The sequence below is a fragment of the Plecotus auritus genome (genome assembly GCF_963455305.1).
Source record: "Plecotus auritus genome assembly, chromosome: 4".
Classification (NCBI taxonomy): Eukaryota; Metazoa; Chordata; class Mammalia; order Chiroptera; family Vespertilionidae; genus Plecotus; species Plecotus auritus.
In genome coordinates, this window is record NC_137775.1 from 49,872,279 (window position 1) to 50,016,457 (window position 144,179).

General features: G+C 38.1%; 2 protein-coding genes across 3 annotated transcripts; both read right to left on the reverse strand.

Moving 5' to 3' along the window:
- Window positions 1–26,892: 26,892 nt before the first annotated feature.
- FHL5 (four and a half LIM domains 5) lies at window positions 26,893–60,315 on the reverse strand. Its single transcript, XM_080663886.1, has 6 exons — window positions 60,160–60,315; window positions 40,119–40,289; window positions 38,732–38,906; window positions 37,709–37,878; window positions 33,873–34,059; window positions 26,893–28,669 (listed from the first exon to the last, which is right to left on the reverse strand). The coding sequence occupies exons 2-6, from the start codon at window positions 40,275–40,277 to the stop codon at window positions 28,506–28,508; spliced, it is 855 nt and encodes a 284-aa protein (XP_080520012.1). The 5' UTR covers window positions 40,278–40,289; window positions 60,160–60,315; the 3' UTR covers window positions 26,893–28,505.
- A 1,951-nt stretch (window positions 60,316–62,266) lies between these two features.
- On the reverse strand, window positions 62,267–94,194 carry UFL1 (UFM1 specific ligase 1). Of its 2 annotated transcripts, XM_080664846.1 has the most exons (20): window positions 93,996–94,194; window positions 92,688–92,833; window positions 91,365–91,393; window positions 90,580–90,677; window positions 89,929–90,043; window positions 89,011–89,141; window positions 88,628–88,686; window positions 85,880–86,026; window positions 83,886–84,061; window positions 82,533–82,712; window positions 74,818–74,935; window positions 72,152–72,268; window positions 69,112–69,229; window positions 67,688–67,854; window positions 67,473–67,603; window positions 66,678–66,758; window positions 66,275–66,360; window positions 64,856–65,036; window positions 64,018–64,232; window positions 62,267–63,500 (listed from the first exon to the last, which is right to left on the reverse strand). In XM_080664846.1, exons 1-20 carry the CDS (start codon window positions 94,070–94,072, stop codon window positions 63,470–63,472), a joined length of 2,403 nt encoding a protein of 800 aa, XP_080520972.1. In that variant the 5' UTR covers window positions 94,073–94,194; the 3' UTR covers window positions 62,267–63,469. The 2 variants fall into 2 exon arrangements, with proteins under 2 accessions (XP_080520972.1, XP_080520973.1); XM_080664847.1 differs by lacking the exon at window positions 62,267–63,500 and having other exon boundaries at window positions 63,741–64,232.
- Window positions 94,195–144,179: the final 49,985 nt, after the last annotated feature.

Below are 144,179 nucleotides of genomic sequence, written 5' to 3' on the forward strand. Positions count from 1 at the left end.
GAATTACTAGAGTCCCAGTGCATGAATTCATGTATGGGTAGGGTCTGGCTGGCCCGGCCCCAATCAGAGCAGATTGGGGCAGGGCCTGTTGGGAGTAGGAGGTGGTGGGAGGGGCTGTGGGCAGTGTGCTGTCTGGCCCTGCTCCCAATTGGTGTGGGGTGGCGATCAGGGGTGAAGCTGGCTGGGGGAAGGGGCTGTGGGCTGATTGGGGTGGTGGGGGCTGACCAGGGGCGGGGCCGGCCAGGGGGAGGGACTGTGGGGCTTGGCTGGCGGGCCGCACCCCCAGATCCAGCAGGTTCACTGGCTGCAGTGGGCATCATAGCGACCCGTCATTCTGGTCATTATGGCGTTCTGGTAGCTGGCTTTTTATATATATAGATAATCTGTCCTCCTAGGTATAATAACCTAAAAAATTATTCACATACATGTTCCCCAGGATTCTCCAATATACATTAGCAAAATGCTATTGCAATTCTTACGGTGTACTACTACTTTCTCTTTGACCCTCTGGAGTCTGTAAGTTTATATTTTATCTTGTGGCAAGGGGGTGGTTTATGTGCATCTTGAGCAGAATGAGCATCCCTAGTAAGACATCTGTCTCAGGTGAGGTTATTATAGGATTTATAAGTAAAGGAAGGACAGTCTCCTTACACAGGAGAGCAAGTTCATTCTCCTGATAAGAGAGGATGATTGACTCAGGATTTGGAGATTCTCAGTTTTGTCTGAATGGAGCCAGATATCTCATTAACCGGTTCAAGGTCCTATTCCTCACCAAATAGTTCCAGAAATTTTATACGAGAAAGTTGGCAAAGCTTCAAATTCCACTTTTGTAATCAGATATTACATTTTGTATTTAATTTTAGTTAATTATTTAAATTAAATTTTTCCAGTTCAGATGATTACTGTTATGATGTCTGTCTCCTGACCAGATTCTGACTATTACAGAACATAAATTACAAAACCATTTGTTAAAACACTGACTCAAAGTTAATGTCGAAGTTAAAGTAGCAATGTAAGGACATGATGGTGGTAATGATGATAAACAACATGGACTCAGGTGTGTGACAGATTCTGTTGAGTCTACTTGAGGTTTTGCATAAAGAAAATGACAAGCTCAACTCAAGTCACAGACTGAGGACCAAAGAGTTCCATAGCCTTTCTAAAAAAAGCTTTAATTTTCTGAAGTTATGTGGCAGATATTGCTGGAAAACAGGTCTTCTTCTCTAGTCTCGTCTCCTCCAACACCTGCTATTGGCAGAGCCTAACATGAAGTTAGCTGGCAAAGAAGAAAAGTAGTTTGCAGAGTTCTGATCCAGCATTATAAAGTAGGGAAGAGACAGGTGGATTTGGCTCTGAGAGGCAACAAGATAAAAGCTTATAAGGCGAACCAATAGCAGGCTCAGATAAGCAGCTTGGAATTGAAATGAGTAAATCCGTTTCTAACTGAAAAAAAGTATAGATTGCTCTGTGATTCATAAGAACTTGAACATTTCTGTGGAAAGAGATAAAAAAAGGAATTCATGACTTAACCATTCATTTTATAATCATTTTTCTTAGTATAAAAATTGTACCTTTAAAGTAGCAAGGTATGCAGATCCCCACTCTATGGAATTTCAGAAACAGAAAATGTTTTGTAGTTTTCTGGTCTATTTTCTTGTCTTTGGCATGTCTGGATTACAGAGTACTGATATTAGTCCACTGCTTTAAAGCCAAAACTAATTGCTGTTTTGAGATAATATACCCACATGAAGTAAGGTGGAATAAGGAACTAATGAAAGGTTAATTAAATCAAGGCAGTTTTTGTTAATGGTTAGCCATCTGTTTTTTGTTGGGCAAGTGTAATAACGTCTCTGGCTCTTAGTTTCTTTATCTGTGAAATGAAATTTTTATGACTCCATACCCATGAAAGTATCTCAGGATGTCTTTACTTTCCACTGGGATCAGAGGAGGCACCTATAACAATGATGAGTCAGAACCACATTCCCAGTTACCTGATTCACCAGTTTTGTGGTAAAGAGGCGGAGACGCTTTCCATTCTGAGAATGAGAATGTATAGATGCACCAGTGTTGGTGGATTTTATGGTAACGAGTCAGATGATCATGAGTTGGGAATTTTCAGCTGTCATTTTTAAATGTATGAGAAATGTTACTATAGCAGAATTGAAGAGTATTTAGCTCATTAAAAGACAGAAGCAGAAAAATATTAAATTTCTTTCTTTCTTTCTATATTTTTTTTTAGGTTTAAGGTTTGATTGTAGCACTGGTGAAATTCTAAGGTTTCAAATGTGCCTGTCCATCCATATTCATGATGCTGTATTTTATCTGTGAGTGCGACCCACTAGGTCTATTTTAGATGATCTTATTAGCACCCTGACAAGCAGTGAACCTCTCATCTTTAGGATTCAGGAATGTGGAACAAACGATTTGACACAGCAGGGAGGGTGATAAAAGGAAGAACTGGGATAAAAGATCTTCTATTAATGTTCAAATACCAGCATGAAAAGATTTCAGTGGTCAGAAATGAGTCTGAAATTTGGGGAGAAAAATGTATAAAATGCTATAGCAATTGGAGTACAAAATATTTATTTCAGTATGTTAAGTTATTTAGTTATTTCAGAGTGAAGAAATATTTTCAGTTATATTTCTTATTGTTTTGTAACTTAAAGGGTTATATTTGACTATTTCAAAAGAAATAAATCTTAGCTACTGAAGCTAAGATTTCTACCCTTTGGACCAAGGACTTTAGTTTTGGTTAGGTTATTTTCTACCATTCTTGTAAAAAGAAAAACATTTTAATGAAAAAATAATAACACAGAAACCATGTTTTGGTGGCTTTTAAGGTAATCTCTTCAGAAAATCACAGTAATAACAAGAGGCTTGCAGCAAAGTTCTTACACTTATTAATTTAATTTCCATTTCCGATGTCTAGTCATCTTTCTTTTTTTTCTCTTTCAAAATGCTGGATTCTGGGATAGATGTGTGTGTTGGTGTAAGGAAGAGGAGAAAAAGAAAATCCATTTTTAAATATGATCATAATCTGTAAAATAATTAGTTCCTTTTTATAATTCAATAATATTAGTAATATACTTATAAAAAATACACTAAAATGTATCTAATATGTTAGTAAAAAGCCAGTTAGGGATTATGTCATCACATTGCTTATTACCTTGAGGAAAGGAAGAGTTTGGGTCATTCTTCCACTTTATATTATGTTTGACAGAATGAGTGCATGTGTAAACTATGTTCAGTTTGAAGAGTGTTCAGTACCTGTTTGGCTGAGCTACTTCTGAGTACTTCTGGTTCCATTTTGAGAGTAAAACTGTAGAGCTCTTGAGAAAATAAATGAGTGAAAACTTGGTGTAGAGACTTCTCATTTCAATATCTGTCATTCAAAGCACCCCTTATTCTTACCAATCCTATTTAATAAAAGAGTAATATGCAAATTAACCACCACTCCACGACACCCACAAGCCACACGCACCAGCCAATCAGGAGCGAGTATGCAAATTAACCCAACCAAGATGGCTGCAGCCACGGAGAGAGCAGGAGGGAGGCTTGGGTTTCCCCGGCAATGGAGGAAGCCAAGCTTTCGGCACACTCTGGCCAACCCAGGCCTCTGCTTAAGGCTACAAAGTTTCAATTATAGAAGATTAATTAATCCCAACAAAAATGGCGGCAGCCACGGAGCTGGAGAGAGCAGGAGGCTAGGGTTGCTCCCGGCAATGGAGAAAGCCAAGTTTCCGCAGCCCTGGCCTGCTTTGGCCTCCGCTTAAGGCTACAAAGTTTCAATTGTAGAAGATAAATAAACCCCAGATACCAGGGCCTCCGCTTGGGTCGCCGGGGGTGTGTGGCCAGCCTGCAAACCACCACAGGCCCCTCGCCCAGGCTGCCCCATGCCCCAAGGGAACCCCTACCCTGATCCGGGACACCCTTCAGGGCAAACCAGCTGGCCCTCACCCATGCACCAGGCCTCTATCCTATCTAATAAAAGAGTAATATGCAAATTGACCATCACTCCAACACACAAGATGGCTGCCCCCATGTGGTCAAAGATCCTGCCCCTATGTGGACACAAGATGGCCACCATAAGATGGCCAGCAGGGGAGGGCAGTTGAGGGGAATCAGGCCTGTAAGGGAGGGCAGTTGTGGGGGATCAGGCCAGCAGGGAGGGCAGTTGGGAGGGACCAGGCCTGCAAGGGAGGGCAGTTGGGGGAGATCAAGCCTGCAGGGGAGGGCAGTTAGGGGTGACCAGGCTTCAGAGGAGGGAAGTTGGGGGCAAACAGGCTGGCAGGGGAGCAGTTAGAGGAAAACAGGCTTGCAGGGGAGTGGTTAGGGGGTGATCAGGCTGGCAGGCAGAAGCAATTAGGAGCAATCAGGAAGGCAGGCAGGCGAGCTGTTGGGAGCCAGCAGTCCTGGATTGTGAGAGGGATGTCTGACTGCACGTTTAGACCCGATCCACCGGGATCGGGTCTAAACGGGCAGTCTGACATCCCTCGAGGGGTCCCAGATTGGAGAGGGTGCAGGCTGGGCTGAGGGACACCCCCCGCCCCCCCGCACGAATTTCGTGCACCGGGCCTCTAGTGTGAAATAAAAAGACCATACCCTCATTTATTCTGTGAATCATTTTCTCCATTGAGCCAAAAGAATCTCACAGAAAAGAAAATATTATGGTAGCCTCCAGAGATATGGCAGTGGCAATGATACCTACATCCTAGATAAGGATGTCTGTTCCTGGCAAAATGAATTATTCTGACTAAAACCTCAAATGAATCTTATTTCTGCCTTCTCACTGCCTTCAGTACTTATCTCATTTTATGGCTATTGCTTGTTTAATTCTCTGCCTCCAACGGATAAGCTGGGGGAGGGCAGGGCTTATATACACAAGGAGAGAGTGAGACATGGAGGAGAGGCAGTGCCACACGTGGTGAAGGCCCTGTCTCTGGGGCTTCCGTCCGAGTCTGTCACTTCATGTTTGACTTTGGCAAGATTCTGTAATGATGCTGTGCTTCCCATTCCCCATGTATTAAATGGGCGTAATAATAGCACCTCCTTCTTAGAGTTGTAGTGAACGTTATATGCAAGAGCATATAATGGAGAACTTAGCAATCTTCCCAGTGCAGACTGGAATGGAAGCTATGATGATCACTCTAGGTTGATACATTCACAGAGAAGAGGAAGATCAGGGAAAGTCTCAGAGCAGGGAGTGGGAAGATCTTACATTCTGTTCTGGAATGTAGAGTTTGAGCTACCAGCTCTAAGTAATTTGTCCAATAAAGAGGGTTCATAAGAGAGAAATTGGGCTGCAAACAGGAGTCATTGGTATCCAGGTGGAATTTGAAGCTATGGGAATTAATTAGTTCTACATGTAAGATTAATGTATTGAGACAGGAGAAAGGGAAAAAAAGGAGGAACACCAATATTTATGAAAAGGGGCAGCTTCAAAAAAATTGAGAATGAGAAATCAGAAATTTGGGAGGAAAACTAGTTGGGAACATAGGGAAGTATCTATTTCGAGGAGCGGATCCAGCATGCTCACGCAGAACACAGCTGTTAGATATGCCCGTTGGCTTTAGCACCTAAGGGACTGATGCCAACCTTAGTTCATGAAGCACAGGAGCCAAAGGGCCAGAAGCAGAGGGGCTGCAACATGAGGAAGCAAACTGGGCCCCAGGGTGTGGGCCACTGTTTCTAGAAGCTTGCTTGGGACTGGGGAACGGGGAGAGATTTGGGAATGTTTATACATACACATAAATTAGGAAGAGGGATAAAATAGAGGAGAAAGAATAGATATGAAAAAGCAGGTCTCTGAGGATCTGTTCCCCTTTGATTTTTCTATTTTGACATCTCAGTTAAGTAGGAATTGTAAATCCAAAAATTGTAAATCCAAATAATAATGAATTATTATTCTTGGCACTTTCTTACATAAAATCTGCTTTCATGCCTCCATGAGGGAATGTGTTTTGTCCTGCTATATACACCTTTTCTGTATTTTTTCTTAAAATAAATAATGACATATGCAAGGGAACACTGAGATAGAAACATCACATGTCTAGGGATCATTCTCTATGCCAAACAGAAATAGCTCTTTTTGATAGCTTTTCCTATTAACATACCACCTCCAGGAAAAACAGGAAAGTGCTGTGCCTCACAGTCAGAAAACTGTTTTCTATGTTAAAGTCTCCAAAAAGAAGGTAATTGAGTGATTTCATCTGTCTGTAAAGGTAGCAGTTTCTCTTTCTCTCTCTGTTTAAAGAGTCTTGGGGGTTGAAATAAAACTCAAATAATTAAAGATATACTTTTAAAACTTTCAGTGAAAACAATCACAAATACACTAAGATGCAGCATTTGATCTGAGGATGTGACCCAGGCCTTTCTTGGAACCAGCAGGAAATGCAGGCAGCCCCTGGAAGGTGGCTCCCGCACCGAGCGCTGCTCCCACAGCCCTGTTTCACAGCCTGCACTGTGCATAGGAACAGCGCCCTTAGGACAACCAATATGCTTTTCTGCTTCAGCATCTGATGGATCCCAGGAAATGAACGGCCATTAAAGCTGAGGACAAGAATTAGGCTATTATCTTTTATTTATTTTAAATAAGTTTTCAATGGATATGTAGCTTGACATGTAAGGAAAAGGTTATTTACATATATCACTCAGAGAGAACGAATTAAAAGGTCAATAGAAAATGGACTTCATGATTACTAAGCACATGTCCTTCTAGGCAAAAAATACTATGATTTGGGTTCCTCATGTAAATTCTGATTATTGCTCAGGCATTGTGCTACTTACTTCAAAAGCATTTAAAAATTACAATAATTACAGTAATTAAATAATTACAATCCCTTGCCATAGACACCAGTTTCTTTAGAAGAGAAGGAATTTACGTCTCAACTAAATGACCATCCTATATCTTGAGATTTGTTGTATAGGATTTAAATCTCCGAGTGAGAGACCAGTCTTTCTAGCAGTTTAAAAATTGTGTGATATTTTGGAGCAACTAAGATAGAAGGAAAATATCCTCATTTAGGGGAAGCTGTTTATGTCTAAGAAATGTTCATCTTATCAAAACATCATGATATACAATTTAAGAATCTTACAATTTAGTTCATAAAATAAAAAATACTTCCTCAAAACATGGAATTTGATTATTAAATATATACAAAATCAATAGTGACTAATCAATGTCTTGGAAGGCAGCCCAAATAAGGGATTCTGCTGCGTGGAGAAGTATTTTCTCCAGAAACTCTAAGTCCTTATTTGGTTCTGTGATAATTTTAGAAAATAGCCTTGACTCTCTATTTGAAGGATGTTTACTTGAATCTGCAAATTGTTATTTCAGATGATGAATGCCACACTGATGTAGAACTTCACCTTAAATATGGTGGTGAGGGGCACCTAGTTTTAATCATATTTAGATCTTTCCAACGGAGAATAGTTCTTGCTTGTTTGCTTTTAATTTTAGAGGAATCTATTTGAAATGATGATGGTGTGGGAAGCACAGCACCCTACACTAGGTTCCCATTTATGTACCAGGATAACTGGTACAAAAGGTTCAATATCTGTATGCTGCCTACGGTAGTGTATAGAAAATGAGTTCAGATGACCTCCATCTGTCTCCAGATGCTACGCTTCCATTCTTCCCACACGGAGACAAACAATCTAAAAAAAGTAAGTCAAGTTTCAGTAAGTGAAAGCTGTCACTCTGGGCTGAGGGTGCATAATGGCTTTCCTGTTCAGCCCGGCAAAGCTGGCTGCGGATCAGTGATTTTACAACAGCTCTGCACCAGCAGGCTTCCGTATGAGGATGACAGATCCTGGCACATTGCTCACACTCATTTTAATGAGAGGGCTTTTGCCTGTATACCATTGCTGTCATCCTTTTTCTTTGCAAGAATTTACTCACAATGGTTTGGTCAGGGACAAAGCATCAGGTCAGTAGGCAATTGTTTTTATATTACAGGCTGTGAGTCAGTTATTTCCTCATTTTTATGACCAATTGATGACTACTTTCAAGATAGAAGCAAGTGTTGGTTGATAATAGACATTAAACACTTGCAAATGCTAAGTGCGATATAAAACACAGGGGAGCCATGTTTCCTGTCATCTAACAGCTCCGACTCTAAGACAGTAAGATAGTTGTGCCTACTGACCCACTGGAGCCAATGGAGAGTGACAGTTAGGCTGTGAGCAAAACAATACATTCACTAGTCATTCTTAAGTAAGATTAAAAAAATAGATAATATTTGAGAATGTTTTGAGGAGAAGCAATTGATTATAAATGGGCCCAGGGGGACTTTCTGGGTGTTGTAATGTCCTATATGTTGATTGTGCTGGTGGCTACATGAGTGAATACATTTTTCAAAACAAATCACAGATGTGTTTTTTATATATTTAAATCATACTTGCCCTTAATTTATAAAGACATTAATATAAAACCCAGCTAACTGATAGACTGGTCTTTAAAGAATATGAGCAATCAATTCACAAAAAAGGAAATACAGGTGATGCTGAAAAAACTATAGCAATGCTAGACTCCTTTCAAAATAAAGGAAAGGCAAATTAAAACAACTTGACATAGTTTTATCACCTATAAATCTGGGCCAGATAATTGATAATAAACACATTGTATGGGAAAACCGGTACTCTCATACTTAACAGGTTGAAGTGTAAACTGGTACCATTCCTATGGAGGGTAGTTGGGCAATAACTAACAAAACTACAAATGCATATACCCTTTGAACCTAATAATTCTACTTTTAGGGAACTTGTCCAACAGATATATGTTGTGTGATGCAAAATAACACATGTATAATGTATTACTTGTAGAATTGTTAATGATTGTAGATGATTGCTAAAAGGTTCAAAAAATTAGGGCTGAATGAATTCTGGTACTTGCAAAAGAATAGCGTGTAGCTGTAAAACTGAGAAAGTCTTTATGTACTGGCATAGATATCTCTTGATATTTAAATGAGAAGTTAAGGTACACTTTCCAGGAAGATAGTATAGATGTAATTTTTTCCCATTCCTCTCTTAAATACAAATACAAATCCTGGACATTGTGTATGTAAGCAAGCAAATACACAAGAAGAGTCTGAAGGGTGGATAGAAGGCACAGCAGACCATTGAAGAATCTATGACCCTGAAACACAAGGTGGTGAGTGTCCTGTGTTTTCTTTGTGCCTCATCTATTCCAGCCTTGTGGCTGAAAAAGCTGACATACTTGGAAAGAAAAGTACAGTGCAGAACAAAGATTAAGAAAACCAGACTCTCAACATAGACAAAAAGCTGAGGAGAGAGAATTGACCGTAAATCAGTTTGGTGATAGACTGATAGATTGAAATAGGTCTTTGAAAGAAAATATCAGATGTGTTTTGTATATCTGTTTGTGAAGAACGTTTCCCTGTGCTTGCTGAATTATAACAGTGCCTAATTTTCAGTTAATTTTAGGTTGAAAGAAATATCGCTTTCATGTAGCCTGCTCTGTTTCGCTTCTCCTCGTATTTGGATTTCTGCTGAGAGTGCACTCTGGGAACCGGAGCATAATAAGTGCTAAGTCCCATTTTAACTCTAGAATAACTGTTATGGCCCTTTGGGAACCTCAAAGATAGAGTCTTCAATTGTAAATAGTCTCATTTCCTTCCTGCACCTCTTCACTTAATGAGGCCTGAATTTATACCTGGCTCTCCCAGATATGGGTTGGGTGGCTGCCAGTTTGAGCCAGGACGATGGTTTAGAAAAAGACTCTCTCCCATTGATTTCAAGGAGTTTGAACATACCATGGGAGAAATACTCCCTGCTGTGACCCATGCTCAGGACTTTGAGGACCATGTGATTGCACATAAGAAGTTCTGTCTGGGAAGACGCCCATGTTGTCTTCGAAGGAGAAAGTCTGTGCCCAAAGGCAAGATCCATCTCCTTGTTGAGAGAGCTTCTTGTGAAGTCAGCCCCACTTCATTGCACTGTCCAGTCGTAATAGAAGTCTCTCCATGGCTTAAAAATTATCACCCAATCCTCAGTTTGGGGGACATTCAGTAGACTTCTGTGGTTTGTTAAATCACCATGTCCCAGTATTTCACACAACTTATGCTACTGTTATTTAACCCATAGAAATTATTTTTTTTGAGGTAATTCCATACTGCTTTCTACAGTGGCAGTGTGGAGTTACCTCAAAAAAATTAAAAATGGAACTGCCTTATGACCTAGCGATTCCATTTCTGGGAATTTATCTGAAGAAACTCAAAACACTGATTCAAAATAATATATACATCCCTATGTTCATCACAGCATTATGAATAATAGCCAAGATTTGAAAGCAGGCCAAGTGTCCATCAGTAGATGAGTAGATAAAAAAGCTGTAATATGTTTACACAATGGAAAACTACTTAGCCATAAAAAGGAAGAAAATGTTACCTTTTGCAACAGCAAGGATGGATCTGGAGAGTATTATATTAAGTGAAATGAACCAGTCAGAGAAAGGCAAGTGCCATATGTTTTCACTCATATATAGAATCTAATAAACAAACTGAACTAATAAGCAGAGACAGACTCATAGATAAGAGAGCAGGCATCATCAACAAATCAACAAACTTCAAGTGTTGGTGAGGATGTGGAGAAAAAGGAACCCTTGTGCATTGCTGTGGGAATGCAGACTGGTGCAACCACTATAGAAAACGTATGGAGTTTCCTCAAAAAGTTAAAAATGGAACTCCCATTTGATCCAGTAATCCCACTTCTAGGACTATATCCCAAGAAACCAGAAACACCAATCAGAAAAGTTATATGCACCCCTATGTTCATAGCAACACAATTTACAATAGCTAAGATTTGGAAACAACCTAAGTGCCCATCAGCAGATGAGTGGATTAAATAACAGTGGTACATCTACACAATGGAATACTATGCCTCTATAAAAAGAAGGAACTTTTACCATTTGCAACAGCATGGATGGAACTGGAGAGCATTATGCTAAGCGAAAAAAGCCAGTCAGAGAAAGAGAAATATCACATGATCTCACTCATATGGGGATATAATGATCAACATAATTTGATGAACAAGAATAGATCCAGAGATAAATAGCAGGGGAGGGGCAGTTAGAGAGCAACCAAAGGACTTGTATGCATGCATATTAGCATACCTAATGGACACAGACACTGGAATGGTGGGGGCTTGCCCAGGGTGGGAATGGCTGCGGGGGGTGGGGCAGTCAATTGGGGAAAAAGGAGACATATGGAAAACTTTAGACAATGAAAACACACACACACACACACACACACACACACACACACACACACACACACAGAGCAGGCAGACAGCTCTGGTAGGGGGTGTAGATGTTGGGGGTGGGTGGAGGGATTGAGCAAAAAAGAAAAAAGGAAGAGAAAGAACCGATGGACACAGACAACAGTGTGGTGATTGTGGGGTTAGGGGGTTGGTGGAGGTGGAAGAGGGTATAGGGGTAATAAGTGGTGATGGAGCCCAGCTGGTGTGGCTCAGTGGTTGAGCAGAAACCTATTTACCAAGATGTCATAGTTCAATTCCTGGTCAGGGTACATGTCTGGGTTTCAGCCTCCATCCCAGTGGGTGCATGCAGGAGGCAGCCAATCAATGATTCTCTTTCATCATTGATGTTTCTATCTCTCCTTCTCCCTTCCTTCCTACAATCAATAAAAATATATTTAAAAATAAATAAAATTTTAAAAAATGGTGATGGAAACAAAAGAAAAAAAATGAAACAATTTTTTTCTAAAGTAAATGGTTACTAAGGAGATTACAACTATTTGAGAAGAACCAAATACAGTGTAAAGTCTGGACAAAGTGCTAGGGGAAAATAAGGTAATCTTTGGTGCAGTACTGAGGCCCTTAATATTTTTCTGGGTTAAAATTGGCCCAATGAACTACTTCCTGGGAATAAAAATTTAATTCCTCAATATTCACCTACTCTCCTCAAGGCCAGGGCATTTAATAAAGAATGAAATCTAGATAAAACAGGCTCTAAAATTTAATTATTACTTTAAAGATTATATAATGGTCATGTTTTCTTTAAAACGCCCTTTTCTTTAAGAGATTCATACTAAATATTTACAGATGAAGTATTATGGTGTCTGGGATTTGTTTCAAAATAATCCATATGAGAGGAGAAGGGACTAGGTAGAGGTACAGATAAAAGGTTGGCCGGGAGTTAATAATTGTGGAATTTGGGTGATGGGTATGTGAGTGCTTACTATACTTTTCCATATGTTTATAATGATCACCCTTAGAGGCATTAAGTTCTTGTGAACATGATTACTCTCCTCAGAGACAAATCATCCAGAAGTTTATTGCCACTGTCCTTCAGGCTCACACTGTGCTCTGTTCCCTAGGTCTTTATTTAGCCAGCAATGCTGATAAAAAGTATTACTGACTTTTCAGAGAGAAGCCCCAGGGAATTCAGCTTGATCTTTCGTGTGTGGAAGAATCTATACCACATCCACCTATGTTTCTAAAGCTGTCCCTGCTGGGTCAGTAGACCTACCTGCTCAGATTCCAGAAAAAAACAACAAACCAAAAAACGAAGTTCTAAAACAGGAGGACAGTGTGGACAGAATCCAGTTTTTATTAGTCTCCATGAGCCCTGGAGTCGAACCCATGTCAATCGATGCTTATAAGATTTGCTCAGTTAGTTTTCCTGAAAATTCTAATAAGTGCATTTCATATGCTCTTCTTTTGCAGAGTTACTGAATTCAATTATAATTTCATCCAGAAAAACAACAGCTCTCTCAAAGGTACTGACTTTTTTTTAAAAAAAGAATTGGCCTTTGCTATAGCTATTCCCAGAATATGCTATGCTAATTTTCTAACCCAGCTGGCAGCAATGGCTTAGATAACAACGTAGAAACCATTACGTTAGTGCAGTAAAAAATTAGATATAGGTAGAAAATGAGACAGGGAGATGGATATAGTTCTTTCATTAATCAGCTATTAATGAGGGACTTAGGGCATCATGTGATAGACTCAGACTCTGGAGTCAGACTCTGGATTGAGTCTCAACTTCCCTTCTTACTGGGTGGCCTTGGGCAAGTTGTGTCTCACCTCCCCCAGCTCTGTCCTAGTGTTGTAGTCATAAAGGATCTAGAGCAGAATTAGCTCTTTCTCTCCTGAAGCTTATAGTAACAGGTTAGCTGTTAGACTTCAATACTAGAATGTTAGCTCTGGAAAAAAAAAAAAAAACTAGGATGTCCAGTCTAATCATTTTATTTTATAGTTGAGTAGGCTTGAAGAAATGCCAGTGTCTAGGTTCTATCATCAGAGGACTGAGGTTTGGGAGAGGGCCCCCAGGTGAGTCTAATGTACAGCCAGGAATGAGAACTGTGACTTGAAAGTGATTGAAATCTGTTCTCTAATATCTGACATCTGAATGGAACATTTTTCCCTCTCAACCCTTCTCCCAACATGTCTGTACAGTTGTCAAGAAAATTGTTCCTACTATTTTAAAGCAGAGCAACACAAACATATAATTAGCATACTGATACCTACTATTTATTCCTGTGAAAACCTGATTTTTCTTTCCCAGCTTAAAAATAGTCATTTGTTTCAAAATGGCTTGTGGGAAAAGGCCAGCATTGCTAGAGGTTGAGGTGAAAGTAATTTGCATCAATCTGAACCTTAGAGAACTTGGACTAATCCAGTAACGTTCCTTGCTTTGGACAGTAACAATTTCCTGCCATCTAGTGGAGGATTCAAAGAATAATCCATGTCTTTATTTTTAGAAAATTAACATTATCACAACACTATGCCTTTTAAGTCTCCTGCTACTGAAAGGAAATGTTTTTGTGTTAGTAAGTGTCAGAGCACGCAGCAGGAGCCCTGCCCGAGCTCTGGTGCTCTGAGCTGCTCTGAGTGGCTGTGAGTCCATGTATTCTTCTAAATTCTCCCCTTCGATGATGCCAGGGCTGGTTCTTGCTGAACCCTGCCCACTGTACTAACTGTGGGAACTTAGTCCAAGTTCCTCCTTTATCCTCTGCTCAGTAGTAACAGGTAACTATTGGCAAAAAGCCTTCTTTGTCTATGGTTCGAGCCCCCCTGCCTGGGGCTGGACCTCCTAGGATGCCGGGTCTTAGATGGAGAAGCCATGAGAGGTTATGGGTGTATATGAATGAGTCTTTATTGCAGAAGTGGTCACATAGCCACAAGAACAGTCCGCACAGCAAAGTCCATATAGGCAGGCAGCTGGACACCAGCTGGTGAACATATATCTTTCCCATAAAGCAGCATCAGTCTCTGTACCCACAGCTATTATCTGAGCAGCCACATGTTGCCTCCTTGCCTCACTGCCTCACACTGTAGCAGTACCGAAGCTCTCCGGCCCAGCTGCTTTCTCTAGCAGACTTCCTTACACACTCCATCCTAGCTTCTCTTTCTCCATACTCCAGCAGACTTCTTCTCACTCCCGCCTCCGCCAACTAGACTGGTCAGTAACCTACTTTTATACCATCTAGACAAAGAAGGCTTTGTGCCAGTAGTTACATCAATCATATTGGCTACAGAAGGGCACAGTGTATCGTATGTCCTTGCACCCACTCATGGTATCTTGGCCTGATTAGGATTCCCAGGCTCATAGTCCTTGAACATCCCATTTAGGTACATGCCCAGAGCGGCCTTTGGCCATTCTGGTGTATTGATAACAAGGCCTCTGTGCTCCCACTGGCCTTGACTATGGACCTGGCATAGTTCCCACAGTAAGACAACTAGTATTCCACAAGCTATGTCTCAAATGTACTCTTCCTTTTATTTCCTTTTAATTCATCATTGTTGAAAGTATTATAGATGTCCCCTTTTTCCTCCGTTGACTCCCTCCACGTCCCCCCCTCCCCCAGGCCTTCACTGCTCTGTTGTCTGTGTCCATAGGCTATGTATATATGCATACAAATTCTTTGGTTACTCTCTTCCCACTGTCCTTCCCCCCTTCCCTCTGCAATTTATCAGTCTGTTCCATGTTTCTATGTCTTTGAATCTATTTTGTTTGTTTACTTTGTTCATTAGATTCCACGTATGAGTGAGATCATGTGATACTTGTCTTTCTCTGACCGGCCTTTTTGCTTAGCATAATACTCTCCAGGTCCTTCCATGCTGTCTCAAAGGGTGAAAGATCCTTCTTTTCAAATGTACTCTTCCTTTTTTGATTTGACTTATTTTTTTTTAAATGTCATTGTATTCTGTTATTTTTCTTAAACTTTTCAAGAAATTTGTGAACCCACAAAGTATAAATGCAAATGTGATCAATTCCTAAAAGTTTGCATACATATAGGGCTGTGACATACATAAATGTGTTTATATTTGGCTCTTTTAAAAATGCTTTATTTGAAATGCTGGAGGCACTAGTATCCAAGTTAAGAGCCTGAACAGCAAAGCCAAACCTTGGATTTTTCCTTGTCCTATGTGTGGGAACTTGGAGAACTTAGCCTTTCCCCCCATTTGGTAATGATAAAACCTGCCTCACAGGGCTGTTGGAGGGGTTAAATCCTGGCAAAGCACTTAGTGTTTAATGTATTGTTATTTTTACCATTGTTGTTGTTTACATTTATATCAGTATATACTAATTATGAGGAAGGAGTTCAGAAGTGGCTTCTGAGATTCAATTCAGTTTAAAAATCAACAAGCATTTTTTAAGCTAATTTTATACTCAACATCATGGGAAATTCAAAGCTGAATAAGACATTGCCCTGTTTTTGAGTAACTGTCCTCATAAACTAATGGGAGAGAATTCACTATAATTCAAAGCAAAGATAATGTGTGAGACCAGAGTTATCATAAACAAAGTGCAGATAGGGCAAGGCTGTTTTTAGCTGGAGTATTGACTTATGAGTTGTAATTGAAATAATGGATAAATTTTCATGGAAATTAAATTGCGTAAGTGGAGATGGCAGGGAGGACTCCACCAGGAGGTATTTTAACAAAAGGAATCATGTTGGAAAAAATCTAGGATTTATTTATTTTGGATGCCATGAGTAATAAGGTCTTGCTAAAGCATACAATTTCTTCACTCTTTCACCTAACATTTATCTAAACATCTGCTCTGTGCCAGGCTCTGTTCTATGTTGTACATATATGATGGTGAGTAGAATAGACAAAGACTCTATTCCCAAGGATGTCTATTCCAGTGCCGGAGGAATATGGAGAGAGATGACTGGGAAGAGAGGGCAGGGCTAGATTTTGGAGGGGACTTAATGGAGAACCCACAGAGGCTGCTGACTAAGATGGAGCTATGATCAGGCACTACCTAAGAAATATTTATCTGGTGGAGGAAGTGTGAAGGATAGATGAAAGGATCCTGGGCCTTGGAGGGACTGAAAATATTTCAGGAGGAGGTAATGAATCCAGGTGAGAGGTAATGAAGCCTTAAACTGTGAAAGTGAAAAGGGAGAAACAGACTTAAAAAACATCCAACAGGTGTAGAGCAGTGCTTGGTGCCAGCAGGAAGTGGGCATGTGGGAAATGATGGTGCTAGGCTTGCTGCACAGACAGGAAGCAAGCGGATCCAGTGAATTGTTAGTAAAGCTGGCAGCATAGACTCCCGAGTCAGACCCACCTGTATGGTAACGACTCAAAGCAACCATTTTATCTCTTTAAACCTCAATTTCATCATTAGTACAACGGGAATAATTAAAAGTACCACTTTACTAGGCTGGTGTGGAAAATAAGGACAAATGCTAGTTCTTATATTACTAGGGACATGGTGAGCTCTCAACCCTTGAGGCTGAGCTTTGAGGCTGTATTGGGGAATATAAAGAAGGTAAGACAGAGTCACATACACTACCTGCATTTAGAGTTAGATGTATTTGGAGGAGAGGTGGCTCCCACCTTAAGGTTGGCATTTATTCACAATAAGATAATTAGCTGAGAATTTTTCAACAATAACTTCACATTAGAAAATTAACCACAAGTCCTAGCTGGTTTGGCTCAGTGGCTAGAGTGTTGGCCTGTGGACTGCAGGGTCCCAGGTTCGATTCCAGTCAAGGGCACAAGCCCGGGTTGTGAGCTCAATCCCCAGTGGGAAGCGTGCAAGAGGCAGCTGATCAATGATTCTCTCATCATTGATGTTTTTATCTCTCTCTTCCACTCCCATCTTCTCTGAAATCAATAAGAATATATTTAAAAAAGAAAATGAACCACAAATTGCCAGTTATAAAAATAGTCATGGGGATATAAAGTACAGCATAGTGAATATAGTCAATAATATTGTAATAACTATGTATGGTGGCAGATGGGTACTAGACTTATTGAAATGATCACTTCGTAAGGTATATAAATGTCTAATGACTATGTTGTACACCAGAGACTAATAAAATATTGTATGCCAAATGTAATTGAAAAATAAATTAAAAAATATTTACAATAAAAAAAAAAGAAAAGAAACCACAAATTAAAGAACCATATTTTGCATTTGGGAGTCAAAATAGTTCTGCGTTTTGCTATTATTCTCCTCATAAACTGGCAAAGGCTTCATTTCAGCAGATAGAAATGTACCTCTTAGGAGGGATAAAGATTTTATGAAGAACCTAAAAATGTGAATTAGACTGATGTTTCAATACCTGAGTGCTTTATTTCCCCCAATCTCAGGACCTGTCTCTGAATATATGCTAGCTATAGATGTTTATCCCATCCTGAGAAACCACATAGAGAGTTCAGTATAGTGTCACCAGGCAGCAGAATTGTGGGTACTGGTTAAGCACCAGGCTATGTAGATTTAAAACATGTGCCTAGATATTTACTTTTTGGAATTCCTTCTAAAGTAATTATGTGAATAGTCTGAATTTATGTCCAGAGGGAATTAATGCAAATTAAGAGAAAGAGGACACTGAAGTGGGAGAGGTGAAATTGGCAAGAAAAGGGGAAGCTTATTAAGGAGAAACAGAGAAATGCTGTACCCTGGAAGGACTGAGGCAGCCCATGGATGCTGTTCCAGTATGATAAGAGAATTTAAGATGCCCAAAGCTACACATACTCAGCAATAGGTTAAAGGAAAATTGTCTGCATTTTTGAGAGACAGGGAGGATGTATTTTGCAGTTTAAGGAAAGTAAGTACAATTACATTTCTAATGTAAGTACAGGATAAAACATTGGTAGGACAGACTGACTCCAAATTTGGCAGGCACATTTGAGATGATCTGGCTTAATCCAAGAGGTACTGGTATGAATGCATGCAAAAATCTACTTTGGGGACCCAAGAGGAGAAACTTCAGTATAGGCAATTATTCCCCAAAGAACCTGAAAATCAATTGTCTCAGGACATCCATGTGAATGCTGGTTGAGAGAAGCACACTTTACAGATTAGTAGTCTATGGACAGAGAAAACTGATTTCAAATTCAAAACTTTAAAGCAGATGCTTGAAATTGCAGGTGTTGATTTGCCATCTAGTTGCTTCTTGCATGGGCAATTCCATATAACATGGTCAAGGTGAATAGCAAAAGGGACTTATATATTTATCATGGTTATTGGCAACCAATATAGGGAGGGTATTATTATAGCAAGAATACTTCACAACGAGAATTTAATTCAGCAAGTATTTACTGGTTGTCTACCAAGTGCCAGACATTTTGGTAGGAGTTGGATTTATAAAAGATGAATAAATGCATTATCTAGAGGTTGAGTACGGGTGGGAAAAAAGGGTAAGGTAATCGACATTTAATAACTTTTTAATAAGTTAATATGTTCTACGTAGATGTGAGGCAAATTGCTTTTATTTCATTTACTATTCACAGGAACTTTTTGAAATTTATATTATAGACCCCAATTAAAGGTTGGAACACTGAGGCTCAGATAGTTTAGTAACCACCAAATGTCACACACCAAAAAAGGTGGCACACCTTGGAACTGCACCCAGTTTTTCTGGATCTAAATACCATCATCCTCTAATTAGATTGCCTCCCCAATCCCAGCTGTAATAGAGATCAAGTTGTTTAAACTGCTCACAGAATTGTAAAAAAAGTTGAAGAAAATGATCAACTTTTTTTCTAAGAGCTATTAGTAAAGATTTCACACAGAAGGTAACTTTGATCGGGACTTCAGAGGTTGATTAAAAACTTGACAGGCAGGTAACAGGAGAATCCTAGTTACAGAAAAATAAAAAGGAATGGTATTTTTGGGAAACAAAAAAAGCTTGCAAGGCAAATTTTTAAAATTACAGCTTTTAGAATAGGATTTAGATATAAGGGATTGAGGAGAAGGGGGAACCAGGACAGATTAAAAACACACTCAACAGCCCTGACTGGTTTGGCTCAGTGAATAGAGCATCGGCCTTCGGACTGAAGGGTCCCAGGTTCGATTCCGGTCAAGGGCATGTACCTTGGTTGCAGGCACATCCCCAGTAGGGGTTGTGCAGGAGGCAGCTGATAGATGTTTCTCTCTCATCGATGTTTCTAACTCTCTATCCCTTTCCCTTCCTCTCTGTAAAAAATCAATAATAATAAATATATATATATATATATATATATATATATATATATATATAAAACACACTCAACTTTATTAAGATTCACTTTATGTATCATAATCCACTAATTTCAGTTTATGCAATGCAACGATTTTTAGTAATTTTACTTAGTCATGCAACTATCACCATCAACCAGTTGCAAACAATTGTCATCCCCTCCATAAAGAGCCCTCATGCCCATTTACAATGCATCCCCATTTCCACTCAGCCCTAGGAAACCACAAATCTTTCTGTCTCTATAAATTTGCCTCTTTTGAACATTTCAGGTAAGTGGAATTATACAAGATGTGGCCTTTTTTGTCTGGCTTTTTTTTACTTAGCATGTTTTTAAAGTTCATCCATGTGGTGGCACACAGCAGTACTTATTCTCTTTTATGAGTGAATCATATTCCATTGTGTGTTTTGTATACCTATTCATCAACTGATGACTTGGGTTGTCCATTTTTTGGTGATTATGAATAATGCTGACATGAATATTTATGTGGACATGTGTTTTCATTTCACTCCGTTGGGTAGATACCTAGGAGTTGGAAATGCTGGGTTGCATGGTAGTTTTATATTTAACTTTTTGAGAAACTGCCAAACTATTTTCTAAAGTAGAGGCCCCATGCCAGCAATTTATGAGGGTTACTATTTCGCTACATCTAACAGCACTTGTTATTGCTTGCCTTATATATTATAGCCATTATAATTGGTGTGAAATGCTATCTTGTTGTGATGGTAATTTGCATTCCCCTAATAACTAATGGACGGTGTTGAGCATCTTTTTATGTGCCCAGGACATAAATTCTAAAGGCTCCGTTTGGATCATGCTTTAACTACGATGGAGGACATAAGGAGATAAGTGGAATTTGTAGGGAAAATAATAAAGTTGTTGTGAGCTGTCCACATTATTCTGAGTTACAGTTGTCCAGGAAACAGAGAGAAACTTGCGTCTGGAACTCAGAAAAGAATTTAAGGCAGAACACAAAGATTTAGGCCCAGCTACATAAAAAGGCAGTTGAAATCATGAAACTAGATGAGTTCACTGGCAGGGAAAATGTAGAGCAAGAAGCTTGAGGAGAGAATATTTAGGAATATCTGTTTCAAAGAAATAGGTAAAGGATGGTGTACTCCAGGAGACAAAGAGAGACTGGTATTATGGATGCCATTGGGGGAAAATTATTCGTTTAGCTAATGCTAATATTTCATTGTACTTTTTTGCAGTTTTTCTTCACACACAAATTATTGTAATAAATTTAGCCACGTTGGATATCATACATGTTGTTTTCTAACATTATATTTCCACTCAACCTTATATCATTTATATTTTTTCATGTCACTAAGTAGTCTTAAAATTTTTTAAAATATATTTTTATTAATTTCAGAGAAGAAGAGAGAGGAAGATAGAGATAGAAACATCAATGATGAGAGAGAATCATTGATTGGCTGCCTCCTGCACACCCCACACTGGGGATGGAACCTGCAACCCAGGCATGTGCCCTTGACTGGAATCAAACCTGGCACCCTTCAGTCCGCAGGTCAACGCTCTCCACTGAGTAAAACCGAGTAAGGCCAAAAAAATTTAATGGCTGCTTTTAAAGTATTCCATTGTAAATAGGTACCAGAATGAATTTATTTTCTTTTATTTTGGATCTTTAAATTGGTTTCTTGTTTGGGGCTTTAAAACACACACACAATACTTCAATAAACATTCCAGTACTGAAATAAGTTGTATCGCTTACCAAAGATTTTCCCAGTATAAATTTCTAGAAATTGAATTTTCTTGGTCAAAGTGTAGGAAAAAAATTTAAGGCTCTCAAATTGCCTTTTAGAAATACTTTTATCTACCCAGCAGTGTATGAAAATAATAAGACATATATATTGAACATAATTTTTTTTTATAAATGTAAGGAAAATATTGAACATCATAACTATCAGAGGATCTGTTTTTTAAGATTGCTCTACCACCCGATGGCAATTGCCTGTGAGCATTTTGCTATTTTTAATTTTAAAATTATTTTATTTTTAAAAATGAAAATTGTGCATACTTAAGGTGTACAACATGATGATTTGATATACGTATCCATAGTAAAATGATTACTATAGTCAAATTTTGAAGGAATGAGGGAAAGTCAACAACAGCAAAATACCTCACAGCAGCATAGGAAGTTGGAGATTATTGACTCTGGTGACTACATATCCATCGGTGGCTGAAAAGTAATTTTCCTTGAGGGGAGGAAACAGATGCCAAGTTATAGTTCTTAAATCCAGAATTTTATCAAATTTTTTCTTTTGTCCATTTATTTTGCTTCCTTTGAAAAACCCTGTAGTTTTGAAAAAAATACATAGGGAAAAATTTTTTAAAAATTAATTTGTTTCTACTTTTTCAGCAATGTCAAAATTTTTGTTATCACCACTCTTTTAATTTTTAGAAAATTTATTTGAGAGAGAGAGAGAGAGAGAGAGAGAGAGAGAGAGAGAGAGAGATGGACTTGTTGTCCCACTTATTTCTGCATTCTTTGGTTGATTCTTGTATGTGCCCTGACCAGGGACTGAACCCGTGCTCTAACGAACTGAGCTATCTATCCAGGGCTTATCACCACTCTTTTTTTCTTCCATTTTTTCCTTTATCCATTCCCCCTCAATTATTTCCTGTTTGAAAACTTGGGTTGGAATTTTTAGATAGACAGCTTCATAAATGATGCTACAGAGACAAATCAGGGATAGGCTGTCATTTGTATAAAGAAAGAATAAGCCTTTGGATTCAGTGTGTGGACTTCCATAAATATCAAAGTTGATTTTTTGTTTTTGCATGAGGTGGGAATAGCATTTAATGTCACTGTTTGAGTCATTGAATGTATGTCTGTTGAGCTCATTAATGTCTCTCATTCAGAGAACCCTTTATGGACATCTACTTCATAAGTTTATTACCATTCGTGGGAAAATATTTGACCCAAATACTCTCTGCTCCCTGTGACATGGATCATAATTCTATCACAGTGAGCTGTTCCTTTTCTCAACCACAGAGATATATAATCCAGTCATTCCAAAGACACATAAATTCTGTTATTTCTTTTATAGACTCAAACTTGAGCATGAATCTTTTATGTTTCTTTTTCCTCTTTTTTATTTCCCCATTTGAGAAATATTTTCCCCAACCCCATTTTTAACAGGATATCTGGTCCTAAAGTTGAGTCATCTGGGAAAGTTTAGATTGGTCATAATTCTGAAAAAGAACTTCTCTAATTCTCTCGGGATGATGCATTTTTAGGAACATCTAGGAAGCCCCATGGGTGACTGAGTGGATGGGCTGATTTCTTAAGTTCTCTTGAATTGGATGGTTCAAAGGAAGACTCCTGGTATCCTTGTACTTTATGATGTTGGGATAATAAAGTCCATATACACTGACTTTGGAGAAGTTGTAAGGTAAATTTACCTTATGACATTTCCCCAAATATTGATAGATCTCCTTTATCTGTCCCTGGAAGGAGGATCTCAAGTTCCTCCAACATTTCTTTACACTTATCCCCGGTGTCACTTGAAATGTTTCTGGTAGAATCATGATCCAAAAGTCTGATGCTTCCAGTGGAAAAGGTTCAGGATAAAAGTACTATCTTAGCAAGTATAATTTCTATTGATTTTCTGACTCCTTCATTGAAGAAACATAATCCCAAGACATAAAGTTTACCTTTGAGGTACCCATTAAAATTTCATTATATGTTAAAGCCATGTGATTTTAAAAATGAACTAGAAATGTTTGGTGAGATATGTTCTTCCAAATATTTCTTCATGAAACATGTTCTGACCTTCAATGAATTCATAATCTATGCAACTCTGTAGAGAACCTACCGAATGTGGATTAGCTAAAGTTTCACAAAAACTTGTGTTGCAGACACAAATTTTACTTTAGATTAAATAAGACTTTTAACAATTCCCCCAATATAGAAATAATAAGAAATTAGCTAAGACTATCCCAGTCAAAACAGGAAAATTCAATTGAAGTGAGCTACTTGTGATATATTTAGATTAATAGGGATGATAATTAGGAATAAAATAATTCTTCTTAGTTTAGAATATCTAGAAAGTTGATTGCTGTAAGAAAGAGCACAGATGAGGTTCACAAGACAAGCATTACTGTTTGGGTCAGACAGAATTCAATTATGTCTTTTTTTTTTTTTTAATTAATGCCCTGAAATAATATCTAAACGGGTAGTTAATTTGGGTGTTGTAAAAATGGCTCAGTGATTGAGCAGCAACCTATGAACCAGGAGGTTCTGGTTTGACTCATGGTCAGGGCACATGCCGGGGTTGTGGGCTCGATCCCCGGTGGGGGGTGTGCAGGAGGCAGCTGATCAATGATTCTCTCTCATCATTGATGTTTCTATCTTTCTCTCCCTCTTCCTTCCTCTCTGAAATCAATAAGAAATTATATTTAAAAAAATAGCTGGGACAAGAAGATAAAAGTCATCATGCTCCCTTATGTAAGAAAAGTAAAAACACTATAAGTTATTTCATAACTTTCCAGTTTACTGCACAGATAATGTAAAAAACGTATATCAAAAAACAACTTGATAAATATGTATTATGCAAATTTATTTAACATAAATAGTCTGAAAACCACAATATGTAAAATAAGTAAAAACTGTATTATTGCAATAACAAACATCTGCTGATAAACGTATTTGAGAATAATTTATGTGCTCAATTAAATATATCTAAAACATACTGTAACAATCATTTTCTTATTTAAAATGTGAAGTATTATTACTATGCCAGTTAGAATAATAAGTATTTTTTTTCCTTAAATTAAAAAATGGTGTCACTAACATCAGCTATATCTTTGAATTGATTTTTTATTTGTGGTACTAAATTTTGTGATGATTTTTAACCAAGACCATTGTGATCAGTATCTCCAATGCACAACAGAGTTTGAAGGTTTTTTTACAGTTATAGTGACTATGTAAGTTTTGAACTAATGACGGTAGCATTATCATACTTCATTTAACCAATGGGCCTGGATTGTTCCAATGTCCATTGGTTGAGTGAAAATTGAACCCGTGGGCACCCTATCTGTTATCATGGAAGCAGAAATTCTTTTCTGCATTTTTTTGTCATCTTTAATCCAACATGACAACATAAATTATTTTGATTTGTTGTCTTGCATACACATTTATATTGACAGAGAGAGCCCTTGGCCTGCATTACTTATTGTTTTTATCTTTTCACTTCTTTTGCCACTAACCACACATATTATTGCATTCAGAGGCCTAGTCTTTGGACCTTGTCCTCTTCAGTTCCAGGCCACACAGAATCATCAGCATGATCTTTCTCAAATACTGTTGTGATGCTTTTTCCTCTATTTAAGAATAGTAACTTTCTATTGCATGTTATATCTGAACTCAATGATAGTATAAAGTTTTTACTGTTACCATTGTATGCATATCAGTCTAACGAGGCCTTCTTTCTTGGTTGTTTTGCATATGTGTATTGTGTCTACACTGGCACCTTTTATAAGCTGTAGAGAAGGATTTTTATATCTGACACTAGAGGCCAGGTGCACGAAATTCGTGCACGGGGGTGTGTGTCCCTCAGCCCAGCCTGCACCCTCTCCAATCTGGGAACCCTCAAGGGATGTCCGACTGCCCGTTTAGGCCCGATCCCAGTGGGCAGTCGGACAACCCTCTCACAATTCAGGACTGCTGGCTCCCAACTGCTCGCCTGCCTGCCTTCCTGATTGCCCCTAACTGCTTCTGCCTGCCAGCCTGATCACCCCCTAACCACTCCCCTGCCAGCCTGATTGATGCCTAAATGCTCCCCTGCCAGCCTGTTTGCCCCTAACTGCCCTCCCCTGCAGGCCTGGTCACCACTAACTGCCCTCCCCTGCAGGCCTGGTCACCCCTAACTGCCCTCCCCTGCAGGCCTGGTCCCCCCCAACTGCTCTCTCCTGCAGGCCTGGGTCCCTCCCAACTGCCTTTCCCTGCTGGCCTGATAGCCTACAACTTCCTTTCTCTGCCGGCTTGGTCACCCCCTACTGCCCTCCCTTGCAGGCCTGGTCCCTCCCAACTGCCCTCCCTGCTGGCCTGATCGCCCACAACTGCCCTCCCTTGCTGGCCATCTTGTGGCGGCCATCTTGTGTCCACATGGGGGCAGCCATCTTTGACCACATGGGGGCAGCCACCTTGTGTGTTGGAGTGATGGTCAGTTTGCATATTACTCTTTTATTAGATAGAATAGAGGCCTGGTGCACGGGTGGGGGCCAGCTGGTTTGCCCTGAAGGGTGTCCCGGATCAGGGTGGGGTTCCCTTGGGGTGTGGGGCGGCCTGGGTGAGGGGCCTGTGGTGGTTTGCAGGCCGGCCACGCCCCCTGACGACCCAAGCAGAGGCCCTGGTATCTGGGGTTTGTTTATCTTCTACAATTGAAACTTTGTAACCTGGAGCGGAGCCAAGCCTTCTGCTTGCTTCGTGGTGGCAGCCATTTTTTGGGGGATTTATGTATCTTCTATAATTGAAACTTTGTAGCCTTAAGCAAGGCCTGGGCCGGCCAGGGTGTGCGGAAAGCTTGGCTTCCTCCATCGCCGCAGGCAACCCTAGCCTCCTGCTCTTTCCAGCTCCGTGGCTGCCGCCATTTCTGTTGGGATTTATGTATCTTCTATCATTGAAACTTTGTAGCCTTGAGTGGAGGCCTAGGCCGGCAAGGGCAGGCGGAAAGCTTGGCTTCCTCCATCGCCGGGGAAACCCAAGCCTCCCTCCTGCTCTCTGTGGCTGTAGCCATCTTGGTTGGGTTTATTTGCATATTCGCTCCTGATTGGCTGGTGGGTGTGGCTTGTGGGTATAGCGGAGTGGGGGTTAATTTGCATATTGCTCTTTTATTAGATAGGATTCCCACATTTCCATAACCTGACCTTCCCACCCCTCATCCCAGAACCAGAACAGCTCAAACTCTACCTTTGTGCACAGACATGCCTAATACATATTTGATGACTAAACTACATTCTAAATATGGAATTATTTATATGCAGAAGTATATACACCAGAGAATGATAACATCTCTGCCTCAGCAATGGTTCTGTGAATTGTAATTGTACGGATAGAATTCAAGCCTGATCACGTGCACTCACCAATCCCATACACACCCAGCAAAATGCCTTCATATTACCAATTGTTTAACCAAGAAAACATTACATTTTGTATATTTATATGTAAGTGGTTAACTGAGACAATATTACAATGCTGTATATCTCTCCAGACTTAGATTGACTTGGTTTTCTAAATATGTAATGTACTATTATTTTCTAGATCCTAGAACAAATTGGCATATTTGGTTCCCTACCTGTTATGTGAAATTTTAAACAAATCAGGAAAAATATGGATGGGTTTTTCTACATTTTATAAAGTAAAAGTAAGCAAATATCTTGGCATTGTTAATATAAAAGGAGACAATTATTACTTTCATATAGCCTATGCAGCTTGACCTTTTATTAGTATCTCTAAGTTGTTAGCATCTCAAATGTCCTTGCATTTTAAACTATTTCAAAACTTGTGTTTCCATAACAATTTTAATTGAATCTCCCGGGATGCTATTTTAATCATGGTAATCAGCCACAGCATATAATTAGATTTCAATCAGAAACGTTAATGCTATGTAATAATCTGAGAGTAGATGCATAAAAGTTACATCTAGGTGGGTTTCTTCTCCTGACCTCCCCCTTTCCCATGCAAGTGCACTTAAAAAGGTTGGTAATTAATCATAGAGAGCAGAGATTGCTTTCACTTGTCCCACACAATGTGCAAAGTGTTGTCCAAGGCAGCTAGACTTTTCACTAAGGCTGTTACGTCCCTTATGACCAATAAAAACAGACTTATTTGTCGAATGACTGCTTAGGGGTGAGAGTGCACCCTTGGGTCATGCCAGAGACTGAAGCTCTGGGGTGTGGTTGGTATGGGTGAGGTGGGGGGCACAGGTGAGGAGGAGCAGTGAGAGGGCTCATCTATAGCCCACATTGCTCTACTCTACTGCGTTACAGGTCCTGAATTACCAGCAGTGAATTATTCTTTTTCAGTTATTAATATTAGATTTCTTTAAAGCCTGCTTTTATGTCTTTCCATTAATCATCTATGTAATTTTAGAAGTCAAAATGCATGTGGCTCAGAGCTAATTATGCATTCTCTTATGCCTTTAGATATCTGGATGAAAGTCATGTTCCAACACTCAATCCCTTCCCTAAAACTAATTTCCACATGTGATGATTTAATGATCTATTTACTTTAAAGGTTTGCCTTGGGGACAATGATTATTCTGGTTAGCTAGCTTGAAAGAATAGACATTTTCTCTCATGAAATATGTAAGTCTTTAGAAAAATTATGTGGGCTTTGAAAATACATTTAATAAAACATGTTTTGACTATCCCTAGGTAGAGAGAACCCATTATATTTATATAGCGTATCAGAGCCATTGATTAACCATGGGAACCAACGAGCTGTGGAAGCAGTGTGGATGAGGGCAAATTGCAGTTTTGTTTTTCAAAGCCAGTATGTGTGAGTGAAAAAAGAATGATAAAATGACAGAATTCTTAAATGTGCTGATTGCTTATCAGTTTTCCCGGATCACTGCTTTATTATTCATATCACCATATGTATCACTAGCTTGCTAGGAGCACAAACATTAGTCTTATGTATGCCTTTTAATTTGATCTCTTAATTTCCTTTTTATTCTGCAGTTTTGAACGACATCTGTCTTCAGTACTAACATCCATGACTTCTATGTATAGGTGCTCTACTTGGTTATAATAAAGAGATATTCTATTACTTCTAACAGCAGAGTGCAGTATTTTGCAAGCAGAGGTTCCTTTGTGATTTAGTATATATTCATTTCTGTTAGACTGTGCTTTTTTTGAGCTCTTATAATACAGTTCAATCAGAATGTGTGCAAAACCCTTCTGCTATGAAGTTTACATTAATATTTTCTAAAACTCAAGTCAGAAATACGACTTCAACCAAGTTCTGGATTTAGTGAGAACAAAAGCAAGGTGGATGTTAGGTTGGGAAGGACTGTCCCCGTCTAGATGTCAGTCTCCACTCCGGAGCCACATTTTCGGCAGAAGATTTCCTTGTCCTGGGTCAGGAAGCCTTCCCCAACCAAGGAGACTGAGCACTTCCCACAGTTAAAGCATTCGCTGTGCCACTGACGGTCTTGAAAGCAGATAAACTTGGCACCTCTGAGGCCTGTAAAAAATAGGAGAAAAAGAATAATCTATTCTTTCATGAATAGATTGAGCATGCAATCGGGATCTCTTTTAGGAACTGGAGATGCAGAAAGATTACACTGAGGCAAGTAACCTCAAAAGGAATGCTGCCCCCATTGCTCTGTATCCATCTGGGAATGTCACCCATACAACAAATTCCTCTGATGAGATCCAGTCTGATTCCCATTGAAAATTTTCCATTATCTACACAAGTAGGTAGAATTTGGATATAAAAAGCACATAATTTTGGAAGCAGATAAGGACTGCTAATACAGATAAGGAAATACAGTGTAGTGCACTGGGAATAAATATTCAAATAGAGATATCTTGCTCTTTTCTCTTGTTGTGCCCTTGTTTTCTTAGAGGCAATATTTGTATAAAATAAAATAAATTGTACTTCATAGCCTGATGTCTGGTGTTTTGATGACTTTTAGTTCTCCTCCTTCTTTTTCCATATTTAAATTTTACTTAGGATAAAGTTCTATGCTTATATTGTGGTTTGGGATACAATTTCCAAACACCCCAAATCTAGAACTTTATCCAGATTATCACGTAGCTAGCCTAACATGATGACCTCAATACCTTGCCCAGAGACAACTTCAGCTTGTGACAAAGATCTGTGGATCTGATCACTCTGAAACCATGCTATCCCATGATTAGCTTCTAAGAAGTGCCTTGTCAGCCTTCACCACTTGGGCCTCACTTGAGCCATAGTGTTTGAAGAAAGGTAGAATTTGAGTCTTCAGTGGACACTATCTCTATATCCCTAATATGAATCCAAGGCACAGTTCAAGGAATTGGTTTTGAGAAGTTGTAGAAAAGGAGAAAGGTCTAAGAATTGGAATATCCCTAAACTTGGGTCTTTATTTATTTGCGAAGTTTTTTTCTTTTTTCTTTTTTTTTTTTTAAATATATTTTATTGATATTTTACAGAGAGGAAGGGAGAGGGATAGAGAGTTAGAAACATCGATGAGAGAGAAACATCGATCAGCTGCCTCCTGCACACCCCCCACTGGGGACGTGCCCGCAACCAAGGTACATGCCCCTGACCGGAATCGCACCTGGGACCTTTCAGTCCGCAGGCTGACGCTCTATCCACTGAGCCAAACCGGTTTCGGCTATTTGCGAAGTTTTTTTCAAGTGACCTTAGTACTGTGAACTTCCTGTGATTTGTACTATAGAATGAGGCTAAAACAGTTCCATGTGCTTATTCACATATAATTTCCAAATAGTCCATTTGGGATGGTGAAGCAGAAAGAGTGACTAAGCATTCTATTTCAGATAAACTCTCCTTAATATTATAATGAACTTCTATTTCCACCCTAGAAACATTATTTGATGTCTTTACATATAATTTACTAATTCATAGATACATTTATATAAAATTATTCTACTTTCCTTGATTAAATAAATTTATAGCTTGCTATTTATGGTGCTATCATCACTTTCTAATAAGAGTAAATCAATAATGAACCAATTAATTCCTTTAATGTTATTCAAAACATTGATAAGCTGATTGCAAGAATGATGTTCTCTATAAATGTAAATCATCTCTGTTCATAAAACTAATTATTACACATCTAGAATTGTGATGCTCATGAGGTTTTCTTGAGTTTATTAGTAAGCCTGTACAGTGGCAAATGTAAAAACAATTCTAGAATTTTACAAAGAGGGAAAAAACAGGAGCATCTGGTAGCAGGAATTTAAGAAAGGCCTGACTGATCCTGTGATGTTTACAAATTGTTTCAATTTTAGATATGCTTACGCCCTCAGGTCATGAGGGTCATCTGCAGTAAGAGAGTCATACAGGAAACAGGTCTCCAGCACTTGTTTTTATCTGGCTTCATTTACTCCCCAAAATTCAGTAAAATAAGAACTAACATTGATTGAACACTTAAAGATGAACCCATCAATATTCTAAGCCCTTTACATGTATTAGTTCATATAACTCTCACCTCACCTTCATGGGGAAGATGTTATCACCAACCCTACTTTGCATACAGAAATTGACAGAGAGGTTCAACTCTTTGCCCAAATCACCCAGCTGGTAAGTGGCAGATCTGGATTTAATCTAAGGCCCTCTGGTTTCAGAGCCTATCTATGCTCTTAACCCCACAAAATTAAGCCTGCATTTATCTTTTGTAAAAAAACATAACCTGAAACATTAGCATCCCTTTCTGAAGAAATCATAATATTTGAAACCCTTTTTGGTTAAAATAAATAGAAATGAAAGAAAGCTAAGATGTAATTCTGCTCAACTCCTTATTTTGAAAATAAGGCCAATGAGGACCTCAGAGGTGAATTGTTTACCCACTTTCACACAATAGTCAGGAGCAGAGGCAAGACTGAGGTATGTAATTTACTCTCTAGTCCAAAGTACTTTGCACTACATCAAGCTGCTTCATTTATCCCCAAAAGTTTGAAAGGTTAGTCTTATCTTAGAGGAGGAAAAATATATTTTTACATTGAGTTTTTTCAGATGACTCAAATTCATTGTGATGGGATTAAAAATTTTTACCAGATGCCTTAGAGATTTAGTTAATATAAAATAGTATTTTTAAAACTTTCTAACATAGTTCCTTACAGTGACATATTGTTTGCTTGAATGTGCAACTTTCAGAAGATACGATAGTATAAGAATTCTCTATGGAATGTTAGTTCAAATAGCTCAATTTAAAAGAAGCACTGCTCTTGGACAGTGTTCGGCAAACAGCAGCTCGCAAGCCACATGCGGCTCTTTGGCCCCTTGAGTTTTTAGCAAAGGCCAGTTTAGGAGTACCCTAATTAAGTTAATAACAGTGTACCTACCTATATAGTTTAAGTTTAAAAAATTTGGGTCTCAAAAGAAATTTCAGTCGTTGTACTGTTGATATTTGGCTCTGTTGACTAATGAGTTTGTCGACCACTGCTCAAGGACATACATAATAAGTATAAGAATTAGATAAAATTGGAAGTTTAGTACCTAATATCTCTCAGTCACAGAGCCAAAAGGAGATTAAGATAATTATCAAAAGATGAGTTATTCTAAATTAAATAGATAATCTTGGATTACTTTTGGGTCAAATCTCTGGTTCCTGATCATCCTTATGTGATACCCAGAACACTGTGGTTTTTCTGTCTGAACTTTAAAAAGCTGAGCTCAGTGATCAACTTGCTACAATTCATCAGAAAAAAATTTCCTAGACACATGAATCTGTTATGGATCAGAACTGAAACTCATCAAGTTCAGGGCTTGTGTAGGCTCTTTACAAACTAGTATTGGCCAGTTGGGTTCCCCCAAAGTTTTCAAATCTATTTTGAGTTGTGTAATTTTCTAATGGAAGCCCTCCCCCCCCCCCGCCCCCGCCCCCCCTAGAATAAGTCAACTGAATCTGTTGGGTTGTGATGGCAGACTCCACTAAGGAGATTTTGGAGCTCCAGGTACTATTGCATTTCTGTAAGACCCATTTTCTAGATAAAATCAGGGGAGATAATGGCTTTTTCTCTTGACTTCAGGAGTTGTCAGGTGTGTAAAAGGCAGGAAAGTACAGTGGTTAAGAGTCCAAGCTTTGGAGCCTGATTGTATGGAACTGCCAAAGCAAGGCCTTGAAAGGGCTGACAGGTGACGTAGATGAGTGATGAAAACAAGGTGTGAGGAACAGAGAGGACATGCCCCTGTACAATGAGGCATCTGCTTAGTTCCATGTGACAGTGACCTAGATCTGGAACATAAAGGCAGTCAGCTCATCTGGGCAGGATTTTACATAACACATTACATAACATTACATTACATTACATTACATTACATTACATTACATTACATTACATTACATTACATTACACTGTTTCCAAACATGTGCAGGCCAGACAAAACACGGCTGCTGGCCAGATGGAGCCAGAGGGCCAGTGTGAGATTGTGAAAAGCCTGGTGCCCCATATAGATGGGCAGGACTGTGCTTTGAGTACCAGGTAACTCTCTCTCTCTGCTTGCAAGTCAGTAAAAGCCTGCTACACTGGGTGTGCAGCAAAACTGTTTTCTTTCTTTAAACATTCATGAAGATTCAACTTTTATTTTGTGAAACACTTGAAGATGGAGGAGAAGGAGAGGGATACAATAATCTTTAATTCCATGTTACATAAACTGAGCTAAAATATGAAATATTATCTAAGAATACTAGGCATGGGGAGTTCTGCCACATCATTCAGTGACTATAAATTACCTAGCAGAGTGATAGTGGGGCTTCTCAGGGGCCATGCTAGCTTTCATTCTTTTACTACAGGGTGAGCATTTTAGAAGGGTCTCTGAGGAAAAGGTAATGCTTTGTTTGTTTGTTGCCTTGAAAATCTATTTAACACAGATTGATTTACCACTTATGTTATTTTCAAATCATGCCACATACACTTTGTTTCTTCGGCAGAACACTATCTGGTTTTATTTCATCTATTCATAATTAAAACTTAATGCCTGGGAAAAGAGAATAATACACTTGTTAGAAACATTTTAAAATGAAGTATAATTAATTCGTAACCTATGCTGCCCTAATTAGTACAGCTTTGGATTTCGGTACAATACTTACATTTAATTAAAACTTTTTCCATTTCTAAGGCCCTTTCATCCTTGTTTGGAATTAAGCAGGATTTTTATTTTCAAATATCCCTTCCTTCCACTCGAATCCTTAAAGGTCCAGCTCAGACCAGGCCTCCTCATGAAGGTCTCTATGTCTCAGCTCATCCTGTTCTCCTCTTCCTCTGAACTTTTCTTTTATTGAGAGTTAGTACCATTACATTTAGCATTAATAATCCTCTAGAGCAGGGGTGGGGGATCCTTTTTTCTGCCAAGAGCCATTTGGATATTTATAACATCATTCACAGGCCATGCAAAATTATCAACTTAAAAATTAGCCTGCTATATTTGGTCAAACATATACTTAACTCACCCCTAATGCCTTGACAGGGCCAAACCAAATGATTTCATTGGCTTTATACCAAATAATTTCACAGACCTCTAGAGCATAGCTACCCTAATTATAATCTATATTTGCGTGGAAGGGTCTGTGTAATAATTATGCTTATATATTTTGTGTTTATCTAGAAAAAAAAATAAGGAAAAGGTTACCCCCCTTTTTTTTCCCAGAGTGAACTGTATAGCATTTATGTAGCCATAACTGTCTCATGGAAGGACTGTATTCAACTAAAGAACTCACCAGTAATGGGTTTGGCGCAGGCTACACACTTTTTGGCATAAAGATGGTTGTAGCAGTCCAAGCAGAATGGATAATCATCTCTGGACATAAACTCTTCATCACAGAGCTCTTTCCTGCAGCCGCTACACAGAAAACACTCTTTATGCCATGGCTGGTCATGAAACGTTACCCAACCTGAAGTTATCACCTGCCAAAGGATCACAAAAAAAGGTAATGACCGTGGGAGCTGTAAGAATTCAGACCTTTTGTGATTCTCTTCTATGTCCACAGGTGATTCTTTGGGCTACTTGGTCATGTTGTATCAGGCTGTCCTTTTTCTAAGATTTTTTTGGATGGATATGAGAAGCAAAGGCTATGGTGATATGAACTGGGGATACACATCCTAATTTTTCTCCCATATTGGAACAGAAAGGAAACAGGGCTATAATGGATCCATAAAAAATAAAAAGAAGTCGGCCGTTGATTTCTTTGCTTATCTTTCTATGACTTTCATGTTGGTCTTCAAAGATCTGCCATTAGATCTAAAATATTTTCTATGCTCTGTTCTTATTTCCACGTTTGCCTTTTAAGGATGCTGAATAGAAAGCTTTTTTTCCTGAAGGCTTTCCTCCAGGCTCAAGAATATCCAGCAGTAACAGCCCTGAATGGCATGTATAAGTACCATCATCTGTTAGTAACGAGCTAAACTTCTTAAGTGTTTTTTTGGTCTTCAGCCCTGTGCTAAGGGATGGCCTCTTCTTACTATTCTCAACATACCTACACAGTAGGGACTATTATCTTTCCCCCTTATGAGATGAGTAAGTACTTGGGGTTAGAGTGGTTGTCCCTTGCCAGGGTCACGCAGAGCTAGAGCTAGCATTCAAACCTGCACAGTCTGATCCCAGAACCCATGTGCTTAAACATTAATACTATACTGAGGCAAGATAACTTTGCAATGGTAAACAGTTGATAAGTCCTTGTTGAATGAATGAATAAACATCAAGGGGAAGAGTGTTTGGAAAGCAATTCCAATACTGTATCTAGCACAAATGGGATACTGTGGGCAACAATGTAAGTTTTCAGCTTTAAGACTCTAAGAAGCACTGGTTGTACATTGACGTGTGATGTGCTCAAGTTTTGTTGGAGATTGTTATTATTCCTCCATAATGTGTTTTTTTTTTCTATACCAGTTTAATCCTTGGGTTCTACTTTTTAAAAGGCGGAGACATCTTTCTTTGGGATAATAGAGGTAAAAACTTGTGTAACCATTTTTAAGTCATAGCACCTTTCAGAACCATGGCTATTGACCTGCAGTAGCTGTGGAACTTGGCATGTGTTCATGTAAATGTCTTAAAATGACTGAAGCAACGATGTAGCTGAGATGGTTCTTGTAACCTTTGTATTTCAATTAAGTAGATAAGCCATTAAAATGTTATTTGCCTGTGATATAGGGTTTTAAAATGATTATTCTAAAGATATTTTTAAAAATAACAAAAATATCTTAAAAATTAAAGGTATTATGAAAAAAAGTTATTTTTCCTAAAGGGAAAAAAGTACACTATTCTAAATAAGTAAATGGGAAACATGATGGTGTGTGTGAGCACAAGCAATTTAAAATACTCCCTACTGACTTTAAATGCCTTAGAGCAGGCACAGCAGAATTCAAGATTCCTTTGATTTGTTTGGTCAAATGATTAGCAGGCAATGCTTAAAAGATTCAAACTTGAAAAAATGTGTTCACAGCAAAGTAAAACTTGATATGCACAGCAAAGACTGTTTAATTAGGGAGAAGACACTCGGGGACATTAAAACAGATTGCTTGTGATCGTGTTCCTTTTGAAGAGGCAGGTGGGCTAAGATGAAGTCTAATATCTAAGCTCAGTTTTTGCCACTGATTGATGCCAGGATTTAGATCATGTTTCTTCTCTGACAAAGTGGAGGCAATAAATGGATTTTACATTTAGTAGATGATAGCTGATAAATTGCAGAATACTCTATTTGAACCTTGAGAAGTTTGAATTCAAAGCACTTGTAGTTTGAGGTTACTTGCTGTTGGGTAGAAAATAAAATTTAGTTTCACAAAATAAAATTTCTGAAAAAAACTTCTAAGTGCCTGATTGCCAAGTAGTTTTGCCTAATTTTTTTAAAAAAATACTTGATATTTGGTTAGATTGAAACAAATTGTTTTTCTTCAGATTGGATCATTTTGATGAGAAACGTTTATATCCAGCTTTCCTTAAAGGATTTATGGCTTAAAAAATTAAATAGAAAATAATGTGGTGTGTCATGATCTGTCTACTATCCAATATAAACATTTCATAAATTTTTAGTGACTTCAAGCCATGTCCTAAATATAGGATAGGTTCCTATAACTTGGGAAATGTCAGAGGTTTGGCCCCAGACCGTACTCAGCAGCTGATGTACTAGAGTAGTTCCTTTCTTGAATCTTTACAGTATTCGAATAAACTTTATATTGTGTGCCCAATAGATGACATTAAAAAAATTCCCATAAGTCTCATTACTATTTTAAAGTAAATCTTTAAGAAACAGTCAAAAAATGGCCAACTTCATTGCCCCTCAAAATAGTGAGATAAATCTATTCATTTTTATTTCCAGCATCTGTTTCTAAATGTATGTCATTGACTTTGATAATTCTTTGGAGCTTCACATGTTACAGGGTCATAGGGTCTGACTATTGCTTTTGAAGTCATTTTCCAAGTCAGTGTTTCTGGTAGAGTAATGGAAGTCTCCAGGTATAAGATGTCATGTTCTATCACTTGTAAGTTTCAGACATCATTATAGTGTAATTTAAGAATGATAACTTAGGGGTTTATTGATGCCACCTCAAATGCAGTAGTAGTATTTTAAATATGCCTAGAAAATTACTGTTTGTGTTTGTATGCACGTGTGTTTATTTATGCATTTGTAGAAAGTGGTAATGAGACTTCTAGCTTTCCAGATGCAAGAATACAAAAGGTCTTAGGAGATCTGCCAAAGTAGCCCATATATCAAAAGTGTTGAGAAATCACTGTAGTAATCCAATATATTTTCATGGTTCAGCTTTCTCATCACAATTTATAGTGCTATTTTAAACTTACGATGCCTCAGGGTCAAGGATTTCTTCGAGAACATCAATATATATTTTATAGACTATAGACAGGTTTTGTAAAGGTGACAAAGATGAGCAACTTTTTCACAAAATAAGCTTAGAGAATAAAAAAGATTGGGCAAAGTTTACTTGAAAAAAATGACTTTTTTTTTTCTATTGAAAATATGTTTAGAATGAATATCAAAGTTAAAGGAAGTGAAGGAAGCCACTCAAAGATCTTTGTGTCTTCTATCTTTGTGTTTAATGAATTTCCCTAATGATCTCCCTCGAGCCTCCCTATCTACTCTTTAGAAACATAAAAGCTTCAAGCAGAAGATATTTGTATTGCTGAGACATAATGTGAGGAGTTAAACATATTGTTTAAATTGGTTCACTTTATCACTCTGTGAGACAAATCCATATTTCTCTGAAATGAAGTGGATCAAAAATAATTTTCTTTGCAATATTTTCTTCAAAGGGAGGTGTGTGTTCTCTACTAGAATACATGAAATTAGTGAAAAGCAGTGAATGGAACCGGAATATCAAGTCACTTGAGATGTTGGAATATTAAATTAATGTTCTGGGTGGAATTTTATGGTGAGAAAAATAGATGGCCATCCTCAAAGTGACAGGTAGTGCTTTGGACATGTTGGAATTCACACTAAAGACAAATGTAACCTGGTAGCATCAGTTCACTTCCACTATATAGTCCAGCTAAAAGGCAGTGGTCTGGAGGATTCCACAAACTTTACCCTCTTTAGATAATTACCTTCTTACAAAAGTTGCAGTAGTGAGCAAACTCCTTCTGAAAACACCGCACACAGTAATTGCCACTCTCTTTGGAAATCAGAGGTTTAGTTCCTATCGGCTGTCGGCAATGCTCACACACAAAACAGGTTTCATGCCAGTAGTTTCCCTTAAATTCCATTTTGCGGGAGCCTGTACCCCAAAAGGAATAACCTGTTAGCACAAATCAAGCATAACTTTATAGCCTTTTAAGAGAAGATATGTCAAATTACTTAAAATATATATTTTAAAGTTAAGGTGATAAATTAATTATCCTTATAAAAATAATGTTTTGTTGGCTTCCAAAATATTTATCTGGGGGGAAAAAGTAATGAGTTCAGACATGATGACAGATCATCACTCTTTCACTGAAAAGTGTTGTGCATTGGAGGCTACAATTTTGAAATGTGCAAGTGTTAAAGTAGAGATTCTGAAAGGCTGCACGTAGTTTAGATAAATTGGGCCATAATCATCATTACAGGACTATTAGGAATGCCAAGGGCACAAACTCATAAGATAGATGCTGTGAAGTTATGATCAACTAGAAAATACTGAATCCATAATAAGAAAGTAAGAGAGTCATGTTCTTATGCTGCTGTCTATACAGATTGAGAAGAGGAGCAAAATCATAGAGAGTTAGTGTTTGCCTGAAAGTGTAATGATTACATGGATCCCTGTCTTCCCTAAGAGAGAACAAAACTGCCACTGGTTATATCTAGGACAGGGTGTGTAATGCAATGTTAGCATTATTGGTATAGATTTTATCTTTAATCTATGGCTCACATTCTCATTCAAACTGTTTTATGACCTAGGTTTAATTTACCCATTCAAGACGGAGATAATAATGACTTATTTCTACAGTACACTAAGTGAGATCAAGGGACAGCAAGAAAGGTGTTTTTCTCAGGAGCACGTTTTTGTTGTTAGCCAGGACACTCTTCTGTGCTTGGGCTTAACTGAAGCACGGGTACTTGGGTTAGTGACCAGCACTCCCCGTTGATCTTACCAGGCATGATGGTCTTCTTGCAGTGGAAGCACTTGGAGGAGCACTCATTAGAATAGCACTCCGAGCACAGCAGGCGCTCATCCTTGGCAGCAAAAGGCTTTTCCACCAAAGAGTGATTGCATTTGGCACAGTTGAAGCATACTTCATGCCAGTGCCGGCCTTTGTAACAAAGATCCTCAGAGACAGTGAATAAAAGTTAATTAAATGTGTTTCAACAAAACAAGCCATTTTATAAGACAAAACTAAACACTCCTGGGACTCTGGTGCCGGTAGTTTGTGTTGGTAGCTTGAGGGAACGTTGTTATTGATACTATTACCCACTGAGAGGAGACTGGGGCAATTCAGAGCTAGAGCCTGGGGCTTTGTGGGTTGGAAAATAAGTGGACCCTCTCCTATTTCTCCAAATTTCCTCTACCTTCCTTTTATAAACAAGAGAGGCTTGTCATGGAATAATCTTTACGTTTATTTTATTTTTAAATGTTTTTATTGTTTTTTAGAGAGAGAAGGGAGAAAAAGAGAAACATCGATGTGAGAGTGAAACATGGATCACTGCCTCCTCCACACCCCCTACCAGAGATCAAGCCCAAAACCTGGGCATGTGCCCTGAACCGGAATCAAACCAGCAACCTCTCGGTGCATAGATGACGCCCAACCATTGAGCTACACTGGCTAGAGACAGTCTTTACTTTTTGGGTGTTATATCTTACTAGAGGCCCGATGCACAAAATTCGTGCAAGAGTAGGCCTTCCTTCCTGTGGCTGCCAGCACTGGCTTCCCTCTGGCACACGGACCCGGGCTTCCCTTGCAGCCCCGGCTTCATCCGGAAGGATGTCTGGTCTAATTAGCATATTATGCTTTTATTACTATAGATTATTATTTGAGATTTAACTAAACAAAATCTCAACACTACCTAGCTAAAATAAAGGCAAAATAAATGAAAAAGAAAAAATGCAATAATTTGCTTTGTAGGGGGAAAGAGCTATACGTGAGAAAGGATCGGCGCAAAATGGGTGTGGAGATGAGGCTGATTTGAAGCCAGAAAATAGATTCTTGAATCTTTACACATCCTATTATCTATGTATTTATTCATTGATACTCTTGTGATTTCAGAAATAACACAACATTTTATTGGTGTAACTTTGGACAAATAGCCTCTTTAATATTTAGCATCCTAAACTATCTCCTAAAATCATTGCAAGGAGTAAAGTATATGTTATATTTAATAGTGCTAAGCATGGTGCCTGGAACTTGACTGATGGTAACTTTGAAGATCCTTATACCCAGTAGCAGAGCAGTAGAGTATTAACAGTTAACTAAAGGAAAAGAGGCATTCCAAAGCATTTGTCTGCTCATATGCAATAATTCTGTGAACTGACAGAAGACCTACCTTGGAACCTGATTCAATTGCTTCTTTGCACTCCTCACAATAGTTACAAAAGACGCGATCATAACATTTGATGCAGTATGGATTGCCATCCTTCAGCATAAATTTCTTCCCAAGAAGTGATACTGAGCAGTATTGACAGTCAAATTGAGAAGCTGTCATTTTGCTTCAATCCTGTAAATAAGAAAATGATCCATGTATATAAAAGCAAATTTTGTTGATGAGAGAGATTATAAAGCCTCAATTCAATGTGAGTCAAGCACTGAAATGAATTTGTGTTTTCTTAAGAGAAAATTCACCAATTTAGGAATATGTGCGGTAGCCATGCTGACACTTGGAGGGATTTGGGAAAGGCTACTCTCCGATCCTGGCAGTTCTGTGTGTTTTGCTAACAAAGTGCATCAAGCAGGCAGCCAGTTTGTGGAAAACCTCTTGCATTCATCATTCACTAAAGGTGAAATTCAATGAGAATGTGCTATGTGTTGAAATAGGATGGTTCCACCTCAGGGATATAAGTATAAACTGTTGATAGGGCTTTCACTAGCTGTCATCACTTACTTTTTTGCTGGAGAGGTCTGGAGGCGGAATTCCGTGGAAATAAGAAGTCTTTTTTACTCAAACTGCAATAGAAGTTATTAATCAAGTACAGGACATTTTCCAGGCCATCCTTTTAGTTCTTACGTCTTTGTTGGGTACCTAATGATTTGGACACATTAGTCCTAAGATCTTCCTGTACCATATACTCTCCTTTGGAACATGCTACCTACTTGTGGCTTCAAATATTCCATTGACTCCAAAATCTACAGCTTTAGCCTGTTTTTGACTTGCTTCCTGGACATCTCATTTAAATGGCCCACCCCAATACCAAGATGGCCAAATAAAACTCCTCAGCTGGTAGGATGCAGTCCAAGCACCGTGTCTTTGTGACTGTAGTTGAGCAATTGCCCAGATGCAGAAGTGCAGATAAAAGCATCAATGATAGAAAGAGCGATAGCCTTCTTTAGGCTTTAGGGCTAAACTAACATGTGTATAGAACAAATAGCAGCAGCAGCTTCTTACAGGATGAAGCACTGATATGAAATATAAAGCCAAAGCCAGAATAAGAATTCGAGTTATTTTATAAATCTAGGAAAACATTAAAGAACAAAACATAAAGATGTCAAAAGATTTAGTTAGGCATTGAACATGTGTTTTTTATTGTCATCAAAAGCAGTAGCACTGATTTTATTCTTAAGTGAGATTTGTCATTTCTGAATTTACTGGAATATATTAAGAGCTATGAATATTTTTAAAATTTCCATCTCAATTTTTTTTAATTTTAGCTAAATCAGAAAGTAATTAGTATAATGCATTTTACAGCATTATACATGCTAGTTTTTATTTGCTACATTTGAATTGTATTCCCATACATTTTGCCTTCTTCCATTTTAATGATGATATTTCCAGCGGAGTGTCTTCCTGCATATACATTAATTCTGTATATAGCAGTTTTGTTATAGTGTTCTTCACTAATAGAGGAAACACCGAGGATTTGGAACATGTGAGTCTTTCCCCAAGGAATATGAAAATTCAGACTAAAAAGTTCCCAATGGAACATCCCAAAATTATCTATCTGCAAGGAACATTGAATTCTGTATTTGATTAATTTCCCAGAAATGCCCCTTTCTCGTGAGTACAAGTACACTCAATGTGTTACTGAGGGAGTGGAGACAGGAGGATATAGAGCCAGGAGGATATAGAGCTGATTCCCTTGAAATACTTTAAAATGCAAATTTTATTCTCATTTACAGTGATGAAGTGTTTATCTCTTACGAGTGAAATAGAGCATATACTTCTAACTTTTATCACTTAATATGAAAAATGTCATTTTCATCATGATACTTATTTAACCTTAGATGTATAGAATAGCACCCTGAAGCATAGCCCCTCAGAACTGGGAGCTCCTAAAGTACTTACACTTTGCAAGGCTTTTAGTATATTATAAAGTGAAGAAACAACAAAAAAAGATTACAAAATTGGTAGATAGTTTCAAATATATAGGAAGTGTTTAATTTCTTAAGTCAAATTGTAATTTCTTACACTTTACATATATTAGAGATATTCTTTTCTACATGTCATGCTTTAATTTCTAAAGGGTTTTTAAAATAAGAGGATGATAAATAAATAGAAGTAATATGTCCTTTCCTTATGTTTGTCAACAGAGAAATAATCCAGATGGGTGTAGCATAACCAGAGAAGGGTTTGGGGAACTGATGGTAGGCATGGAAGTTGTCCAGACAAGGAAGATCCAGGACGCTGCAGGCTGATGCAAAGGGTCGACTGCTGAGGGGGACCATTTGAGATGCAAGAGAGGGGAGGAGACAATAAAGTTCTCCCTCTCTGTCTCTTAGTACTCAGTTACCATGGAAATGTGCAAAGCAAGAACATGGTTCCAATATACATGAGCTTCATACATGAGCATTGCACAAGTTAAGAGCAACCTGTACATGTCCTATTACTTTCCTGCTGTAGATTGCAAGTTTCAAAAATGAGAGGGTTCTACCATCTTATGATGGAGTTGAAATGTACTAGATAATAATGTGGGCATTCTGATTTCCAATGTGTCTATGTGGATGTGCTTTAGAAGAATTTTATTTACTTGAGGGAATTAAATGACCATATATCCTTTATTATAAATATCAATTATAAATTACTACATTGATTTGATTACAGCCTTTTGTTTCCCATTAAGGCAGATAACACCATGTAAAATCATCACATTGTTTACATGTATTAAAATAGAGGATATACAGTGAGTGATAAAATAAGATTACTTCTATCTCTGTAAGTTTTGCTAAATAGATGCAAGTGATGCCATAACCACTACTTTTGCACATATGCCAAAGTGCACTGTTCTGTACAGTTTGACTTCTGGCTTAATTTTTATCTGGTTATTCTCAGTAGCCTCACTCTGCCTGCATAAATACAGCTGTGCTCATCTGAAAGTGCCACAGGACTATTTCAATTGCCCATTCAGGTCTTTCCTTGATTTTGTAAAGCAAATTTGATTCTGTTTTTCTTTAGGAAAGAACTTGAAAGAATTTAAATATAAATGGCATAAGGAATTGGGAAATGTTACTACAAAATGTTAAAGTCTTTGAAACGTATCGGATTGATATACCAAACTTGGATGGAGACAGAAACTGGATGCAGAATCTTAATTTGAACTATACTTAACTGAATACTGAACTGAATTTACCCGTGGTCTTTTTCCCATTTAGGATTATAATTAGGATTGCTGCTCTGAGGGTAGGCAGGGGGTTGATGGCCAGTCAAGAGCATTTTGGAAGCCTCACTGAACAAGGTATAGAGCTCTCTGCTTTATACAGAGTTACAGAAACCATCGATAGTGCTTAGTTATCCAAGCCACCTAGTCTCCTAAGGCAACTGTTCAATCATTCTCTTCTCCTCCTTCACTGCCTGCACCCCTACATGTTTATTGGGTATTACACATCTTATTGATTCCACTTCAGAAGCATTCCTTAAATCTTTTCTTTTTTTTTTTATCTTAACATTTGTTATTGATTTCAGAGAGGAAGGGAGAGAGAGAGAGGTAGAAACATCAATGATGAGAGAGAACCATTGATCGGCTGCTTCCTGCATGTCCCACACTGGGGATCAAGCTTAAAACCCAGGCATGTGACTTGACTGGAAATTGAACTGTGACCTCCTGGTTCATAGGACGATGCTCAACCACTGAGCCACGCCAGCAGGGCAACACACTTAAATCTTAATTTAGGCTCTTCACATATCTCTGATGGATTACAGTTGTATATATCAAACTGAAGATATTATTAAAGATGTCTTACTCTCTTGAGTGGAACCAAGCACATTACTGCCTGACTTCTGTTCTCTGATGATAAGCTCAATATCCCCAGGGAGTTCCAGAATGTTCTCCACAATGCTCAAGAAAAATCTTTCTCAGACTCATTTAGTCTCTCTTCCCTGGTGGAAAACCTCCCAACGGCTCTTCTTTGTGAAAGTCTAAACCCTATTACCTAGCTTAAAGACCCTGTACTAGCTTTTCTCCTTTTCCTACTATTTCTCTATCCCTTTCCTAACCCTACACTGTGCAACACATTCACACACCCCACTATGCTTTAGCCACTTCTCATGACTTCTTATTCTTTAAAAACATTATGTCCTTTTATGCCTTTGAGCCTTCGCACGTGACTTTTCTTTGATTTCTAGTGCCCTCCTCCTTGTCCTCCACTGAGTTTGTCCACCTGATGATTTTCCTCATTAGTCAAAGTCCAGTTAAAAATCCTTCTCTCAGTAACTTTCTCATATCTCCCAGGATGGAGTAGCTGTTCTCATTAGTGCATACAGATGCCCGTTTTCTCTTGCACCAGGCTTTGTGTTAGTTGCTTTGCCCTGTGTGTGTCTTCCTCACTTGTTAGCTCCTCGAGAGTAAGAATGTTGCTTATTTCATCTGTGTGTCTCAGGTCTGAGCATAGCAGGTCTTCAGAGCATGCTTTATGAATGAGGAAACAAATGAATATAATAACTAGTTAAGAAGTTCTACTTTTACTACACTTTTCTTTCATCTCTTTTCCTAATGAAAACACATGCAAAGAAGATTCAATCAACAGAATGAAGGATAAAGGCTCAAGTGTAAGGGAGTTAAGAATGTGTATGCTATATGATTATGTGAGTTGTGAATTAATTTGTATCTATTGTATCTGTGGCAGATATGTTAAAGGACTGAGAATGAAGATGAGAGAACAGAGGGTAAGGCCCTAAGGGCTTGTCCATGGCAAGGAGAATCCTTTTACTTTCCCTGTGAGAACAGCTGTAGAAGACAGCAAGAATGCCTTTGGAAGCCAGCTGAGGAGGATATCAAAGAAACAGCAGAAGTAGATGCTTAATCTGTTGACATTATTAAAGGGTTTTACTTGAAACTAGTGGCACCAAGAAGCTTTCACTAACAGTTTTGCAACTGTTTGATCACATACTTCAGTTCTCTGCTGGAAGCTATACCAGCCCTTCTGGGTCTGTGTACATGACACTTTGAGACAAACTATTTCTTTACCAAGATTGCAGGGTCTTTGTCTGCTGAGATCTATGATCTTACCTGAAGTGTTCTTTGACTGAAGTTTTGTTTGATTGACTGAATTTGACAAAATGTAGAGGAGTTAAGATATATGAAAAAATAAGTTGTTCAAGTCTGTCTAAACTAGACCAGATGGGATAAGTATATGTTCTATAGTATAAACATTTAAAATTCACATATTTTGAAAATATCAAAGAGTTAGAATAACTAGTAAAGAAGTTCTACTTTTATTACATTTTCTTTCATTTCTTTTCCTGGTTCTGAGGGTGGAGTTGAGCAGACCTGTGTGTACTTCCTTATCTGTTGTTTGCTTGTAACCCAAGACATAACAGATGAGAAGAGTATTGGGTTAGAAATCAGAGCTGTAGATTGTTGCACTGGTCGCTTTAGCACCAGTTAGCATATAACTAAGCCACTATTATAGAACCTGTTTAACCTTTATGGCCCTTACTTTCCTTAACTGTGGAATGAGAACAATATCAGCTGCTTATGACCCTACTCTAGGATCAAGGGAGATGCACAAATGGAAAAGTCGGCTGTTGGTGTACTGGACTTGATGAGGGCCATGTGCAATTAAAACTGTAGTTCCCATTTTAAAGAAGGAGGCTATTCTCTACCCCTGCCCCCCCCCCCAAAAAAAAACACCCACAAACAAACCCATACATGATATTTTAAAAACTCAACAATGTTAAAAATAACTAAAGCCATAACTTCAGGCCATCAATCAAAAATAACCTAAAACAAGCACTGTAGAATTGTGATGGAATGTTTGGTATTCATCTCTAGGGATACATTCATAAGCCTGTTTGTTGGAAGCTGAATGTCTTGTGTGGAGAGGTCAAATATGAATCCTCCTGAGAGCTGATGAATTATTCTCCCATGAAACAGAAACAGCTGACTAGAGCTTTCCATGTGGTTAATTTGTTCTGTAGATGCTAAGCAAAGAAAAAAGTGCTTTGTATGATTTTCTTGGAGGGATTACATTCAAAACCATGTAATTTTGGCAGCTAGTACTGAAATAGGTACAGTTCATGGTAATGTGTAAGTATAACCATATTTTATCAAATATGGTATACTTTATGACATTTCTAAAAAGCAGGACTCTTAAAATATATGTAGGTTTAATACCATCCTGTTTTTTTCATTACTGGGATATATGAAAACGTACAAGACAAAAAGAGTATTGCCTTTTAAGGTAAAATTAGATTACTCAGCTGTCAGTCTAGCCAGATCCCAAGTTTCTGCTTTTAAATCCACTTTTTGGCTCGCCTCTACAACTTGATTCCAAAGGAACCACCCTCATTTCAGTAGGTATAAGTTGAATCTTCCCTTATACCCTTGAAAACTTCTTATTTCTGTAAAAGGTATCCTGGAAGAGCAAATGTAGTTCCTATGTTGCCTCAGGGTCTCCTCAAGGTCTTGTTTGAGGCTCTGATTTAGTGCTAGGGTTTGGTACATATAAAGACTGAACTAAAAGAGAAAAATTATCTAAAACTATTTAGCATAGGTTCAGCTCATGGTAGGGGCAGGGTAAGTGTTTTTGGTATATGAATACCTCAAATCAATTCCATTTCCTAGAGATGGAGTCTATGAGGTCACTGGAGATCTAATCCTATCTAATAAAAGAGTAATATTCAAATTAATCATCACTCTGCTACATCCACAAGCCACGCCCACCAGCCAATCAGGAGCAAATATGCAAATAAACCCATCCAAGATGGCTACGGCCACAGAGAGCAGGAGGGAGGCTTGGGTTTCCCCGGTGATGGAGGAAGCCAAGCTTTTCACCTGCCCTTGCCGGCCTAGGCCTCCACTCAAGGCTACAAAGTTTCAATGATAGAAGATACATAAACCCAAACAGAAATGGCGGCAGCCATGGAGCTGGAAAGAGCAGGAGGCTAGGGTTGCTCGCGGCGATGGAGGAAGCCAAGCTTTCCGCACACCCTGGCCGGCCCAGGCCTCCACTTAAGGCTACAAAGTTTCAATTACAGAAGATACATAAATCCCAATAGAAATGGCTGCCACCACGGAGCCAGCAGAAGACTTGGCTCTGCTCCAGGCTACAAAGTTTCAATTGTAGAAGATAAACAAACCCCAGATACCAGGGCCTCCACTTGGGTCACCGGGGGGCGTGGCCGGCCTGCAAACCACCACAGGCCCCTCACCCAGGCCGCCCCACACCCCAAAGGAACCCCCACCCTGATCTGGGACACCCTTCAGGGCAAACCAGCTGGCCCCCACCCGTGCACCAGGCCTCTATCCTATCTAATAAAAGAGTAATATGCAAATTGACCATCACTCCAGCACACAAGATGGCTGCCCGCATGTGGTCAAAGATCCTGCCCCCATGTGGACATAAGATGGCCGCCACAAGATGGCCAGCAGGGGAGGGCAGTTGAGAGGGACCAGGCCTACAAGGGAGGGCAGTTAGGGGTGACCAGGCCTGCAGGGGAGGGCAGTTAGGGGCAAACAGGCTGGCAGGGGAGCAGTTAGGCATCAATCAAGCTGGCAGGGGAGTGGTTAGGGGGTGATCAGGCTGGCAGGCAGAAGTGGTTAGGGGCAATCAGGAAGGCAGGCAGGCGAGCAGTTGGGAGCCAGCAGTCCTGGATTGTGAGAGGGATGTCCGACTGCCTGTTTAGGCTCGATTCCACCAGGATCGGGCTTAAACGGGCAGTCGGACATCCCTCAAGGGGTCCCAGATTGGAGAGGGTGCAGGCTGGGCTGAGGGACACCCCCCCCCCCCCCCCGCGCGTGCACGCATTTTGTGCACCAGGCCTCTAGTATAAATATAAAAAAGTATTTCCCCTGACTCTAGATTCTTGGAAAATCCAACAAGTGCCCTATGGAATTTCTTAAGAGTAGTAATTGTGTAATTTGTTGCCTGTTTTTAGTTTTCCTTTGTATTTGAAGATCACCTTATTCATCATGCTCCTTAACTACTATCAGTATTTGAATCCTAGTAGTTTTCTTAACAGGGAGAGGGAGCTCTGTGGATCCATCTGTGTAACACTGTTTCAAACTGCTTTCCCTCATGTCTAATAGCAAACACAAGCTTATTTAGTCATTGTAAAAACTAAGTCTAGTGAGGAAGACTAAATCTGCAACCTGGGCCACATCTGTAACACATGCTAATCAGCTGAAAACCCCCAAGGGTCAGGTATCTGAGTGCACAAGATCACAAGAAAAATATGCTGAGAGAATATTCTAGGCAGATATACTTTATCAGAGAGGAAAGACAATATCTTTTGTAACTTTTTTTTTCATTTTTGAGTTCAATATCCTGCGATATGAGATTATAACTTGATCACTGTAATCACCATATTTTATTGTCCAATTTTCTTCCATAAAGAGTGATTAGAAAACTCAATCCTTAATTAATTTACTTTAAGAGGATGACAAACATTTTCAAACAGTGGCTTGAGAGCATGTCAGGTTAACCATGGATCCGGGAATTTAGAGGTGCTGTGCTCCAACCATCATGGTACCATTGATTTATCTTAACCCTACATAATCGTGAAATACTAAAAGTACATGCTTTTCATAATGCAGGAGAATCAAGCAAAAATTATTTTCTATAATTTTCTCTTAAACAAGCACATTTTCAAATATAAGGAACAAATCAATTGCATTCTGAAAACACATAGATTGTATTAGAAACTGTCCAATAAAATGAAGAGTGTGCTTTATTTGGCAGGTAACCAATATAAACTGATAGATACACTCTTTATCTAATGGGATCTATCCAGTAGTTTTTTAAATCCACGACTAGCCTAATGACAACTCCAGTTAAACAAATTCATTAGAAAGACCTTTCAAGCATTCAACTTAGAGCAATAAATAAGATTCCAGTCAACCACATCCTCTTTTCCTGAGACGAAGCCAAGTCTAACCATGTAATATATTGACTTTCCTGTGTTCTGACATTAATGGGTATTATAGATTCTGTTGGTTTATAATCTTCTTCAAAGTCATAAAACACAATAATGAAAGAAGAGCTCATTTCTAGGCTTTCTGAACTAAGGCGAGTCTGTCAACAAGTTCTATTTCACCTTTAAAATTTTTTTTAATTTTAAGGTATCTGAGGGCATGTTTATAAGTTGTGTTATGATGTATTATAAATGTTTTGGGGATTTGTTATATTCCTTATAATCATAATGTAAGCTCACTGAGAGCCACCTTTGTGTCTTAACTTCTGTACTTCAATTGAAGCCTGAAAATGCCCAACACTTACTGGGTGACCTTGAAAAATGGCTCAAATAAAACTGATGATAATTTTCAAAGGATTTATATTTCATTGAAAATGATGATGGCTCAAGACCAGGAAAATAAGCGGAAGCACCTCTAGTCTTGGGATTTCCTGTTGGGAGGCATCATTATGATTGCCTACGTGACTGGAAGCCACTTAGCATGCTCCAGGTGACCATTCTTTCCTTGATTTCTAGGGAGGATGCTCCAGATCCTCTTTCTTTTCCTCTGAACTGGAAGGCCAAGTCAAATGATAACAAGCATCCTTTCTCTTTGCAAGTTTATCAGCAGAGTGCATTCGGATGCAGGTGTGAAGTGGGTATTTGCTACCTATCTCTTTGGCCCTTTCTATTTTATTTTCAAAACTAGTTGTCATTGGTCCTGGCCAGGTAGCTCAGTTGGTTAGATGTGGTCCCCATATATCAAGGTTGTGGATTTGATCCCCGGTCAGGGCACATACAAGAGTCAACCAATGAATGCATAAATAAGTGGAATAACAAACCAACTCCTCTCTCTCTCTCTCTCTCACTCTCTCTCTCTCTCTCTGTTCCTCCCCCTCTCTAAAATCAATTTAAAAAATATTAGTGTTCATTGCAGCTTTTAGACACCTGCTGAGCCTGTAGAGGGCTAGAGAGGGAAGAGCTGGACCTTTAAAAAAATATTTACATATATATATATATATATATATATATATATATATATATAATATTATATTATATTATATTATATATATAATTGATTTCAGAGAGGAAGGGAGAGGGAGAGAGATAGAAACATCAATGATGTTGATCATCGATCAACCATCCCCTACACGATCCCCACTGGGGATCAAGCCCGCAACCCAGGCATGTACCCGGACCGGGAATCAAACTGAAACTTCTGCTTCACAGGCTGATGTTCAACCACTGAGCCACACTGGCTGAGTTAGACTTTTGATAGAGGAGCACTCCCTGGACCATCACAGACCTGGGGGTGGGGAGGGCAATCCCAGGAACTTCTGTGAGGTCCAGCAGCTTATCACTAAGGCTGGTCATAAGGCATATGTACCCCTGTCATATGCATCAATTTATAATCAGTCTCCAAATTCTTATGTCTGTTGGTCATTTTCATGCTTTTTGGGGACAGGTCACAGTAACACTTTATAAAACCACTCCATTATCAGCATCCCATTAAGCATTTTGGCAGCATCTAAATATGTATATTGTAAAACAAAACAAAACAAAAAACAAACAAAAAAAAACCCATGACATTTATATTCTGCCTTGCAATGTAGAATATTTTAAATTATCTCTATAGATGGTGCTTTAGAGCAAATGAGATGATGCATATCAAAATACCTTAAAAACTATTATGAGTTACTTAAATATAAACATTGCTGAGGAGGAGAGTATACAGGAATTAAAGTAATGGTACATGGATAGTGATGAAAATTTTAAAAAATATATAATTTTTATCTTAAAAGTGCTGTAATATTTGGTACTGATCAAAACTAAACTGGGCTTCTCATGAACTGACATTGAGCTTAAAATCTCCTGGTCCCTCTTGCAGAGCGTGTGATGAAGGGACAAGGAAGGGAGTGGAACTGTGTGTCCTTTTATAGCTTTTGAATTTTGCACGAAATGAATGCGTGGCCTATTTTTTAAGTTAAACAAAATCAACACAAACAAAAGACTAAATTTATTTCTCCTGAATCTCTTGTTCTTGATCACAGCACATAAGAAGTAGAAGAGATGTATCAGTGTCAACTCTTCATTTTACACAGATTGAAACTAAATTCCCAAGAGGGTATTAATCAGCTAATATTCCTTTCCTAAAAAATTCAGGAAAGTGGAATCTATTTTCTAAATAAAATTTTGTAAATATTTAATAGAAAATACCCACATTGATAATCAAAAGAAACTATGACAAGCTCTTTTTAGACTAGATTACTAGTTTGTAAATGGTGATCTATTTAGGACCAGAATGTTAAATAAAAGTGAGTTTTTCTTTAAGATTGGCCAAAGTGGATGCCAGTTTGGTGATTCATTGAAAGAATCTTACATTTACCATAATTTTGAATAATTTGTTTCTCAGGTTTGCTCTGTGTGACCTCATATTCTCAAGGAGAAAGAAAGAACTGACTTCTGCACTTCAATATATTGGTGGCACAGTCAGTCTTTTCTGTAACAGGTTACTAAAAAATTAAATCTTAAGGAAGATGAGAGAAAGGAGGTAGAAGGGGAAGCACAGAAGAAACTTGTAGGGAAAATCAGAAAAAGGAATCTCCTATGAATACAGGAAGCTATTTAGAAATAAAGCCTGCTGGTCCCGCTGTCATTTGGATCATTTTTCTTTGCTATAAAAGGATGCTTCTGCCCGGCTGGGCTGGAATGGTTCTGTGGTTGAGTGGCAACCTATGAACCAGGAGGTCATGGTTCAATTTCCAGTCAAGGCACGTGGCCTGGTTGCAGGCTTGATCCCTAGTATGGGCCGTGCAGGAGGCAGCTGATCAATGATTCTCTCTCATCATTGATGTTTCTACCTCTCTCTCCCTCTCCCTTTCTCTTTGAAATCAATAAAAATATATTTAAAAAATAAAACATGCTTCTGATCTAGGCCCACTCTCACTGAATCACTAAATGTAGGAGCTGGGAGGGACTTTTGAAATTGTCTTGTTTGTTTCTCTCATCTAAGAAGTGAGAAAAACTGAAGGGCAAATTGAGTTGTTGCTTTTCTTTTAAGCTGATAAAGTGGTTAGTGAAAAAGCTTCACCTCGAATTCAGATTTCCAGGCTCCTAACAGGGGCCTTTTCTTGATGTTGTTTTCATATATAAATGGGCAAAAAACTTGTATGGGATGACTGCTTAAGTTCCTGCTGTATTTAAAAAAAAAGAAAAAGAAAAAGATAGAAACCCTCTCCTTATTGCTATCTGGCCCTCCAGGTTTTAATTGCTGACCAGGTAACAGCCTCACATGCATGAACAGAGAGATTCCTTCCATGCCTGAAGCCGGGCTGCCACTAGCTGTAAAAATGAACCAAATATCCTCAAAAGCAAGAACATGGCCCCTGCGACATTCAAGGCTACTCAATTTCTATAGGATTTTGTTTACTGTAGTTACTCTTGGTTTACTGTGGATTGGGGAAGAAAAGCCACATATGAAACACAATACTTTTACCTGTCAGAGCTTTAAAAACTCAGCTACACATTGCTGTGGATATATTTAGATCACATTTGTTGTGATGGAGAGTGACCATGTAAAGCGTCACATGGCGATATTTAAAAACAGCTTTAATTTAATTTTTATCGGTTCCCAGTCTCAGAGATTCAGACAAAGTTGGTTCTCAGCATCCGTCAAAGGAAAGTGATTGTAGTGAGTACTCACAGCTTTCACTCAGCGGTTGTTTTCATGGTTGTGTTTTATTGGGAAACACAGTGTGTTGATCGCGGGTTGTTTGCGCTAGTTTGGCATGTAAAAGAAAGGGGACACTCTGTTCCTCTCTTGGAAACCAAATGTTCACCGTGTGCGCTGACAAATACGTTTTAGTGTTTTTTAAATTTTCACCCTAAGCATCCCTCCGTGTGTGGATTTTTAAGGCATAGGAACATGTCACACACACGGGAGCAGAGACCTTTCCGGCCTTGTTCAGCGCTGTGTCCCTGGCACCTACAACAGAGCCTGTGAATAGTGAGTGAATTCAGGAAGAAGAAGGTCAGATGTCTGGTGATAGGATAGTAAAGGTTCAGAGCCAAACAGTCGCTTCCTTTCCATTTTATAAATAGAGGCCCACCCAGCCTTTGAATCCTACTACTTTCTGTGACGCACCTGCTCCAAGCTCTTTAGCTTTCACAAGCTGTCATCGGCCTTGGTCTGGCTCTTTTTTACCTTTAATCTCAACAGCATAAGCAGCTAGCTCTCTGAACACAGTGGACTGTGGTTCTGTGGGTTTCACAAAGAGCTCTCAAATGCCAGCTTTTGGCCATCCATGGAGCTTGGCAGATGAGACCAGTTATCTACCCACAGGAAGCTCTCATGCCAGCATGGGAGAGCCTCATAAGTAATTTCTTCACTCAGTCGCTCTTCCACCAGATTCGTACCCTGGCTGTAAACTCTGTGGCCCTTGGTACTTGAGCACACATACGGCCCATCAGCCCTAACCATCGTTCCTGCTCAACAGTAAGCTTCCACAGGGCAGGTGCTATTACCTCCAGGCTGCTGGTGTCTCGAGTATTACGAGCATATGTTGAGCACTCAGTAAATATTGTGGATGGAAGGGGGTGAGGGAAGAAAGGGAGAGGATATACGGACATGCTTGAACATATGCATAGGGTGCTCTGGAAATTTATAGAAAACTTCAGTTAAAGCTTCCTCTGGAGCTATAACTTGAAAAAAAGTCTCTAAGGAAGGTGGTGGGAGGTTCTTAAGCATTGGGGAGTCCACAGTAGAGAGCACTGCTGGTGGGGTTGGAGGGGCCACACCAGGAGGGCAGCGTTTCGTACATGGATAATAGGAAGTCCACATATGAAACATAATACTTTTACCTGTCAGAGCCTTAAACACTCAGCTACACATTGCTATGGATATATTTAGTTCACTGTGTTTTCTTCCTGGTCAAGCGAAGGGCACACTGTAAAAGTAGGTCTGTGATGTACGCTGTCAACTAAAATCTCTCCTATTTGGCATTTCAACAATTTATACCGATGATAAATTTATAAGAAACCAGGAAATTTTTAAATTAAAAATTATATGAAATAGCAGGGGAAACACTTTGTAAAGTGTGTGATTGTCTAACCACTATGCTGTACACCGAAACTAATACAAAATAATATTGACTGTAAACTGTAATTGAAAAAAATAATTTAAAAAATTTTAAAAGATGAATACTTAAAACAATTATATGAGAGAACCTCTCATTTCCTCAGGATTTCTTTATTTGTTATTTTAAAAAAAAATTCTCTCTTTTGAAAGTATTGGGGATACAATGTCCCTCCCTTGGGCTCACTGGTTCTACTCTACTGAGGAGTGATAAGTAACTGGGCAAAGTGTTACTCCCCCTCACTTTAGTGGAAATGCTAGTGCAGGGGCCCAAAACTCTGCTCTCCTCCCTGGAGGGAGCCCCCTGCAGCTGCCCACCCCCGCAAAGAGTGCTGCAGGGGCCCAAGTTGTTCTAAACCCCAAACCCCCCGACCACACACACACACACACACACACACACACACACACACACACCTGGGAATAAGCTGCTGGGATCAGGCTGGGTGGTGCAGTCTTTAGAAAAGGCTTTGTTTTCCAATCCTGCTTTAACAATAATACAATTGATGACAAATTGATCCATATATGACACCTGTGTCTATTTTGCAATTGTCTTAGAACTCTGAAAGGAGGGGGCACATGGTTAACTGGAACTTTCAAAACCACACACCTGTTCCAATAAAGGTGGTTTTATTCTTTAGTCTGTTGTACTGTATAAGTGGGGGGAAGGGAGAAGAAAGAGAGATTGATATATATAGATAGATAAGCTTTTATTAACCACGATTTTAAATGATTTTCTGATTGTGCTAGCTCTGTAGTTTACAATGAAGGAATGAACAGCATCATTTCTAAGCTCTTGGTTAATAAAACAAACAAGACAATAAATATTCTAATTATGTTGATCAGAATAACCATTAATTCTTGTTTTAAATGCTTTTGGGAATTTATCTTGTTATCTATTTTTTCTTCAGGTTATAGTTGATAAGATTTTTGGATTTCATGTATCAGTTTCCCAGGTGGATTTTTGATAATGGCATGCATTTCTTTCTTTTAATTAGTAGACTGTGTGTGTGTGTGTGTGTGTGTGTGTGTGTGTGACTTGGAGAAGGATGTAGAGGCTAAATTACTCAAGATCTTAACTAGTAATAATAACTAGTACTTAACACTTATTCTGTTGCAAGTAATCCTATTTAATAAATCCAATAAAAGAGTAATATGCAAATTGGCCATCACTCCAACACACAAGATGGCCACCCCCATGTAGTCAAAGATGGCTGCCCCCATGTGGACACAAGATGTCTGGGAGGGAAGTTGTGGGCAATCAGGCCTGCAGGGGAGGGCAGTTAGGGGTGATCGGGCCAGCAGAGGACTGAGCCAGCAGAGTTGTGGGCGATCAGGTCTGCAGGGGAGAACAGTTGGGGGTGACTGGGCTGGCAGGAGAGGGCAGTTGGGGGGAACCAGGCCAGCAGGGGAGAGCAGTTAGGGGCAACTGGGCCAGCAGGGGAGGGCAGTTGGGAGTGACCAGGCCTGCAGGGTAGGACAGTTAGGGGTGACCAGGCCAGCAGAGGAGGGCAGTTGGGGGTGACCAAGACTGCAGGGGAGGGAAGTTGGGGGGAACCAGGCCAGCAGGGGAGAATAGTTAGGGGCAACCAGGCTGGCAGGGGAGGGCAGTTAGGGGCAACCGGGCCAGCAGGGGAGGGCAGTTGGGAGGAACCAGGCCTGCAGGGGAGGGCTGTTGGGGGCAACCAGGCCTGCAGGGAAGGGCAGTTAGGGGGAACCAGGCCTGCAGGGGAGGGCTGTTGGGGGCAACCAGGCCTGCAGGGGAGGGCAGTTAGGGGTGACCAGGCCTGCAGGGGAGTGGATAGGGGGTGATCAGGCTGGCAGACAGAAGCAGTTAGGGGCAATCAGGCAGGCAGGAAGGCGAGCAGTTGGAAGCCAGCAGTCCTGGATTGTGAGAGGGATCCCAGATTGGAGAGGGTGCAGGCTGGGCTAAGGGACATCCCAAACGAATTTTGTGCACTGGGCCTCTAGTTTTAATATAACATGTTTATTTTTCAAAACAAACCTAAGAAGAGGGTACACCATTATGATCACTTTATATACAAGGAAAACTAGACACAGAGGCTAGTGACCTTTCTAAGTTCCCAGACCTAGTGAATGACACAACTGAGATCTGAGCTTCAGCCAATTTGGCATAAAAAGTATGGTCCATGTCCACTATTATCAGCATCATCTGGGAGCTTATTAAAATTTAAAAACACAGGCGCCAGCCCAACCCAGATCTACAGAACCAGAATCTGCATTTTTGCAAAGACCCAGAGCTGATTCCTGAGTACCATCAAGGTAGAAGAGATCGTTTATAACTCACTGTGCTACTTCTCCTTAACCTGGAGAAGGAATCTGGTTATTATCGGAAGGCCTGTGGAGAGTCAGGGAAAGACTTGAAGTAAATGGTTGGCAAAATCAAGTGTTTTTAGACCATTTGTTTTAGGTCAATCATTCTGGCTTCGATATGCGGAATGCAGAAGAGGACAATTCTGGATGCAGGGAGGCCAGTGAAGAGCTACTCTTAGACAAGTAAAGGGAGATGGCAGCCCGAAATAGGGCGGTGGCAGTGACAAAGGAGAGAAGTAGGTGAGTGTACAAGGGTGCCCACAGAACTTAGAGATTCTTTGGATATATGATTGAAGGAGAAGAATTATTCACCCTAAGTTTCTGGTTGCATTGTGGTGTCATTTACTATACAAGAATATACTTGAAAGAAGTAGGGTGGGGAATAGGAGAGGGAAATAATAAAATTACTTTTAGATTTAAAAAAGGATAACATTTGAGAGGACTGAGGGACAGCCAAGTAGAGCTGATCAGCTGGGAGTTAAAGAGATGAGGCAGAAAAACCATATAAGTTACTTGGGCATTTTGGAAGGGGTCCTATGGCAAATTCCATGTCAAAAATTTTACCTGGCCTGTCCAGGGTCACTCAGTGCTGGAGTGTTGACCTATACACCAGAAGGTCATGGTTCGATTCCCAGTCAGGGCATATGCCTGTGTTGTGGGCTTGATCCCCAGTGTGGGGTCAATACCCAGTATAGGACATTCAGGAGGCAGCTGATCGATGATTCTCTCTCATCATTGATGTTTCTATCTCTCTCTCCCTCTCCCTTCCTCTCTGAAATCAATAAAAACATTTTCCTGGCTTGTCTCTGATGTTCCCCCCAACCTTCCTCATTGTATTCACTGGGGTCCAAGCCTGCTCTGGGCAGTCCTGTACTCAGCAGAATTAGATCTGTAACTCAGAAAAGATAGAGATAAAAATTTTGGATTCATAAGCATATGGAATGGATGATAAGTGAAGCAATGCAATTGCCAAGAAAGCGAAAGGGAGTCTAGAAAGTAGGGGAGAAGGGGACTCTGCAAAACAGACTGAGAATAGTGGTCCAAGAGGTGGAGGAAACCTGGGAGTTTGTTATCATGGAAATCCTGGTTAAAGGGTATTTCAAGATGGGGAAAGTAGAGAATAGGGTAAAATGCTTTTGAGACACCAAGTAGATAGAGAATGAGAAATGGCTGCTGGACTTAGCAATGCACTAGCAATTGATGACCTCAATGAGCACCGAGGGAAACTGATGAGGACTAAAGCCAGAGTGCAGTAAATTGAGAAGTGCGGGCTGAGGAAGTGGAGGTTCTTCAAGAGATTCATCTGTGAGGCTGAGGAATGAGGGTCACTGGAGAAGCTCAATAATGGAGATGCTTTTCAAGATAGGAAATTTTGGACATGGTTAAATGCTGATGGAAGGAGACAATACAGAAGGAAAAATGAGAGACTGAAATCCCTGAAGTGGAGGGTATAAGATAATGGGCATTAGTTTAGATCTTCCCTTTTGTCTTCCAATCCACTATTTGGTGGGTACAGGGATTCAGGAGGATGGCCAGAGAAACAGGGAGGTCCGCTGCAGCCATCCTTTCCACATTCTGGGATCTTTAGAGGCACAACACTCTCACCTTCCATTCTAAGCCTTATTTCCACAAAAGAAACTGTTCTGCTACTTGACATGACATGCCCAGAACAAGGGTGACCATGAATTAAATAAGGAACTGCTTTGAAAGTTAACCTTTGAACTTCATCTTCAGCTATAATTCTTGCCTAAACCTTACCTGTCCTCAGGTGAGGGAAGTTTAGAGAAAGTTTAGGCATACTTCCTCCCCAAGCCTTTTGGCAAGTTGGTGGACCCACTGCCCCAGGATGTGTTTGAAGCTGAGTTGTATGGCTTCATGGAGAATAGTGGTTCATGATAAGGACTGCAGAGAATACTCAAGGACATATTTCAGGAGTCTCTCAATCCCAGAAATGTCAATGAAATATCTATTTGCAATGGGCTTTTCTGAGAAGAGGGTCCATTGATCCTATTATATTATGGAGATCTATAATCCCAAAGATGTAGGATAGATAAAATGCTCAAGCTGATCATTTTGGAGGAATTCAAGGTATTATGGCAGGAAGAGGTTTCCCCCCTCTTTCCTCTTCCCCCTCCTCCAGCCCTCTGAGGGTACCAAAAAGTAAAGAAAAATGATGACAATAGGACAGGAAAAAGACAATTTAAAAGAACATGGAAATGCAAGATTGTTTAACTGACATCTGACTCAGAGCTTCCCATGTGAACCCAAGTATCTAGTTTTCAATTTTAAAGAGATCACATTTCCTAGATTGAAAACAAAAAAACAAATCAAGGTTTCTCTAACATATTCTAGAAAACCATTTATTTTCAATATTTTATAGTAGAAAGTTATTAGGCTTGTCTAAGGAACCCAAATTAATCCAGCTTTACTCAAAATGTTGTTGGCAAGTATAATAAAAATAAGAAGTAAACTTGTCAGTGAGGTGATGTTACATTAAAACACAAGTCTGCTGATATGTTTAGGTAGAACGGCCCCAGAATTGGCAACTAATGATAACATGTGGGAATAAATAGAACAAGTGTAGAAAACAGACATCAGAGTTTACCTTCCACATCAAGCAATTTGGATTATGGATTTAGGCATAAATCACAATAAATATGTTAAGAACTCTCTTGTATGACATATGTTTGCAATATTTGTGTTGTATTTTAATCCATATACTTGGCTAATAAAAATGCTAGAATGCCATATTATGGATGTGAAATGAAGGCTAAAATGACTTGAGAGTTTTCTTACACATTTTACTTAAGAGAATTATACATTTTATTAATGACTCTTTTTTTTTTATAGTTTTCACAATCCTGAAACCCAAATTGATAACTGAGAAGTTGCATTTGGTTTTCAAATGGGTGTTAGACACGAAAGAGGGTCTGACTAAAATAGTGGAGGAAGCATAAACATGGGATACATGCTTTTGCTTAAGTAACGCTATCTCAGTTTCAAGAAGCAGTGCTTTAGATACATGAAGCATATTATATATGTGTGGGCTAGACACACAGGCATTTTAATTTAATCTTAGGAACTGTCTCTATGCCTGCTACTGGAAAGTGGGCAGATTTTTCTTAAAAATAGGAATAGCACTTAAAATACGTAAGTAACTTCAAAGTATGCTCTGGATACATAAATCCACCATAAACCTCAGTGACAAAATTAGTCATTCAAGTAAATCAAGTCAAATGAAACCCGCCACCCCTTTATGACAATGAAACTATGCCTCGTGAATAAAGACTATTTTCAGAACTCAGGAGGCAGCTCCAAAGAGTTAGCTGGACACTATATTGCTTCCACATGCATATCAAAATGAGAAATCTGAACAGCTCAGCATATAAAGTTTTATAACTGTTGGCTCAAATGGCTTTTAAAAAGTTTCTAAGAAATTTCAAGATCTATACTTATCTGCCAAGTATAAGTTTTCTCTTATGCCGTCACTAGAAAGTTTACAGGAATTTCTTGTACTTAAGAAGCCAAAACACCACATAAAAAACATGTAGGAAACATTAAGGGAAAGAAAACAAAACTTACTTTCTCTTAAAGCTGCTTCTTCCTGTAATTTAAACAGTCTGAAAGGAGACAATATGATGATTTTTTTTTTCTTCCAACCCATTCATAGGTCAACTCCAAAAGGAACAGAACGAGCCACCAGAGCTATCTGAGGGTCCCTCCCAACTGCAGTTTTTTCAACTTTGTAGAAGAAAATAGGAGGGTTAAATGGGTTTCCTCCAAGTCTGGTGACGTGCACATAGCTGACTCCTACCGGGCTGAAAAAGCATTCCTTGTCAATTTTTACTTAAAATTATGAGTAATAAGTTCTGTGCAGGACATCCTTAAAGGACAATCCTGGATTTGTATGTGAAGTAGGATCTGGATAAGCTCCAAAAAGTTTAAAATACAAACTGCACATACACACTCAAGAAATTCTCACTGCCTAGGCTAAATTAAGTGCACATTCAAAATCTAAACATTTCTAAAAGGATAATGTATTTTCTGTTTCTTTGATTAATCTGTTTTGTTGGTTCTGTTTCCTGGTGACTAACAGAACCCTTGTTTTACATTAGAAATGGCTGAACCACAGAGCTTTCCTGTTCTCACCTGCAGAGTTGGTAACTTGAGATGAGCCTTTGGTTGTGGCCTCTATCACTGTCTTCTTGGGAAATCTGGGAACTCCAAGCCTTGAATTTGATAGAGTAACTCAAGGTTGTTACCTGCTTCCTGCACCTGCAGTGTGGACTGAGCTTTCCCTGTTTCTGCCTATGTCCTTATGAGCTGGCAGCGATTGTTATGTCATGTCCATTTAAGCACAGGCTCATCTGGCTTTTTGAAATCTTCAATTCAAAACACAAAAAGTGGCAAGAAATTTCAAGAATTTAATTTAAAGAAATGTTTGAATATTGATGTAATCCATAACAGGAATTCTTAGTGGGTCAAACTGACTCACAAAGCAAGTGGCATTTGCTCCTAGAATCTCCATTGGAGACCATTTCTTTAGTTTGTAAGGTAGGGTAAGAAATATTTTGCCTTCATTACATTAATTCCCAGACCAAACTTAAACTGTCCTTGTTCTAAGTGCTAAAGGAATGGTTAGTATTTCCTGAGGTCAAACTCAGGTATGTACAAAAACAAAACAGAAAAACATAAAAAAAACAAAAACAAAAAAATAAAATTTGAGCTAGGAAAAGGACACAAGAGCATTCAATTAGTAATAGATTTTAATCCTCATGATAATACTAACCAGGCATTATTTTTCTCCTTTCATAAATGAGGAAGTGGAGTCTGGGATATAAAAAATGTCTAAGTCCCCATCTAGCTATGGGGCCATTACCCTCTTTGTTTACACTATGCTTTCTGAGAGGGTAATCTACATTCACTGATTCCACTTCTGATCTTCTGTTGCTCCTCAAGCTATTGCAATCTATCTTCCAATTGAACAACTTCACACACACACACAAAATGTTTCATTAAGCTCATAAATGATATTAACAACCCCAAAGAGCACTGTTTTTCATCTTGCCAGAAATTTCTCATCTCTGGCTATGTTTATTTCTTTTTGAAATTCTCTTCCCTTGGTTTACTAAGTTATATTTTTTTTATTTCCTCCTAGCTCTTAGATACTCAGGCTCCTCCCCCTTTATTCACCTCATCATTGCCCAGAGCTTCAACCTCAGTTCAGAATGCTTCTTTGTACACCCTCCATGGGTTGTAACAACAACAAACAATTATGTATTATGACTCCCAAACTGTTATTACTCTTTGTTCTCAACTGTTACCACTTTCAAAGATTCTAGGCCTGTATCCTGTTGTTTACTGAACATCTTTGTTTAGAGGTTCTTAGGCATCTCAAACTCAGTCCCAGATAAACCCCTTCATCTTCTCCCCACTTGTAACCTGTTAGTCTGATGCTGAAATCTAGCTCAATGAAAAGGCTTACTAAGGTGAAATAGTTCATGAATGGCAAAGTTTCAAGGAATGAAGGACACTGAGGACTATGAAACTATTTTTATATAAGAAAAATAGAGTAAACTACTTTTAAAATGTTCAGAATAACAGTTAAAAATATAAATACATGTAATATATGCATTAATTAAACTAGTAATAATGAAAATAATAGAAGCTTCAAAGTACCATAATATTTAATAGAAACAACAGGCAACTTTATTTTAAATAAGGTTCTTCAATTTCCCCATGAAGATCATAGTAAACATTTAACGATTTAATTTTATTAACAAATTAGATTTTTACATAAAAAATCAGCCATATAATTTATTTACAAAAACAAAGCTGTTCTTATTTACTATGAAAAAATAAGAACTATTTTGATAAATGAAAAATATTTAATGCCAACAAAATAAAAATGGTTTTTTTTATTTGCTTCATTATCTCTTTCATTTTTATTTTTACAAATTAAGATATTTTATTTTCACAAACTACTCTCTGGTTTGACAAAAACAAAGATTAATTTGGTATCTGCTGAAACAAATGATAAAGTCCTTAAGCAAACACTGAATAAAAAATTATGTTGTGTGTTCAAGATTTTGAAAGCGGAATAAGCACATAAAATTAACTGGAGTTTGTGGTGAGAGGATTTTCATTTTTCTGAAAATACATTAATAAAAAATGCTAATGGAAAAACATTTTAAAATTTACATTACATTCCTATCAACTTTAATAATAATAATTAGTCTGTAAATATATAATTCCTTTCACTCAGTTACTATTACTTTATCTAGAATTAGAGTAGAGGTAGGTAGACTGATCTTTGTATTCAAACATTTTAAAACATAGAATTTTAAATGCCACACAAGGAATTATATACAACAGTATTTTTTAATATTTGAGATTTAATTTACTATTATATTCAAATTAAATTCCTTTTGATATATAATAAATTGTTGCTTAGATTGAAATGATTACTCCAAGGAACTATTTTAATTTTAATTAGCTTGATTAATTTAATTAGTTTTAACTACTAATAATCTTTAGAAAAACAAGAATACCTACTTTTTTATAAGGGTTTTTATTTTTATTTTTTAAAAAGCTTGCAATGATGTAAATGCACTTAGAAATCTCTCCACAACAAAGTATTAGTTGCTAGAGTGACTACTGATTAAATAAATGACATTTAGAAATGCAAAATGGATTAATGCCAAATGGAAAAATATTTGCATAACACTTTTAGTTATTCCATTGGTAAGTTATGACATACCTATTAGCAGCAAATTTTCTTACTCTTGTTAGCATCTTGTTTTAGAATAGAACACAGGAACACATGGGTCACTCAGATGTTCTGCAGCTGTAAAAGCATCCCTAATGATTCCAACCGCATAATAGTTCACTCCTATGGGGAAGATGGAAGAACCTCTATCTGCCTGAAATAAAAGCAAGGGCTCAGCAATAAAAAAATATTTTGCAAATTTCTGTATGTTAGTTTTGAAGCATTTTATATTGACTTTAAAATAAAATACACAATTTTCATTTGTGAAAGCAGAGGGGTATTTTTCTTTTTTAAAAAACATGACATTTTAAATTTCTGCCTATAATGTAAAAATATGATAATGTCACTCGAACTGTAATAACACAACAAAATGAGTCCTTTCCTAGAAATGAAAGACATTAGAAAATTTATTCTTCATTCAGTACATGGAAAGAAAATAAATGTATAATTTTTAGAATTATAATTAAGAAATCTAAAGAAATCTTCCATGGAGAACTCAATTTACAAAAATTCACATATTTATAAAATTTACAATGAATACAACACTACTGTTTTAACTAAATTGTGGGCTAATGGGAGGTTGGAGATTGTGAAATAAACATTATTTATAACTCAGCAATAACTTGGGGGAAAATGTTTACTACAAGGCAAAAGTAAATTAAGTTCATTACTCTTCTGTCATAGATGATTTCCTGGATTTGAGAACAAGGTCTTTAATGGATGAAGAAAGTTCTTGAAGCTCTTTACGAGTAGTACTGGTGCTATCTTCTTCTTCATTGTCTAATTCATCACTCAAGGGATCCTCTTCCTGCCCAGTCTTCTTATTCTGATGAACTAAATGCTTTACAACCAATCCTTGATACTTTACCAAAAGTGTATGCTGGTCCTGTGAAAAGAGAAAGGAGAAGAAAAGTTAACAAACATGATTTAATTTTTGTGGAACAAAGTAGGATTTGTTCAACCAATACACACTGAAGGTCTTCATCTTTACAAATCACTGGCCATGTAAATAGAAAGCTGAATGTATCAAGGTTCTTGCTCTCAAGTTTACATTTTAGGAGACAGAAAACACGAATGCAGGTTATTTTAATAGTTGATTTGGCTAGGTTCTATCACCAAAGATATAGTAAAAGTGATATGGAAGTTCAAAGAAGCCAAAATTACTTTTAGTTGAGGAGTTTCTCAGAAGAATTTATGCAGAATTTATGAAGAATTTTAAGGGGCCCTTGAAGGACAGGTTAAACCTGAATAAGCTGAGATGAAAGACTGAACATTATTATAACTTTTCCAAAAGCTTAATTTCCAAATTCAGAATATTCTTTACCATGGATCAGATAGGATCCTAAAAGAGTATCCTTAAAATCAATTCCCTAATTCATTGTTTGCATTTGTGGAAACAGGAAGATGATGTTAATATGTCTTGGTGTTCACAATGATTCACATCTATCCATTAAAAATATTTGCAATCTAAAAGCTTTAAAAGTTCCAAGTGCACTGAAAATGTAATACCTCTGGAATTTTACTCTTAAGAAGAGTGATGATCTGTGGGACACATCTTCCAGGTGCATGGAGCATGCTGTGGGTTGAGGACTGAAACAACAGGACTGATGTGAGGTGCAGGATAAGAGCAGGGTCTTCTGTAACTTTTAGCTGTTCAGCCAGTGCTTGTCGATGCTGGAACAGAATCTGTCTAAACAAAAATAAAAACACACAAATTCTCACCAATTTCAGTTCTTCCCTTCTGTATTTGTTTTTAACTTCTCTAGTTTAATTATCTAGTTAAATAAATATTTGAAGGGACCTTTTAAATGTGGGATTCAGATACTCATAACTCTAAATGGCATGAATAAACTAATGTGCTAGAAAAAGATAGAAAAAAACAATATAGCAGGGATATTCAAAGTATGCCTTTTGAGTTGAGAAGAGCACTGATTTAAATAGGTTTCCTGTAAAGAAAGTCACAAAGCTAATAAAAAGTTGCCAGGCTTGATCAACAATGGGATTAGACAACTCTGCTACCTTATCAAGATTAGTCAGAGAGGAACACTGAAGTTTATTAAGACCAAAATGCTTCAAGGTGTACTACGATTTAGACACAACAGTTCTTATGACTCATAGTCAAATTCCAATTTCAGATATAACACAGCTAAGAATCATATATAATAAAAGCCTAATATGCTAAGTGTCTGGTCATCTGGTGACCGGTCAACTGTTCAACCAATCAAAGCGTAATATGCTAATGATATGCTAAGGCCACTCAACCACTCCCTATGATGTGCACTGACCACCAGGGGGCAGACAGTCAACTGGTCGACCAATCACTATGACATGCACTGACCACCAGGGGGCAGACGCTCCGACCAGTAGGTTAGCTTGCTGATTGGGACTGAGCGAGATGGGCTGGACACGCTCTGGAGCCTTCCCTTGGTCCTTCCCCGGCTGGCCAACCTTCCGTGTCCCTCCCGGGCCAGCCGGCCCTAATCGGCCCTGATCAGGACTGGGTGAGGCAGGGCAGGACATGCCCTGGAGCAGTCCCGCAGTCCCTCCCCAGCCCCGATCGTGCACTGATGGGGTCCCTCGGCCTGGCCTGCACCTTCTTGCAATCCGGTTCCCCTTGGGGAATGTTGGAAAGCCAGTTTCTGCCTGATCCCGCAGGCCACTCCCTTTGGGAGGGTGTCAAATGTAGGGCTCATGGCTGGTGAGCACTGCTGTGGCAGCGTGAGCCTCTCCCAATCGGGACTGATTGGGCACGAGCCCACAGCAGGCACAGAGGGGCTGGGATGAGCGGTAGCAGCAGGTAAAAGCTGCAGGTGGTGTTGGACTGCAGATTTCGGCTCGATCCCCGCAGGTCACCCAGAGGGACCCCACCCGTGCACAAATTTGTGCACCAGGTCTCTAGTTTATTAATAAGAGATAATTCAGTGTTACCTTTCCCTTTTTTTGTCTCCCCTTTTCACCATAATATCACAAGTTTCTGCTGCAGAATCCAGACAAGAAAGAAAGTCTTCTATGCTCTGAAAAGGTGTTAAGTACCACAATTAACTTTTACATAAATTTACCTAAAGAAAATACAGCCATTTAATACGGTTTTATAATTTTACACCCTAAATACAATTTTTAAAAAAGGTTATTTTGTCATTAAATGTGAAATTGTGATTTAGCACTTTAAAGAGGGTAAATTGCCCCTAGCTTGGTCTCCCCCTTCACCTCCCAAAAAGGTATGCAAAACACTAGTTTCAGACTTAATTCACAATTATTTTTATAAAAATCTACTCAAAGATCACAAATGCTAGCTCCAATATATATCTAAATAAAATCAAACCTTACTTACCTTTTCATTCAAGGAGCTATGGAGTTTTGTTAGGACTACTTTAGTTTCTTCTGACAATTTACTCAAAATTTTTTTTCTTACCTATGGGGGAAAAGTTATTTCAGCATTGTGTTTTTAACAGGTGGTAGATATAAGATAAAAAAATGAAAAAAAAGTACATTTATTACTATAACAGAATGTTAAAAGGAATTTATCTTCGTTCTTGAATTTTATAGCTCAAACTAGGGACAATAATACGCTAAAAACATTCTCAAATCAGAGAGCTAGCCAATAGTGGTCATCCAAAGAGAACAGCTACAGCCTTACTCCTCCCATCTGTCAGCAGTATAAGAGAAAGGAGAGAAAGCCAGAGAGAGATTTGGAGTAGGGGGGTGAGTGAGTATATACACTCTCTTTAGAGACTCTAATATTCTCTTCAGAATTAGTGTAAATGTTGAAATAAGTGGTGTCCCTAAATGAAAATGACTGCAAATTTATGGCATTTAATATGAACATTATTAAGAAACTTGTAACTCAGCAGGAAAAAGGGATGTGACATAACAATAACTAGGAAAAAATAAAATGCTGGTTCCCAAGTAAATAAGCAGCATTACTTTTAATAGGCTGGTTATATTGCCAATCCTGAACTGTATATACACTGTACTGAACTTGACCTAAAAACCTCATCAATTCTTTTTCTAAAAAATTTTCCTGTATTTTATTATCTTTTTAAGTTATTTCAGATATGAGAAAATAAAATATGCTCAGATTTCCAAACAAAACCCATCAAGAGTGGCAAGAAAACCACTAACATACTTCACTTGTAATGGCTGCAGGATCGTCAACTGCCATCATTAAATCCGATGCTAAGAAGTTGAAAATGAGATTAGTGACATCAGTACAGACTGTCTTTAGCAAGTGCTTGGTAAGGGCAGTCTGGGTATCATCTGAAAAATAAAAGTGTTTTATTAAAATGAATGTACAAGAAAAATTATGAGAATCGATGAATGAAAAAATAGCATTAAGTATACCTGTAAAGAACTTCATCCCTTTTTCAAATAATCGAATATTATTGTATAGGTTTGAAACCTCTTCTTGCAAGTCCTTGATTGTGCGCTTTCTGCCAGTGCCAGAGGCAGAAGTTGTTGAAGACATGAATACTGAACGTACCACCTCAAGGTAAATTTTATTAAGAGGTCTGTGAATTTAAGATAAATATATTTAGTTTCTTAAAAATGTACTGGGTTTACATGGATACAAATTTTTGATTCTATGGAAATAAGGTTTATGAAAACATCTCTATTTTTTTTAAACAAATAAGATTAATTTGGAGAATAGTTCATAAGAATCTGTCTTCCATCCCAGAAATTATAACTTAAATGGTTTTTCTCAGTTTTCAAGTACTCAAAGTTATTGTGTTAAGGACAACAAAAACAACAAAAGCTTCAATTCAAATTAAATTCAGAGCAGCTTCTCAAATTTAATTTGGAGAATAGTAGACTCTAAATCTGTTCCCCATCCTCAGAGATAATACCTTAAAGTCTCCAATTTATTAATGTACTAAAAAAAACTTTTGATGTTCAATTCAGAAAAGATTAAAGAATGGGAAATAATAACTATTTCAGCTTTTTACATATAAAAATAAGATTATGTAATAAATTCATGAAAAAAATTAATTACAAAAGCTAAATTTCTAAATTTAAAAAGTTAGATGCACTGGGCTCCTGGATTATATTTATACAACCTTACACATTGGGACTACCAATTTGAGGAAAGATCACATTAGTTATTAATGGTCAAGTAGGCCTCAATTTCTTTGACTTCTATAACAATATAAATTTAGCCTGGTTCATTTTAAGTTAGTGTGGTCAAACTTATTCTTTTTTAAAAATATGTTTTTATTGATTTTAGAGAGAGGGAAGGAGGGAGAGGGAGAGAAACATCAATATGAGAGAGAAAGATTGGCTGTTTGAACCAGTGACCCTTCACAGCACGGGACAACGCTCAACCAACGGAGCCACACCAACCAGGGCTAAATTTATTCTCTTTGAAGGCAGTTTGTTACTTTATTTTCTCCCTTATAGTGCACTGTGTACTTCCTGTCAAATCTAGATAGAAAATGGTCCTTCCTTCCTTTTAGATGTCACCTTTCATGCCATGGAAGAGACCAGACAATGATTAGTGCTGGTGGTTTCCACCCACATAGGACTTTAAGATCAGTGCACAAGGACACCTCCACGTTCTTGTCTTTTATTTCCCACTGCCTTGCCCAAAGCATTTAAATGTTTATTGAATTGCCTCTGCAGGCAAAGTCTGTAATTTGGTGACTAGATTAAATTCTAAGCTTTGGGAAAAAAACCCCACCTAAAATATATGTTTTCTATCATCTTGTTAAAAATTTAATTTAATAACTCAATTTCTATCATCAAACAGAAAAAATGTGTTTTATACTTGCTTTATTAAGTACTCAGCTAGTTCAGAAAGAAACTCCTCAGGCGCATCTTGTATGCGTTTTCTTAAAAAATCTTCAATCTCATCTTGGAACATAAAAGTGACCTCTGGCTTCTTCTTTCCTATAAAGAAATGAGCAATAAGGAAAAGAATAATAACAAAACAAACAAATGAGCAACATAAAGGAAATTATTTTCATTAACATATTTAATAAGGTGGTAATTAATTCATTGCCCACTACAGACTCCGATATTAATTTTTTTTGTCACCAGTTGCCAATGTCGAATACAATAACTTACAAAAGTAACTTTAAAAATAGGATATATAGTGGCATTTCTTTTGAATTATATTTTACTAACTTTATTTAATGACTGTTTTCTACAAGTCAGTCAGAAAATAATAAAGATAATTTCGCCTTGACCTAAAAAATAGTTAGAAATCCAATCAATAAATGGATGGAAATCTTTTAGGAAAGGATAAATTCTCTTTGTTGAACAATGGATACTGAGCAAAATTTCCTTCTTTATAAAAATGAATATTTACTAAAAGTCAAATCATCCTTATAATTTACCTAAGATCTTCAGAAAAAACTCTTTATAATCATGTGAACCACAACTGAAGTCGAATTAAGCTAAAAATTGTCTTTTTTTGCAAAAGGCATAAATTAAAAAGAAACCTCATAACTTTATACCCATAATTTATTTTTGATCTCAAAAATAATTATTTGCCAAGGAAAATTTGTATGTAGCAACTGTAATGGAAATCATTGTTAATTGTGGAAATGTCATGCTTATTCATTTACTTGGAAAAGTATAGGCTGTAGACAAAGAAAGCTAATAATATTTCCCTTATTAATTAAAAAAGTATAAAAGTGACTACTTTCAGCTAAATTAGGTACTGATTCTAAAAATAAAATCTTAGCAAAAAATAAAATAGCTCAAAAATCAATTTTTACTATGCATCAAGATATAAGTAGTTGAGATCACAACTTTAAAATAGATGAGTACTATCCTTTCTTTCTAAGATCTGCTATTTTTTTTTCACACCAAATAGTGTCTAATTTCTTCATTTGCTTCCTGCAGGCATTTAAAGTTATTAAATTGTATTTCCTTCTAATAATCTTTCACATTGAATTGACTCTATATATTAGCTGAGAACCTAATCATATCCTGATTTCAGAGATTACAATATAACCCTTTTCCAAAAGCAATAAAAGCACTTTTTTTTTTTTTTTAGGTAGAATGATTTATCTATACTTTTATAGCCCCTCTTCATAATCTACATATAAAAGGCATATCACATGCCTCATTTAATAATTACTTAAGGCCACAGATATTAGAGAAATTTTTTTCTTAAATGCACTTTCACTCCTACTGCATCTGGGGAAAAGGGAAATCTATTTATCAATGAAAATTAAAAATCCACATAGGACATCTAAAATAAGGGTAGAACTAGTAGTTTCTATGAAGATACTTTTCCTTTAATTAACATTGTTTTATGCAACAAGGCCAGTAGCTATTTTTTACCTATCTTAGAATACTTTAAAGACAGAGTTTAAGCAACTGTTTATTACAAGTAGTAGCACATTAATAGCTGAAGCCATGTCACTTGATATCTACATTTCCCAGCTCTAGCCCATACATAATGAATTCTGTGGAAGAGGTAAAATAAAAATCTGAAATTATTATTTCAATTTTTTTTCTCTTTTTACTTGGAAAGAGAAGATGTGCGGTATCATAGTTTATTTTTTTAAACAGAAACAAAGTATCTTAATTTTATTTAGAAAAATAAAGTAAGATGTCTCTTGCTAACTTAACCACATCAAACACTAACAAGTGTAGGGACAGAAAGAGGCACATACTTAATTCTCCCCCTTAGGTAGAAGCAACTAACAAATTAGATTCTTACTTAAATTTGCAGAAATACATTTTCCACAAAATAGCATAATTTGTTTTGCAAAGCAGTGCAAGACCATAAAAATGACTATGCAAGCCGAAACTATGCAAGGTGTTCTTAATAAAAAATGGGAAAATTTACAATTGTTCTGTGACCTTTTAAAAATGTTTGTGAAACATTAAAAGTTCTTACTGGTGTATAGGGAAGAGAAAAACAAAACTAATATTTATAATTTAGTACACTGTAATTTAACTCATCACAAACATTGAGAATGAAAGTTTTATTTCTCTGCAAAAAAAAAAAAAATAAAACGTATCAAGAATGGTTTGAACATTTGCTCCCTCTCATCTGTAATTTATAATACCAAGCAAATATCTTTACTATGCCTTGGCAAGTTGCCCTACACCATTTTTAACTCTACAACATTTTATCCTTTGCCCTTTCAACACTGTGAAACATCTTTGAGAATTCCTTTAATGTAAAGTTTTTTCCACTTTCCTCTTTTATGTCAAGTGCACCTTTAACCAAGTTCCTCTGGCTGCATAGCTGGAGTCCCTTGAACAGTGGCAATGTCAATTCCCACAGTCAGCTACTTTTTCTACAACTCCATTTATTCTTGATTCATAGTTTATTTCCAGTGTTATCACTTTTTATTTATTTGCTGCACTTTCATCTTTGACGGCCAATTCTCTTTTGATTATCCATTTTTGAAAAATGTCACATGGATTTATCACTGGGAAACAATGAGGTAACACAACTACATGCTTTGTGCATAAAGTGAATAGAGACGCATAGTAATCAATCGCTGACAAACTGAAATGTGATGTGATTGTCATAGATCATGACACATCTGCTATTTATGTGCCTATCTGTGGGTTCAGGAGCTAGCAGTAAAGTTAGTACTTTATGCAATTACTCACAGTTAATATACCTTTGCCACTGAACCATGTTTATTTTTCATACCTTGAACCATGTTGTTGGGGGACTAATGTCATTTTACTAAACTGTGGTAACTGAAATTTATGAACACTGACATTGTGCATAGCAAGGACTTCCTGTATAAGCATATACACCTAACTGTATGCACCTTAAGAAAATGTTTAAAAAAGCATGCATATATAAAGAAAGAGTGAAACAATGCTACAAACCAGTATGAGATGACTCATCGTCACTATCATCATCTTTTCTTCCTTTCTTCTTGGTTTTTTTAATTTTGTACTCTCTGGCATTGCTCCCACCTCCTCCTCTCACACTTCCACTGCCCTCTGGTGGAAAATGACATTAGTTAGTATTCCCTAATAACTTAATTACCATTTTAAGAAAATAATGACACTATGTTGTCATACTTTACAACAGAGAAATAAAAGTCAAATAATTAAACTTTTAGTCACTTTTTAACGTCCACGTATCTTTATTAAAACAAAACTTTTATAAGTTCAATAAATAAAAATGTAAAATTTCTTGCATTTGAGCAATTCAGATATTAGATAGTCCTCGTGCTCTAAATGTATTCTCTTCCTCCTTCTCTAATGATACTTTTCTGTAGCTTTTCCTTTGCCAAACCCACTCATTTACCTCCTTTCTTATCCCCAAAAGAAATGTACCCTCATTTTGACCTTCTGTTACCACAGCCTCATGAATATTCCCTATTCCAGTACTTCACAAATTTAATTATACTTGGTTTTGTCTTCTTAGTTGAAAAATCATTATCCATGTTTACAGGAGACATTCTGATTCTTCCACAATCCAACAAGATAAACTTCTTGAAGTATCTCTCACTAATATTTGTATCTTGGGGTTAAAGCAATATTTCACATATAGCTACTCAATAAAACAGCAGTTGGAAAACGTAGGTTCACAATTGTGAGTATGCAAACTGCAGAGTGTACTCTTATATTATTACTAGAAGCCCAGTGCATGAAATTTGTGCACTTGGAGGGGAGGTCCCTCAGCCCAGACTGCACCCTCTCGCAGTCTGAGAGCCATCGGGTGGACATCCTTAGGGCTGCTACAGAGGCGGGAGAGGCTCCCACCACTGCTGCTGTGCTAGCCACCCATGAGCCTGGCTTCTGGCTGAGGGGCGCTCTTGCATTGAGCATTTGCTGCCTGGTGGTCAGTGAGAGTCATAGTTACTGGTCGTTCTGCTGTTCAGTAGATTTGCATATTAGCCTTTTATTATATAGGATTTATCATTGTATTATTTATTTATAGTATATCTATAAACCTACTTTTACCCACTCCTGTATTTATAGGGCACCTAAAAATGTGGACCATTAATATTAAATTGGTTTAGCAGAAAAATATAGATTCCAATCATCTACTGGTTAAATGAAGACTAAAAAACCACACAAATTATGAAACAAACTAAAACACTGTAAATAAAAGTAAAAAATGTTACTGAGGTGTTTCTCTATTAGGTATTTACACTTAAAATATGTATTCAACAAAATGTAATACTTATATAATAGTGGGATTGAAACATTGAAAACTACTGAAAATATATTTCTTCATAAAAATTCTTTTCAATAAAATTAAATAATTTATATAAAGATTTTTTTAATTCTAAGTAAAATTACCTTAAATTTCATATCAGATACTTCTAAGTTATAATTTATTTTTCCTTACTTTTATGATAGAAAAATAAAAATTTTTTAAAAAGCACCAGTCTAAAGTGAATGTACATTTTATTGCATTGTTAGTAAGTTTTTTTATGGGAGGACATTCATATCTAGCATTATTCCATGCACTGTAATTCAACTATTACAATACAATAGTACTACCAGAGAGAAAACACCAAAAGACTCTTGAGTTTTTAGAAGAAAAATAGACTACTTATATTGACATAGTGCAACCAATTAATTAAGGTGAATTTATAACTATATCTTCAAATATGATAAAATATCCATGGCTGTGAATACTACTATGATTTATTGGCGTAATTTACTATATATAGTTTTCCTAGAAGAATAGAGAAAAATTTCAAAATATCATTATTGAAAGACTGTAGAAAAAGGCTTTTGAAGAGGAAAGAAAACAACCTCAAAGAATACGAGTGAATTTCCACAGCAAATAAAAGTTGTTCCTACTATAAAAATTATAGAAAATACATGTTAGTTTCCGAAAGCAAGTTACTAGTATAGCAGTGCTACCTATTATAATTTCCAGTGACTCTAAATTTAAAAAAAAATCTAAAAAAGTAGTATCTCCTTGGAAAATACATTCATTCAATAAGTATTTACAGACCACCTAAAATATGTCAAGGAGGGCTCTAAGTACTAGGGATAAAAACAAAAAAATGAGATGGACAAGTTTCCCAAACAATAAAACACATCACAATGATAAAAGTGATAGGGGGAAAAATGGCAAGATAATAGGACTGAGAGTGACTGTGTCCACTATTCTGGGTGATTAGGGAAGCCTCTAAATGACAGAAAGGAACCTATTACTTAAAATTCAGGAGAGAACATTCCAGATAGAAAGAATAACTAGTGCAAAGGCCTTGAGGTAAACACGAATTTGCCAACACAGAATAAAAAGAAAGGCTACTGGGCTGGAACATAAAAGATGAGGAGAGAACAGGAGATGGGCCAAGCATAAAATAACTCAGCTCTCACAAATAAAACACAGAATAAATCATCACCAATATTTCCATTTTTATAATCAATATTTAATTCATTAGCAAAAGACTTGGTTAGTATTAGCAATCAAAGGTGAATTGAACAAATAAAAGGCATTTCAATGTGCCTAGCAAATGCAGAGTTCACCGCAACAAATAAAAAACTCATCTTTGAATCTTCTGTTAATAATTTATTACCTGTTGCTTTCCTTCTTCGTTCATCTTTTTTATCCTTTTTACTTGTATTACTTTCTAAAATGGAGACTTGTTTCAGATCTTCTTCAGTGATTAAATGAACTGGATTATTTTTCATTTCCTAAAATAAAACATGCTTTTTTTGGTAGGCTAAAATACACAGTATAGCATTACAAAAAGCACAAAATAAAAGTTGTTTATATACTCATATTATAATTATTCTTGTTTGGTTTCATTTCTATGGACTACAGAGATCTGTCTGACAGTTGCCACTAAGACTGTTTCTCTTTGTCAAAAATCAGTCTCTTTCTTTGCTATTCTTGGATTTTTGTATCTGTTACCAGCTAATGAGAAATCGTATCTGGTCTCTGAACAACTGATCACACAGCATCAAATACAATCTTCTTCAGCTGTTATTGACTCTTACTCCCTTTCTTTCTGAGACTCTCAAGTCCAATCCCATACTTGGAGACCTAGGAATACTAGAAAGATTTAAAAAATCTCCCCCTAATCCCCTCCACTATAATGAATGAGCATATATAAATGAATTCCACACTTAGCATATAAACTCCTCCTGGACTCATTCTTGATTTCTGCTTTTAAAATTTTTATGTTAAGAACAATGAACTATTCCAATGAACTGATTCTTTATTATGGAGAAGGATTGTAAATCTGTAGTGACAAAAGTCCATTTTCATGTTAAAAATATTTCCCTTTTGGTTTTCCAAAGAAAAATGTCTAGATGCTGACAGTTCAAATGATAGAATCACCATTTTTTTTCTGAATTTGTGTTTAGAGGCAGGAACACAAGAAAAACAGTGATGACACATTAAGTTCTTATTTTAGCAAAAGTTCACAAATAAAAATAATAATATAGGCATTTAGTAGCTAGTAGCTAACATGTAACAAACATTTTATATAGCATCCTTCCTTTATTTATATTTATCCTTTTTTTTTTTTTAAATTCTCACCCAAGGATATGTTTTTATTGATTTGAGAGAGAGAGAGAGAGAAACATCAATGTGAGAGAAACACTGATCAGTTGCCTCCTGTACATGCCCTAACCGGGGACTGAACTCCTAATCTAAGTATGCACCCTGACTGGGAATTGAATCCACAACCTTCTGATGCATGGGATACTCCAACTGATTTAGCCACCCAGCCATTTATCCTTTTGAGAGTAGGTATCACCATCCTTTCTTTGAAGATAAGAAAACTGGAGATCTATTGTTCCAAAGTCAAAGAGAGAGTAAATAAGTTGAGAACAGAACTCAGGTTTACTGAGTTATTTTTACTCCTCTCTAATGCTTAGCAGGCCAAATGTAGAAAATTATCTCATATTTTTAGATTATTAAGGAGTTTAAAAGGAATATAGATAAATACAAATTATTTAAATATTTAATAAGCTCTCATAAATTTATTAACAGTCTAAGATAAATGGACTTGTTCTACCTATTTGTGAGTAGGTTTTATAGGTAGATGGTGCTGCTAACTAGAAACATGAAATGAATATCCTTAAAACAGCCTTGGCATGACCTCTACTTCTAAACACTTTAACAGCAATTGCTCTGAGGACCTAATCAATTTTGATAGTAACAAACACTTTCTTTCCTCAGTTAACTTACCCAGTTTGTACACCCAAATAGGTAAAATTAATGAGGCTCTAGCAGATTTAGTAAATATACTGTGTAGTAATAGATAAAAACCACTATATATTTATGGATTCTAATGTTGGACCAATACCTGCCGGGAGCCATAAAAGCAGTTTGGTCTTACTTCCTGGTCAGCCCTACTTCCTGATTGAGCAAGGACAAAGAGCAAGGACAAAGAAAGCCCGCGCGCCCAAGGGCCAGAAGAACCCCCCATATCAGAATAACCGATCAGCTAGGACAGATACCCAGTCCCCAACCAATCATCCCATGGCAACTCCTTATCCTACCCCTCCCCTCTTGAGTGCTTATATACCGCAACACTCGAATAAAAAAACGAGGCTTGATCAGGAACCTTGTCTTGCCTCCATTCTTCGCGTTCCTTGTTTCATTCTCTTAGGTGGTTCCTGCGTGCCCTCGTTGCTGCCCCGCGGGCCGGGGCATCTGGCGCCCAACGTGGGGCACCCTGGGGACCCCCGACGAGAACGTCTACCGGAGAAGCCCTGGCCAGGCACCCCCCCAGAGTCGCCGCGAGGATCCGCGAGTGAAGACTCAGCATTAGATCGCCACGGTCCCGTGAGACAGATCGGAGGAAGGTAGGTAGACGATTTTTCAAACAAGATTTCAGAACATTTCACCCCTTTTTGCTCGACTGCTATTATTGGCTCTCTTGGTCGATTCTTTCCTGCCCACTAATAAGCACTCACTTGCCGATTTGGGGAAGAGTGAAGGGTACCCATCTCCGGCTGTGAGAACTCTGATTCACTTGAATTAGTACCGTCGCCCGGCTTTCTTGTCGCGAATTCTCTCCAATTAGATCTACTCTTAAAACCTTGAGCTTGCTTTAAACAAAAGGTCGTTCACCTCACAGACTCAAAAAAGGGAATTCCTACTCCCTGAAAAGGGCAAAAGGGGTCTTCCCGTCTGTGTGGATCCGTGTAGGCGGATTATACCTACCAACTGTTTCACGCAAGCAAGGGAGTAAAGGGTAGAGTCGAAAAGAGAGTAATTCCGCCTGAATCCCTGGGTTGACGGGAAAATTCAGGCTGACCTGGAACGGGGATTATACGTCCCAGAGGCTTACGTGGGGGAAGGAGTCACTCGGAGAGCCATCCAGTCGACCAATAATGGGGAATTGAGTGCCCATGAAATGTTCCTTGACGGTGTCAAGATATCCCTCAGAGCGCGAGGAATAAGGGTTAAAAGAAAAGACCTTAGGCAGTTCTTTGAGTTTGTTCATGATACCTGCCCTTGGTTCCCCCTAGAAGGAACTATTAATCAAAAACGCTGGGAACGGGTAGGAGATGCCCTACAGGATTTTTATCGGGCCCTTGGCCCTGAGAAGATTCCCGTTACTGCCTTTTCTTATTGGAACTTAATTCATGACATTCTAAAAATCCATTCTCAAGACCCTGATGTTAAAGAGGTCATCAAAACAGGAGAGGAGATTCTTAAGGAAAACTCCCGTCCCCCCTCAACATGCCCTTCAGTCGTTATAGATCTCCCAGGAGAACCCCCAGAGACCCCTAAAGACCTAAAACCTTTAAATATTAAAAAAGAACCAGAAAAACCACAAGAAAAAATCCCCAATATCTACCCCTCGCTTACCTTTAAAAGAGATCATTCAGATCACCTAACCCCCGAAGAACAAGAAACCTTAGATGAGGAGGGGGCTCGCTATCATGATGACCCTTGGCACCTAACTGCCCCGGCGCTTCATAGACCGCCACCCAAAATCCCAATTCCCTAGTTCATCCTTCTCCTCTTCCAGATTTTAACTCCCGTCCATCTGACCCCATCAGACAAGCTAAAATAACCCTTGCTCGAGAAGTTTCTTCTTTAAAGGAAATTTTACAGCAGAAACGAGAGCATGCCCAATTTATTAAAGAAATTCAAGCCCTCGAGGCTGAGCTTTCCACCCTAAGTACTACCCAACAGAATACTCCTCCCTCAACAAAATCACCCCCCAACAGACGAAAAACTAAAACTAAAGCCCCGCCCCAGGCCCTATAGGCTAAAATACAATGCTAATGAACCTTGTTAAAAAAGTTAACTTTTAAGGCCTACGAGAAAATAAATTTGTCTCTGTTATAGAATTTATCCAAAGTGAATGCTTAAAAATAATTATAATTGACTCTAGAATCTCAAAGAAATTGTTGAAATATAGATAACTAATGTGTTAATTATAAAGAGCTAAGTAGCCCAGGTAACTGGCTACGCCCTTTGTTAATGGAGGAAGGGGTAGACGCCCTTCCCCCAGAAGACAGGTAATCTAGTTTCCTGCCAGGAACCATCTTTGAAAAATGTAATTTACATTAGAATAAACCAAACGGAGTTTTACAGAGCTACTGGCAAATAAAAAGTAAAGTTTAAATTTGCCTCATAAAAAACCTAGAGGACAGAATTGAATCTATTAATTGATTATGTCTTGTATTTTTCTTAAAAATGTAAAGTGTTATTAATCTAGGAAATGCTAAATTAAATTGGGAGAAATTATATAGTTGTGGTAATTAAATGTCTAAAGTATAAGAACTTATTTTTGAGAAAATAAAATGTTGTGTTTTCTCTAATAATTAGGAATTCAAAATAAGTTGCTTATTATTGGTCTAATTAAAAAAGAGGATTAATTCAAATTTTTCTATGCAAAAACTAGTTTAAAATCTAATTGATATCTTAAGATAATTATAAAAAGCATTATAATCTTTAAATAAGGTTTTGTCCTCTAAGAAGGGCAAAATGAAGTAACTAAATATTTCTTATAATCCAACAGCAGAATTTAAAATGACAAAAAGCCCTTAGCCACCTGCATTCTTAATTAAGCTAAGAGGCGGGGCAACATTTGCTGCTTGTGAATCAGACATAAACATTTACTAAATTTGCTTTGCTTTTTAAATGAAGATACCTACTTTAATTACTTAAATAAATTAGCTTTTTAAATTATAATCAAGGTTTTCAGCTAAATGAAAAGCCAATATTTTTATAAACAATTCTAATAAAGACCAGAAACAGCTAGTGAGATTTTTGTTTGTCTGCAATATAAATTTGACTGTCTTTTAAAAGAACAGATTAGACAGCCGCCATGATGGCCACATGGCTTGCTGGTCTCCTTGGAAGCCATAGGGGCCAACCCTTTCCTTTGGAATAAGCCATGTCTTTGTAAGCAATTTGATTAAGTATTCTAAGAAAGTTACTGAAGGCTTCCCATGATCCCTCTGTATATGCAAATTAGCTAATGGGGATACTCTTAAAAAATAAAATTCCAGCTTAATAAAAAAGGAGAAATTTGAGAGGCACAGAAAATGTAACTAGACCTTGTCTATACAAAAAGAAATTGACCAGTTTGAAATTGAATTGTCATGGCTTAGAGCAAAGAATATCCTTACATGATATTATTCTACAATGTCATTATAATTTTTGATATTTTACAAACAGCATATTGTACAATTAATCCAAACAAACTTAAAAATCTAAAATTTTTTTAATGTTCATGAAAGGATTCAATTCCTTCCACTGTGTGAAAGGCCCCTTGGGAAGGTACTTGAGCATTCTATATTGGCCCTTTTTGTCAAAAGGAACCCTCTTCTCACAATTCAATTGCCCACAGCTGTTGCTTGAGTTTTCAGTTCATTCTGAGGTTGAAACCTCATGTTGGATGGTACCATAGATCTGTCTCTCGCACAATGGTGTGAGCTGGGCCCTCCCTGGAGAAGAAACCTGGGTTCCCCAAGATATATGATCAATGCCGGGGCCCCCCACCAGTGGGGGGATCCCAAGGCAGGTGCTGGGCATGGAGGCCATAGGGGCATAGGCTACCAAGGAGACAGAACTGAACCTTACATCACCCTGCTTGGCCCCGGAGGATGGCTGGTTAGTCAATGACGGGTAAGACTCCTCAAGGGAGGGGCAACCTAAGACAGGCACAGTCGCAGGGGGCCATCAGGAGAGAACTTGGGGGTCAACAGAGGTGTGGCACAGATCCTCACCCCCCACATTACAGGGGCTTGAACACTCGCCCCTTCTGAGGGAGGTCTCCTGCCCCATGGCTGCTTCGTGCTTCCCATGCCCAGCTCAGATTGGGACCCAGGCAACAAACAGATTTGGCCCAGCTAAGACTGAGACCCAGGCAACAGAGAAGTGGTTGATGGCAGCTGCCCTATACCTAAATCTAGCCTAAATCCAGGAGTGCTCAGGGCTTTCTCAAGGATGCATATAATCCTTTCCATTAACTAAAATTGTTGTTAAAGTATTAAATTTGACAGTAAAATAGTCAAGTTTTCAGATTAATTTAAATTGGCTAAATGAAATAAGGGAATATTCAAGAAAATCTAATTGTACAAAAGGCTGTTCCTAAAGTATTAACCAAAATTTCTATTTGTAGTTCATTTCATGGTAAAATTGCTTAACATGCAATGAACCTAAAGCAGTCATATTTTTGTGCAAAAAATTAAAATTTAAAGTTATCAAGACTGCATTATATATTTTCCAAAAGCCTCCTAATAATTAAATCAAAAAAGGAGGGATAGTGGAGTAATATTATGTAAGGAAAAATACCTTGTAAGTAAATTACATCTAGAAAAATTTTTACTTTGAAAATTAATTTTCATTTGTTATGCTAACAGCAAGACACCCATGAAATACACACATGGTGTCAAAATAAGCCAAAGGAAAATTAGTTGGGCAAAAATAAAAAGGATTCCAAGTCAAATTTATAGAAAAGACACCTTTATTAACTTTTGGTCAAGAATATGTTTGTATATTTTCAGAAAAAAAAACAAACTCCAGGACCATGTGGATTCCTGCAACAGAGAGGAATTAGCAGGAAATAATTCAGCCATGAAGACAAGAGGAGACAGTCGTTACCTGTGGGCTTGGAAAACCCACGGGAGGAGCCGGGTCACTACTCCCTCGCTCGGTTAAAGCCCACTCCCGCTTAAAAACAGAAAGGGAGGAGATGCCGGGAGCCATAAAAGCAGTTTGGTCTTACTTCCTGGTCAGCCCTACTTCCTGATTGAGCAAGGACAAAGAGCAAGGACAAAGAAAGCCCTCGCGCCCAAGGGCCAGAAGAACCCCCCATATCAGAATAACCGATCAGCTAGGACAGATACCCAGTCCCCAACCAATCATCCCATGGCAACTCCTTATCCTACCCCTCCCCTCTTGAGTGCTTATATACCGCAACACTCGAATAAAAAAACGAGGCTTGATCAGGAACCTTGTCTTGCCTCCATTCTTCGCGTTCCTTGTTTGTTTCATTCTCTTAGGTGGTTCCTGCGTGCCCTCGTTGCTGCCCCGCGGGCCGGGGCAAATACCCTCATATAACTTAATTGTGAAGTGTATAATTTCATTTATATGATTTTAATTCATAAAATCAGCCCCTTAAGTTCTAATTTCTATGTGCTGATGGGAATAAAGAAGAAAAACAAATCCAGGAGAGAAAATAAAAAGAAATGATGCAATAAGAGGAAATACTATCTAATAAAGAGGGAATATGCTAATTGACCCTCGTGCTGTCACAAAGATGGTGGTGCCCTCAGCCAATAAGGAGGGAATATGCTAATTGACTGCCCCATCCTCAAAGATGGTGGTGCCCACAGCCACAAGATGGCAGCACCCAGTCCCCTCAGCCCCACCAGGGTGCCTGCCTCCGGAGTCCCCCAGTCCCCTCAGCCCCTGCAGCCACCCAGGGCCAGCCCGAGGCGCAGGCAGGCCTTGAATGGCGGCTGCCCAGCCACCCAGGGCAGCCCGAGGCTCAGGTAACCAGGGCTGGCCAAGGCTTGCGCTGCTGGCAGTGGCAGCAGCAGAGGTGTGATGGGGGCGTAGCCTTCCCAATTGCCTGGTTGCCTCCCCCCTCACCCCCGAGGGTTCCCGGACTGTGAGAGGGGGCAGGCCGGGCTGAGGGACCACCCCCCCCACTCCAGTGAATGAATTTTCATGCACCGGGCTTCTAGTAATGTATAAAACAGTGTTCCTTTTTGGGTATACAACTTACTCCACTTTTTAAAAAGATAACTAGATGATTCTAATGTGAAATACTATTAAGACTACTAGGTGAAAGAAAACCTGGCATACCTTTTCAGCTTTTTGGTGCATCAGTTCACTGAAGAGTTCTGTACAGTCATTTATAAATTTTTCACTGACTGCAACAGTGTCACTAAAAACTACAGCTGAAGGCTGTTTGCTGAATCTTCTCATCACTTGTTGAAGCAACATTGCAGCATCTTCAACTGATAAAGAACTGGGTAGCAGAGGCTGGAATTACAAACAAAATGAACAATGTATAAATGTAATATAATACAGATAAACCATTTGTTTTATATATGCTCTCCCTAGATCTCATTAAGTGCAATGGCTTTTGGAACCATCTATATGGTGATAACCTCCCAAATTACATTTCTGCTTTCATCAGCCCTCTGAATTCTGGAACTGTATATCCTACCGCTTCCCTAACCTTCCCATTCCTATGCCTAAAAGGCATCGCAAATTTCACATGTCCAAACAACACTGACTTGCAGTACCGGTTCCCAAACTCCCAGCTCCATCTACTCCTCCCCACTGCTTCCCCAAATTAATGAATGGCACCATTCTCCACTCAGTTGATCAGGTCCTAAACCTACAAGTCACACTCAGTTCCTCTCATAAACCTACAAACAATCCTCTATCAAGTCTTGATAACTTTACCTCCAAAATATATTTCTTTTTAGCTCTTTTTAGTATCTGAAAATATCATTTTCATTAACTATTTACCTCCAATGAAAGTACCCCTCCCTGAGAGCAGGAAAGTTACCTGAATACCACATTCCCAGCAAGTAAAATGGTGCCTGGCACAGAGAAGGCACTTAATAAAATTTGTTCAATAAACAAATACTTATATCTAGAATCTCTGGGAGCTCATGTATTCCTAAAACAAGGAATTTTCTGCTGTATAAAGGATTGGCCTTGTGTTTCATTCTTTACACCCACACTCACCTTCTTGGCATAATAAAGGCAAGTCAATACTGAAAATTTAAGTAAAAGACTATCAGTGCTAAAGCAGCTTGTGTTAACATATTAGCAGAGATCAACAGATAAGGGATAAACAAAAGCAACATGATTCCTGATGCCAGTGAAGTTGTAAATGCTCAGATAAGAGTGTGAGAAGTCTTATAAGTTTCTGTATGGCAGGAATTATATGAGGATTATATTGTTTGTTTGAGATTTACAGAATTCTGGATGTTGACTATCCATATAAAAAAGTTACCTTACTTCAAAAGCTAGAACATCTTTAAGCATAAAATAATTAAGATTCTTTTTATTGAAACAATGACTATTATAATTTGGCTCTAAAGCCAAGACCTTTATGTATCCTAATTTTTAAAATGGCCATATAGTAGTGAAATATCAGTGTCATTGGTTTAAAGAAAAATTAAGAAGAAAAAAACATACTGCAATATCAACCCAAGTTCCAGAGCTGATGGCTTCCTCTACCGATGCTTCCACCTGATCCACAAGTCCTTGACCAACACAAGCTGCTTTCAAAAATAAGAGTTGTGTAGTCTTGTATCTTTTCCTTATGTAGCTCACAGCATCTGGGATTCCCAGTCTGGACAAAGCATCGAATTCTAGAAATACATCCCAAAGTTGGAACAGAACCGTCAATCTTCACACTTTTCAGAAATTTTAGAAAAACTTCTACCAAACCCTATTCTTTGTGAATGCACTGTATTCTTATACCTTTTTTTGTAAAGAATAAAGCTCAAATATGTACCACAGCCTATTCCCTGCTTAAGTCACGTTCCCAAATTTTTACTACTAAACATATTTGTAGAAAAATGAGTACAAGTACTTCCCCAATTCCAGCTGCTTTACTCCCTCTTCAACTGAGGGGGTCAAAGGGAAACATGAGAACTATAGAGAAATTAAAGTAGAAAGGGTAGATAAAGGAAAATGTAATGATTTAAGTAAAGAACTAACACTGGAATTTCTTTTGCTTATTATAGTTAAATAAAGGAGTGGAATATGTTTTTTCAAATGTTTCATTAGACAAATTAGGACAGAGTAATTCTCCAGTCTAATTTAAACTAGTATGAGAGTTATCATATAAAACAAAAGTAAAAAATGAAGACTTAAACCATTAAGGTTAGTGAAAGTATCTACCATCCTTTCTCCAACCCCAAGTAATGATGTTTAAGAAAACTAATTATAAGAAAGTTCTAATCCAAATCCATGGTTGAAGAAACCGGGAAGTATATTACTTAAAGTCAAGAAAACATAAGCTAAACCCTATTTCTAGAATGCATTTAAAGTGTTTGAAAACTAATGACTTACATACAAGTTTATTACTGAGAAAGAAACTGATCTCTTATGTGGTTTGACTTGGGTTATAAAATTAAAGTAAGTGATATATATATATATATATATATATATATATATTTGTTGTTGTTAATTGCTTTAATGACTAAATTCAATCAATCTACTTTATCAAAATGACATAACCTCAGAAACCAAATTTAGAATAATGTCTATGTTTCCGAAGTATTAAAAAAACTAATAAAAATGAACATTATAAAGTTAATAGTCAATGAAAATATTTCTAATATTATCAGGTATTATAACCTGAAAAACTGGGCAACTTCATACAAAATAATAAATATAATTCCTTTTTATGTATTAAAAAATATTTGAAGCTATAATAATATATCACTGGAAGGTTGGTAATAAGAAGTGCCAGCTTTTGGTCTTTCTACAATAGTTCAATACTATGGAATTAAACTCAGTTTCTAAGACCACAAAAACCTGCAGTGTGGCTACTTTCACACTCAGAGAACCATTATAATTTGCTGCTCAACAGTAAAGTATGTGTGTACTCCCAGAGCTAATACAAAAGTTCTAAGAATGTGGATTATGGAGAGCACCTGGGTAGGTTCATTGGGCATTTCTTAATTATTGTCAGCTGAATCCAGTGATGGCGGTAGAGCCTCATCCGGGAGACACATTTTGCCAAAAGGCAAGGGTGTTGTCAGCTCTACCTTCAGTCCAGGTGCCGGGAAGGGGTTTTATTATGTAAATCCAGCCAAATACCAGGAATGAATAGACTCTGGCCGCCCAGAAGTGAGGATTTACAAAGAAGCCCAAGAACATTGCATAATCTCCTTGTCTTGACCTTTGATAAAACTTCCTAGTATTTTGGGGTATAAAATAAACACGCTGTATTGGCTCTGGGTCCCTGTCTCTACATCAGAGGACAGTGGTCCCACCGGGTCCCAGCTTTCCCTACTGTATCTGTGTCTGTCTCTTTCTTTCAGTTTCTCAATCCCCCGTCACCCCTACTCAGAAACCGGATCGCCTTCTAAGCGTGCTGGACGCAGAAAAGGGATCCCCCTCTACAGTGGATAGTATTAGAAAGAAGTTTCAGTTTCAAAGAAAAAAAAAAAAGTTACCTAGATAGCCATTCTGCCTGAAAAAGGAATCCACCCAAGTACTCTGTGTTCTGGAATAAATGTCAGGTAGAAACACTGCCTTATCTTGTCTCCCACCAACCACAGTGCCTCGCAAGCGTCCACTATTAACAAGTTCTTCAAGGACAGCTTAAAAGAAAACAAAACAAATAGAAATAAATGAGAGCAGGTATAAACCTCAATAAAACCCCAAAACTTTTCTATTTAACAATTTAGTTATTCTTACCCTTTAAAAACGCAATTTAAAGTTTAAATTGACTAAATGAAGACATGCTTCAAACAAAATTTTCCTGACATTTATGAGACTACTCAGGTCATAAATTCAGAAAATTTTGCAACTAGGTAAAGATGCACAACTTGTAAAAACTAGTTAATAACACTAAGTTTTTAGTTTGAGTAATTTTTGGGGGGAAAAAACATGCCATTATTTAATCTCATGATTTGCTTAAAAGGAGATGACTAAATACTTTGAGAATAGATGTTACCAAATTCAATTTTCTCATATTTAGATAAGTCAAGATACCTAGATCGTATTAGAAACAACAGTGTAAAAATTAAGCCATAAACATTTTTATAAATGCCCTGGCCAGTGTGGCTCAGTTGGTTGAGGTGTTGTCCTCTCCCTTAAGGGGTTGCTGGTTGGATTCCCAGGTGGGTGTATCAGCTCCCTGGTGTGGAGTGTGCAGGAGACAGCCAATTTGTGTTTCACTATCACATCGATGTTTCTCTCCCTCTCTCTCCCTTCCTCTCTCTTAAAAAAAAATTATAAGTTATTATATTTTCACTGTTTAAATTGAAGCAACACATTTTAACCCTATCTATAAAGAGAAGTATAATGCCATGGTTAAAAGGATGGATCCAGATGCAGACAGCTTAAGTCCAAATCTCAATTCTGACACCCACTAGCTGACAAAAACTGGGCAAGTCATTTTACTGTTTTCATTTTCTCATGTGTGAAATGGGGATAATAATAATACCATTTCATAGGGTGGTTGTATTCACATAAAATGCTTGGATCCATAATTAGTCCTATCTAATAAAGAGGAGATATGCTAATTGACCATCACACCCTCACAAAGATGGAGGTGCCCACAGCCAATAAGGAGGGAATATGCTACTTGACTACCATGCCCTCAAAGATGGCGGTGCCCACAGCCACAAGATGATGGCATCCAGTCCCCTCAGCCCTGCTGGGGTGGCAGGTGCGCAGCATGGCTGGGCCTGCCCCCAGGCGGGTCTGGCCGCTCCATGCGCCTGCCTCCGGAGTCCCCCATTCCTCTCAGCCCCCCAGATGCCCAGGGCCGGCCCAAGGCCCAGGCAAGCCTTGGATGTTAGCTGCCCAGCCGCCCAGGGCAGGCCCGAGGCGCAGGTAACCAAGGCTGGCTGAGCCTTGCACTTCCGGCAGTGGCAGCAGCAGAGGTGTGATGGGGGTGTCGCCTTCCTCTGATCACTGGGTCACCTCCCGCCTCTGAGGGCTCCCGGACTGTGAGGGGGGCAGGCCGGGCTGAGGGACCCCCCTCCAGTGCATGAATTTTCATGCACTGGGCCTCTAGTATATTATAAGCACTCAATAAATGTTAACTGTATATAATTACCCCTACCCCCACCACCACAATCATCAACATCAAAAGACTGATGCCAGTCTGAGAAGTGGGTAGTGCTGTAACTAACACCAAATTTATAGTTTTTACTTAAATAATAACATTTAACTAGACTAAATATCAAAATTCACTAAAAAAAAGCAGATATGAAGGAATTATTTCTAAGTGAATCAGCAAGCACATTCAAAAGATGCCTTGCACAAAGAAGGTTTATGAAAATTAGCCTTTAACAGAAATAAACATCAGTTTACATATGAATTCAGAATTTTAAACTGAATAAACTAGAATTCATCAGAAAAGTCTAGACTTCTCAATAGACTGCAGCACACAATTTTAAATGCTAAATTCAGACCAAAGTTATCTAACTGCCAAGAATTACTTCAAGAACTGTATATTATAATGAAATCCCACCAATCCCCATTTATGTAGATTCCAAAGTATGTCATTTTAACTTTAAATAAATATTTAAAAATTTAAATTTAACTCCATATTCTGAAAAATATAGGGAATAAAAATTAATTTTTGGTACTATACTTGATTTTCCATTCTTCAGTTTAATTCTTATATTTGCACAGATATCTGACTCAAAAGATCAAGCCATTGCTTTTTAAAATTATTCCAGCAGAGCTTTAAAAAAACTCTCAAACCCTCAAAAAGCTTCATAAACACACACAAAATAGATAATGAACCACGATGATTTTGGAGATATTTCTAGTCTTTTTGAATGCTTAGAATGTATTTTTTACCACTATAAAATCTTTGTAAAATTTTTTAGACAAACACTATTTACTTCTATATTAGAAAATGTAGCAAAAATCTGTAAGAAACAAAGTAAAAATTATTCTTAATACTACAATTCAAAATCTCTATATGTATATGTATACCAGAGTATACACACACACACACAGATTTTTTTTCATCCCACTCTCCTGGTGGTAGCCAACAATAAATGTTTCGTGGATGTAACAGACACATACATGAAAATTGGTATAAAGAAATTTTTCAACCAGATATAGTATTTTAGTTATATAAGTTTTAAGATTAAAAGAGGTAAAATTATAATTAGTAAGTTTTATATTAACAGTCTATTTAGCAGCTAATTAAGTGACAAAATTTAAACAAAACTTACAGTAAAGAAGCTGCTCCTGAAATCCATATTTTGATATCAAAGAATTCACTGCTGTAGGCCTTTAGGGAAAGATAGCAAACAAAAAAACGTCTTACTTGATATACATATTTATAAATTAAAAATAACTAGATAGTTTATGAAAAATATCAATTAATTTAAAATAAATAAATGAGGGCAAAAACTGCATCAAGTTATACACCCTTAATAAGAATTATACTACTGAAATACCAGGGGAATGGATCTGCCTCCCCAATCCAGGATCAATTTACTTTCCCACCAAAATTCTTACCTCAGATTTAGTGATACTTAACTATCTGCCCTGCCTGTATTGTGTTTGATGCAAACCATGATTAAAGAAATATTCAGACTTTATACATGCTTACCGGGTAATAGCACTGAACAGTCCACGGATGCGTGCTTTATGTCGAGCTACAAAAGCTTCAGTAAATATTACTCCTCTGTTATCAAGATCAATGTGTCCATTAATAATTCTACCTAGTCGCTGAGTTAGTGCCTGAGGATAAAAATGCAAATTTTTATAAATTTGAGAGAAAAAAATCACACATACACATTTTTATAGTCTTACTAAAGTCATGCTGCATGCTGATGTTGTATTAATCATATAATTGAGAAATTCCAACAAGCATAAATAGACATCTAAGTCCAAGTCAAGATTTAGGCTCTAGGAAATATCATAATTTCATGGCAGAGCCAAGAATTGAATGAGTCAAATAGCTGATATGTTGAAAGGCTTAGTTATCTGCTAATAAGGGCTGTTTCTAACGTAACATAAAAATAATTAACCACTTTTTCTAGATATAGGCAATGTGAAACATACAGACAGCTAAGACAAATACATGAGTCTTAGAAAAGACCCTCTCTGCAGCTTCTAACACTAACAGAGAGAGAGAAATATTATTACAAAAATTTACAAGCTAGGCAAACACAAGACCTGAAAAGTTATCTTCTTTCACGCAAGTATTAACAACTTATCTGCGCCCAGAAATCTCCACTGGCAGGAACCCCGATTTCTTAGTAACCTCCAGAGAGTATTTTTCCACAACTAACATATGACTGGAGTCTGGAAATAAGTCTGGATATATTTCACATCCCAAGATAAGTTAAATCTACTCAAGTCAGCCTAGCTGATACTTTTATGGTATAGAAAAATGCTTTTCAATCAACTTCTTAATGAGCTTTCATAATACTGTTTGTTATATTCAGAAAAATTAGAACTGAAAAACATTAAGATTCTTTGTTTATTTTTCTAAAGACACATTTTACTATTAAGAAAAAAATACCTGTGTGAGAAAGTTTCCAGGAAGATCATAGGTTTTACACAGTTCTGATATGGTTATCTGACCACTTTCTTGCAATTTATCATTTACCTCTTCTGCTAACCGATCCAAATAGTTTCTAAACAATAAAAACAAACAAGCAAAAAAAACAAACAATTAGGAATAATGAAATGGTTTTCCTCTATCTTTTATGTTTAATTTCTGTTGCAATAATGTATGCACCAAATTAATAGAGTATGTTTAGGTAAACACTATTCATTACTCACATTTGGAAATACTTTTTTTTTTCCTTATCAATGTAGCTAAATATAAGGTTAATCAAATGATAAATGCTGGGATTTCTTTAAACAATGGAAATTCTGCAGTCATTTTTCATTAATATTTTTGGAACAAATTTGCTTTACATACAGTAAGATTGTTAACATTATGTTTTGTGTTGCTTTAATAGAAAAAAAATTAAGGTTTATTTTATTTCTAAGTACTGCACACTATTAAGCACTTACTTTTTAAGTACAATGATCCTTACAGTGAAAATTAGCATTCTAAGAGTTCTAAACAAAATACTGAATTAGCCACAATTGTTCTAAATTTAAATATTAACACTATTAAAAACACACACACACACAACAGAGTGCTCTTAAATATTGTACTTACTCATCTATCAGCTGACCCAACACTAGCTGAACATGCTTTTCTGATTTAACAATGTCACTAATTCTATTTTCAATATGAGTCAGGTCCACATTAATTACCTGGAAAATATAAATTCTATTAGTGATAAGATCATATTGTTTCTTAAGTTCAAAATTATATATTTAGAACTACCTTTTTAAAAACGTAGTCTTAGCTAGATGTAAATTAATTTGAAATATTGTAAAAGTCTTAGTCAAATAAAAAAGCAGAGGCTTATGGCTTATTTATTTTCATTTCTGAACAATTACACTTATACTTGCTAGGAAAGTCTTTGTTAAGAAGTAACATTTTCATATAATAGGCACCATTTCACACAAGATTCACCAGCTTTTTGCATACATTATATCTTGGTGGTGACATGTGCACTTACATTTTCTAAAAATATCTTCTACTTTTTTATATATGTCTCTTACTTCCGCATACTAAAAACAAGTGAACATGAAACTGGTGAGTTTTTCTCCCCAAATTACATAAATCCTATAATTATATATAAATGACAATTTTGAGTTTATTTGGTAAAAATAAAGAATAAGTAAGTCAACTGAGAAAGAACTTATTAAATTGATTAAATATATCTGGACTTATTAAACTGATTCCATGTATTAGTGAGAAATATAATTACTTCTTCACAAACATTATACAAAATCTGATACCTGTAACTAGTAAATACTTTAGACATTGAAAAAATTCACAGTATCAAAAAATGGACAAATCATAGGAAAAAATGTTATGAATTAAAAATTTACCTGTTGCAGATCAACAATGTTTACCCGACCTTTGAAAAAAAACACATTCATTTATTTTTAATTATGTATAAGTACACACTAGCCAGAAACTGTAAATTCTAACAGATTTACATTTTGGACAGTTGAAGTCCTCCTTCTACAAAAGACATTTGGCTGCAATAATAATAAACCATTAGCTGTGTAAGTCTTCAGGCTTATAATTTATTTTCAATGTGTCATTTGTCACATGAGGCCAATTACAAACATCAACTGATACACAAGTTGACCAGAACTATGGAGGCTATTTATCTCCCTTCACAATTATCTACTGTGACCAAAGAGATATTGACAACTAAATTCAGATCAACTTTTTTCAATTATTTAAAATTGGTAGACTACCACCCATTAGAAAAAGAAAATCTGTTAAGTATCTATAATAATAAAAGGGTAATATGCTAATTAGACCAGACATCTTCCGGATATCATTCCAGACATCCTTCCTGACCAAGCTGGGGCCGGAGGAAAGTCAGCCTGACTCCCGGGGTTCCTGCAGGTGGCTGGAGGAGGGAAGCAGCCTGGGTCCCGGGTGCCTGTGAGAGGAGGGAAGCCAGTGCTGGCAGCCTGGTGAAGGAAGGCCTACTCTTGCACAAATTTTCGTGCATCGGCCTCTAGTTCTAAATAATAGCTAATACTTTATGAGTACTATGCAGGAAAATAAAGAAAACAAACAAGGAGAGTATATCTTATAATATCTAATGAATAGTTGTTTTTAGCTTTTTTTCTATTTTAATCAGCATTCAAATTAGCTCTGTAGTTTGTTCAAATTTTTAAAAGACAAAGGAAAACAAAAACTTTGTGTGTGCTTGTAAAAGCATTTCCTACAATACAATATGTGTAGCATCATATTGAATTGTTTCCTAATTTGCAACTACTTAAAGGTAAGTTTTAATAAAGGCATGGTAGCACAGCTTTGGTTTTCAAATCTCTATAATCCTTTAAAATCTGTTTCCCCTTCATAATTACCACTCTACTAGGCAGCTAAGTACCCTCCCCTGAGTCATGCAATAAATTCAGGAACTGTGAAAAGAAACAACTGATTAAGTCACATACAGACATATAACTCAAAATAGTTATTTTGTAAAATGACAATATCTGACTTATTTAAATTATATGATCATGTTTACCTGAATCAGTTAAAATATTAAGGATGTTACCATATTGACTATTGAGATGGGTGTCTAAAGACCTTGGAATAATTTATTATTCATGGTTTTAAGGTGTGTTTTTTTTCTCTTCTAAAAAACCAGAAGGAAAAAAAAAACACAACACTAAAGAATTACTTACCACCTCGGATATGTAGCTCATCTCTCATTTCTTTACTAATTTGGGCTGGAGTAACATATTCCTTCCCATCAAGTGTATGAACTACTTCTAGCTGTTTCTGAGCAATCAATTTAGTCACAATCTCAATGCAGTTCCGCTCTGACAACCTGAGGGAAACAAGAAGTTTTTAAAATTCATTTGTTACAGTTGGTGGGCAATAAAATTAAAATAATGTATGAAGAGGGGCTTTTTAAAAGTTAAAAAAAAAACACACAAAAACAACTAACATTTGGGTAAAGAATCATTAGGCTCTATATTATAATATCTTTACCTTTTATTAGTATAACAATACTAATTCAATGAGTTAAAAAAACAACACTTGGGAGTAAGCAGGTTCACATAAACTTAAATCATGTACTTAATTGGTACAAATCACTCTATTATGGATTTCAAGTTTGCTCCCTCCCAGGCCAGCTTCTAATGTTGAAATCTGAATTGGAAGGTGAGTACACATAATTTAGGTAGGAAAAAACCCTGGCACTTCGTACAATTAATTGGTCTGCAGGCAGATCTGGCCTAGGGAAACCCCAGCTGCAACCCTTTGTTACCCAAGCACTGAGGCACAGTAGGTGCACTCATTTGCTTTGTGCTACAAAACACAGCATCAAGGGATTAAGGTCTTCAGCCCCAGAAGGAACAAAAACATCAATGGCAAGAAACAGACCACGGATAAACAAGGATTCTATTAGCATTATATGTGTTCTGTTAAATAAGCAGAGTTAGGGAGCTCTAGACATATCCCCCCAAATTAGTGGCTTGGTAGGAAATGTCAGTATCCAGGAGTTCCTAAAAATGACAGATGGGAACATGGGTCTGGCCTAGCACGTCCGGCCTGGTGGACAGAAAAGCAAAATGTTTTTTAAGAGTCAACACAGTATTTGCAAAGTACTGTACAAGGAAGGGGGTTACCCTCGCCTCTCACGCTCATTCTAGGTGGGGAACTGCACAAAAGGCAATGATGCCACAGTGACCGGATGGCGGGGAAGGATGAAAGGGACACGAAGAAAGGTCCCAGTCAGCAGCCAGGCCATCGTGGGGGCGGGGCGCGCTAGCACTAGGCTGGGGTATGTATAGGGGAATCCGGAGCACAGGTTTTGGGTTTTCGGGCCAAGAACTACACTCGGAACCACAATCCCGGCTCGAGGAGTGGGGGTGAGACAGGGATGGCGACAGAGACTGGGAAAGTCTGGGGACCAGTGGCCTCGGATCTTGGGGGTGGCCGCCCAGGGGCTATTTTGGACGCCCCAAAGGAGAGGGAGGGTCGGGCACCTCTGCGTGGCTTCGGCGAACTGCGCCCGCTGGAAGTCGGCCGCCAACCGCCTGATCTCTTCCCAGGCATCCGCCATCACGGCCCTACTAGTCGAGCCGCCAAGAAACAGCAGACACGTCAGCCCACGGGCGGCGGGAGCCAGTCAGAACGGGCCGCGCGCAGGGACAACAGACTCCACCGCCCAAGCAATTACCGAACGCGCGCACCAGCGAGGGCGGGACTGACCAGGAGCCGCGGCCCCGCCCACGCCGCGCGGGAGGTGTCCGCCGGGGGAACCGGGCCAGGAGTTCTGCGCAGCGCAGAAACGGGATGGAGGCGGGGCCAACGTAGTCAGTTAGGTGTTACTTTAGTCTGCGTTTGCATTATCCCTAATATTCCCGCGCAATGATAATCAAATTAACCACTTTTCTTTTTTCTTCTGCCCGGCTCCCGTATTAGCATCCCCTCTATAGGGAGTGATGTTTGATTTTCACATGGGCTCAGAGAAGATATATGTTTTTAGGAGACACTACTGAAGGTAATTTGTTTGCACAAGGATGAAAAATTTGGATACCATAAAGGCTGGGAATTACTTTCATGCATTCTAGACCTTTCCTATTTCTCCTGTAGAGTTGATTAGTCCCATCAAATGATGAAGAAAGATAAACATAAGGTAATAAGTGTAAATGGCTCTAGCTGGTTTGGCTCAGTGGATAGAGCCTCCGCTTGCTCCCTGAAGGGACCCAGGTTCGATTAGGGTCAAGGGCACATGTCCAGGTTGTGGGCTCATCCCCAGTAGGGGGCGTGCAGGAGGCAGCTGATAAATGATTCTCACTCATCACTGATATTTCTATCTCTCTCTACCTCTTCCTTCCTCTCTGATATAAATAAAAATGTATTAAACATTTCTAAGAATTAAAAAAAAAAGTGTATATGGCTATGGATGAAATGGAGGAAGCAAGGGGCATGTTTTATGTGCTTTCCTTTACACCGAAATCAATAAATAGATACTTACTTTGCAATACCTTTCTCATTCTCTTTTACTTTTAGACCTGACCCTTCACTGAAAAAAAATCCTTTTAACCCCATGCCCTATAGAGTTCGTGAAGAGGGTTATTTCAGGTCCTTTTCCATCTAAATATCTTATTCTGGATGACTGTAATCCAATACCACAAATGCACTTTCCAAGGAAAGTTCACAGCTTTATTTAAAATGCAAAGAACATAGTCATAAAACCTGTAACTAAGGACTGCCACCAAACAGCCACACTGTCAGGCAGTGTGATTGCCAACTAGGAGGGGGAGCACCAGAAATCAAGTCAAAGAGGTAATTTGGTTGAAGGCAGGTGGTGTGGTTCCAAAGGGTATCCTTAGGTATATTTTAAATTCAAAGGTTAATATTCTAACATCTATAATATGGATTGATGGTTTCACTGATATAAGTTGTGTAATCCTGTAAAGTTCCTCCAAGATAAATCTTTCTTTTAATAAAATTTGAAGCATTTTTCTCTTGTTTACCCGGAAAATTAAACAGTAAAATTTGAATAACTTTTTTTCAACTCAACTGGGAATATAAAACTAAACGACTATAAAATGGGTATTGTCCAACAAGTCAGTACAGTAGTCCTCCTTATCTGCAGTTTTGCTTTCTGGGGTTTCAGTTACAGAGGTCATCTGCAGACCAAAAATATTAAATGGGAAATTCCAGAAATAAACAATTTATAAGTTTTAAATTGCAGGTTGTTATGAGGAAGTAGCGTGATGAAATCTTGCATTTTCCCGCCATCTCGAGATGGAGCTTGCATCACTTAATAGCCTTCAGGTCACCTGATGGACGGTTGGGCTATCACAGTGCTTGTGTTCAGGTTACTTTACTTAAAATGGCCCCAAAGCACAAGAGTAGTTGTGCTGCAGTTCAGATATGTCAAAGAGAAGCCATAAATTCTTCAAGTGAAAAGGTGGAACTTTCTCAACTTGACGTGGAAAATAAATTTATGCTGAGGTTGCTAAGATCTAAGGTAAGAAAGAATCCTTTATCCGTGAAATTGTAAAAAAGGGAAAATAAATTCAGTTTTGCTGTTTCACCTCAACCTGCAAAAAGTATAGCCACAGTGCATGGTAAGTACTTAGTTAAAATGGAAAAGGCATTATATTTGTGGGTGGAAAACATGAACAGAAAATGTGTCCTGATTGATGGCAATGTGTTGGACCAGAAAGCACTGAGCATATACAGAAGACTTCGGCAAGGGATTTTCTGAAACGAGTGACACCAAACCATTTACTGCAAGTAAGGGATGGTTACACAGATTCAGGAATAGGTTTGGACTAAAAAATATAGAAATTACTGAAGAACTGCATCTGCGAATGAAGAAGCTGCCACATTTCCAGGAGAGTTGAAGCTGATCAAGGAGAAAAGATACCATTCAAAGCAAGTCTTCAGTTACAAGGAAACCAGGCTCTTCTGGAAGAAGATGCCCAATAGAACCTACATTCATAGGTGCAAAGGAGGCACCAGGGCCTAAAACATGGAAGGACAGATGAATTCTGGCACTATGTGGCAATGCTGTAGGGCACATAATAAAGCCAAGTGTAGTGCACAGAATGAGGAGACCATGTGCTCTCAAAAATAAAAACAAAATTACTTGCCTGTGCTCTGGCAACATAGTAAGAAAACATGGATGACAGCCATCTTATTTATGGACTGGTTCCACCAACACACCACAAGAAGAAAGGTGAGTACAGTCTATAAGATACTTTTAGAAAGAGATCACATTCATAACTTTTATTACAGTATGTTATTATTGGTCTATTTTATCATTTGTTATTGTTATTAATCTCTTACTGTGCATTGTTTATAAATTAAACTTTGTCATAGGTATGCATGTATAGGAAAAAACATAGTATAGGTAAGGTCAGGTACTATCCATGGTTTCAAGCATCAACTGGGAATATTGGAACATATACACCCCAGATAAGTGGGGGAACTCTTTACTATTTGCAATTGTATTTACTATTTGTCACTGTAGAGAAATTACAAATCAGAGACCATGTAAATTATATTGCTCATATTATCTTATTGTGGTAAGAGATTTAACAGTACTTTAATCCCACCATCAAAAAATGGCAGTAAATCCTATACATAGAAAACATCAATTCCTTAAATTCACTATTATTCATGGGTGGAAGAAGAGAAAAAAAAAGAACACTAAAGAAGATGATGAAATTTAAAAAATAGAAATAAGGGATGCAAGAAGGTATAGAGGATGGAATAGTTAACAATACTTCAACAGAGTCAAAGAGAATGAAAATAAATGTAAGCCCATTGGCTATTAGAGCAAAGATGTTGTGATTTTAAGAAGTGATTTCTCCTCTATCTTTGCAAAGGAAGTCAGATTGTAAGACTACCTTCTGAATAAGTAAGAATAATGATAGATGGTACAAAGAGAGACCTGATAAGGTATTAAATAAAAGGAAGGTAGTCAGTGAAAAGGGAGATTATGATAATGTTGAAGAGGTAGGCAGCAAATCACACAGAACATCAACTCAGGAAAACCTCTTCAGATCATTCATGCTAATATCCATCCGCAGCAATAATTTTTCTGCAAGGTCCTGGTAGACTATACTTTTTGCTTGAACACTTAAAATGATGAAGTGTTCCCTTCCTTGCAAGGTAGATTAATTTGTTTTTGGACAGATCTGTTAGAAATTTCTTCTTTATACTAAAGCAAGATCTGGTTCCCTGTGGCTTTCATATTCTTTCCTTGGGTGATCCACAGAATGACTCTAATATATCTTTCTCATGACAACTCTCCAGATATTCAAAGCATATCTCTCCTATTTTCCTTTTCCACATTAAACATCTCAGATCCTTCAATTGTATCTTCTGACAAGTTCACGGACCTCTAAAGAGCCTGGCTATCCTCTCTCATTGAACTCTAGTTTGCCAAGGTCAGCCTTAGAAAATATTAAATGCCCAGAAGGAATTTAATATTTTACACATAGCCTGACTAGAGCAGATGACAGTGAGATTAATTTCCCTAGGCATTATACTTCTGTTAATTGGACTCTTGGCTTAAATTGAGCTGGTAATGAACTGTATCTGACTGGTATTTATCTAAATTGCTATCAAACCAGGTTTAGTCTATTCTGTACCTGAACAAATTCATTTTATTTGATAAATTTCACCTTGTTAGTTTGACCCATTTATTCATTATTCTTTCAGCAAATAGTGTTTGAGGTCTACTATATGCCAGCCTTTGTGATATGCCCTGAGGATACCAAGAAGAACAAACTGTCCTAACCAGTTGAGATTATTCAAAAAATTAAATGCGTCATTCAACAATGTTATTTCTGCCATTACCTGTCATCTATCAGTTTGAAAAATATGGTTAAGACTTTATTGCTCTAACCAGTTTGGCTCAGTGGGTAGAGGGGCTGCCCATGGACTGAAGGGTCCCAGGTTTGATTCCAGTCAAAAGCATGTACCTTGGTTGCATGCTCCATCCCAGGCCCTGGCAGAGTTTTTGCAGGAGGTAACCAATCAATGTGTCTCTCTCTCATCAATGTTTCTCTCTCTCTCTCCATCCCTTCCTCCCTTCCATTCTCTCTAAAAATCAATGGAAAAATATTCTCAGGTGAGGATTAACAAAAGTAAATTTTTTCAAGACTTACTCTTAAGGAACTCATGCTATTTCCTAATAATCACCATCTTGTTTATTTAAATCCTACAGGTCCATCTATTTATTATCTATTTTGTAATGTTCCTGTTTTGATATTATTTGTAAGTTTTGTTGGGAGTTGAGGAAGCAAATTTCTACTCATTTGTGACCTTCCACATTCATCAGTAAAGTAATAACTGGCATTGCTTCTGATTCACATCACTTTATCTTTGGTACATAATCTCTGTAGTCTGACCTATGGAGTTAATGCATACAAATGTAAACTATAAAATTATGTATATGTTTATGCCCCCAATTTATTTCTCACTGGTGTTCTTTGTGATTATATTGTCAGAAATTCATTATAGAGCCTCATCGTTGGGAAAATTGTGCTACAAATATATATATTTGTTTCTAAAGCAATAAGTATTCTTGTTTCCAAGGGAACAAATTCTACGCTAGTCTTTTCAGGTTTTGCCCCCCTCCCCCAATTTCTTCACAATGCTATATTTAGAGCCAGATTCATTAGCTCCAGGCTTCACTTGCTTCCCTGTGTATACTTCTTCACAGTACAATCCCCAGGCAAAATGACAAAAAGGCAAATCCGCAAAGGAATAAGTTAGTGTTCTTGTCGGTGCTTGGGCCTTGTTCTCAAAGAAGCTGAAAATTCTTCTATTTTATCAACAGAATGTTATTTAAAAGAATATATTGCCAGCTTGTATCACCTGCTAAGGCAGTGGTGTGTAGAGTTAATACTCATAGGAACATATTCTAAAGAAATATATAGTTATCTGTGCTTCCCTCCAAGCAAGGAAAAAGTCAGACTGGCTCAAATCTCTTGTGTCTTTCTTTTTCATCTTCTTTTGTTTTCTTTTTGTATCTTTCGCCTACCTTCACCCATTTGCCCACCCACACGCCCTCACCTCTGGTCACCACCAGCCTGTTCTCTGTAAGTATGAGGTTTTTGTTTTCCATGTGTTAATTATTAATTACACCAACGAGATGATACAGTGTAAAGAAAGGAAGAACTTGTAGCAGGTGCCACTCTCTAGCAGCAACGGTCACAACATCTGGAAGTTATAAAGAGCCACAGCTGGCACCTCTAAAATCCACCTTCTGAAATTTCATTCTGAGGAGATTGTTTCTGAATGTAAGTTCTGATCAAAGTTGTAAAAGTGCCAAACTCAAGGGTAGTTGGCATCTATCCTAATAGAAAGGTAAAAAAAATAAAAATCTGTTATATAGATGCACAGGGTGTGTTATTGCAAACCTTTAAGGCAATTCTTGTGTTCTTTTAAATTAATTTGTTTCTTTGAATCTTAAAATCTATGCTTATATTTTAAGTGGATTGAGTTTGTTTATGAGGGTGATATTAATTGGTTTTATGCAGTCATAGTAACTATATTTCTGTGTAATTTTTACTTGGGCTAAAAATTGTCTCACTCTACATCTGTTTGACCATAGCAATTCCAATTGATTTCACACGGTAGGTAAATACACAGCACATAAGTTAACACTCTTTTTTCTAGCACCCACAGTCTATCCAGAGTAATCAATTATGGTATTTGTCTTGCTAAGCCTGGAAATGCCTCAGAATCCTTTTCAAACGATGTTTCAGCTAACCACTAATAATATATCAGAGTTGGCATTTCTAGAAAATATATTTGTCATTCCAGAGAAAGGCCATACCACTAAGAAATAAGTCGTATGTAAAAAGGTCTCTGGGCCTGGCCACAGTGGCTCAGTGGTTGAGCATAGTTCCATTCCTGGTCAGGGCACATGGCCAGGTTGCAGGCTCGATCCCCAGTGGGGGGTGTGCAGGAAGCAGCTGATCAATAATTCTTTCTCATCATTGATGTTTTTCTCTCTCTCTACCTCTCCCTTCTTCTCCAAAATCAATAAAAATATATTAAAAATAAAAAGTATCTCTGGGTAGTGGCATCAAAAATATAAGGTTCACAAAGGAGTATGTCAGAAACCTTTTTTTTTTTAATATATTTTATTGATATTTTACAGAGAGGAAAGGAGAGGGATAGAGAGTTAGAAACATCGATGAGAGAGAAACATCGATCAGCTGCCTCCTGCACACCTCCTACTGGGGATGTGCCTGCAACCAAGGTACATGCCCTTGACCGGAATCGAACCTGGGACCTTTCAGTCCACAGGCTGACGCTCTATCCACTGAGCCAAACCGGTTTCGGCAGAAACCTTTTTGAATAGGGAATTGTACCAGGAGAATCAGGTAAATATTTTAATTTCTCAGGAATTGAGAGAAGATAATTCTGGTTTAAATTTGGAGTAAATGTAGGGTGGAAGTGAAAATAAAAAACACTTTGGGGTGTATCTGTAGACCCATCTATTGTCTATTGTGTAGCCCTCACTTAGATTCCTCTTGTTTCAAGATGTTGCCCTTTTGTGACATCATAGGTGTTCCATGGAAGTAGTGGTCCAAAGGAATAGTGAAAGAGGAAACTTGTTTTGTTTTCCTACAACATCGAGGAAGGAGCTCCTTCTTTTAACTTGGTGGTCCTCACGTCTTGGTCTCAGGAAACTTGGTGGCCTTAAACATTTTGAGGATCTCCCAAAGAGCTTTTGTGTATAGGTTATATCTATCAATACCATGTTAAAAATTAAAAGGAATAAATTAAAATAACTATTGAAAATGACTATAGTAAAAGCCTGTTAACATAAATAACGTATTTTTTGTTAAATTAATCTAGAACAAAAAAATTTTAATGAGAAGACTGGCATTGTTTCAGGTTTTTGCAAATCTTTTTAAGAATAGGTTTGTCGAAAGGAAACAGAGAACTTTCCTTGATATGAATATTTTATTCAGCAAGAAAGAAACTATTCATGAACAGGGAGACTTCAAAACTAAAAGTGGTAGAAGCTGGGCTTTCAGTAGTTAAGGCTTAGCTTATAAAGCATGCTTCTATTGTGATTGTTACAGCAGTGGCACTGTATAAACTGAATTGTTTGTAAATACCTGTACTTGATTGGCAAGGAAGCTATAAGGTCATGCTAATATGAAGAAAGCTTAAGTTTTGTTTAAGGACAGAGCATTTCATGGAAATCAGGACAATTTTAAAATGTAATTATGTGTCTCTAAGTGTTTGGTTTAGGGGCACAGTCAAACTGTGCGTTTCATCTTGATTTTTTTTCCACAGGCTTAATAGAATAGAGTTACCTTCTTGCTGCAACTTATTATGACATCACACATAATGTAGTCTCTGGAAAACTTCACTATATACTCAGGAGAAAATAAGTGTGAAAAAGGCAAATAATGTCTTAGTACTATTTTAAAAATAGTTTTGATCTCACAGTCCCCCTTGGAAGATTTCGGGGAGGTTTCTGACACTCTCAGAACCTCTTCCTTAACCCATTCTGGGATGTCTGTTGTAAAATGAATGCAGAAAGTCTCTTCCTAGGACTATCCTCAGCATTACATCATTCAAAAAGTATCCAGTTTGTGGAAATAATATATATCAAACAATTAAATGTTTCAGTCAATTAAATGTTTATTAAATATATTTTATAACATTTGCAATAAATACATTCGTAATTGAAAGAAAGTACATGCCAGAATTATTGATACAGAAATCATTATTGTATCAAGGATAAACAAAATAATTATGTGCCGAGAAATACAAGTAAGAATAGAAAGTGCACATCTGGCCTGGCCACTGTTGCTTAGTGGTTGAGCGTCAACCTGTGAACCAGGAGGTCAGGGTTCTATTCCTGGTCAGGGTATATGCCCAGGTTGTGGCTCAATCCCCTCGATCCCCAGTGTGGGGAGTGCAGGAGGCAGCTGATCAATGATTCTCTCTCATCATTGATGTTTCACTCTCTCCTTCTCCTTTCCTCTCTGAAATCAATAAAAAGATATTTTAAAAAAGAATCTCTCTCTCTAAAAAAAACGTGCAGATTTGGGGACAAAATAACTGCAGATATTTAGACCACATTGCCTTATAAAGTTGGCTCGTTCATTTACTTAATAAATGTTTATTGAGCACCTGTCTAGGCATTGGGAATACATGAATGGCCAAGACAGCCCCAGTTGTTACCCTCATTGAACTTACATTCTATAACTGGCATCCCAAATATGGCTTTTAAGCAAAACAAAAACAAACAAACATACAAACAAAAAATAAACAAATACCCCATTTACAAAGACTACCATTGACCAAAAGATGAAAAGGGACCCGCAGGGGCAGCAAAGAATTTTGCAGATGCACTAAATAGTTTTCCCATAGTAAATGGCATAATGGATGTCATAAGACTGTTTCTTATAGCCTCCATTGATAAAAACTGAAGACATGAGGACAAAATGCAATTGAGAATATCACAGAAATGGTTTTTGTGAAGCAAACATTAGAATCCATTTGCTGCCAGTCTTACAAGACTGTGACTCTAGAATGAAATTACTTTTCTGTTTTATAGCCACATTTTCATAGTCCAAGCCCTTATGGTCCATTAGAACTGTAGTACTGCCTCCTGAAAATTAGTCCCAAGGCTCCTCCTGACAGCAGGAGGAACAGGGAGTGTGGAGGAGCATAGCAGATTTGATGGGAAGTAAATGCCTGCTACAGCTGGTACTTAGAGGGAGTAGTTCTTTAGGCGGAAGATTTTTGGTTTTCTCAGAACGGGAAAGGATGGTCTGTGTCTGGGGTAAATTGGGTTCCTCAAATGTATATGTGGAAGTCCTAATCCCCAGGACCTCAGAATGTGACTGTCCTTGGAGGTAGGGTCTTTAAAGAGGTAGTTAAGATAAAATGAGGTCAGTAGGGTGGACCTTCATCCAGTATAACTGGTGTCCGTATAAGAAAAGGAAATTGGGGGCAAACATGTACAGAGAGAAGACCATATGAGTGCAGAGAAAAGCCAGCCAGCTGCAAGCCAAGGGGAGAGGCTGCAAAAGAACCAAGCCTGCCAACACTTTGATCTCAGACTTTTAGCCTCCAGAATTGTGAGAAAATAAATATCTGTTTTTTAAACCACCCAAATCTCTTGTACTGTGGCATGGCAACTGCAGAAAATGAATACATTATGATTATAGGATGAGAGGAAGGAATCATTGAATAAGGCGTAATAAAAGAGGGAGAGGCTAGGAGGCAGGGGGAAGGATGGGTATCAGAGGGATAAAAATCTCAGAAGTGGCAGAAAAGTATGAGATTAAAATCACAGATGATGTGTGCGGGGCTGAAAAATAGCACCAAAGATAGACATGTCAGTTTCCTGGAACCTGTGAATATTACTTTACACGATAAAAGATGTTATAAAAATAAAGCTCTTGAGATGAAAAGTTTACGTTGGGGGGCCCTAACCACAATCCCATGTATCCTTATTAAGAGAGAGGTAGAAGCAAATTTTGGGACAGACTCAAAGAAAAGAAGGTAATGTGATACAGCCTCAAGTCCAGGGATGCCTGGAGCTACCAGACCCTGGAAGAGGCTGGGGAAAACAAATTGCTGTTCCTGTAAGCCACAAATAAGTGCTGGCTTGTTAAAGCAGCCACAGAAAACTAATAAAGATGGTAAACTTGGATAGCAAAGGGGATGTTTTCAGACATGAGTTACAAAAGTAAGGCTGTTTACGCACTGATTATCTTGGAGGTGTTGGTGTGCAGTAAGTGAAGCAATTAGAGACTCTCCAGTTTGTACTGATTTTTTTTTTATTTGGTAGAGAACCCAGAAATTAGATCAAACCCCAAATATAATGGAAAACATCGAGGCTTTTTTCAAATGTTTTAATCTTTTACACTGACAAACAGTAAAGCTTAATTTTCTTCTGTAAGTACTTAATTATAAGTAAACAAAAGCAAACAATAAACCAAGGGTCAGAAATGAAATACCCAACTCCGCAAAGTGTGCATAATGTTTCATAAGTTAAGTTAGAGATTTCCTATTGCTTCCCTGAGGCCAAAACAACTTTCATAACAAGATTACTTCTTTGAAATACTGTAGCAGTACAATGTTCTAGATTAGGAGATACTGCAACATATTAAAGTAATGGATTTTCCTCATAAAAAATCTATAGTATTGCTATGATTGAACATTGCTCCAGAACTTGGTAAATACATGTTTTTCTAAAATATTATATTTGTTACAATATGTATTCTGACACATGGGGAAAAATTTGAGTGAATGTTTGTTGTTCACAGAAGAATACATTAGTTTTTCAGTATGAGCTGGTATTCTGTAAAATCCATTCCCAAACTGATTGCTTACTGGAGTTTTTCATCATTATATCCTAGAAGGAGAGGCACATCTGTGCTCCTTGCAATGTGAGATATTTATCTTTCACACAAATGATACACACTAGAATAGATGGAGATATGGGAGAAAAAAAGATTCAGTAGTTTTACTCGAGACCATGATTTTAACACTAAAGGCAGAATTGAGATCCAACTCTATAGCTATACTTTGAAAAGCCAGAATAGCCATATGGAGGCATCACACATTTTACTTCTGTCTATGATAGCTTTCTTTTGGATAATTGGTAGAGAAAAACAACATGAAAAACATGTTAAGAAGTCCATAAGGTATTACTAGTTATGTATGGGGCTTGGTTTCAGAAATTCGATATGTTGCCATCTTAAACAAGTAAATATTCTAAACATACACTATGACATCATGTTCTAAACCCATCAAGGCAAAGTGGCCCCAAATGCAGAGTTCTTCTTGTCTATGTCATCTTAGGTCTTGTCATTTAAGTCATTCCTGTCTCTTTAATCCTCAAATGAAATCAAGCAGATTAAAAAAAATATTTGCCAGCTTTAAAAGTTATTTTTAGAATGAGGTTAGAACTTTGCTTGGAGTTATTGGATATGAAAACCAGAAGCAATTATTGGTTTTTCATTTTTATGAGTTCTATTTTATTCTTTGTAAAATTTGGCTACATTTAAAAATTTTCTATAAAGACTTTTTAGTATGTCATATTCCTTTTATTTTTATTCTAGAGATAGTTTAACAGTGTTTACTCAATTACTGCATTATTAGAAGTTCTTATGATGTAATCTTTTTGCTCATTATGTGTTTTTAAAAGAGGAGCTCTGGCTTGGCATACTAGATTTATTTCTTCATTTTTGTGTGACCTGAGGCACTTTGCTAATTTTTAAGGTTTCATTTTCTCTTATCTGTTTGAGGTGGAAATTATGTCAAATACAATTTCCATGGTTAGTAGTGCAATGTAGATTTTTAGTTTTACCTGTCCTGGTAATATAAAGGTGAGGAAACTTGGACTAATTTTTTGCTTTCTATTAAAAAATGTTATAAGTGTTTTGTTTTGTATATATATCAAATTTGGTATTTTGGAGCTTCCTGTAATCACAATGATTCAGTCTAGCATCACCTTGACAAACGACTCAAATCTTTACTGCCTTAGAAACTTGAGGATTTTTGCTTCCAGCAAAGTAGAGGGCTAGATCACCACTAACAGAAGGAGCTGGATATAATGTAACAACTTTTAAAAGTTCACAAGAAGGAATTCCTCACTTTCCAAAAATAAAGAAATATCAGGAATCTTGTGTGGTAAGCCAACACCAGATTTGTGGGAGGGCGAAGGTATTTTCTGATACAAGGAGACTTGTATTTTCATGGCTCAATTATACCTTGTTTCTGTGCAAAGTGATTCCTACTACCGGTTTCTTCAGTGGTATGTCTTCTCAGTGAAAAGACATGGTAAGGGGGAAAAAAAGGCTTCCCACCAGCAAAGATACATGCCGAGGTTACTGTTTGTCCTTGGCTTTGACCATAGGCAAGGCAAAAATAATGTATTTCTTAAGAATTCCTAAATATAACCCTGGCCTCATATGGAATTGGTACTTGGATTTATATAATACCAATTTTAGAGATTAAAATAATGCTCAGGGGTGTGTGGCAGAAGCAAATAAAATTACTCTAGAAAAACCCATATTCAACTCAGATCCTGTTACTATTTTCATAAATTTAAATTAACTGGGATCAAAATTCAAAATTACAGAATACTCAAGAAATACTCATGGTAAGCCACCATGAGTGTGTCAGTATGAACACCAAACAATAGAATTTAAAATGTGGTACAGCATCAGTAGGAGTTTTTGTTTTGCTTTGTTGGTTTGTTTTATTCATTTTCAAGTATGTTTCTAGGTCAAGAGGAAAAGTAGATCTAAGTTGGAAGGGTAAGGGAATGTAACTGATGGAAATTCTGGAGTACATCGGAAGGAAGATCAAGAGCAGAGGTTGAGCCTGGCATGGCCCAGTGGTTGAGAGTTGACCTATGAACTAGGAGGTCACGGCTCCATTCCTGGTCAGGACACATGCCTGGGTTTCAGGCTCGATACCCAGTGTGGGGCATGCAGGAGGCAGCTAATCAATGATTCTCTCTCATCATTAATGTTTCTATCTCCATCTCCCTCTCCTTTCCTCTGAAATCCATAAAAAATATTTTAACAACAAAACAACAACAAAAAAGAGCAGAGGTTGAGGGAAAAGGCCCATTTATCTCCCGAGGAAGGAAAGCTGATGTTGAAATGTTGAATTAGGAATGGACAAGATTGTGACAAATTCGTGGTTCAATTTTTTCATTCTAATAGGAAGACCAAAGAGGTAAGAAGAGTAGGTAGTGAAATTGGAAATTGAGGACATGGGTAAAACTTTAGATTCTGCATGGAAAAAGAGAGGAAGGTGATCAAGAAAAACTAGGACTGCTGATCAGTGTTGAGAGCCTTCGTGTGGATGACAATGTGAACCATATTTATTTTTGTGGGGTTGTGGCATTTTCTTTCAGCCATAGAAAGATGGAAAAACTGTAAAAATCACAATTAAAACTAAAGGCACATTTAGAGCACGGGCAAATGAGTAATTGGAATCTTGCATCAAGAAAAAGATGAAATTCTATTCAATATTCAAATCTTAAGAAAGAAAGGAATTGTGTATAGGCATTTTGAAAGCTTTCATTGAAGTTGAAATGATTATAAATTTTAAAGTTTTTGTGCTAGAAAGAGTAAACATTAGCTACGTAGCAAATTTCCTTACATAGACAAATACTGGACAAATAACTACTGAATTTTTTGACTTCTTACCTAATTAAATTGATTGCCAAAATATTGAAATAGCTTTTCCTCTTTCTCTAAATGTGTATAGCAAAGCATGGAACACGAAAATCAACATTAAAACTCCTTCAAATAATATATGCATAAACTGCATGCTGTTTGAAATCTTGACAACCAAGGAACAGTGCCTGTGTGAATTTTAGGTGGTTTCCTGTATCATCATTTCAATGCTGTCACTGGAGTCATTTACTGTGATAGATGTTCTAATCATTTATTGATCTTGTGGTAACTAGCATGGCAGCTGCCGCAAAAGCCTTACCACATTTCTATGCAGAATGCTCTCCACCACAGCACCTGCAGTGGAGAAAATGAAGCATGGATGACAGATCCTTGTTGATTGCACTCCTAGCATGTTCCACATGAAAAACAACAACAACAAAAACAAAACAAAACAAAAAAACAACACAACAAAAAAACCAGAAACAAAACTTTGGTTCAGGAGATTCTGAAATAACATAAAATAAGGAAAAATGAGGGGATCTGAAACAATAAAAGGAAAAATGAGTTGAAAAAAGTGAACAAGATAAAATAGTTTTTTAAAAATGTAAGATTCAAAGACAGTAAGAAGAAAGAGCCTGTCCAATATGATTTGGCAAAAGAGTTAGACATAGGAAGTACCCAGAGGGAAAGGAAGGAAGGAAGGAAGGAAGGAATTGATCTAATACCAGTGGTTTTGGCTCTTGGCAAGCAAGTCTCTGGAGGTTCATGAAAAACATTAGGTAATACAGAGTCCTGTATAACTTAGTAGCTACAATCAGTTTTGGTGCTAGGGATTTCATAGGTTGCCAATATTTTCTTTTTGTTATTTTAACATTGCGATGTTTGTTTTAAAAGACAGGGAGAATTAGAATGAGATGTATTTCAGGCCTGACTAAAATATTTTCAGGATTAATACACTTCTTACCAAAAATCTCTGAAACTCATTATTTTGACTCAACCTAGGAAGGTAGTAATTCCAACCCACCCAGTTGTTACATGCTAATCCCTTGAGCGCATGCTGCTTCAGTTCATCTATCCCCTGCTTCTGTTTCTGACTTGGGCAAAGGAAGCACCTAGTGCCAGGTAACAAAATCAACAGAAACCCTCTCGCTGAAAATATGGCTAAAGAAAGTTTTTAATTTATGAATGTGACAGATGTTACTGCTTCTTACAAAATGATAATGGTATAAAATAAAAATAGAGAATCTGAAAAGAAAATAAGCACTTCAGGGTTTAAACTTTATGTCATAAAGCTCATGTGCTTTATTTTCTAGGAAATCCTCTCGGGCTCTCATTCAGAAGCTACTTGCTCCATTTTCTATAACATTCCTACATGCCTGACTCTCTACTTTTTCAACTTACAAGTGGTGTTTGGAATAGGTAAATCTGGATAACCCTGAGAAATCCACTAGACTGCAATCTCCACAAGGGCAGAGACCATACTGATCTTTTAAATTTTTCATTCCCAGTGCCCAGCATATGCTACCATATGGGAGAAGCACAAGAAATGTTTGTTGAGTAAATGAGTGAATGAAAATTAATTAGGGTTATCAGAAAACCTATATCTTTTTCCTAGGAACCAGATGTGTAATATCCTGAGAAACCTGAAAATCCTAGTTGTGATGCTTTGTTGTCTTTTAGAGATAATTGAAGTTAGAAACTATTTCACTTTTATTCTGAGGTCTGTTAGCTTTGTCTTGAATGACTTGAACTGTGAAATTTATTACTGAGAAAGTTATCAACTACTTGGATTGAAAACAAACTCAGCCATATTAAAAATATGAACTCCAAGTAGAAAATTGATATCCTTTATTTGCTCGCTTTTTTTTTTAAAGCCAAGCTTATTTTTAATGTGTTCACATGTTTAAAACACAGCCCTTATTAAACTTAACTCTAAATTATTATGCATATAATCTAAATATTGTCTCAACCAAGAAACTTTTGATCAAAGTAACAAAGTACTTATTGGCTTAATTCAACATAGGGAAGATGGTGTTTCTGCACTCCAGTGGCTAATCCCACACAGCAATAGTCCTTGAGAAGATTCCTCTACTTCTATTTCTGAAGAAAAATGAAAAAATATCAAGGCAACTGAAAACAATAGAAGCCTACTCCCTTAAAATGTGGTTTAAAATGAATTTGAAAACATGTCAGAATATTATTTTTGTATGTGTTATAATCAGGGATGTGACAGGGAATAATCCATTTACCTAGAATGAGAGGGCTATCCATCAAACATCGATTAGGAGCACAAACTCTGGAGCCAGACTAAGGTGCTTAATGCCAGGCTATTTAGCATCTGTATGAGTTTAGTAATACTTAATCTTTCTTGGCTTTAGATTGTTCATCTGTAAAATGGTGGTAATAATAGTACCTATTTAATACAGTTGTTGGGAAGATCAAATGAATTAATATAAAGTTCATAAAAAAAGTGCTTGGGATATAAATAGTGCTATCCTTTCTAATACTAGTAAGTAACACAGAACTTTAATCATTATTACAAACTGCAGAGTCCCTAATTGCTTCAAATACTGCATCACCAGCACATCCAAGATTACCAGCACCTTGGCTGTATTTTCTGTGCAATTGGCAATCGTTTTACTGCTGGTCCTGTCCTAAGTGGACCTGGAAGATATTTAATGTTGCTTCTTCCAACACACCCAATAATTTAATGGATTCTTTGAAGACAAAGTTTTTGGTGTGGCTCTCTCTTGGTTTAGACTAATTAATATACTACATTCGAGCTGTCACACCCTTAAATAAAACAGTCAGCCTCTAGGAGTTTAACTATCCATCCCCAACGTCTCTTCTGCTGAGGCCTGTTTTTCCTCTTAGACACCATTTTTGTACAGCACCTAGGATAGCTCCTAAGCTTGTTTTTTTTCTAATATGTGGCCACATCTGTCCAAAGAAATCAGACATGATCTTTATGAAGCTAAGCCTAAAGCAGTTGTATTTCTCCTTCTTGTCACCTCCAAAGCAACCTGCCAGCATGCCCTGGCCCCAGAGTTCCTGGGCAAGAGTCAGTCAAATGCCACTGGGTCCTCCTAATTCTGGGACAGAGATCAGGTTTTCTTAGTGCTTCTACTGAAGACCCTCTGTATCCCCAGCAACTATCCCCAGAGTAACCCTCTTCCCAAATCCTTTCTCTGTTAACCCATTAATACTCTCTGTGTGGATTGTGGAGTTGTCTAGTTCTCAACCACACCACTTTAAAATGTTTAAATTTTACTGGATGTTGTCTTTCAACTCATTTTAATATTCAGTATTCACCCTGTATTTATGCCTCAGTTAAAATTTCTATTAAATACTGTTATAGAAGTGTAGCTTAGATCTATGAGGATATTAATTATAGAGGTTTTAAAAAGTGTGGTTTTTTAAAATAAATGTAGAATTCTTGTTTCCTGCAATTTCCTTTTTTACAGGGTGTGTTCCTCTCTTTCCTTCATTCCAGGCCCCTTTGTCAACACTCTGGTGGTCCCTGATTATCTACTCACATTTCAGAGTAAGATGTTGAAAGCTGACTAAAAGTCAGAATCTTATTGGCTTGAGAAATGAGAGGATGGAGTTCAAAGATGCCAGAGTGATTGAAAATTTAGGACACCCCATAAAGGAGGATTCATAGAAAGAGACTTGCAAACCAAGAATCAAAATATGAAGATGAATTCTTTTCAAATCCTTGGCTGACTTCTTATTATGTATGGGGGGAAACTCCAAAAAGTCCTTTAAAAAGAATAATTGAAAGGATGGAAAATTGAATAGGGTTTTAGATGCTTCACAAGGCAAAGAAGGCTGTTTGGAATTTGAGTCCTTTTAAATTGGGGAGCTTGGTAAACCTCATGGGTTTTCCACTCATGCACCCTATCAAGCCTCCACAAGTTATAGGTGATTTAACTCCCTTCCAGAACAAAAATCACCACTTTTATGGGGAAGATAATAGATTCCAGCATTTCTACAATAAAACACAATATCTGACATATAACACAAATTTCTAGACATGCATAATCAAAAGAATGTGGTCCATAATTAAGACAAAAAAGATGAATCAGATATCAAAAATAGCATATAAGAACTTTAAATTTAATTTTATAAATATGTTAAATGACTTAAATGAAATAATGGTTATAAAGAGTAAACAGATGAGAAAGCTCAGTAATTGTTAGTTCTCAACCTAACAAGTTCCCCAGATGAAATTCAAATTGGGCTCTTGTCTGTGGAAGGCAAGGTGAGTCCACAGTAAGAGGCAGACCACTCTGGATTGGTAGGTGTCAGTTTTAATAAGCAAGGAAAATTACCTATGAGCTGATAAGTGTTGGGTGGCTGCAACACACGTGGATTTATATACCTACTTGCCAGAATCTTATATGGAGGCCTTAATGGAATTCAGTCACATACACTGAGTGGCCAGATTATTATGATCTCTGAACACATAATAATCTGGCCACTCAGTGTATATCCTATATAATAAAAGGCTAATATGCAAATTGTCCCCTCGACCAGGAGTTCGACCAGCAGGCAGGCCGGGCAACCGCCCACATCCCCTCCCCCTGGCCAGGCTGGCCTGACCCCACCCATGCACAAATTCATGCACTGGGCCTCTAATTATTTATATATATAGAGTAATATGCAAATTGATGGTACCTCTGCTACACCCACAAGCCACGTCCACCAGCCAATCAGGAGTGAATATGCAAATAAACCCAACCAAGATGGCTGTGGCCACAGAGAGCAGGAGGGAGGCTTGGGTTTCCCCAGCAATGGAGGAAGCCAAGCTTTCCGCCTGCCCTTGCTGGCCCAGGCCTCCACTCCAGGCTACAAAGTTTCAATTATAGAAGGTAAATAAATCCCAACAGAAATGGCGGCAGCCATGGAGCTGGAGAGGGCAGGAGGCTAGGGTTGCCCCTGGCCATGGAGGAAGCCAAGCTTCTGCAGCCCTGGACTGCTTTGGCCTCTGTTTAAGGCTACAAAGTTTCAATTATAGAAGATAAATAAATCCCAACAGAAATGGCTGCTGCCACGGAGCGAGCAGAAGGCTTGGCTCTGCTCCAGGCTACAAAGTTTCAATTGTAGAAGATAAAAAAATCCCAGATCCCAGGGCCTCCGCTTGGGTCGCCAGGGGGTGTGGCCAGCCTGCAAACCACCATAGGCCCCTCACCCAGGCCGCCCCATGCCCCAAGGGAACCCCCACCCTGATCCGGGACACCCTTCAGGGCAAACCCGCTGGCCCCCACCCGTGCACCAGACCTCTATCCTATCTAATAAAAGAGTAATATGCAGATTGACCATCACTCCAACACACAAGATGGCTGCCCCCATGTGGTCAAAAATCCTGCCCCCATGTGGACACAAGATGGCCACCACAAGATGGCCAGCAGGGGAGGGTAGTTGAGAGGGACCAGGCCTACAAGGGAGGGCAGTTGGGGGTGATCAAGCCTGCAGGGGAGGGCAGTTAGGGTTGACCAAGCCAGCAGAGGAGGGAAGTTGGGGGAGACCCAGGCCTTCAGGGAAGGGCAGTTGGGGGGGACCCAGGCCTGCAGGGAAGGGCAGTTGGTGGGGGGGACCCAGGCCTGCAGGGGAGAGCAGTTGGGGGGGACCCAGGCCTGCAGGGGAGAGCAGTTGGGGGGTACCAGGCCTGCAGGGGAGGGCAGTTAGGGGTGACCAGGCCTGCAGGGGAGGGCAGTTAGGGGCAATCAGGCTGGCAGGGGAGTGGTTAGGGGGTGATCAGGCTGGCAGGCAGAAGCGGTTAGGAGCAATCAGGAAGGCATGCAGGTGAGCAGTTGGGAGCCAGCAGTCCTGGATTGTGAGAGGGATGTCTGACTTCCTATTTAGGCCCGATCCTGTAAACGGGCAGTAGGACATCCCTTGAGGGGTCCTAGATTCGAGAGGGTACAGGCTGGGCTGAGGGACACCGCCCCGCTCCTGAACGAATTTCGTGCACCGGGCCTCTAATATATATATATTGAGTGGCCAGATTATTATGCATTCAGAGATCATAATAATCTGGCCACTCAGTGTATACAGTTCAGATGGTCTCAACAACACATTGCTCTCTGAAGGCTGCATCCTTGAAAGGGCTCCTCGTGCAGAATGGTGGGTGGAACATGTATTCTAAGGACAGGGAAGGGATAACCACTGATTGCTCGTGTCCAATTGGCAGGTCAACTGGCAGTCATGTCCTCTTGGCAACCTCCTGCAATAGTAAAGAAAGGAAATCTACATAAAAACTAGAAATTGTAGAACTGAAAAGTGCAGTGTCTCAAATGATAAAAATCACTGAGTGAGCTAAATAGCAGATTAAATGAAGCAGGAGACAGGGCAATGAAAATTATCCAGTCTGAAGGAGAGAGGAAAATTAAGACTGTGGAAGAAAATTAGCACAGCTTCAATGGCCTATGGGATGATATCAAGTGGTGTAACATATGTTTAATTTAAATTCAAAAAAAAAAAAAAAGACGAAATGGGAAATAAAAATATTTAAAGAAGCAATGGCCTAAATTAAGTGGAAAACATCAATTTGCAGATCCAGGAAGCTCAGTATATTCCAAACAGGATAAATACGAAGAGAACCACACCATTGGCACCTCTCTGTGATGTTGGAAAGAAAACATAAGTTTAAATTTTGAAAGTAGAGAAACAAGACATATGACATACAAGAGACTAGGGATATGAAATGTTCATCAGAAACATGGGAGGACTGAAGACAGTAGAATGGCATCATCAAGGTATTGAAAAAAGCCCCCAAACAATCATAAATCTGGGATTCTATATTCAGTGAAAATATTCTTTAAAAAATGAGGGCAAAAGAAAGATAATTTCAGATAAATGGAAGCTGAGAGTATTAGTTATCATCAAACCTGTGCTTTCAAGAAATACTACAGGGTGTTCTTCAGGCCAGAGAGAAATAGCACCTGCTGAAAATTGGAGCTACTGCAAAAAAAAAGCACAGGAAATGGCAAAACATGCACATAAACATAAAATGTTATTTTTCTTTCTTGTCTTTTTTTTTAAAACAAAGCAACTGACTAAGGTTTATAGAACATTTATAACACAAGTAAAATATATGACTATAATAGCAAATGAATAAGAGGTAGTTAAATGGAATTTTACTATTGCAAGATTCTTGATTTTACATGAGCTAATACTTTATTAAGTCTAACTACACTGTGGTAAATTAATTCATAGGATGGCCACCCAAAATAATTCGGAAAAGTATAGCTCAAAAGGAAACATATAAATTAAAATGAAATTCTAAAACTTATTTGGTTAACCTTCTTCCCCCAAGTAAAGGCAGGGAAGGAGGAAGTGAGAATGAAAAAATAGGACAAATAAATCCAAGCAGCAAACTGATGTATTTAAAAGGACCCTAATCAATAATGACATTAAATTTAAATGGTCTAGCTGACCAATCAAAAGGCAAGGTTGATGATGACAGAGATGGATTTAAAAGGATGAAACAGAGATGCATTGATAGTAGATTCTGACTAATGTTATTAAGTAGAAGCTATATATTGTGAAAATTATCTGATATAATGTGTTATTGCTACATGGCGTATTCTATAACTTTCATAGATTTATCAGGCTTAACTTTAGAATCAAAAATAGGACTCACCATCAAAGGGTTACTGCATTTTTTCCATCCACTGGGGACTATAGCACCTATCCAGGTACTAAATTATCTCTTTTGGATGTTTACAGTCTGGAAGGCATTGAAATATCTAAAAAATAATGAAACAAGAGAACTGGGGCTGATACACCCTGGTTATTTTTTTTCCAAGTTATTACTTTCCTCTATATCATTCAGCACAATAGTGTGCATCTATTTTTAATGACACCCAGGAGATAAGATTCTTCTTGGCAACTTAGAGCAATGTTTAGCAGGTTTCTCTGGAAAGGAATGTTATTTATGTAGCATGACTCACTTGTGTTGCTTTTAGTGTTTATCTAAATAAATTCAAAATTTGTTGAACACTTGCTATGTGCAGTACACTGGAGGAGGACAATTAAAGGCAAAACAATATTAAAGAAGTGTCTATCCTTATTAAATTTAAACGTGTGGAGAGAGATAAATAACAATTCAAGTAGTTAATAAAAAACACAGGGAATATGATACATATTAATTAGCTAGCAAAGACCATAAATGCAATACAAGCCCCTAGGATGTATAGACAACTGTGAGATGTGTTGTGGAGCGAGCGCGAGTGAATGACCACTGGAGCCCAGATCAAATTAAAATTTAGGGAGCCTTTATTAGCCGGCCAGCCTTTCTCCACACAGGGAGTCCAGAGAGCAGCCCCGACCCTTTGTGCTAGACCACTTTTAAGCACATTAACCACATCCTGTTTTTGCAGAGTAAGTAACCCAAGACAAAACAGTTTTTCCTAAGCAACGTCAGGATCATGCCATTAACGACCATGTTATTCACAGGGTCATCCTTTTCTTCAGAAAGTTGACATTGTTCTATGAAAGAAGGCCTACGTGCTGGGAAGGGGCCATGAGACTGTATCTCAAGGCCTGGTTTGGTGTCAGCACTGACAACTCCATCTGGGGCATAGTCCACGGCCTCTCTGGAATGATAGTAGTAAGCATGCTCAAAAATTCCCACTCTCTAACAAGATTGACTGATTAGGAACAACTCTACAGAGAACATGAGACTTTCCCTGACCCTGTAATCATGGCTAAGGCTCAGACTGGTAGAAAAATGGATGAGAGCTCCTTCCAAGTGAAGAAAAACAGGCGGGGCCAAGATTCTGGGAGGCAGTGAATGCAGGGTTATTTCAGCTATCATCAAGAAGCCCTTGATGTGGTTGGGGAGAAAAGTAACATGGTGTGGATATGCTATAAAAATTAAACTGAATTTGAAGAGTTCCCTGAATTGGAAGAGTGTGCCATGCCAGCACAGCCAAGGGTTCTGTATGCCTGAGGGTGTGTGGGTGGGGGGAGGAGGGGCGGCAAAGGATTGAAGAAAAGACAAAGAGAATAAGCTGGGTCAGGCGTCCTCAAACTAGGGCCCACGGGCCACATGCAGCCCGTCGAGGACATTTATCCGGCCCGCTGGGTGCTGCTGCCTGTCCTGCTTAGCAGCCGACTAGTCCCGGGCCCACAGTGCGCATAGGAATTTGTTCATAGGTTTTTTTTTAAACTATAGTCCGGCCCTCCAATGGTCTGAGGGACAGTGAACTGGGCCCTGTTTAAAAAGTTTGAGGACCCCTGGTCTAGATAGATCTCCTGTGCTTGGCTAAGGCCACAGAGGAAGATCCAGATGAAAAGTTGAGCCTTTATTTTATAGCCAGAGGTAAACAAGGTAGTGGTCACCATAGTTACAATGTTCTTGTGAGTTTCACTTGTTTTGGCAGCACTTGCTGCACCTCCCACAGCCCATTAGCTACCCAGGAAGGATCTAGGGGGCCTCATAAGGTCAAGCTTAATTGCTAAGAGGGCTGTGCCCTCTAAACTGGAACTTGTTTGTGGCTTTGCCAACAAGTCAGTCTGAGACTTAACCCTATAGCTGCTCCATACAGAAGAGAGACGATTCCTCTCTTTTTGCCTTTAGAACAGTCAGAGAAGGACTTGAGGAAAGCAGAGTTGTATGTGAGAAAGAATAAGCATATTTACTTTAATCCACCTTTATAAAGCATATAAATGCTAATCTTATTAATTGTGAAACTGTTTCAATGAGAACATTACACATTACTGAGCATCTGTGAAATTTTGCTCAAGAAAATGTATGTGACCCCAGTTTTGACATTTTAGTAATCATATAGTTATATTTCCTAATAGCTTAGAACTCAAATTGGATGAACAGCTGTGGGTCCCCAGGAGGAGTGGCTCAGAACTTAAAAGTGAATATTGGCATGATTTTATTAGCTCTCCTTTGCTCTTGGGGATAGAAGCTTTCTATAAAAACTTACTCTTTTATTAATAAAAATGAATTAATAATGCATCCATAGAGGCTTTCATTCTGCATTTCATTTTAGCTTTAGGCTTATTTCATTCCTCTTTCTGATAAAGTGGAAGCACATTTTTATCTTTACTTATTTGCTATGAAAGATGTATGTAACTCAGGCACCAAAATATCTAGAGCACCTGCATGAGTCTGGAAACTTTATATACTAGTTGGCAAAATGGTACACCACCAGATAAGCACATCAGGTGGAACCCTTATAAAAAAGTATCTCAGGTGCTTTTCTTTCTTTATTATAAAATGTTGGAAATTGAGTTAGGGACTGAATTGGGAGGGAATTGGAGAAGATATTTTAATGTGGAAAAAAAAACTTTAGAGAAAAATTTATTCTTTTGAACTATTTTTGTGTGATACTAGCATCTGCACCCATGATGTTGGTGGGCAGCAAAGTCAGTGAAATTTCCTTCAATTCTACTCTGCCTTGCTTATGTCACCCTGGTATACAAAGGAAGCTATATTTATCAAAGGAGGGCCTGGGAGCAAGATGGAATAGGACTTCTCGATTTGATAACATAATGACACTACACATTAGATTATCTCAGGAAAAAATTGGTAATAATTAGGCTGGATATGATTTGTTGTTTATTATGGAAGAAAATACTAGGAAAACAGTGAATTCTGACTTATTTTAATTTTTAGCATTTATATATTGTTTTGAATCATATGTGTCATTAGGATTTGGTGAATGTGGAGATCATTTAATATTGTCCAGAATTCTACAAACCCAATATATTAGATTCATTGTAGATGGTCAGAATCCCTGACTGTTAAATGAACAAATCATTGTATGCTTCAAAGTGCTTTTACCTGAAGAACATTCACTAATTTTCAAGCATAGCTTTTGAATTATTTTCCAGCTCCTAAGACCTAGTTTTAAAGGAACAGTTAAAATAAATCAGAAAAAATATCTGTCACAAGAGTATCCTTCTTGTTAGAGTATGGACAAATACTTGGCCAGGCCATTCTCACTATTAATAAACTTTGGGATAATTAATATCCACTAACCTTTAAGGAGTGTGGAGAGGAAAAAGTTTTACTCCATCCTCTAATCTCTTCTTGTTCTGAGATTTCACATCAATAAAGTATTAATTTCCACAAAATAGAAGCCTCTCGCTTAGGAATATGAGGAATGAATATGCCAAGTATCACATGTTGACTTTTATCTGCATTTCTCAGTGGCTTAGAGATGTCTTACTCTCATGCCTCTCTATTTCTGATTATTTTCACTTGTATTTTTGGGAGTTGAGTTAGAGTGAGAGTAAGAGAAAGAGAGCATATATGTGTCTGGGTTTTTGATCTCAGGAATGCTTTGCTGTGCTTTTATATGTTTTCTACCTTTTTGTAATTTCCATGGCTTATGAATCCTTTCCTCATGCATTTTGTCTACATATTAGAAGTAGAATATTAACAAAAGGCATTCAAAAGCATTACTTATAAAAGATATTATAAAGTAGCTTCAAATACTCAATTCAGTGTGGAGTTTGCAGGGAAACCAGAACCTAATTTGCATTCTCTTCAAAAGAGTGGAATAGTCTCAAGATTGACTGCAACAAGCAAAACCATGATAAGATTGGTAGAAAAAAAAATTAGCCAAACCTCTCATTACATACGTTTATTTTTATCCTTGATCTAGGATTCTAGACAAATGTGATATAGCATTATCTTATTGTGATGCCTGTTCCCAACTGAAATCTATAATTTTTATTGTGGCTGCATTAAGACGTGTAATCAAATCCCATCCTGTTGTGCACAGTGAAATCTAAGTTTATATCTCACATCTATCTGAATGCATTATGTATTATATGAGATTTCAGCCACTAAGCAATGGGTATGGATAATTGGGAAATTTGGTTGCTACTTGGCCAAGTGTCTAATAAAAGGCATGCTGGCTTTTATTCTTTCAGTATCTGTTGGACTATAGCTAGAACATTGCTTGGGAATTCAAATTATTCATATATTTTTCTAACTGTGACATTTTTCTATCTAATGATCGAAAAATACCTCTGATAACTCCATGATTCTGTTTTATTCCATTTTTATTATAGGGTGAACAATTGTGGGTGGTTGTGGAATGATTCTACTCCTGGAGTTTGTACATGAATGCCAAGTGAAGAAAAATAGAAAATAAAAGGTTAATGGCAAGAATAATTTTTAAAAATGAAGTCTGCTTAACAACAATCAAAGACAGTAATACTTTACAAAAGCAATATGTCAGCAAGAGAGATTTGAGGCTGGAAAGGAGGCACTGGACATATAGAAATGAAAAATGTGGAAAACTTTTATATATTTATGGTTGCATTTTTTTCCTTTGCATAATGGCTACTATTCGCAAAACATTCTTTTGGGATTGAAATTTCTGATCCTCATGAAATTTCTAATTGTAACCAAAGAATTTAACTAGTTCTTAGGCCCTATCTTCCACTGTGCAATTTCAATCCCGGAAGTCTAAAAATGGTTCACTCAAAGGTGTGTGCACCCAGAGACTTGTAGAGAGATGTAGAAAACTGTAAATGAGGCTCTAGGCAATAGCCCATGCACACACCATCTGGTTCCTGTTCTCCTGACAAAGTATACGGTCTATCAGGGCACAGCAGGTGGGACTTCGACACCCAGGCATGGGTGATAGGCTGGAAGGCAAAATGTTTTAACTCCCATGTATTCCCATTATGCTCTGAGTGAGGGATTATTTCAGTCATAAATAAAAAAATAGTATAGTGCTGGTAAGACAACTGGTTTAAAAATCTTAATTATGAAGGATGCTATTTATTTCTACTTTATTATTTTTTATTTTTTAAATATATTTTTATTGATTTCAGAGAGAAAGGGAGAGGGAGAGATAGAAACATCAACGATGAGAGAAAATTATTGATTGGCTGCCTCCCGCATGCCCCTTGCTGGGGATCGAGCCCACAGCCAGGGCATATGCCCTTGACCAGAATCGAACCTGGGACCCTTCACTCCGCAGGCCAACATTCTATCCACTTAGCTAAACCATCTAGGGCCCTACTTAAAATTATTTTCACTTGATCTTATTTATTTACTTTTTAAATTTTATTTTTAATTATAGTTTGACATACAATATTGTCTTAGTTTCAAGTATACAACATGGTGACCCAACATTTACATACCTTATAAAATAATTATCACAATACGTGTAGTAACCATCTGACTGGATCCTATTTATTTTATATAAAACAGGTAAATTACCAGTTTGCATTATAGAATTTTAAAATGACAGTTACAATGCATGTCTAAGTTCTATTTTAGCAGTCTTTCACTGCCTTGATTTTCTTTTTGAAATAGTTGTCTGTAGGTGGCAGCATTTCAAGCCTTTGTGATATGTACAAAAATACACAAAACAAGGTGTCTTACTTGAATGTGACTAGTAATGATTTGGGGGAAGCTTGATAAGACTCCCTAATATGCTGAGAAAAATCAAGGACTTGTTGAATTTCCAAGACATATTTGGCATTAATTGAATTAGCACAGGAAGGAAAGTATCTGCCCACAAAATAAAATAAGACTGTGTTTTTACTCATAGCTGGGCTTTCCAAGGGTCATCAGTGTGATTCTCCATCCATCACGCTCACTAGAGCTCTGGTGGGAAGAAAATTCTCCCTAGCCTTCCTTCTCAGAGTGTGGGAGTGCAAAGAGCATTCTCTGCTGCAGCATCTGTGTGGCTCCCTGACCAGTCTAGCAAAGGGGAGGAATTAGGGCGTGCACCAGACAATACCAGATTGGATGCCTATTGTTACAACAAACATTTATTGACTGTTTATGTGCCAGTTTAAATCTATTTACATAACATATGCTTATGGATTTATTCCTCACAACCACCCTAACAGATAGGCACTGCTGTTCTCCATTTTGCATATGAAATACTGATTCAGTGAGGGTAAGTGACGTGGTCCAAGGTAACAGAACTAGAAAAGTGGCAGAACTGTGATTTGAACTCGCCCATCATGCTCCAGAGATTTTGCACTTACCTACTAGTCTATAGTGTATAGTGCTAGCCAGAGAAAAGGCTGGAGAGAGTGAGAAAAGTCCAGCAGAAGGTCTAGTGTAGCTTTATGGGGCTTAGGGGGAAACATCACTTCTTTATGCTTAAGGCTTTGTAGGGTATTCTTCTGAAGCTTTTGAGTCTACTTTTTGCCTGGTACTTGAATTCAGGTCAGCAACATTTGCTGAGTACTTCTTATGATCTAGATATCATGTAAGGTGCAGGGACAGAAAGACAGGCAGGAGACAGTAACACTCTACACTAAATCGTAGAAAGATGTTCTTTATTTTATGAATGTCCTCAGAGAGCAAGTCCTTGCTGCTGATGTCCTTGAAGAAGTGGAATGACACAGTTTAGACCATCTTTGTTTAGGCTCCTGACTTCACTTGTTCTCTCAAATAGCATAACCAGCATGTAGAGAAAGGCATCACCTGACAAAATAGTCATGCAAACACTGACGTGGCAATACTGCCTCTCTAGCAATGAAGGCATCACCTGAAGTTTTATTTACTACCACCTAATTCCATGAATTACAGACAATAAATATGTGGAAACCTCATTCTTCAGCTGTTTAGCAACAACTGCAATTCTTGATTCCATGATTATTTTCTACAAGTGACTTTGAACAATTAATTAGGAATTAGAAAATGTGAAGATTCTTAAACTAACAATATGTCCAGAAAGACTTCAGAGAGTTATTATTTCCATGTCTCTGAAATCCATCGGTTACTTAGCAACTTTATAGGTAGAGATAATTTGGGGCCATGCTATTGGTGGCACCCCAAGTATTTCATGATATTAACAAAAATAACCAACATTTATTAAGTCTGGTACTATGCTAAGTTTTTAACACGCATCACCTCAGTTTGTCCTCTAAAATAACCATTTTTTCACACATGGAAACAGATTCAGAGAGATTACTTGTCCAAGGTCTCATAGCTAATTGTGGTGGAGTGGGAATACCAACCTGGGAGATTTGTCTAATAAGTGCATGTTCATGGCTACCTTCACGTACTCTCTAACAAAGTCATTTCACTTAATGAATTCAGTTGGTGCACAGTCATTCAGCATATCACAGATGTAAGCCCTTCCGGACTCCCTGAATTTTTTAAATTTATTGTGAGAAATAAATTCATCCTCCAATCATATACTTTCACCTTTTCATTTTACAACTTGCCATCGTCATCACTTTGCACTCATTTGTGTTGTGGTTTAATTAGTGTCAGTGTTAGCTATCTATTGATGTAACAAATTACTTCAAAACTCTGTGGCTTAATACGGCAATCGTAACTTATTATCTCTCATGGTTTCCATAGGTCAGGAATTAAGATAGGGCTCTAGGTTGCCTTAAGCCTCAGTTGGGCTGCAATTATCGGCCGGCTTGCTCATTCTCTGGCAGTTGATGTTGGCTGTAAGCTGAGGGCCTAGCTGGGGCTGTGGTTGGGCCATCTATACGTCGCCTCTCTAACAGTCCGGGGCTTTCTTACAATATGGTGGCTGGCTCCAAGGGCACATATTCCAAAGAGAGACACCAACACAAAAGCTGCATTACCTTTTTAGAGGATAGGAGGTACAGTTTTATAAAGTTATAACTTACAGACCATATAATTCGCTCATTGCAAGTGTATTAAATATTTTTCAAAGTCTATACCTTTAGTACTCATGTGAATGGATGCACAGTTAAATAAGATATATGCTAATGGTTAATGATACAGTAAAGGTAATTAGGTATTTTTGAATTGGTAAGTTATCTCAACATCTCTGACTATGGTGCTTTATTTAAAAACTGGAGGCCCGGTGCACAAAATGTGTGCACGGGGTCAGAGGGAGGGGGATGTCCCTCAGTCCAGCCTTCACCCTTTCCAATCTGGGACATCCCTCTCACAAGCCGGGACTGCTGGCTCCCAACGGCTCGCCTGCCTGCCTGCCTGATTGCCCCTAATTGCTTCTGCCTGCCAGACTGATCACCCCCTAACCACTCCCCTGTCAACGTGATCAATGCCTAACTGCTCCCCTGTCAGCCCGATTGGCCCCAACTGCCCTCCCCTGCAGGCCTGGTCCCCCCCAACTGCCCTCTCCTGCAAACCTGGTCCCCCCCAACTGCCCTCCCCTGCAAGCCTGGTCCCCCCCAACTGCCCTCCCCTACAGGCCTGGTCCCCCCCAACTGCCCTCCCTGCAGGCCTTGTCCCTCCCAACTGCCCTCTCCTCCCCTGCAGGCCTGGTCACTCCCAACTTCCCTCCCCTGCAGGCCTGGTTGCCCTCAACTGCCCTCCCCTGCAGGCCTGGGTCCCCCCCGAACTGCCCTCCCCTGCTGGCCTGATCGCCCACAACTTCCCTCCCTTGCCAGCTATCTTGTGGCCATATGGGGTGGTCATCTTTGACCACATGGTGGCGGCCATCTTGTGTGTTGGAGTGATGGTCAATTTGCATATCACCTCTTTATTATATAGGATGGGATCCTTGATTGGCAAAAAAGTATGTTGAGTGCTGGAGCACCACCCCACTATACATATACTGTATACTCTGTATGTTAATGGGAACTTTCTATACATATATGAGTACTCCAAGATAATTCACACAAATTAACTAATAATGTGGCATTAGAGCAAGAAGTTCTAGCTATAGACTTTACTGACTAACTGTCCTATGTTCCTTCTTCCCATTTCATTGAAAGCAAAACTATGAGTTTGTTTCGGTATATGACTAAAATGCGAGCAGGTAAGATGAAATTTTATTCATGCTCATTAGCTCTGGGAAATAAATGATAATGTGAAGCCCACAATCTTCTTTCATGCACTGGGAGACGCGGTGTGAGAGCAAGAGGCGTGGAGGTGCTGCAGCCATTTGTCGCCACGAGGAAAGTGCCAACCCAGATCCCTGACATGTGTGAGCAACTGAAGTGGCCAACACTGAAATTTCAAGGAGTCTTGATAAGTGAGATACTAAAATGTCCTTAAAGTACAAGCCATATTAATTCATATATTTTGTTACTTGAAGCAGAACTTTTTCCAAATGACAAATTCCCGTGAAAAGAAAAAATATTTATTCCTAAAATAAAAATATACAACTGCTCATTAATAGTAGTGCTATAAACTAAATTCGTCTTAAGATTATTATAATTGACTAGAGGCCCGGTGCACGAAATTCGTGCACAGAGGGGGCAGTTCCCTCAGCCCAGCCTGCACCCTCTTCAATCGGGGACCCCTTGGGGGATGTCCGGCTGCCAGTTTAGGCCTGATCCCTGTGGGAACAGGCCTAAACCCGCAGCCAGGCATCCCTCTTGCAATCTGGGACCACTGCCTCCTAACTGCTCACCTGCCTGCCTGCCCGATTGCACCTAACTGCCTCTGCCTACCAGCCTGATCACCCCAAACTTCCCCCCCCTGCTGGCCTGGTTGCCCCCAACTGCTCTCCCCTGCTGGCCTGATCTCGCCCTCAACTGCCCTCCCCTGCAGGCCTTTGATTGGTCGGTTTCTATGCCAGTCAGTATCAAAAGCTCCTTGTTCTAGGCAGACATTGGCTCCCCACAGCACCCAGATTTGGTTCTGATTGGTTGGTTTCTATGCCAGTCAGAGTCAGAAGCTCCACCTCCTAGGCAGCCAGTGGCTCCCCATAGCACCCAAATTTGGTTCTGATTGGTCTGTTCCTATGCCAGTCAGCGTCTCTGGGCCTATCAACGGGGTCTGATCAAAAAGGCAGAGCTGATCAGCAGCCTAGGTGGAGGCCTGGAGAGAAATGGAGGCATGGCTGCTGGCCAGACTGGGAGAGAAAGAGAGAGGCAAGTGCTGATGAAAAGCTGCCTCAGAGGCAACGGATCAGTCCCTGCTTCTCTCTTCAGGCCTCTCTCTGGCCCTGATTTGCAGCCTCCTCAGCAGTCAGTGGCAACCCAGCACTGGCTGCAGGACTGAGTTCTGGTTGGCCAAGCCTTGGTTGTTTCTGGTTGTTACGACCCAGGATTTTTATATATTAGGATAATTTTTCTTTTGGAAAGATAGTGCTAGTAACAGTGTTTGAACTTTGTAGGCACTTGAGGCCATGGAGACTGTGTAGTAAATATTAAATTAAGATTAAACTAAAAGTGGTTTGCCCAAGTTTTGAACTTTATGCTTTATGATATTAAAGGAGTTAGGGAGAAAACTCTGAAGATCTGAGCAAATGATTCAGAAAATAAAAACTTAGGAACGGAAACTATAAAATACCTCTATGGGAGAGACTGCTAAGTGAGGGATCATGTTATACCACTGCATTGTGTGCAGGACTCCAACTGGAGTCAATCAGAGTTACACACAAAATCGATGTCAGGATCTTTCCCTGAAACCATAAATGAGGCAAGCTGAATCTGAATCATTTCTTGGTAAATGTCTGGGAGTGCACCAGCCCTTTAGGGAGGTTAGGCGTTTGATGGGAATGAATGTGCCCGAGACTCTAATATTGCTGGATAAATTAACCAAAAAGAGATAATTTTGTTTACTATCTTTCTATAAACGTGAAATATTTTTAATTGCCCTCAGAACTTGTTCAGTTATTATTTTTCCAGATGGTTGAGTATTTTAATGAAAAATACTCACTTTTTGAAAAAAATGGTATCAGACTGGACTCTTTTCTTTCCAACAGTTTTAGAAAAAAAATCTTTCCTGTTAGGCTTACATTTAACCTGTGTGTCAGAGGTTAACTTCTGGGCACTCCTGTTTCTGGAGTATGAGGAGTAGTTTAACAAGCACTATACCAACCACTGTACTACTCTCTATGACTCTTTGAAAGAGGGTGAGGAAGGGAGGTGAAACATTTGGCAATGTCAAGCCATTAAAAACCATTTACAAAGTATTTTTACATGAAGGGACAAGGAGTAATTAAAAATCATCTTCTAAGTCTTGAGATAGTTGTAGAATTTAAGCAGAAGTCGTGATTTTAAAGAAATGCTTTAATTGACTGGACATTTGAAGAACTAGTACATAGTATTTGCTTGAAGTTAGTGTTGATTTAGAAGCTTTTCTTATCAGTTATAATTACAGAGATAATTACTTTTTTATTATTTTTAATCTTTAGTTATGAAAATTTTCATAGGCTTTATCAGGCCAGTTCTATAATTTATAAGCTCATCACTCATGGGGATATGTGGTTATTGTAGTTTTGTTGTTGTCCCTTTTTTTGTGGGACACATTTTATCATTTTTCTTAGAATTTTATCATTCTAGTATTTATTAAGTTGGTGTCAGATATTTGCACTATGCATCGTTTTAGGATATGCTATAGGAGATCAAGGCAATTTTAATAAAAAGGAATAGCACTGATCTATTGATTGAATGATATATTTTTTGTTTATGTGGGATTCATAAGAGATTCATAGTGGATAAAAGCAAAGGTGCATTCAGTCTAGTATTTCTTGACACAGTCTTCAAGAAATTTTCAGCAGGTGTGATTTTCATAGTATTGTGTGGAATTTGGGCTTTACAGATCATGTATTCCTCCCGCTCTCTTACACTTCAGTGACTGGAGGAGCCCCTAAGAGGTCCATCATCTTGTTGAGGACCATATAGTGGGTGAGTGGAATAGGAAGAGAGTGCATATCTTCTCACCTCTGTCCAAAGGTCTTTAGACTATATCATAATAGCACCAAAGTTTCCTAATAATCCGCTGGAGATCTATTCTTTTATAGTTATATAAACCCTGTTTTCCAAAGATATTTGCATGATTACAGGTTCAATTAAATTAATGTACCACTACACAAAATTTGCATTTTTGTTTTTGTCTTAGAACAATCTCTTTAACATTTCAAGCTTATTTCTAGTTCCCGTGGTTTGGAATTTACTACATTATTGTGAGATCTACTTATACTGTTCATATTATAACTTCTCTGAGTTCCAGTAGGCTCGTTATACAATGAGGATGTTGCTATAATTAATCTCTATGGTCCGGCCTTAAAATGCTATTAATCTACATACAATTTCCACTTATTCTTCTGATGAACTCTTCTGGGTATTTGTATTTCATTGTGTTTCTCTCATTGTGGAATAAAGGCTTTCTCTGTGTATGTAAAATAATACTGGGCATGAGTGGTTAGAAATATTTTTTGGCAAGTGGCCTCTTTATCCTTAAATTAAATTATGTTTAAGAATGACGCTGAAGGTAAAGCCTCTGTCGTCTTTTAGAATGCCCTAGAGTCTGCATTAGAAGTAAGGTTCCTGGGCTAGCCTCTGTCTTTCATGTTCTTTAATGCAAATCTCTTGTTTCTGATCTCTCAGTCTTCAGATTTGTAGGTGCCAGAGATGGAGAGCTATTCCTCATTCTATCTTCTCCCACCACACACACCTCCCTGAACAGATACTCTGGATAATCTACAGGCTCATTCTCCAACTTTGGTGCCATTATGATTTAAGCAGAAGCGGTTAGATAATCTACAGGCTCAAAATTCCTAGGGCCTTAAAGTTCCATGTTGTTCTTGGGTAAGTCAGGGGCAGTCCAGTTCCTAGCTGCCCAAAGACTTCTCAGATTGTGGTGATGAGCCTGGGAGTGCACTGATGGGGTTTGAGATGGGAGCCAGTGGGGCTGGATTCCCAGGCCCAGGCTTTCCTAATGTGTCATGTTAGTGCAGTGTAAGGGTAATCATACTGATAATGATGGTGAAGAGAACTAAATAGTAAATGCCATTGGGGGAAACTGTAAATCTGTACTCATAGAGACAACATAAGGAGGGAAATTTCAAATTTTAGTTTGTATATGAAAAAAACCCCACCAACCTGATTTACAATACTTTTGTGATCTAATTTTAACTTAGGTTTATTTATTGAGCACCAAAATAACAATTATGCACATAGCTAAATGCATCACATAAACTCTATTCTAAGTTTTATTGATTCTAGTATTTCATTTTACTAATGTGCTCACCATTGTTCATATAATCTAGTCCTATACTCATGCGATGGGATTGTTGCTTCAGATGTAAAATAAATAAATAAATAAATTGCATCCTGACCAAGGTGATTTTGAGCTTAAAGAATCTGTGACTGCTAATGAATGCCCACCTGAAAATTGTCAGGTCTCCACAGGCAGATCTTGAGAAGTTTGGAACAGAGGGCTTTTAATCACACATTAGTTCTTTGGAAAACATTTTAAAAATAACATTTCTTGCTTGTTCCTACTTGTTCATTGTGAAAGTAATGAAAATAGAGGAAAACTTAATATATGAAATAATTATTTACCTATACTTATACCACATGTAGATAAATTTCAGTAACATTTTGGCATACACTTTCATAATTCTTTTATACACAAAAACATTTTTTTTCTGGATTCAAAATTGCTTTCATCTATTTCTTTTGTTTCTACTTTAAAATATTAACTTTTTTGGGTTTCAGTAGATTCATGAAAAATGAGAGTGTTGCTGTAATTGATCTCTGAGGTCTTGGCTTCCTTAAATCTTTGAAATTTTATTAAAATTTCACTTATTCTTTGTATGAAAACTCATGCATACCAATATAAAAATTATTTTGAAACCCCTATTTCATACCTAACAATGTTTTGTGAACATTTCTATGTCATTTGAATATTATTCAATAATATGTTTTTAATGGCATATATTATTCTATTACATGACTATATCAAAGATTTTACCAATTTTTTTTAAATAAGGCTTTTTTTCTAATTTTATGTTACTTTTTAATGCTCATTTTTTGTCTTTGTAAATAAACTCTTCTTCTTATATCTGATGGTGCATGTATAATAAATTTCCTAAATGTATAATTAATAGGTCAAATGATTCTCCAAATTTAACTGTTTTATAAATGCAGTAAAAATTACCTCCAGACATGATTGTCGCAGTTTATATACTCCTGAATTTTAGCTAAGCATATTATTATTTTAAAATATATGTTAATCAAGTTTAATTTGATAGCACGTTGTTTTCATTTGTTCCTTTGTTTACTAAATTTTTCATATATTTATTAATCACCTCTATTCCTTTGCACATTTTTGCATGCATATTCATATACTTTATTAATTCCTTCTACATAATAACATTTTGCCACAGATATTACAAATATATTTTCATGAGTTTATTGCTAGACACTAGATGTGTGATCTTGGACAAGATGTTTATCTTGCCTGTGTCTCAGTTTCTTTAAAGTTGAAGTGACCCAGTTCATCTGTTTAGTTAATGTGTTCTGAGTCTGAAAAATGGCTTATATTTGGGGACTGAGTGGGATTGTGACTTCTTATTGAAGTGACCACCCTCACCTTCCTGCTTTTTGCTTCTTGAGTTATTACCTGGTTATACAGGTTAAGTAGCACCATAGTTGGCTGCATGTCTGTTTGACCCCTAGAAGTGTCAAGCTCTATTAACCCCAAGCAAGTCAAAGCTCTTGGGTTGCCCATCTGGCCTTGCCAGTTGTTGAGGTAATGTTGGTTCTTGGCTTCTGGTGCTAAGCAACACCACCAGCACTCTCATCTCCATTGATATTAACACACTCAGCACTGTGGTCACCTCTCCCATAGTCAGCCCTGGCCTGAGAAAAAGGCCACTATAGAACTTCTCAGTGATGCTAGTGCTCTTCTCTCATGACCATGCTGAATGGGACCTTAATTGTTGCCCTCTTCTTCCGGTGGAGCATAATCTGATGGGTATTCCAGCCTAGGTCAATAAATCCTTGTTCATCAAATTGTATATTCTTGTCTCTTTGATGAAGTTCTCTCTTAATCTAGTACACTTTCTTCCCAGTGTACTAGATTGCTGGTGTGAGGTAGCTATTTGTGCAACTCCTTGGTTATTTAGTCTCCTTCCTCCTTTGTTGGGCATAGCACAGCTCCATGTAGTTTATGGTGGGATTTAATCCTGGTCATCAGGCTGATAACCAGGAGAGGAACTGCAGCAGCTTCTGAGAGGGGTGTCTTGCTTTACAAGGGTTTTCCTCCCAGGGCTCTGACCTTAGGACAGTAGACCTTCCTTGACTAAGTATTGAATCATCTGGAACTCTGCAACTTTAACTTTCAGGTCTTTCATTTGCTGCTCAGCTGTGTCTTTTCCACTTTGTAAGCTATTAAACTTCCCAGTGCTCTCACACTGAACCTTTAATAGCTTTTTAGTAGCACTGGGTTTCTTGTTATTCCTTTGTAGTTAGCAATACAGTTTATTGGTAACCAGCCAACTCTGCTGTCTTTGAAGGTATTGTTCATTTTTGTCTTCCAAATGCTTTCCAGGTCAGCATTGATGACCTTAGCAAGTGGGCTGCCTTGTGATGTATGGAGCAAGGACTATCCATGCCCCATACACCACTCAGAATGGGATCATCCTAGTCTGCTGGAGTGAACGCATTTCCAAACCTATCTCATTGCCTCTTTTCTTAGGCAAGTCTCATCGTTTGTGTTACTTCAGGTCCTAAGGCTGCTCTGACAAATTACCATAAATTTAGTAGTTTCAAACAGCAACACACATTTTTTCTCTTGAAGATCTAGAGGCCAGTAGTTCCAAAATCGGTTTCAATGGGCTGAAATCAAGCTGTTGGCAGAACCTCACTCCTTCTGGATGATTTAGGGTAGAATCTGTTATTTGCCTCTTCCAGCTTCAGGGGGCTGCTGGCATACCTTCACATTACCATCTTCAAATGTCTCTCTCACTGCTAGTTTTCATACTGCCCTCTCCTCTGCTTGTGTTTATGTCAAATTTTGCTCAGCGTCTCATAAGGGCATTAATGATAGCATTTAGGGCAAGCCTAGGTAATCCAGGATAATCTCTTCATCCCCATTTCCTTAACCAATTACAGCTGAAAAGACCCTTTGTCCAAATAAGGTACATTTATAGATTTTAGGGATTATGACCTGATATCATTGTATATTAAAATATAGCCTCCCACAACATGTATAAGATTTATTGGGGGAATACCTGTGAAGAAAAATGGGGAGTGAACGAGAGATGGTGAGGAAAGCCTTCAATGTAGTTCTGACATCTCTGAAAGAGAGTGAGAGAGAAGGGCAATGTATGAAGTGTTTCAGGCTGCAATGCAATTACAGGATAGTTTGCCCAGGCTGTTGGGAAGTCCTCAAGTCAAAATATTCTACTGAAAAAGTCTGTGTCTGCAGGAATGGATCTGCATCCATAAATTCATTTGCAAAGTCATTGGCTTGGTGCAGCCCATTGGACATGTGGCCTGGACAAAAATATGGTGGTGGATCCAGAAGACCAATAGCTTGATTGCTCAGTCAACTATGTTTCCTAAAGCAGGAGAGCTGAGGAATGCATTTTCATGGCCACCACATCCATCCATGTACCTTTTCCTCAGATATTGTTGTCAATCTTTACATCTCTAAAGGTCCCTGACTAGATAGGCAGTCCATTAACCATTAAGCAATAATTAATTTAGACTTGTGCCAAACTCTCCTTTTACAAAAAGTGGAGCGAATATTATTTCATAAATTTCTGCTCAGAGGGAGCATTTCCCTTCACTACCCTCTTTCAGGGACACCCTAAGTGGGTTGTAATAAAGCAGTGATCTCCCATCAATCTTCAGAGGGAAGGCAGGGGAAAGTGGGGTAAGGGGTAAGAGATCAACCGAAGGACTTGTATGCGTGCATATATGCATAACCAATGGACACAGACACCAGGGATGTGGGGGCATGTGCTGAGGAAGGGAGTGGCCAATGGGGAAAAAAGGAGACATATGTAATACTATATGTAATACTTTAAAAAATAAAGAATTTTTAAAAATAAAAGAAAAAAAATTTTGGCTAATGACATAATACCTTGTAGACATATTCCTAAAAAAAATCTGTGCTTTTCCTCCTCTATCAGCTAGTCATAAAGCATGGCTTATGTGTTAACAAGTGTACTAGTAGGTGAGGGAGAGGCACCAAGGCAGTGGGGTAGGTCCTATACAGTATGATTTACCAACGCGTAAAATTTACTTATGCGGTCTAGATGGTCTAGACTAGACCATCTTGAGCCTGATCTTGAGTGTACCATTTTAATTTTAGTGTGGAATACTGTTGCACGTGTTTAAATTCATAATTCAGCACATCAAAAAAAAGCCTCATTCATGATGGACAGCTCTGATCACATAGTCACATGGTGTTGTGTGCCTCAGCCAGACTTAGTTCCAAGCCAAGATGTACTTTACAAATGAAGACTGGTACTTGGAAAGTAATAGCATATTCTCAGTCCCAAACTAATGTGATTCTTCTATTGAGCCTTCTGTCTGCTAAAGTGACTTCAAGAATCATTTACTATGCTTGGACATAAAACATAAATGGCAGGGCCACTCACACCACACCTTGTACCCAATGTTGAGGCTTTTCTTACACTAGAACCTACTTAAAACAGGCAGCTTTATGTATTACCTTGTAAATGAGTTGGGAAGCACATCTAAATATGGTTTATATTCTCTCCAAAATCTAAAAAAAAAAAAAAAAAAGGCCTACTAAGCACTGTGCCTCTTTCTTCATAGTAGGAATGCTAAGGTTAGGCAATTTTTCTCATTTTAGAGAGGCTATCTTGACCTGCCACAGGCCACCACTCCTCTAGAAACATCTAAGTGGCAGGTCTCTGAATTTTCAAGGTGTTTAACTCACCTCCATCTGGTATGCACATGACTTTCAAAAAACATCTTCTATTACCACTTCCTGATCACCTGATCTAATTAACACATTGCCACCAATGTAATGAACTAGCATGACATTCTGTGGAATATCAAGGGAATCAAGGTTCCTCTAGTACAGTGGTCGGCAAACTCATTAGTCAACAGAGCCAAATATCAACAGCACAACGATTGAAATTTATTTTGAGAGCCAAGTTTTTTAAACTTAAACTTCTTCTAACGCCACTTCTTCAAAATAGACTCGCCCAGGCCGTGGTATTTTGTGGAAGAGCCACACTCAAGGGGCCAAAGAGCTGCATGTGGCTTGCAAGCCGCGGTTTGCCAACCACTGCTCTAGTACATAAGACTAAGAGTCAGAGCTGGCATAGCCTTAAAATAAAAGAGTGAAGGTTAATCATGTCTAATTTTCTCTATTACCTGGGATAGAAAAGAAAATGTTTGCTGGGTCAATGACTGCATAAAAGATGCCAAGAGTTGTGATAATTTGCTCCATTGATGATACCACATTGGGAACAGCAGCTGCAGTTGGTGTCACGACCTGATTAATTTAATGACAATACATTGGTATCCCTGAATATACATGAGGCTTTTGCACCAAATAAATAGGGGAGTAAAAAGAGGATATGCTAGGAATCATCACCTCTGCAGCTTTCATGTCTTTGATCGTGGCACCAATCTCCGCAACACCAAGGGATATACTATTCTTTCAATAACAGGGTAGAAAGTAAAGGAGGCTTCTCCTTCTTCTTCTTCTTCTTCTTCTCCTTCTTCTTCTTCTTCTTCTTCTTCTTCTTCTTCTTCTTCTTCTTCTTCTTCTTCTTCTTCTTCTTCTTCTTCTTCTTCTTCTTCTTCTTCTCCTTCTTCTTCTTCTTCTTCTTCTTCTTCTTCTTCTTCTTCTTCTTCTTCTTCTTCTTCTTTCTCCTTCTTCTCCTTCTTCTCCTTCTCCTCCTCCTCCTCCTCCTCCTCCTCCTCCTCCTCCTCCTTCTTCTTCTCCTTTAATATATTTTTATTGATTTCAGAGAGGAGAGAGAGAAACATCAATGATGAGAAAGAATCATTGATTGCCTCCTGCATGCCCCCTACTGGGGATTAAGCCCACAACCCAGGCATGTGCCCTTGATCAGAATTTAACCTGGGACTCTTCAGTCTGCAGGCCGATGCTCTATCCACTGAGCCAAACCAGCTAGGGCTAAAGGAGGCATCTTACATAATGACCCTTGCACCATGAATTACAGAACCAATGTGCAGACACCTCCAGTTTGGGTGGGAGATAAATAAAAAATGGGTCTGTAGTCACAGTGGATCCATTATGAGGAAGGCTTGGGCCAAGATTCCATTTATCACCTTACCTCCACAAGTCTCTTTGACAATCTGACTTTGGTGGCATTTCAGCTCTTTGGGGCTGAGCATCAGTTCAGTGTAGTACCTGTTAACCTCTGAATGAGTGTTTCCCTTTTTTCAGTGCATAGTCAACCTGATGCATGACCACATGTCCCTCTGTGGAAGGCTTGGAGGAAGGGTTTTAGTAAACATTTGTGGCCATGTGAAGGGTCTGCTCTAGCCCCCAATCAAAGGACTGTGGGTTTGAGAATTGGCTTCAGTTGAAGATCCAGGTAAGTTCTCTTTTATCACAATGATTTGCATCAAGTTTCTGCCACTAGATCTAGAATACTATTACGTTTATGTGTCCAGGAGTATTTTAATGGCTGCCCATTTTTTCATTCCTCAGCATCTTCATACTCCATTAGCCACCACCAGAGATCATTTTACGTTAAAAGACTTTGATTACTGCTTCACCCCATTGACTTATTAGGGTAATTGCACACAGCAAGTCTCTAATGATTACACAGTGCCACCTGGTCTCTATCCATATGCAAATGAAGCAGGGAGCCCAATGTTAGGATGGCAGCTGCAACCATCACCTCTAGCCTATAGAGAACAGCTACTGTAGAGTTATTCCAGGGTGTTGGTTTTCTCCACACCAATGCATTTGTTAATACCTTTGTGGAGGAGATGTCCTCTGGGTCCTACCAAGAGGAATGGTTAGAGGTGGCTAAGCAGATTACACATAGTAGCTATATTCCAATGTTATCTCCCTAAATCTTCATACTCCTTCTATTTGATGCCACATATGACATGTTATACTCATTGTCTTTAGGCCACTAATGAACCCATACTTTAAATTTTATATATTTCTTGTTGTTTTGTATTTGGAATTTTTTATGGTGATATAGTGTGACAGACTGTAAGAAATGTATTAGTTTGTGGTGTAAGTTTAATATTTGTATTAATTAGAATGCCATCTACATTTATTCATTATTTTATATTTCTTTTGACTACAAAATCTTTTTATGCTTTAATTATCAGTTAAATACTTCTTATATTATTAACTAGAGGCTCGGTGCACATGAGATAGATTTAATCTGGCAGTCAGACATCCCTCTCACAATCCGGGACGCTGCATGCACCAGTGACCATACTTTTCATATGGGTGAAAGGCATCTTGCTGTTGTATGGGCAGCTACATTTTTTTGCCCTGATTATAAAAAGTAGTACATAACATGATCCTTCTGAGGCAGTAGTACCATTTTCCCCAACTCCTGGGTGGAAAAACTGAAGCAGAGAGAAGTTAAGTAATTGGCTTTGTCACACAGTTATAAGTGTCAGAATCAGGGCTGACCGCAAAATGTGCAAGCCAGAGTCTATGCATGTCATCCCATTTTTTCAGTGTTTAGAGTAGCCTTGCCAGGTTTTAATTTTTAAATCTAAGAGACTGTTCCCAATATATAGGGTAGGGTCCCTAGGCCTGGCTGGTGATCAAGGCCATCTGCAGGGCGACCGGTGGGCGGGGCAATTGGGGGGCCCCTGCTGGCACCACCTTGGCTGGTGGCCTGGCACTGCCCGCTGGCAGGCCCTGCCCCCTGATCGCTGCCACTAGTCGCCTCCCACTGCGGGGGGGTGGGGGGGAGCGGGGAGGGCAGACGCTCAATGCAGGAGCTGCCCCCGACAGGCATCTGCCCCCTGGTGGTCAGTGTACATCATAATGACCAGCCGTTCCACAGGTTGTTCTGCTGTTTGGTCAATTTGCGTATTAGGGTTTTATTATATAGGATATTATTTAATGTTTTTTAGTATAAGCCTCTATTAGCAACTCACAACTAAGTTTTCATCTTAGTTTCTTTTGTGTTTTTATAAATCTCTGTGATTATCCTCTGCATTCTAGTGAGTTTCTTAGTACTGTCTTCCTACTTATTCTCAATTTGACTACACGATACAGTTTATCTGCTTCATTTCATTTCTCATTTTAATTGCTTTATTTTATATTTCCAACATCTTAACTTAAAAACTTGTCTTTTTTTTCTTTTACTGTGTCTCATTCTTTTCTTATTTATTTTTCAAATTGACGTGATACCTTTGTTTTTCTCATTGGAAATTTGTAATACATTTATTTTAAAGTTTTTATAGATGTTTTCATGAGATAGATTTAATCTGGAGTGAATTGCTTTGCCAATTATTAATTTTGTTGCTTGCCTTTCTTAGCATTGGAATTTCTACTAGCATTTTAATTGCTGTATAACAAGTCCCCACAAACTTAGTTGCTTAAAATAACATCCATTTATTATCTCACACTTTTCATATTTCTGAAGTCTAGGGACAGTTTGGATGAGTCCTAAGATCTAGGGCTAACAGGCTGCAATTAAGATGTCAGCCAGGGCTGAGGCCTCATTTGAGGCATGAAGTCTTCTCTGAAGTTATGTGGTTGCTAGCATAATTTATTTTCTTGCAGTTGTAGAATTCATGGTGGCTTGCTTCAAGGCCAATAGGAGGAAATATCTCTGACCTTTTTTGTAGAGCTCACTTAATTAAGTTAGGCCCATTTAGGATAATCTCACTCCTTATTATCTCAAAGTCAATTGATTAGGAACCTAATTACATCTCCAAAATCCCTTCTCTTTTGCCATATAAGGTAACATGACCCCTGGAGTGACATTCATTATAGTCACAGGTTCTGCCCACTCTGAAGGAGAGAGGATTGCACAGGGCATGTACACCAAGGGGTGGGAATCTTGAGGGTCATTTTAGAATTCTGCTCATCACTTGTTTTATAGATTATTTGGGTGAGGGAGGTGCATCCACTCTCAGTGGGAGTTTTATACCCCACTTGCTTTACTCATCTCTGAGGAGTGGTTTTGCTGCCTCCCTTCAGCCCAATGGTCCCCAATTCAAAACCAGGTCTTACAATTTTTTAAATGCTTGTTTTCCACAGTGATGCTGAGGATGCTGAATACAGACTCTGGCTAGTGGGGAAGAGATATGTAGCTGGCCTTAGGTCCTGGTTTAGAGGCTGTATTAAGTCTTCTGCCCCCCCTAATTTGGACAATAATCTTAGGCAACATTCTACAAGAATATATATTTTAAATTATTTATTATTTTTTAAGTTTCATTTTAGGACTTGGAATGGCCAGAACCTAGATGCAGACTTCAAAAAGTGAACATGGTACTGGCTTTATGTGAAACTCTGAGTTTCCTTTGTCCCCACTGTCAGCTTTTGGCCCAAGGCCCAGCTATTCCATGGTTCTAGTTCCCACTGACCATTTTGCTTTTCTGCCCATTTCTAGTCCATCATGACATTTAACTCTTAAGTTCTTTGGTATTCTCATTTTATATTACTTTTTTTTGTCATTTATTTATCTCTAAAACAGAAATTTTTCAAGAATAAATTGATTAGGCCATTTTTTACTTATAAATTTTATATATTAAATTTATTGTTTCTAATCTCAAATTAAGCATTTTTGTGATTTAATGAGAGAACTTAACCCATTTACATTTATTGCTTTGCAAATAGATTTGGTCTTTCTGTTATATTGGCCATGCCTGAGAGTCCTGTTAGTGGGCATGAAATGGCAATGAGAGAGTCCATTCATGAACAGAATCTGGTGAGTAGTTCTGTCCCTTTGGATCACTGTGTTGATTTGACCCATTAAAATATTTGAATATAATTAAAAATATTGTAAATACTAGAAGAAAGTTGATTAATTTTATAAAACCGTTATTAATAAAATGTCAGAGATTTAAGTGCAGACTAAGTCTTGGTCTTCCTCACAAGAGCTTGCCTGAAGAGCTGCCACGGCTGCTGGCTGCAGTCTTTCCTCCAAAGGCTTTTGGTGTACAGAATGCAGTGGCTTATTTCAGCTATTTCCTCCAGTTGCTATGAAGGGCATCAACTACTTACTTCTTGGACCTTGTGAGTAAAAAAGAATTTTTAAAATAAACTTTTAATTTAAAATAATTTCAAATTTACAGGAAAATTAAATGTAAGATGATGCAAAGAGTTCCTGTATACCCAGTTTCCCCTAAGGTTATAACACCTGGTATAAAACATGGTACACTTATCAAAAGACTAATGGTAATTCACTTTGACTGAATTCTAGACTTCATTCAGATTTTACCAATATTTTCACTAATGTCCTTTATCTATTTCAGGATCCACTCCAGAATAACAGATTGCATTTTGTCATGATGAGTAGATTTTTAATAACTAAATAACATAGATCCAAAAACATTTGATTTGACAACTCTAGAACAAACTGCAGCTGTGTCTAGGATATGAGTTTTGAAGCTAAGATTCATAGGGTCTACTGGTATTGCCTTCTGTGAAGAGCCTTATAATTAGGGCCCAAGACAGCATCACACATAAGGAGGCATTTTTTTTTTATTGGTTGCCTTGACAATGTAAAGAGGAATGAAAGTGGAGAAAAGTAAAAACATCAAGGTATTGATGTCATGTATAGTTGCGCCTTCTTATGGATAGGAATTTGTCACTAATACAGAAAAAAAAGTCAGGAATTCAGAACAGGTCAAGCTGAACCAAAGAAGAGTCTCAAAATGGATAGCTGACCATTTAACACCCCAGAGAGCTGGACTCACTAAGCTGGTTTCCCTGGATACTGGAATACTCCCTACCCAGTGGAGTTGAATGACCAATTGTTGAACATTTGAATAAGTGTTCAGGGAATGTACTGTGTGTCTTACAGGGGTGTAGAGTTACTAAGAAGGCAAACTATCTTTAGAGGTAATTGGAAGAAGATATTCTTTACAAAGATACAGTCTTATTATCAGGAAAAACTTACCTTTGTGCACTTTTGATATGCTTGTACTCCTACTATAGCTAGGAGGGGTGAAACATTGCAATATAAATGCCCTACTCTTGACTATAATATTGACTATATTCAATGATATTGTAATCACAATGCATGGTGCCCAATGGGTACTTGAAATATTAGAAGGATCACTTTGTAAAGTATAGGGTTGTCTAACTACTATGTAGTACACCTAAAACTAATGCAAAATAATATTGATATAAAGTGTAATTGAAAAATAAAATTGTTTTATTATATATATATATATATATATATATATATATATATATATATATATATTTATTTATTGATTGATTGATTTCAGAGAGGAAGGGAGAGAGAGAGAGAGATAGAAACATCAATGATGAGAGAGAATCATTGATCAGTTGCCTCCTGCATGCCCCCCACTAGAGATCGAGCCCGCGACCTAGGCATGTGCCCTGACTGGGAATTGAACCGTGACCTCCTGGTTCATAAGTCAATGCTCAGCCACTGAGCCACACTGGCTGGGCAGAAAAATAAAAAATAAAATAAATGCCCTCCTCTTAGATGATCAAATGCTCACAGGATTCAGGGGAATGCAGAAGTAACATCTCAGCCTTGAGTCAGATGCTCCCACCACCCAGCGTCCAGTGGAATTTAGGAATGCCTTCTCTGCCCTACTCATCTCAGGCTTCCAGATCTTAGGCTCAGTTCTTGAGCTGCCTTACAAAGCCCCTCACAGTTAGGAAACTCAAAATCCCTGCATCTTTTGACTTCTCTGCTTTCTCTTCACACCTCCCAGCTACAACTGGCCCCAGTTTCTCCTCAGCCTCAGGAGAATTATTATTCATTTCCATCTGTTTCTATTTTAGATAGGGTTGGAATTGTGTGGGAGGGGAAGCTGCAAAGCAATCACACACATTACCCAGACATATTACAGTGCAGATATCCTGTGCACTGTTATGCTAAGATACTTCTTTCTCTAGCTTTAGTTGCAATGCCAAATGTCTACTTTTTCTCTCCTTGCAGGAAACCAGAAGGGAGTTGGCATTTTCAGGAATCAGGAAGGGAAGGTGGGAGAGTGGGACAAAGATGAGGAAGTAACTGTTCTGCTTTACTTTTTATATGCTTTTGAGTTCTTTAGATTTGCCAGTTTCTCTCTCTTCCTCTCCTGCATTTCTATTTGGACTCAGTGTGTGGGCTTGTTTTTCTCCTCTGGTGCATTGGGAAGTCTACATTCTATTTTTATTGTACTAGAGGTTATTTTTTCCTTCTTGTACTGAATCTGAAGCTCTTTCTCTCTACTGAGCAATGCCAAAAATGAGAGAATGTTTATTGCAAAGCTGAAATTCAAACCTAAGCAGTTTCATTCCAGCATTGTTATTCTGCATTAATAAGCTCTTAAACTATATGATGATGTTTCAATTATCTTCTCATTTAGTCTTTATTGTTAGCATTATTTCCTAGTATTTTTAACAAAAAATATTTAGAGCAAGAATTTTTGAATTAGGGTTACATACTTCTGGGTTATTCCTTGTCTAAGTTTATCTCAGCTGGTAAAGCATGGGTTATTTTACTAGAATGGCATTTATCTGAAGACTTGGGAGAGCATTGTTGACTCTTTGTCATCATATATATTTACAAAGGAATCTAGTTTTGTATGTATTTTCTGTGTACACTGTGTGTGTGTGAGAAAGAGAGAGAGAGCGAGAGGGAGAGAGATTACCTAGAAAAAAGAAAATATGCAGAGTATATGGGAAATTCAGCATACTATGTACTTCATGAAACAATTAGTATTAGATTAGTATGGTAGATGAAGCAAAGTGGGTATGCCATGATGTTAAAACATATGCTCATGTCATCCACCCCAGGCTTTTGCAAGTCTGTCAGATAGAGGAGCAGGGCTGTGTGATTGTTTATGAAGTCTCTGGGGGACCATGTAGCTTTTTTTATTACCACTTTATAAATCATTGTTTTATTTCTCAACTTTAATAAATTACTAACCATCCAAACTAAGTTCCATCAGTTCAATCAATTCAAATTTGTACTGTAAATGTGCTTTATTAATTGTTAATTTATAGACATATGACTTTGGTTCCTTCCATTTCTAACCAAAGTGATTCTTTTTTCACAAAAATATTAGATGTTACCTTTTATTATTTGTTTGTCTTCAACTACCTTACTTAAACGTCCTCATTTACCTTTTTAAAGATTTAAAAATTACATTTCTCTTTGGAACCTGGATCTGTGAAGCATAATCATGAACAGAGTAAAGTACTAAGTATGAAAAGGAAATTGAGAACAATATGAAATCATCATAGATTTCAGTAGATAAAGGCATTATGCCTAAGCTTCCCACAATGGACTTGACAACAAAGAAGATGATAGCTCTTCCAAACCACACCACTAAATTGATACCAAGCAGTACTTATCAATCTAGAGAAACTTTGAGTGTACTTAAATGACAATTTAAAAGTATAAGCTTTTATTATTGTAGAGATGCAAATGAACCTAAATTTTTGGTGTGTTTTATGTAAGAAAACAATGAGGAATAACTTCATGAAAAAACTATTCTTTCCATACTATTTAAAAGGAACTGTGTTCACTCTCTTTGTACATGTAAAGTTATTATTCTTCTTTGCTTCCAATTCCCAAGTTCAGACATAGCTCAGGTTCTTCTTCAGTGGAAAAAATTAAAATTAAAAAAAAAAAACTCCCCTTGATTAACTTTTAGCTTTTTAACTCTTCCTCTTTCATTCATCTTATCTTAGAATTCCTATTATGTATAGGTTGAATATTTCATATTTGTCTTTTAAGTATCATTATTTGGGTCTCTTAAACTTCTCTTCCTTTTATATGTGATTTTCTTAACTTTTTATCTTCTCCTTAATATATTGAGGTATTTTTAGAGAACACTTACTGCATTTTGGGAGGGGTGGGGGGGAAAGAAACAAAAATAATTTTTTTTTGTTTCCTTTGAACAGTATCCTATTTGAGAGAATTATGATTCCAGAAATAGTGAGCTTGCTATTTGTTGTTGTTTTTTTTTTTTATTAAACAGAGCTGTGAAAATCTGATTGAAGATATCACAGAGCTACTTAGGTAGAGAAGACTTATAAGACAAAAATGTGATGAGAAGGGAAGGTCAGGGAAGTGTTTGTCAGATATTTGGTCCTGTGTTGTTGTTTTTTAAACCAGAAATTACAATAAATACTGATAAATGGAGAGCACTTCCCACTAGCCAGAATTTCTTCCATTTTGATATATTATGACTTATTCTATGGGAATCTGGGAAAGGAGGGTTTGATTTTTGGGCTAGCACTAACAACTTCCCTCTGGATATCCCAGTAGATGGTTATAGATTCATAGGATTAAGAGGGTACAAAGAAGAAAAGACATGGCTCCCTCTGACTTCCAGGAGCTCACAATAGTTGTCTCCTGAGACAATCCTTTACACAATTCTGCCTGTAGAAAGCAGATTATTAATATTTGACATGTGAAGAATTGGGCTAAGAGTAGAAATATATTTAACAACACATATTCGTTGCCTTTGAGTATTTTAGAGTCTACTTTAGACATATGGGGCCAGTAGAACTATTTGGATTCTCCCAGAAGCAGACCTGAGACAAGGATTTGACAACTCATTTGTGTTTCTATTTTTAGAAATTTTTGTTTCTATGGAGAAGAAAATTTAGTTTCATTGACATTCAATCCTCTGATTTTATACTTGAGAATAGATAATTTAAATATATTTTTAATATTTCATCAGGAATGGGTAGTTACTGTGTGTGTGTGTGTGTGTGTGTGTGTGTGTGTGTGTGTGTAAAAGTGGATGTATTGCTATCATATGTCACTTCTGCTAGAGTAAATTTTTGGTAGATTTAGCTTCAGAAATATTATTGGCTATTATCATCTTCTTTTCAATAGTAGGGGCCAAAATAGGATTGTATCCCAGTGGAAGATGTTTTGAATCAGTGTAGGGAAAGTTGCAGCATTCCTTTATAATTAACTAGAGGCCCGGTGCACAAAATTTGTGCATGGGGGTGTGTGTCCCTCAGCCCAGCCTGCACCCTCACCAATCTGGGACCCCTCAAGGGATGTCCGACTGCCCATTTAGGCACGATCCCACCTAAATGGGCAGTCGGACATCCCGATCGGGCCTAAACGGGCAGTCGGACATCCCTCTCACAATCCAGGACTGCTGGCTCCCAATTGCTCACCTGCCTGCCTTCCTGATTGCCCCTAACCGCTTCTGCCTGCCAACCTGATCACCCCCTAACCACTCCCCTGCCAGCCTGATTGATGCCTAACTGCTCCCCTGCCAGCCTGTTTGCCCCTAACTGCCCTCCCCTGCAGGCCTGGTCACCCCTAACTGCCCTCCCCTGCAGGCCTGGTCACCCCTAACTACCCTCTCCTGCAGGCCTGGTCCCCCCCAACTGCTCTCCCCTGCAGGCCTGGGTCCCTCCCAACTGCCCTTCCCTGCAGGCCTGGTTGACCCCAACTTCCCTCCTCTGTTGACTTGGTCACCCCTAACTGCCCTCCCCTGCAGGCTTGATCGCCCCCAACTGCCCTCCCTTGCAGGCCTGGTCCCTCCCAACTGCCCTCCCCTGCTGGCTTGATCGTCCACATCTGCCCTCCCTTGCAGGCCTGGTCCCTCCCAACTGCCCTCCCCTGCTGGCCATCTTATGGTGGCCATCTTGTGTCCACATGAGGACAGGATCTTTGACCACATGGGGGCAGCCATCTTGTGTGTTGGAGTGATGGTCAATCTGCATATTACTCTTTTATTAGATAGGATAGAGGCCTGGTGCAC

Excerpts from the sequence above, each read along its gene's own strand:
- FHL5 (XM_080663886.1), bottom strand. The coding sequence starts at position 40,277 with ATGACAGCTTCTCAATTTGACTGTCAATACTGCTCAGTATCACTTCTT. Across the intron at positions 38,907-40,118 it reads CAATTGAATCAGGTTCCAAG|GATCTTTGTTACAAAGGCCG; the intron begins GTAGGTCTTCTG and ends ACTGTCTCTGAG. Across the intron at positions 34,060-37,708 it reads ACTGCAACTTTTGTAAGAAG|GTGATAACTTCAGGTTGGGT; the intron begins GTAATTATCTAA and ends ATCCTTTGGCAG.
- UFL1 (XM_080664846.1), bottom strand. The coding sequence starts at position 94,072 with ATGGCGGATGCCTGGGAAGAGATCAGGCGGTTGGCGGCCGACTTCCAG. Across the intron at positions 90,044-90,579 it reads TTGGGTCAGCTGATAGATGA|AAACTATTTGGATCGGTTAG; the intron begins GTAAGTACAATA and ends TTTATTGTTTAG. Across the intron at positions 67,604-67,687 it reads AGGGATGAAGTTCTTTACAG|ATGATACCCAGACTGCCCTT; the intron begins GTATACTTAATG and ends TTTATTTTTCAG.